The sequence below is a fragment of the Triturus cristatus genome, chromosome 11, assembly GCF_964204655.1.
Source record: "Triturus cristatus chromosome 11, aTriCri1.1, whole genome shotgun sequence".
Lineage (NCBI taxonomy): Eukaryota > Metazoa > Chordata > Amphibia > Caudata > Salamandridae > Triturus > Triturus cristatus.
In genome coordinates this window covers 688,075,365-688,219,543 of record NC_140594.1, presented here as the reverse complement: position 1 = coordinate 688,219,543, position 144,179 = coordinate 688,075,365, and positions in this window count along the sequence as shown.

The following is a 144,179-nucleotide window of genomic DNA, read 5'->3' as shown; positions in this document are numbered from 1 at the left end:
TGTCCCTATCACTCCAGGCAAACTTAATCAATATAAGTAACATTCCCTTGGATGAGGCTGCCGTGTGTTCCGCCCATTCTTCCAAGAGTTTGGGGTTGGGATTTTCATACGCGGGAATGGTATAAATTCTGAGACCTCGTGGGACTCTGTCTACATCAATATAATGCTGTAACGAGGTGGCCTCCCACCATTTCCGGATTTCTCGTTCATACAGTCTTTCAAGTCGCGCAAACTGTTCCTTCAGTAAATTAGCCCCTCGGGCCGCACCCTGTCCACCTTCACTGCCGCTGCCCCCAGAGCGAGTATCTGTTCTATATATACATATACATATATATATATATTCACTTCAAATAACATAGGTTTCACACATGTTATAGTTAGGTTGACATTTCACTCGTAAAAAACCAATGAAATTCCACCGTTATAGTTAGTTCAGATAACTATAACTCGCGCGCCCGCAATCCAGTGCTCATGACGTCACATATTACATCACTCATGACATGGTCAGTGGCATCACTCATGACATCACTGATGACATCATCCTTGTGATAGAGTGGCGGTCGCGCGAGTTATAGTTATCTGAACTAACTATAACGGTGGAATTTCATTGGTTTTTTACGAGTGAAATGTCCACCTAACTATAACATGTGTGAAACCTATGGTTTTTTAAGTGAATTTGCAAGGTTTATTTCAAATGCTAATTCCTAACTATAACGTGCCTGAAACCTATGGTTTTTTAAGTGAATTTGTACGGTTTTTTAAATGCAAATTTTTTTTTATTTCTTTTTTTTTTTAATGGTTTTTCACCGTGCACGCACCATGCGCGCACCCCGCGATTTAAAAAAAAAAAAAAATGTCACCCTTCGGGGTCCTTTAGGGACCCCCTGACAAAGGCTAGGGGGTCAGGAACTCTCTACCCTACCCCCTTTTCACGTTCACCACCTCTCTTTTTCACTCTCGCACCCACAACAAACAAAATGGCGGCCGACACTTCCTGATTTCGACCGATTCGAACGTTGACTGACATGTAACCACCAATCAGAATTACGCTCGCGAACGTTAGGGTGCGCGCACGGTGCACGCACAGTGCGCGGCTATAGATATGTATGTGCTTTTAAATGCAATTTTCTCAGGAACTACTGAACAGATTGACTCCATATATGCAAAAGGCACTTCCCTGACCTGAGGACTACCTCTCTGCCAAATTTCAAGTAATTCTGTTCAGCCGTTCGGGCTGTACCTTCGACTAAATGTCCTATGGGAAAATGCATGGGGATAACGTGTTTTGGGCCCCCCCTTTTTTCTCGGCCCCCGCTTGACGAATCACCCCGAGACTTTCAGGGTAGGAGCTGAGCAGAGCGTCTCATTAGTTTTGAAAATTTCGCGAGGATTCGTCAACCGGCGCCAAAGTTATTCAAAACAGGATTTTCAGATTTCCTATGGAAACACGGTCCTAACTATAACTATCTACTGGCGACCGCCAGTAGATATTATATATATACATATATATATATATATCCCAGCATATTATTAAAGACATAATTCATTTCCACAGATGACACATTTCTATGTTCCATTATCTTCAGGCAATAATTTAGATCTTATCGACTACATCCATCTTAAGAACTTTGGCATTGGCACCACATAGCTAAGGGATGAATATGTCGAAGAATTCTCATGGCTACCGTGGCCAAGCTGGTGCCTGCTCCTGCACATCTAGGCCAGCCATACTTTTCGGAGAGCGACATACGCGGGTCATACAAACAACACGTCGGAGTATGTTTCCTCCAGATCGGTGCAGATCGGACATTTACTATCTCCAGCAGCAGACCATCTGACAGTGAGGGTCTTTCAAGGTAAACAACCCGATTTAAGGGCTTTGAGATTGCATCTCAATTATACTCAAGACTCAGGCGTAATTTTATTTGCCAAAACTTCCCTGTCAGTGTAGTACCGTCACTACTTCCGTTCTCATTTTGATCAATTATTGATGGATACGGGGAAGTATTGGGAGTTTCCCAGAGCAACGTCAAGCCCATTCTAGTTAAAAGACTTCTAATGTCGCACAGCCAGCTGATTTTATGAAAGCAGTCAGCCACAACAATGTCCGCAAGACCTTCAGCAAAGGTAGCCACTTCTGGCATACACCCAATTCTGTGCCAGTAAAGAATGGGGCATAATCTTGTGGGATCTACCAGTGCTTTTCTACCTAGGTCGTGCCGCAAGGAGAGCGTAGGTGTACTTTGGGGAAGACTTGTAATCCCTCACAAAAACCTGCTCTCTGGTGCAGCTATTTGAGTGAGCTTTTCAAAGCCCCATGACTCAGCACCATACAAAACTGAACTCACTACCTTAGCCCTGTAGATCGGCAAAACCGGAGTAAGAGGTTTGGTCAATGATGTTTTAAATTCCTTTTCAAGACACCAGCCAATTGCCGGTGTTTTAACACCATAGTGTCGATATGTGGCCTCCAGCTCAGGCCTTTCTGCAGAATGGTGCCTAAGTAGGTGAATGTATCTACCTGCTCCAGGGGTGACTCATCCATGACCATGCTACCCTTGAATGACTTGTGCTGGTTGAAGCTCATGAACTTTGTTTTTGCAGCATTGATGTTTAACCTCTGTAATGGACAAAAAGCTTCAAAACATTGCAGTGCACGCTGTAGACCACTCAATGTCTTAGAGATTTTAATTATGTTATCTGCAAACATTAGGATCAGGACTTTTTTACCGGCTAAAACTGGCACATACATGAGTGTCAAGGATAAAACATTTGCAATACTGTTAATAAATCGTGAAAATAATGTATGTGCTAAAACGCAGCCTTGGCGTACTCCCTTCCTGAGCCCCCACCGAATTTGAGCAAAATTTCCTTCATGAAGACGGACAATTATGGAGAGTAAGTCAGAAGGCATCCCAAGCTCCTGGAGTACCTTCCACAGTTTCTCACCGGTTACCAAGTCAAAAGCTGACTTCAGGTCAACAAAGGCTGAATACATGCTGCCCTTTCCATGAACTACTGTCTGCCAATAAATCAATAAAAATCGAAAGACTTGGTCTTTAGTACTTAGATGGGCCAGCAAGCCTGCCTGGAGTGGGCTCAGAATGGCATTATCATCAATCCAGTATTGGGCTTTTAATAAAACTAGTCGGGCCAATACTTTCTGGAATAAATCAATAAGGCTCATCGGCCTGTAGTTCCCAGGTAGGGATTTATCCTTTTTTTTATGTATCAGAATGATCTCCGCCTCCCACCAGGTGTCCGGAATGGACGCGCCATGGGCAATAGGATTCACTAACAACAACATGTACCGACTCCATTTGGCCTTGTCCTGCAGAAAAATATCTGCCGGAACACTGTCGATACCAGGCGCTCTTCCAGCAGTAATTTACTAAGTGCGGCACTTACGTCCGCTGTTTCAAAAACTTTATCAGTTAGATAAAAGTGAGTCTGGCTTGCATACCTCGGTGTCGTTTTCAGCATACTGCTCTGCAAAATGATTAACCCACATGTTGGGATCCACGTGGTTTTGGGGAGATTGAGCAAATCCCCCTGTGCTCCATTTTACCAGACTCCAAAAGCACTGCATATTACTCCCATAGCTTGCTTCTTTTAAATCATGCCATCTTTTCTCACCCCAGGACTTTTTTGCACTCAACATCACTTTCTTATACAACTTCCTGGTAGCTTGTACTCTGGTCAAGTCTCCTAATCTTATTGCCTCCCCTGGGGCTCCTCAGGCTTGTTTGCACTCTTTGTTTAACCAATGGTCCCGTGACTGGGTGCCATTCCCCTTAGGCTTATAAGGTCATAGGAAATATGACTGCATTTATAAAAATAGGGTGTTGTGCAAAGATGTTATTTTTTGGGGGGACTGGTGATTATGAAGGGATGTCTATCTCATGTAGAGTGTGCTTAACATCACTATTGATGGCTTCTAGTATTTCAGGCCGCTTAATGATCATCAGCTTCTTTAAAAGCTGTATATCATTAGTTGATAATAATTCACCTGTAATAAGTGAATTATAGGTTTGTACCTGTCCATGAAGTTCCCTAAACATGAACGTGGAACATAGCGGATTGTGATTACTCTCCATTCTATCTGTCACAACCATATCTACTAGAGTGTGCCAGAGATTAAGACTGAGTAACATATAATCTACACGGCTAGAGTAGTGACCGTTTTTATACTTATGGATCCCTTGCTTATCGGAAATCATTCTTCCATTGGCTGCCCTTATGACATGTTCTAGGATTAAAGCCTTCATCTTTAAAGCTGCTTCTGGCAATCTTTTGATTGGGGGTATGTCCAGACATGGGATGCCCCACTGCTCATCTTCCTCTTCCGTTATATCAGAATCCCCACAGTCTAAGGGTTCAAAAGTTGTATTTAGGTCCCCCCTATAACCACGGAAGCAGCCCAAGAAAGGTTGTCTATGAGGTCACCCAATACAGAAATAGTTTCCGACCTTCGCCCCCACTGAGTCCTCTCGCATAAACATTGTAAATGTCAATGTTGCCATAAGGACCGCACATCAACCGGATAGCAAGGATGTCATTGCTCTCTGTTGGTAGGGTCTGTATCTTAAAGCCAATGTCCTGTCTAATCCAGATTGTGAGGCCCCCCGAAGGACGACTTTTGCTACCTTGGAAGGCTGGTATGTAGTAGTTTAGATATCCCATACGATAAAATGGTTAGACCAGCCATGTTTCTTGAAAAACACATATGTCAAAATCTACAACAAAGGAATTCCAATCGGGAGAAACTCCCTTGGATCTCAGCCCTGCCACATTCCATGATAGTATTGTTAATCTACGTGATGTCCTTCGTACCTCTAACAATAGCCCATTTCCTGGAGATACACTCTCTAGGATACTCTCTATCTCATTCATTATGCTGGTGGAACGGCTCGTCTCTACGGGAGAATTTAGTCGTTGTTGGGGTACAATGGGTTCTCTGACAAGTACTGGACTTATGGCTTCAATACTAGCAGCAGGAGGCAAAGGGGAACTTTAATTTATCTCTAGCAATGGAGGCACACTGTTTTGGGATGCTGGAGAGCAGGGTTTGTCACTAGAATCCTCTCTGGGCAGCTATATTTAAAACAAATGTTAGTTTTAGTGAGATGTTGAGTACGAATATCAAAGTCCACCAGATTTTCCACAAGGGCTTGATGCGAGAAAGTGAGAACTATGGCGTCTACAGTATCTGGGGAGCACCCCAGGTAAGAAAACCTCTTCACCCCAGTAATGTCTTCTCTTATTAGCAACCAACAACCTCTCATTCGCCAGATCCAGTGGATACATTTGTTAATTAAGGAACCCTCATCCTCTCTGTGTGATCTATGGGGAAGCCTCGGTATATTGACCATGTATACTGATCCTCTTCTGTCTGGGATCTTAACAGCACTGTATGAGGATTGTGGCTGGTGTACCTGCTGGTAGGGGGGTTGATAGAGAGTAATGTCCCTAGTTATGATCATAAACCTGCCATAAACCTGCCCTACGTTGTCCCACCACTCTAGGGTGACTGGGGACTATGGGATCAGCTTTAGAACTCTGGACTGAATTTTCTTTACTTAAGCATCCAGAGGTTTGTTGGGAAGGGTCACATGGTTGGTTGCTCTCACAGTTGATGCCCCCTTGGACACTTGTTGGACAAATTGCTTGAGGTTTGAGTTGTTTCTTAACACATTGAGCATCAGTATGCACCTTACTTTAAGAATCTGAGAGGCAACCAACAATTTCTATTAGTGCTCTGATTTCCTGCACTATGCCCATTATTTGTGATACTAGGGATCTGTATGTAGGTGCCTCGTGTATAGTGTTGGATGTGCAACTTGATAAACTGCCTGCACAACTGACGTCAAGAAGGTTTAAATTTGAAACTGGCTTTATTGCTGCTATGTCATCCACATTTGGCTGTTTATTTTTCTGCACACTATCAATTTGTACTACACTACCCGGGCTAGTCAGCAGGTCCTCTGGCTCAACATAATCTAATGGGGGGGAAAGCTATTACTACAGGAGAAAGTAGATAGGTCTACTACAGTATCCAATACATTACCACCCCCACTGTCAGGCCCTCTGGTATGCAAAGCAACTTGGTCCTGTACCGGGCTCCTGCCCGCATCCTTTTTAAACACAGCTGGTATTGATACCTTGATGCATGGAGTTAGTAGAGGACTGTGTATTGATGGATTTGGGTGTGACGCTAAAGGGATTTCGATAAAGGAGACCCTCACATTCGGAAAACAGGTTGTCAATTCGATCGAGCACCCCTCCTTCCACAGCTGAGCAAAGTGCCTGCGACTTCTTCTTTAACTTTTCGACTTTTTTGAACAGGCTTCCTTTGAGCCCCCCTCCATACTTTTGCATTTTCCCAACACTATTCCCAATCACTGTACCTAAGGGAAAAAAATAAACAGTTCAGCGCAATCTGCAGATAGCCTGGTGTAGGAAAGCAGAGGCCTGCGGCCCTTGCTTAAAATAAATGAAAAAAAAATACCCAGTACCTTGCGTTGATATAAAATGTCAAGTCGGGGGGAAATGAAGAGCATTGTCAGGGGATGGCCCAGCACAGCCTCTTCCGGGCATTGACGGGCACAGACGGGCCTGCCCTTAACCCGGGCAAGCCCGAGCACGTACCGCACTGTGGGAGCCCCGAGCTGCCTTTAACGCCGCCTGGTGCTGGTGAGCTGCATTGGCGACGCCTGCCGTGAAGGCTGTTGGGAGATGAAGTCCCCAGGAGACTGCTGGTGCCACTTGATTGGTCCTCGGTAAGCTATGACAGGCTCCTGTGCTGCGGTAGCTCCTAGCTGCCTTTAACACCTCCTGGCGCAGGTTAGCTGGGCTGGCGGCACCTGCTGCAAAAGCTGTTGGAGGGTGAAGTCCCTGGGAGACTGCTAGTGCCACTTGACTGGTCCTCGGTTAGCTATGACGGGCTCCAGGGTATGTTTCTATTGTAGAGATAATAACAGCAAATATTAAAATTAAAGTCTAGAAACATACAACACACACAATACCTTAAATCCTATTACATAATTAGTAAATTAAATATAGTATTACTATGAGGATGAAATGAAAAAGACTGAATATTTATAATTTATTTGTAAAGCAATGCAGGCTGCCTAAAATCTCATTTCACCCTGGCAGAATTGCCTAATGTTTCTAGAATATAACATTGTAAGATTCTTGTTCCACAACAAAAGTAAAGAGTAATGAGTAATAAGTAGTACCAGGGTCAACTTATTAGACAATTAATTTTCCTTTTCTGTCAGACTTTTTTATATTAATAAGGGCGGCTGCTGTATTTAACTTTTGTTCAGATTTTTTTCTCAGTATTACAGCTTGTGTGGTAACACAGTGGCAGCTTTCATTATATTTGATGCCTACTGGTTCTTGAGTGATTCATGGTGAACATCAGCAGTGGCAGGTGCAGGTAAGCATGGTGCGGTGGTGGGGGGGATGTCGACAGACAACGGAATAGGATTTATTTAATTTTACCTATTCCGTTGTCTGCCGACTCCACCCCCCCTCCCGTCCCGCCTGGTCCTACCGCCCACCACACTTACATGCACCGGCCGCTGCTGGTAAATAGATTGGTCCTGACTCATAAAGGTATGTTTGGCTGTAGACATATTTTAAAGCCAGCAATACCTCCATTTATGCATTCAAGAAATTCACAAAATGATTCTTGGAAGGTGTTACTTATATTATACACAAATGGTCAAAAGTGGAGTGGCAAGGTGTGGTTTACCTTTTAATTTTTTATTTATGTTTTTTACTCTTTTTATTGGTACGTTTACGATGATTTGTACATACAGGGACCAGTATATTACAACATCATTCCATTTTTATACATTTTTAAGTTCTGTTATACATTTTATGACTTACAGAAATCTTGACTAGTAATGACCATGTTACTCCCTAGTATCTGCCCTAGAACCCTCAGTATGTCTGCCAGGCCCCCCAAATTTTCTTCCATTTTTGGGGCACCCTCTACTCTTATATATTGTGTGTTCCGTTTGCCAGCACCAGTCTAAATCAATGTCCCATTCTTTTACTGTCGGAATGGAGGTTGCCCCCCATTTCCTTGCTATGTTCCATTTTGCAACTACAGCTGCCAGTGCTAGCCACTGTCTTACATGTCTCAGCCAGTCTTCTTCTCCTGCAGTCATCAGCAGAAACCATTTGGGCTCCACTGGTACCTCCAAGGCCACCACTGCAGTCATTGTCTCGGCTATGTTCTGCCAATACGTCTGTAGGAGCAGGCATTTCCAAATCAGGTGGTAGAAGGACCCTTCTGACTCACATCCCCTGTGGCACACATGTCCCATTCGGTTCAGCACTGACCTGGGGTAGTATACTCTGTATAACACTTTCAGTAGTATCAATCGGAACCTTGCAGCGTATCTCCTTCCCTGATATATTTCCACAGGGCATGTCCTAATTGGGCGTATCTGAGCCACTCCTCCTTCCCCAATTCGTATTCCGTCTGTGGGGCCATAAACATGATTTACGCCTGTCCTCTCCATATTTCTCCCAGGGTCCCCAAACCCAATAGGCGTAGCCCCCCAGTTTGCATACTCTTTTCAGGTGGTTGCCCGCCCACAGGGGTGTCATCCATGTAAGTTTGGCTTCACACTCCAAATATTTTGTCACTGCAGACCATGCTTTCATCACTGTTCTAGTATGAGCTGGTAGGTTCCTCCCTGCTCGCCTGGTGTATTTTTTTGCCCTGTGGACCTTTCATTCCAATGACCAGTCTATCAACCCTAAATGCTGGCTCAGGCCTTTCTCCGAACATACACATGTTTAAAGTTACCAGCTGGGCTGCTCAGTAGTAACCACGAATGTCAGGTACTGCTAAACCTCCGTCATAGATCCCTCTCTGAAGCTTGCCTAATGCTATTCCTGGTGCTAATCCGCACTCCGACTTCCGAGTCCACCCATTGGAAGAAGGAGAGGGTCACCTCATGTGGCGTGTTTTGCATTGCATATAGTAGTCGGGGAAGAGCCATCATTTTGAACATCACCACTAGGCCCATCATAGTTAAGGGCAAAGAGCACCAGTGCTTAGAGTCTGTTATCAGTCTGTCTTTTTGTTGGCCCAGATTCTTCCAATAGAACTCTTGAGCATCCTTTATTATGTGGATCCTCAGATATTTAAAGCCATGTTTTTTTATTGGCACTACACACCTGGACGTCAGGGTGGATATTCTCCCTGACAAGGGGAACAGCAGCGATTTGTCCCAGCCAATTCGATTTTCCGAGTACTCCCCATATATGCCGAATATCTGTAAAATGCGGTCTACCAATTGTCTAAGTTTCCTCACATATAATAGGATATCATCCACATATAGCGATATACGGTCTTCCCACTCCTCCCCTATCATTATCCACCAAATCAGTGAGTCCTGATGTACCCATGCTGCGAGTGGCTCAAGAGCCAAAGTGAACAAAAATGGAGCCAGAGCAGCCATGTATTGTTCCCCTCTGCAAGGCGAACACTCAAGACACTGTGGCATTAACCCATACTCTGGCCAAAGATTGCTGGTAAAGAAGTTTAACCCACCTCATGAATTTAGGGCCCACATCCAACCGATTCAGGACAGCGAAGAGGCAGTTCCATTCCACGCTATCAAATGCCATTCTGGCGTCTAGGAACAGAAGGACAGATTGTTCTTCTGGGTATTCATTGGCTATATGAAGTATTCCGAACAACCTTCAGAGATTTAGACTTGTTCCCCTATGGGGCATGAACACAGAATGGTCTGGGTGTATAAGGTTGGTAATCACACCAGCCAGACCCATGCATAGGAGCTTAGCCAGTACTTTCACCTCATAGTTGAGCAGTGAGATTGGTCTATATGACCCGCACGACGTTGGTGGTTTACCTATTATTGGTATTATCATTATAACTGCAGTTCAAAATGTTCAACAGATGTTCTGCTGTTTTGTTCAGCATGGACTTATACATTTGCACTGGTAGGCCGTTCGGCCCCACTGCTTTCCCTGACTGTAACGCTCGGGATGCTGATTTTATTTAATCAATTGTCAGGTCGCACTCTAACATCTCTCTGTCCTCCTTGGTGAGTCTTGGCAGAGTAATGTCTCGCAAGAAGTCTCTACAGTCCTCTTCTGTGTGTGCTGAGATAGATGTGTAGATCCCTTCTTAATAGTTGACCAATTTCTCAGTCACCTCTGCCCTTGTTTCATATTTGCCCCCTGCTCATCCAACAGTCCTGGGACCCATCCTCCATATGTCTTCCTCTTGTCTAACCAGGCCAGTAGCTTGTTCGCCTTATCTCCCACATCACAGTGCTTTTGTTGCGTAGCCAAAGCTTGTGCTCTAGTCCTGTCCTCTTTTTGGCACAGTCTTAAGCGCAGTCGATCTTGAATTGCTTGGGAGCCACCTCCTGTTGCCCGAGCTTCCAGGTTTATTGTGTCCTTTTCAAGGGCAAGGCATTTAAGGTGTCTCTCCTTCTTGATGGCCCCTATTTTCACCTGAGCTCTACCTCTATGGACTGTTTTAAAGGCTTCATAGAGGGTCACCTTGGAGTCAACTGATCCCACATTATCCTCAAAGAATTGCTCCGCCCCTTTCTGCGTGTCCTCCCTGAATTCCTCATCTTTAAAGAACCATGGGTCTATTCGCTGGGACACTATGTGGTTTATAACAGGGCCTGATAACTTTGCTTCCACCAGGGAGTGGTCTGACACCCCTTGAGCCATGTGTGTGGCATCCATGAATTTTCCCAACCCAGGGCCCTGTGTGATGAGATAATTGGGTCTGGATAGGCTTCCAGTCGCTGCCGACAAATGGGTGTATTGCTTCATTGTAGGGTGTTGGCGTCTCCAAATGTCTTCTAGGCCCATTGCTTTGAGGAGTCTCCCAAGCTGACCTACTTTTGTCTCGTGGCATTTGTCCCAGAGGAACCCCTCCCAGCTACATCTAATTCTGCTGACATGATGTCATTCAAATTGCCTCCCAACACCAATTGGCCTTTTGGGAGTTGCAGCAACAGTGGACCCAATCTCTCAAGTGTAGAAGCCTGAAGTCCCGGGGGGAATAAACTAAACACAAATTTAGTCTTTTCCCCTCCCATGTTCCGCTTACCACTACATAATGTCCCAGAGCATCTGTCCACACTGTGCCTTGAATAAAGGGGTATGCCCTTCTAGTCAGTACTCTCACCCCTCTAGATCCGGAGGTATACCCTGCTTGTGCCACCAAGGTGTAGCCATATCCATCTAGTGCTTTGCAGTAGTTGCCTTTTAAATGTGTTTCCTGCAGGAGGACCACATCTGGTGTGTGCCTTTTAATGTATTGCAAGACTGTTGACCTCTTAAATTTACCATTGAGTCCATTTACATTCCAGGACCACACCTTCACCAAGGTCGGTGTCTGTTTATGGTCCACCATCCACGAACAAACTTGAGTCCGATGCCCCTTCCTTCATCTTGGTCATTATCTCAGTAACAGACTTTTGTTTGCTCCTTTCATATACAACTTTGGTACTGCACCTAACTAAGAACTTGTCCCCCTGTCTTCCTCCCTGCCCCCACCCTGCTACTCTGCTTTTAAGGTTATGGAAACACCAACTCTCCAACTAGCAGAGCGCCTGTCACCCCAGAACTTGCATTACAATTTTAACTATTAAGTTGGGGGGTGCTCGACCCAACAGGACGATAATCAAAAAGCAAATTTCAACTCCCTCCAGTCCGAGTCCATTACTGGCTGGTAGCCTCTGTAGGTCAGCCGGATGTCCTAGTCGGGCGGTCCCAAAGTCCCAGTGTTCCTGCTTGCTGCTGTGAACTGCCTCAGGGAGTGAAGTCAGGTCCCTCCAATCTTACCTCTGCCTTGGTCTCACCACTTATCATTCTTGTGTCCCTTCATCTCCGGGCGGACTACTGGGTCTTGAAAATGTTTCACCCGTCTCCAGTCTCATTGCCATCTTTGTTCAATCCACCTCTCCTGTTAGGATCTTTGCCTTTGTCTCAGGCAACTGTGCACCAGCCTCCCTGCCACTCCCAGGCTTCCCCCGGACAGGTGAAATGCCAGGTCTTCCCATTGGCTATCACTCACAACCGAGCCGCAAAGAGCATCATGTACTTTAAGTCTCTGGCTCTTAGTTCTTTTTTCATAGGGTTCAAAACTTCTCCTTTGTTGCTGCATTTACAGAGTAAAATCTGGAAAAAACCTGATTAGGGTGTTTTCATAATGTATGTCTCCTTTCGTTCTTGCTGCCTGTAATATCGTATCCCTGTCACGGTGATTGAATATTCTGGCAATGATCATGCGCGGCGGGTCCCCAGGTTTAGGAGGAGGTACCGGCACCCTGTGCGCCCTCTCAAGGGGGGTGAACTTAGATAATCTTGGAGGCTGTAGCTTAGTGACGATGAGATCTTCTAGGAATAGGTCGAAGCTGGGCCACTCTGCCGCTTCGGGGACCCCCACCACCAGTATATTGATTCTACTTGCTCTCCCTGCCTGATCTTACAGCTGTGCAGTCATATGCGTTGCCTGCTGTGTGAGTGCATGCACTTGGTCTTCCAGGCATTTTGTCTTTGATCGGAGCTGGGTGATGTAAGTCTCAGCTGTCGAAACCTTCTCACTCAGTTTAGAGAGATCTGCCCTGACAGGGTGACCTCAGTTGACACAGAGTCTATTTTTTGTTCTAAGGAGCCCTTTACGTACTGGATCGCCACCATTATAGCAGCCAATGAAGGTTCTTCTGCTCCCCCTCCTCCGCGGCCGTCGCGGGCTTCGTGATGGCATAGTTTTCTATCTTATTGGATGAGATGGGGCCCGCACCTCTGGGCTTCCCCATCTTCTCTTTGTCTGCTGCAATGGATGCTGTGGGTGGTGACCCACAAGCCAACCCAACTCCCTGGCAACTATGTTTGTTAGGGGTCCTCCTCATTTGCTGTTACCCTTAAGTGAGTCTTTGTGGGCCTGCTGGTTCCCTCCCAATGTCCTCCCCGGCTCAGAAGCAGTCAGTCTCGCCCCGCGGGACCAAGCCCGGTCTGTAAGTCCCTGGCTCTAGTCTGGTTCAAGCTGGGGGGAAAAAAACCCTGAGTCTGAAGATCATATAGTCTCCACCCCGCTACTACGTAATATGCTGCTGAGTGATTGTGATCGATCGAGGGCATTGTTTCTTATAAATAGAGCCCTTCCCTTAGACTATGTGCTTGTGCGGCCTATGTCTCACAGGTTCCCACTGTGTAGGCTGTGCACTGCCATTAGCTAGTAGGATACCATGTAGCAGCTCACTGTGCAGGCCCCTTTCCGCCTCTTGTGATTGGATGTATGATGATACTACGAGGGCCATTTCAACGCAGTCTGTTAGATCGTGGTTTTCACTATGCAAGTCGCGCTGGAGGGGCGCTGGATTTAGGAATAGTGTAAATTACTATTCGAACTCCAGTCTACATACAGTAGGGAAGGTTTTGGAAACAGTAATGTACACTATTCCTTAGTCTACAGCGCCCTCCAGCGCAAGTCGATGTATGGACTTGCGCGGTGAAAACCATGATGTAATTGTACCACGTTGAAATGGATGCGTGGTAAACAATGTCTCCCCTTCTGATTGGGCCACGCCGTTCACCCAGCAGTCCCTCTCAGTGGCGGCTGGTGACATTTGAAAGTGGTGCGGCAAAAAATTATTCCTGCACTGCACTATGACGAGCGAGCGTAGAATGACTGAGAAATTTCTGACTTTAACTTCTCATTCAAAAAGGAATGCTTACATTTGGAAATTGCTTCTGTTTGCATCTTTTTAAATCACATGCACTAAAATCTTCTGAGTGTCCAATAGTACTTTGCATTAAAACTTTAATCCCAGTATCAAGACGCAAGCCGAAGATAAAGAAACTCAGGAATGTGGAGTATGTGAAATGCTTTAGCTTTAATGATTCTGAGCCAACACTTGGACTCACTGATATTATGCACTTGGGCTTTGGGGGTTCATATGAGTGGTTTGTAGACGACCAAAGCTAAACATCCTCCTCCTTTGACATATGCATTAGAGGTAGAAGGCATGTGACCCTAGCCATAGAACATGCAGGAAATGGAATTCAAGGTATCATGGAAAAATCACTTTATTTCCTGTTTCGAACATATCTTATTCATGTCTGGTCTATAGAGAGGCATCTCCACATTCATAACACTCATGCTGCCCGTAAAGTAATATGGATATTGCCTAAGTACATTTCTGACTTCTGTTTACACATACTGTCCAAATATTTGTAATCACACAAAGGTAATCCTTGTGCTGTATGCATGAGGCCCGATCAGCCCCCCGTTCCATGTAGGTAAGGGGCCCATTAAGGGGACACGGACACTCCTAATGAGGGGAGCTCCCCCTTAAGTGCCCAGATAGAGTCTCGGCTGTCCAATTGAAATGCAGCAGTACTAAGGACCTGGGACATGAACGACAGTGCCAAGCGCGACACTGGGGGAGCGCGCACTTAGGGCCCGGCCCCCCTACCCCAGGACACACCCCCTTAGCGCAGCCAGCAGCCTAATAGGCTGCTGGCCGGTAGGATTACTTCCGGGGCACCATGTCGTGGGCCCAACGTGGACTTCTGGTGGGGGGGGGGGAAGTGGAGGTGGGGCCAGGGGGCTATTTAGGCCCTGCACTCACCTGCACTCTTCCTCTGCTGCTGTTTTTCCTGACCTGCCTGGATGCTGAGGATTCCTGAGGGTGAAGGACCTGTGGGCCCTGGTCACCCTACTGGCGGAAAAGGGGTCACAGAGCTGTGAATTTTAGGGGAATGGGAGGCCTGCTGGCATACTCCCGAGTCCAGTACTGAGGGGAGAGACGGTAAGCTCTCCGCATGGAGAATTGGGACACCGGCTGCTGGAGAGGCAAGGGCGACAGGTCACACGAGCCTCCTTTGGCAGCTTGGTGGCGAGGGGTGGGCCCCCCGGAAATAGACAGACAAGGACCAAGGGCTGGGGGGCTCACCACTCAAGGACGCAGGTGGGTTGCGCCTTGCGTGGTTCTCAATCGGTGAGGATGCAAGCCAGGAGGCCCCTTAGTGCTGGAGGGTATTAGGGACAAGAATATTGGGTTATGAATTCAGAATGCTGATAAACATTAAACGTGGTTAAAAATGAATTTGTAACCTGAAAAGTTATCAATGTTATTGATTGTCATGTTTATGAATATCTTGTTGTATTAAACATGGCCTAATTTTTTCCCACACCAGGGAGTATTGAATGGTTTCTGGGTACTCAATGGGTGGAACGGGGTTGCTCTGGGGGGTCCTGGTCCTATGCCAAGCGCAAGCCTGGGGGAGCCCGCACTTAGGGCCCGGCCCCCCTGCCCCGGGACACACCCCCTTAGCGCGGCCAGCAGCTTAATAGGCTGCTGGCCGGTAGGATTACTTCCGGGGCACCACGACTTGGGCCCAACGTGGACTTCCGGTGGGGGGGAGTGGAGGTGGGGCCAGGGGGCTATTTAGGCCATGCACTCACCTGCACTCTTCCTCTGCTGCTGTTTTTCCTGACCTGCACGGACGCTGAGGATTCCTGCGATCTCCCACCCACCCGTCCCTTGAGTTAGAGCTCCAAGTTAGGATAGGAGAGAAGGGAGTTGCGGAAAAGGGGTCACAGAGCTGTGAATTTCAGGGGAACGGGAGGCCCGCTGGCATACTCACGAGGCCAGCACTGAGGGGAGAGACGGTAAGCTCTCCGCAGGGAGAATGGGGACACCGGCTGCTAGACGGACAAGGACCAAGGGCTGGGGGGCTCACCACTCAAGGACGCAGGTGGGTTGCGCCTTGCGTGGTTCTCAATCGTTGGGGATGCGAGCCAGGAGGCCCCTTAGTGCTGGAGGGTATTAGGGACAAGAATATTGGGTGATGAATTCAGAACTCTTATAAACATTAAACGTGGTTAAAAATGAATTTGTAACCTGAAATTTATCAATGTTATTGATTGTCATGTTTATGAATATCTTGCTGTATTAAACTTGGCCTAATTTTTTCCCACACCTTGGAGTATTGAATGGTTTGTGGGTACTCAATGGGTGGAACGGGGTTGCTCTGGGGGGTCCGGGTCCTATAGCTGCAGACACCGAATGCTGCCCAATAATAAGCACTGCCACAGGACCTCAAAAAAGGCCTCACAATAACAGACAAGCTGCCGACAGAAAGCAAGCCTAGAGAAAGACAGTCCTTGAGGCGCTATCAATGCACACAGGGCGGTCAATGAACAAGCCACGCTCCCTTGCCTTGTAATTTTGTGAACACCACAAACGCGTATGTTTGTGGGCATTCACAAGCTGAAATCCAAACCTTTTGCACCCAGTAAATGGTTATAAAGTTACTCCAGCCAAGGGCTCAAATTACAGGATTGGAAGAGGAATAGATCACTGTACGATTTAGTCTGTGTGGAGTTAAGTCTGGTTGGTGAATGGTGTATTGCACAGTGGAGTGTGTGTGAGTGTGTGTGTGCGTGTGCTTGTGTGTGTTTGCATGTGTGTGCGTGTGTGTTATCTTCACTCGTAACTGCACTACTATCTACAGAGTGTCTAATACAGGAGGCAGGCACCGATGCGCGAGGCACCTTAGTAATGAGATTTCCATCCATTGAGCGATACGCAGCTCTAATGATTGAGACGTGAGAGGCTTGGAGCCGTGATTAGTTAATAGCCTCCAGAGCTGGAAATGCTGCGAAGTTTTTAACATCAGTTAAGACCCTTGTGTAAAGGATTAGGCGCAAGGCTATTTTCCAGCTGACTTATTCTTAATAGCCTTCTCAAATGCTCTCCTGCGCTGCCCGCCCGCAGTTATTTTCCAGAAGCTAACAGTGTGGGAGACACAGGAATGAACTTTGAAAGGTGAGGAAAGAGAGACACATAGGTGCGGGCTCCAGCCTATCAGTCAGGGTACGAGTATGTGAAGAAAATTCTGAGATATATGAGTGCTGCATGTCTTTTGTGTTGTGTTCTCTTATTCGGCTGTGTAGCATTCCTGCTGGACTGTGTTTAATATCAGTTGTGTGTGGTTTGTTACATCAGTCAATGCATACACAAACTTCTGGTAAATGAAATATGATGACTGAGTTATTCTTACTTTAACCCTTCATCTCACAATCACTGGCACCTGTGACGCCTTCAGAAAGGCCTTGCTTTTTAGCCAACTGTACCCTGCATTCTTGGGTTACGGTTTTTTAATATATCAGAGGTGAGAAATCACAGCCTGCAGAGTAGAAATGAGTAAAAACAAAACGGAACTTTCTGGTTCTGAGTCATTCGGCCACTTGGCACCACAACAAAGTGGTAGAAAGTGTTCCACAGTGGATTTCATTTTTGTGAGTATAGCTGTGTTTTCATTGCATTGCATAGAAATTGGATTTGTTGACTGCAGGTAGCCACCATTTCTTTGCACTGACTTTGCCCTCATTATGGCTTGCTGTGAAACAACAAAAGTAAAACGACATTTGTAATTAAGGTGTTGGCTGCTGGGTGTGTTGGGGTACTCAAAAGTTTTTTTCAAATCAAATCAAATCAATTAGCTTTATTCGGCAATTAAGTCATAAAAGCACATTTACAAACATTACAAATAGATACATATAAATTACCTAAAAAAATAAAATTGCAATTAAATTTATGGATGGCCGACGAGCTTGGATTATAAAATATAAAAGTTTAAAAAGCTAAACATGTCAATTTGTAGTATACAGAAGGTAGCTAGACATTGCATTCACAACCCAGCTCTCCAGCTCTCGACATCAAAATATTTCTCCATGGAAAATTTGCGAGATTGAATGCTAATTCAGAAGAAAGGAGCTAGCAGCTTGCCTCAGGGCTTTTGTTCTTATACTCCAGGCCCACCCTAGGAATTTGGCCACTGCTATACATGTTGGGGGAGTGGGATCGGTGCACAGAATGCGAAGAGCTATGGCATATCTTCTAATACCCAGAAGCTTGCAGATGGGTTGTATCCATCTTTTACGAGGTGCCACGTACATAGGGCAAAAAAATAGTACATGTCCGATATTCTCACATAATTCAACACATCTGTAACACTTATCGTTATTGCTGCCTTGCCTCCCCCATCTAGAGGTAAATTCTGCTATGGGTAGTGTACCCACCCGCAGGTGGAAATATAACTTTCGATCAGAAGTTTTTTCAATAATATCCCAGTAATCCTCTAAGTGGGGAAGAACTTTTAGGTCAAAAAAGCGGGCTGTTAAATGGGTAGAAAGGCCTTGGGTGATTTCCACCTTGTAAACCCATTCCCAATACATGTTTTTCAGGATTTCTTTAGATGGGAAAACGGTGTTTACAGGGTTTTTCCAAAGATCTATCAGGCCTATACTTCCCAGAAGCGATTTTATTCCTGACAGCCATGATATTTTTTGGGACCTATCAGATTCTATGATGTCCATAAAGCCACTCCTATAATGAATTAATTCGTCAGTACACCAGAGACGACGCCAGTATAATATTGGACGTAGCCTCACCAGATGTTCCAGGGGTTTTTTACCCAAGTCCAATAATAGCGGTCGCAGTGGTGTACTGGAAGGAAGGTTTGTGACTTTACGCAAAAAAGCATTTTCTAGAGCTTTCAAGCTATTCAAGTTGTTAAGGCCCCAGAGCTCAGCCCCATAGAGGCATGAGCCCAGGACGTTGGTTCCATAGATTTCTAAAGCTGGGGAGATTGGCTTAGTAAGTGAGGTTTTAAATCTCGCCAGCAAGGCCCCTGCTTTTTGTTTATGTTGTAGGCCAGCATCTAATTGACAACCCCAACGCATGTCTTTTTGCAATGTTATCCCTAGATATATAAATGATGACACTTCCTCCAAGGGCAACTTGTTCATGTATATTTTCCCTCTAAAGGTTTTTGATCCATTAAAAGACATGAACTTCGTCTTCCCCGTATTTACCTCCAGGCCCCTCTCAGGGCAAAATTCTTCGAAACACCCAACAGCCTTCTGCAAACCGCTAGGGGTTTTAGAGATTATCAGCGTGTCATCCGCGAACATGAGGATAGGGATACGCACTCCTGCCAGAATCGGCGCGTCGGTGGGGGTCCGCGAGAGCCAACTGGCCACCCCATTGACGAAGAGCGAGAACAGGGTCGGCGCCAAAACGCACCCCTGCCTCACTCCCCTGTCAACCGGGAAGTCTTCGGTCACCTCCCCCGGGCCACCCCAGCGCACCCTGGCAACGTTTCCCTCATGCAAACGGATGATCACTGTGAGAAGTTCGGGTGCAATTCCCAGTTCCATCAGGACCTGCCAGAGCTTGCTTCTTGGGACCAAATCAAATGCAGCTTTTAGGTCCACGAAGACCGCATAGAGGGCGCCTTTCCCCAAGACCACCGTCTTCCAGTATAGATTGACAAAACGGAAGACTTGGTCGATTGTACTTATCGGGGAACGGAACCCTGCCTGCATTGGACTTAAGATGTCGTGGTCATCCATCCAAGTTTGGATTATGTAAAGAAACATACGGCCTATGATCTTTTGGACCGAATCAATCAAACTGATTGGTCTGTAATTACTTGGGATTGATTTGTCTCCTTTTTTGAATACGGAGACAATTTCAGCGCCCTTCCATGAGGGCGGAATTTCCGCTCCCTGAGCAATTGCGTTGGCAAGTCGCATAATATAGCTGGACCAGAGGCTTCTGTCATCAGTGAACACATCGGCAGGGATGCCATCCATTCCCGGGGCCTTTCCCCGAACAACTCCGTCTAGTGCTCTATTCACATCCTTAAGTGTAAATATGGCCTTTTTGTAAAATACATGGGGAAAGGTCTCAGTAGGGGTGTTTTGGGAGGGCGCGGCATATTGGGGTTTGAAGTGGTCTATCCAGGCGTTCTGTGGCACACTGTTTTGTAGACGCTCTGCTATACCACCCCTATCCCATTTATATGTGTCCCAGAAGACTTTACTGTTCTTACTTTTTGAGGCCTCGAGGAGATCCTTCCAAATTTCATTTTCCCAGGTTACCTTTGCCTCTTTGAGAGATTTCCCGTAATTGGATCTGGCAAATCTTACGAGTGTTGGGTCTTTCTGTTTTAGCGCACTACCTAGTTCATCCCGGGCTTTCCTGCACTTGTTATTGTACCAGCCCGCTTTTCTTTGGGGCATGGAACTCCTTGTAGGGGCGGGTTTGAGGAAATATTTCCGCAGGCCCGCAAAAAGCCTTACGTGAATTTCCACTATACGTTGGTGGGAGTCCTGACCCTCAACCGATAAACCCGGTTCTTCCAGTGCAAGAGTGACTTCTTCTTTTATCGCTAATAGAACCCCTGGGTCGTCGGCGACCCGATCCCATTTTAAGTGGCGCATATCGTTAGACAGGTGGTGCTCTGGCTCGTGTATAGTTTGTAGCTTTTCAATAACGCCAAGTAAAGATAAATTAAATGATGAGACTAGCGGGTGATGGTCACTCTCGGTTCTGTTAACTACCTCCATATCTATAAAATAAGGCCAGAGTTTAGCATGAATCAATAAATAATCAATTCTGCTAGCCCTACGACCATTATCAAAGGTGTTTGAACCACATTTGTCAGACGGGCTCCTGCCATTGACTGCTCTCAGATGACTCCCTAGACATAATCCGCTTAGCTGGATTGCTGCCCCAGACCACCTTTTTACTGGGGCAATCTCAAGGGGTGGGATTCCCCAGCTTGCGTCTTCTTCAGCAGTAAGCTGGGATATGTCGTGGTCCAGGGGCTCAAACGAGGCATTAAAGTCGCCTGCTATGATGGGTAAATAGCTTGAGGGCGAGGAGTCGATTAATTCTTCCAGCAGTTGTACTACTGGGGACTTTTTCCCCCCCGGCAGACCTCGTGCATAAACGTTAAAAATTTCGAGGTTTACCCCGTCCTTTGAAACAATCTTTACAGATAAGATGTCTTCGCTAATGATAGAACTTTGAGTGACTCGGCATCCTAGGTCTTGTTTAATCCATATAGTTAGTCCGCCTGATGGGCGACCTCTTCCTCTTTTTAAGGCAGGGATATGATAGTTGAGAAATCCACTGCATAACAGGGGATCTGTCAGCCAAGTCTCTTGAAAGAGACACATATCAAATTTTGATATAAAACCCAGCCATTCAGGATCTAATATTTTTTGACCTAGGCCTGCTATATTCCATGACATTATTAACAGTTGTCCACTTGCTAACAGTCCATCCTTGTAAGGTCTTGGAATCCCATGTGATTGACTAGAGCTTTCCCTTGCTAGAGAAGTCAAATTGTTAATACTACTAGTACTCATATTAGTTAGAATATCAAGCTCGACATTACCAGTTGTACCAGCTGCCACTGTGGCAGAACTCAATGGGGCTATAAGTCCGATCCCGGTTGGTGACCGGTATGTTTCCCCCAACTGGCACAAGGCCGGTAATGTTTGATTAATAATGTTTGTGCCAGCATTATCGTCCTCAGTTGGGGTAAAGCAAGCTACCCGGTTTTCTACAAGGGTTACATCTGCGTTGCATGGGTGTTTCCTTGACCTACAAGAGTTTGGTCGTCAATCGCAGTCTTCCAGGCCAGAGGACCTAATACCATCGTACTGCACATTAGGGCATCTGTTATTTCTAGGCCATGTATCAATATCTCTGTAGCCGAAATCCACTCTATTGGGCTGTTGGCAATTGCCATAAAAGAAGGACAAAGGCAGAGAGAGAATAGGAGTACGATGGTTAGAGTTCGGCCAGTGACGAATATGCTCAACTGCCCTTAGATCTCTAAAATTGATTATTACACAATCTCCTTCTATATTTTTCTTTTTGGGGCCCACCCAGTTGACTCGGCGCACAAAGAGGATTTCTGTTGATACATTCTGGGGTAAGGGGCGATTGGAATTTAGCCAATACACACACTTATTCTTCAGATCCCTGTGGTCCTCCCTAGAGTCTAGACCCAAGGGCTTAACTCCTGCCAATATTATCACATAGGGGCTTGACTCAGGGGGGAGGTGTATGTTTGGATGTTTCCTTGTTGCTAGGAGGCTATAAGCTTCCCTTTCTACTTCTTTAGTCGCCTGGCTACTAATAATAATCGCTTGTGAATTCCCCCCGCTCTCTGGGTTACCTACATAGGGGGTGTGCATTGTATTCCCAGTTGCCTTGTCAGGCGGGTTAGTTTTAGCAATAGTTGGGTTAAGAGTGGGAGCAGTATCAGTAGTTGGAGGTTTCTCGGTAGATTTTTCGCACCCCCGGCAGTTGGTGGCATATTTCTGCCGGGACTGCGATGAAGAACACATCAGCTCCAAACAAGTCAGTCTATTTTCTATACTATCCAACCTATTATAGATTGGTTGGCAAGTTTTATAAAAGATTGTCTCCAGTTTCCCCCAAAAATCTTCACCCAAATTTTGCAAGTGCTTTGGCGAAATCAAAGAAGGCAACGTTGGAACACTGTCCTTCCCACTGGCTGAAGTTACTCCTTTGGGATCAGAGATGTTCTCAGGTGTGACCCCAAGGCTGATTCTTCTGGACTTCGCTGTGTGTCCGGCCTTTAGCGGTTCATTCCGCTTTCTCTTGGGTTTCAAGGTTTTCAGGCCTTCATTATTATTCGAAAAGGGTGCTTTAGCCTTTAAGTTCGTGGCAGACCTAGTCTTTACACTTTCAATGGTTTGTGGTGGATTTGAGGAGCCCTTTTTTGATCTGGTGTTGAGGTTAGCTCCCTCAGATTCTGGGATGCAGTACATTGGTAAATCATCACAAGGGGGGATAATAATTCCAGGGGCGTCCAGCACAAGGCTTGCATTGCCGATATCAGTTCCCGGTTCCGTATTGCGAGCAGGGGAACGTATTTGTGACAAATAACCCAGCGAGGAGCGTTTATTGTTAAGAGAACCCAGCGACAATCGCTTCTCAGTAACATCAATCTCCCTGTCCAAAATAGAAGAAGCTCTTACCAAAAATTGATCAAGTGTACCGACAAGGGACTTCCGACCTATTACTGGAGCGGTGGTCATCATTCAGGGAAGTTTATTTAATTCCTTGCATACAGTCTCAATTGGCCACCAAGTACTCTGAGCACCAATTCAGTTTATATAAATATAGTGCATTGGGGGGCTAAGCCCACTATATCCGGGGACAATATGAACAGACAACTTATAAATATCTAGCGGTAACAGACCTTTTAATGAGGATCAACGGGGGAGGGCCCGGCCCGGCCTTACACGGTCTCCAACGGGCTCAAACGGGCCCGCCCTTGGCCCGGGCTTCGCCCAGGCGCCGCCCGCGCGTGTCCCGCGCTGCGGAGGCTCCTGTCATCTTTTGTGGGGCCCCGGCTCGCTCCGATGACGTCGAGTGATGCGCCGGGCCCTGGTGGTGCTGGGAGATGTAGTTTTCAGCAGCCGTTCCCCTCACGGCGTCGAAAAAAGTAACAGGGAGCAGGAGCAGGAAGCAGGTGAGCAAGGGCACACACTCGCCCTCCAGTCGGTCAGTGAAGTTTTTTTGCACACTGGAATGAACATTTACCACTGGAATCAGTTCTTCTCCACCAATTGCTGAGTATTTCCCCCCATTTTGTGACCATGACTGCTAGAACATTTAACCATGTTTTCCCTGGCAGATTTGCACGAGCATAAAAGACATTGGCAGTGCTATTTTCAGGCAACACTTCTAATCCCTATTCGGGCGAGCACCCCGGCTTCCTCCCAAATCAGATATTCCTCAAAACTCATTTTGAGGGCCACGTTTGTCTCATAACTGGCATCTGTCAAGGCTTGCACCCAGAGTACAGTTGTGTAACTATTGTGATGAGGCCCTCCTGCAGAACGCGATGAGGAGACACAGATATTGACTGATGCTGGATTGGCCTACTTTACACCCCACCAGAGTATATGAAAGCACGGACTATAAGGCAGCGCGCACTTAGGACGCAGGCCCCCATGATCCTGGCCACGCCCCCGTGGCTCCAGGCGGAAGCATTGGTCGCCGAGGATGACGGGAAGTACTTCCGGGGCAAAGTGACATCATTTCCAAGCTGGGGCCAGTGGTGAGGGGGTGGAGAGGGCGGGGTGCCTACTTAGAGCACATTGCCCAGGGCCTCGTCCTCTCTTCCCTGCAGTGCCGGTCCCAGGTTCAGGGGACTTCGTGAATCTTGATTCTAAGATAATCAGGTCACTGGGAAAACCGAATGGCTAAGGTGAACCAGCAAAGTGTGAGGGAACTAAATTAGTGCATTCAGCTCTTTTCTAAAATATGTTTTTCAAAGAATTGCTGGAACACTGACGCGAATGAGGATCTCAGATCTCTCAAGTGATTGCTATAAGTAAGGACAGTTTGGTCGGACACCCAGCGAATGCGCGCTGCCTGATATATTAAGTGGTGTTATGGTTGCAAGACCTTTGATGTGCAAAATCAAAGGCTTTGCTACTGCAAAACCACAAGTCTCAATATATGGAAGGAACATTGCGCATCAGAAATGTCTTTCCGACTTGCAGTTTACACTCAGTGTAGTTTGAAAGCAGGAGGGATTCCTCCTGAACTACAATGAAATGACTTTGTGATTGCAATTGCAGTAGCTAATATTAAGTGGATATTTAGAGTGTGTAATATCCCATGACAAGGTAAAAGGTGTGCATAAGTGACAGATTCCTGAGGATAGAAGCAGGGATTCAAGGGGTGGCTAAATGCTCCCCCTCCTGGCATTTGCAGAATGTCTGTTTTATTTTTGATTGCTCCCACAGTCACTGGAAGGGGAACCAGCGGCAATAAAAAAAATGTTGACATTTTGCTTAAGCACATGCTGGGATAGCTGTCTTCTGTTCCTCACAGTCCTCCATTCATGCCTTATCACCCCATTAGATAGGCTGTTCTAACAAAATGCTACCCATTGGTGAATTTAGATCTCTACAAAATAGCCCTTGCAGTAAGTAAGTGTGAGTGAGTGTGTGTGTGTGTGTGTTTTTCAGTGTGAGCATGTAAACATCCAGGATAGAATCCGGCAGACACCTCACCATACCCAACTGAAAGCACCTGTGTTCAACTATTTACTACAGAATACATTTTTAGGGTGTGTAACACCCCAAAAATCCCCTCACCCAAAGCTATACTCTTGTCCAGGGCATCAAAAATGGCAGTATGCAACCAAAATTGGGAAAGCATCTACATAACTTTTTGCGTTGGGAACTGGCCCTTTCCACTTGAATGCAACGTTCAGCACCAGTGACATCTGTTGGCGAGGCTGCAGGGGGCGAGGCACAATGGGTCGTATGTGGTGGTCATGTAATGGTATACAGGGGTTTTGAAAAAATATAATATATACACAGGGCCAGCTTGAGGGTGGTGTGACCGATGCAGCTGCACTAGGCACTGACCTGTCGGGAGGGAGCACTGACCTGGGATGGGGGCTGTGTTTAGCTATAACTTACGTTTTGAAAGCACCTGCTGTAAGGTTCCTTGTGCCTTCAGCTTTCATGGTCTTTTCAAACAACAAGGGGACCCAAGTAAAGACAGCCAGGGACCTCGGGAATCAACTATTTTGTGCAACAATGGTCCCTAGGGAGGTAGGGATAGGAAGTAACAAATGAATACAGACCCAATCAGTGCTATATTGGTTAACTTATCCTGCCGGACAGAGGTTCAATATTTAATTTATCAGCAAGTTTTTTGGATATAAACAAACACAAATACTGAAAAGTGGGACACAAGCCTGCATCCTACTACACAAACATACAAACATAAAATAGGGAGAACATTTAACCCCTTCGCTGCTAGGCCTTTTCCCCTCCTGTGCCAAGCCTTTTTTGGGCTATTTGGGGTAGTGCGCGCTTAGGCCCCTGTAACTTTTTGACCACAGTAGGTATCCACGCCAAATTTGCGTCCTTTTCTTCCAACCTCATGGGGATTCTAAAGGTACCCAGGGTTTGTGGATTCTCCTAGAGGTTCCTAGAAATTAGTCAAAATACAGCAAAATGTTGTTTTTTTGTGAAAAATGGGGAAAAGTGGCTGCAAATGAAAGCGTCTGGGATTTTCTCTGCAAATGATATCAAAAAAGGGTTTGTGGGGCTGAAATCACAATTTCTCCATCTTTTAGGGAATGACAGATTTTTGTCAGAAATCCAACATTTTTTACACAGTTTTGACATTTGTCTGGGACATACCCTATTTTTGCTCTTTTTTGTGCTTTCAACCTCCTTCCAGATAATGGTAGAAATGGGTAGAAAAGCAATAATAGATCCTGGAAAGCTATACATTTTTGAAAAGTAGACACATTTCTGAATTCAGCAAGGGGTCATTTGTGTAGATCCATCAAGGTTTCTTTATAGAAACTAACAGTTAAATATAGGAAAAATTAAAAATTTGATGAAAAAAGCAGCCTTTTGAGTCAACGTTTTCACCTGTAACTTCTTCTAATTGTGACATCTCTTTGAAAACAATGTACCGTTACATCCGGTGGACCTTCCTGGTTGTGGGGATATATAGGACTTGTAGGTTCACCAAGAGCCCAACGAACCCAGAGTAAAAAACTGAGCAGCATTTTGTAATGGTTTTATTTTTTGTTCCGGGTATATAGCAATTATTGTGGGAAAATGTATACATGGAAAAATCGGTATGAAAGACACCTATGTATTTCTGAAATAGGAACAAATTACAGAGTTTAGAAAAATTGCATATTTGCACATTTTTGAAATTGGGAATACTCATACTTGCATGACATTTTTCAAAATGACTTTTTTTTTACACAATGTCTTTCATTTGGAAGGGAAAAATGCATAAAAAATCAATAGGTAATAACAGTTGCTTTACAAATCTGAACTACCCTAAGTCTCCCGATAAAAATGGTACCTCACTTGTGTGGGTAGGCATAGTGTCCACGACAGGAAGTGGCTCAAAACCTAAGGTGAACACACCACATTTTCACACTGAAAATTTATACATTTTTTGCGAAGAGTCTAGCTGTAGTTTTTGAACCCTAGCCCTGCCGGCACCTAGGGAAACCTAGCAAACCTATACATTTTTGAAAACTAGACACCCAGGGGAATCCAGGATGGGGTGACTTGACTGCCTCCCACCATGGTCTGTTACCCAGAATCCCTTGCAAACGTAAAAAATTGACAAAAAAAACACATTTTCCCCACATTTCTGTGATGGAAAGTTCTGGAATCTGCGTGGATCCACAAATTTCCACCCACTCTGCGTTCCCCAAAGTCCTACGAGAAAAATGGTACCTCACTTGTGTGGGTCGGCCTAGTGCCCGCGACAGGAAACGGCGCAAAACGCAACGTGGTCGCACCTCAATTTTGCAGTGAAAAATGACCCTTTTTTGGCAAAGTGACTAGCTGTAGTTTTTGAACCCTAGCCCTGCCGGCACCTAGGGAAAACTAGCAAACCTATACATTTTTGAAAACTAGACACCCAGGGGAATCCAGGATGGGGTGACTTGACTGCCTCCCACCATGGTATGTTACCCAGAATCCCTTGCAAACGTAAAACATTGACAAAAAAAACACATTTTCCCCACATTTCTGTGATGGAAAGTTTTGGAATCTGCATGGATCCACAAATTTCCACCCACCCCGCGTTCCCCAAAGTCCTACGAGAAAAATGGTACCTCACTTGTGCGGGTCGGCCTAGTGCCCGCGACAGGAAACGGCGCAAAATGCAACGTGGTCACACCTCAATTTTGCAGTGAAAAATGACCCTTTTTTGGCAAAGTGACTAGCTGTAGTTTTTTAACCCTAGCCCTGCCGGCACCTAGGGAAACCCAGCAAACCTGTACATTTTTTCAAACTAGACACCCAGGGGAATCCAGGATGGGGGGACTTGACTGCCTCCCACCATGGTCTGTTACCCAGAACCCCTTGCAAACGTAAAAAATTGACAAAAAAAACACATATTCCCCATATTTCTGTGATGGAAAGTTCTGGAATCTGCGTGGATCCACAAATTTCCACACACCCCGCGTTCCCCAAAGTCCTACAAGAAAAATGGTACCTCACTTGTGCAGGTCGGCCTAGTGCCCGCGACAGGAAACGGCGCAAAACGCAACGTGGTCACACCTCAATTTTGCAGTGAAAAATGACCCTTTTTTGACAAAGTGACTAGCTGTAGTTTTTTAACCCTAGCCCTGCCGGCACCTAGGGAAACCTAGCAAACCTATACATTTTTGAAAACTAGACACCCAGGGGAATCCAGGATGGGGTTACTTGACTGCCTCCCACCATGGTCTGTTACCCAGAATCACTTGCAAACGTAAAAAATTGACAAAAAAGAACACATTTTCCCCATATTTCTGTGATGGAAAGTTCTGGAATCGGCGTGGATCTACAAATTTCCACCCACCCCGCGTTCCCCAAAGTCCTACGCGAAAAATGGTACCTCACTTGTGCGGGTCGGCCTAGTGCCCGTGACAGGAAACGGCGCAAAACGCAACGTGGTCACACCTCAATTTTGCAGTGAAAAATGACCCTTTTTTGGCAAAGTGACTAGCTGTAGTTTTTGAACCCTAGCCCTGCCGGCACCTAGGGAAACCTAGCAAACCTATACATTTTTAAAAACTAGACACTCAGGGGAATCCAGGATGGGGTGACTTGACTGCCTCCCACCATGGTCTCTTACCCAGATTCCCTTGCAAACGTAAAAAATTGACAAAAAAAACACATTTTCCCCACATTTCTGTGATGGAAAGTTCTGGAATCTGCGTGGATCCACAAATTTCCACCCACCCCGCATTCCCCAAAGTCCTACGAGAAAAATGGTACCTCACTTGTGCAGGTCGGCCTAGTGCCCGCAACAGGAAACGGCGCAAAACGCAACGTGGTCACACCTCCATTTTGCAGTGAAAAATGACCCTTTTTTGGCAAAGTGACTAGCTGTAGTGTTTGAACCCTAGCCCTGCCGGCAACTAGGGAAACCTAGCAAACCTATACATTTTTGAAAACTAGACACCCAGGGGAATTCAGGATGGGGTGACTTGACTGCCTCCCACCATGGTCTGTTACCCAGAATCCCTTGCAAACGTAAAAAATTGACAAAAAAAACACATTTTCCCCACATTTCTGTGATGGAAAGTTCTGGAATCTGCGTGGATCCACAAATTTCCACCCACCCCGCGTTCCCCAAAGTCCTATGAGAAAAATGGTACCTCACTTGTGCAGGTCGGCCTAGTGCCCGCGACAGGAAACGGCGCAAAACGCAATGTGGTCACTCCTCAATTTTGCAGTGAAAAATGACCCTTTTTTGGCAAAGTGACTAGCTGTAGTTTTTTAACCCTAGCCCTGCCGAGCACCTAGGGAAACCTACCAAACCCATGCATTTCTGAAAACTAGACACCCGGCGGCTTCCAGGGAGGTATGGCTTGTGTGGATCTCCAACGTTTCCTTACATAGAATCCCCTGCAAACCTCAATTTTAGCTGAAAAAATCACTTTTTTCACACATTTTGGTGTGGGAAAGTTGTGGCATCACCGGGCTCACACAAATTTACCACCACCCAGCGTTCCCCCAGGTCTCCCAGTAAAAATGGTGCCTCACTTGTGTGGGAGGCCCAAGTACCCGCGGCAGGCCGGGGCCCAAAACGTAGTGAGGCGACATCAAAATGGCCTATCGCAAAACCACCTGATTTGGCAAGGGGGGTCACTTGGGTTTTTGGCCCAGTGCTCGGCGGCCATCTAGGGAAACCTACCAAACCCATGCATTTCTGAAAACTAGACACCCGGCGGCTTCCAGGGAGGTATGGCTCGCGTGGATCCCCCAACGTTTCCTTACCCAGAATCCCCTGCAAACCTCAATTTTAGCTGAAAAAATCACTTTTTTCACACATTTTGGTGTGGGAAAGTTGTGGCATCACCGGGCTCACACAAATTTACCACCACCCAGCGTTCCCCCAGGTCTCCTGGTAAAAATGGTGCCTCACTTGTGTGGGAGGCCCAAGTTCCCGTGGAAGGCAAGGGCCCAAAACATAGTGAGGCGACATCAAAATGGCCTATCGCAAAACTTTCCCACCCCAAAATGTGTGAAAAAAGTGATTTTTTCAGCTAAAATTGAGGTTTGCAGGGGATTCTGGGTAAGGAAACGTTGGGGGATCCACGCAAGCCATACCTCCCTGGAAGCCGCCGGGTGTCTAGTTTTCAGAAATGCGTGGGTTTGGTAGGTTTCCCTAGATGGTTGCCGAGCACTGGGCCAAAAACCCAAGTGACCCCCCTTGCAAAACCAGGTGGTTTTGCGATAGGCCATTTTGATGTCGCCTCACTACGTTTTGGGCCCTTGCCTGCCGCGGGTACTTGGGCCTCCCACACAAGTGAGGCACCATTTTTACCGGGAGACCTGGGGGAACGCTGGGTGGTGGTAAATTTGTGTGAGCCCGGTGATGCCACAACTTTCCCACACCAAAATGTATGAAAAAAGTGATTTTTTCAGCTAAAATTGAGGTTTGCAGGGGATTCTGGGTAAGGAAACGTTGGGGGATCCATGCAAGCCATACCTCCCTGGAAGGCGCCGGGTATCTAGTTTTCAGAAATGTGTGGGTTTGGTAGGTTTCCCTAGATGGCCGCCAAGCACCGGCCAAAAACCCAAGTGACCCCCCCTTGCAAAACCAGGTGGTTTTGCGATAGGCCATTTTGATGTCGCCTCACTACGTTTTGGGCCCTTGCCTGCCGCGGGTACTTGGGCCTGCCACACAAGTGAGGCACCATTTTTACTGGGAGACCTGGGGGAACACTGGCTGGTGGTAAATTTGTGTGAGCCTGGTGATGCCACAACTTTCCCACACCAAAATGTGTGAAAAAAGTGATCTTTACAGCTAAAAATGAGGTTTGCAGGGGATTCTGGGTAAGGAAACATTGGGGGATCCATGCAAGCCATACCTCCCTGGAAGCCGCCGGGTGTCTAGTTTTCAGAAATGCATGGGTTTGGTAGGTTTCCCTAGATGGCCGCCGAGCACCGGGCCAAAAACCCAAAGTGACCCCCCTTGTAAAACCAGATTGTTTAAACATAACTATTGCTTTGTTCCTACAGCGTGAGAATTTTGGAACAATATTGCAATGAAAATGTGGCAGACATTTTGAGGTTTTCAGGACATTGGGGATAAAAAAACTTTTTGAATTCACATGAGAGACATCACCATGAACTCCCATGGGTTTTCGACAATATCTACAGTTGGTGGGTTATGCTTACATGGAAAGAACACCTTGGCAGAGAAACTAAAGACAAAGATTCCTGCACAACCATCTATTCCTGAAACACACACACATACTGGTTGGATTTGGCACGAGGGCAAGTCATGGTTCGGTGTATTAAATTTTATTAGCAAGAGATTTCACAAAAATGAAATGCACTGTCAATAATTAAATTCACAAAAAAACAAACCAATGACTCGCAGCTCGTGAGCTGTAAAGCCACGTCAAGGCACCAACAACTTTACAGGCCATTCACACACCTTTTATACGTGATACAAACAAGACCATTCGCACCACCAGGCACAAAAGCAACACATTAGAAAATTCACAAAAAGGGACAAGGTACACCCTGCTTCAGAAAGACAAATATTACTGCACAGCCATCTAATCCTCAAGCACACACACATACTGGTTGGATTTGGCACAAGGGTGAGTGATGGTTCAGTAGATACAATTGTATTAGCAAGTGATTTCACAAAAATGAAATGCACTGTTAATAATTGAAAGGGCGAGAAACTGAACCATTGACTCACAGCTCGTGAGCTGTAAAGCCACGACAAGGCACCAACCTCTTTACAGGCCATTCATACACCTTTCATACGTGTGAGACATACAAAACCATTCACACCGCCAGCCGCGGGCCCATCACATAACAAAACTCACACCAGCACACAGCGCCATTCAAGGGCCCATCACTTTCACATGCCCACAATCCCTACACAGCAACTACACAGGCTGATGGATTGCGTGGAGTGGCACTCAGCTAGCAGTGTGTGTAGTGACCAGCAGAAAGTCACTACTCACACACAGCCAGCCGAGCGCCAGTCCACACACACCGCTAGCAGAGCGCCAGTCCGCGCACACCGCTAGCCAAACACCAGTCCACGCACACCGCTAGCCAAGCGCCAGTCCAGGCACACCGCCAGCCAATCGCCAGTCCAGGCACACCAGCAGCCAATCGCCAATCCACACAAACCGCCAGCCAAGCTCCAGTCCACAGATACCACCAGCCAAGCACCAGTCCCCACACACCACCAGTCCACGCACACCGCCAGCCAAGCACCATTCCACGCACATCGCCAGCCAAGCTCCAGTCCACACACACACCACCAGCCAAGCACCAGTCCACGCACACCGCCAGTCCATGCACACCGCCAGTCCACGCACACCACCAGCCAAGCACCATTCTACGCACACCACCAACCAAGTGCCAGTCCACACACACCAACAGCCAAGCACCAGCCTACACACACCGCCATCACATTTAGGATTTTTGTTGAAAAAATAAAAACACAAACAAATCGCAAATAGATACAAATCTTCAAACACAAAATCTGCAACTAAATACATTGCACTAACACCAACCTTGAAACAGAATCAAATTATCCAAAGAATACAGACCAGGCAGTTCACTTTACCACTCATGAATGCTCCCAAAAATTATTTTGCGTGTGGTACGCTCTAAAACAAGCAGGGACACACAGTGCAGGTTGAGAAGGACAGTCGGGGCAGTACATACGGCTCTCCTTCCACGTACCTCTTCACCAACAGACTCTACATCTCCTACTGGAAAAATCTTTTGAGGGTGTGGGAGGAATGTGATCAGGAAAGTGGCGATCTTTCAATCTAGCAACATCCTCCACCACTCCGACTCTAGGAACACTTGCCTGCTCCACTACAACAAGACTGCCTATTAACGAATCCTGAAACATAGCAAAAGTCATCTTTGACTCAGGGCAAGAATCCTGGAACACAACAAAAGCATTAAACATTGCCAAGTGGAAAAGATGGATAGCCAACTTCTTGTACCAAATGTAAGCCTTACGAAGAGCAGTGTAAGGTTCCAACCTCTGATCTACTCTGTCAACACCACCCATGTGCCTATTATAGTCTAAAATGCACACAGGTTTGCGCGCTTCAGCGACCTGACCCCAAACAGTCACAGGTGCAGTGCTTTCATCATGGATGGTAGTCAGCATGTAGACATCTCTCCTGTCTGAAAACTTCACAGCAAGAAGCTCCTCGCAACGCAATGCACTGCACTGTCCCCGCACAAGCTTTTGACAAACAAGTTCTTTCGGGAAACCTTTACGGTTAGAACGGATTGTGCCACAAGCAAGAGTGTCCACTTTGGCCACTTCCCTGAACAACCGCACATCAGTGTAGAAGTTATCTACATATAAATGGTGGCCTTTGTTAAAAAATCCTCTACCAAGTTCCCAAACAATTTTCTCAGTCACTCCAAAAGTGGACGGACAACCAGGGAGGTTAATCCTGGATTCCTTACCGGTGTACACCCTGAAATTAGAGACATATCCAGTCCTACTGTCACACAGCATATACAGCTTTATTCCATAGCGTGCCCTCTTACTAGGAATGTATTGCCTAAAAACCAAGCGGCCCTTGAACAACACCAAAGACTCATCCACTGCAATTTCTTTCCCAGGAGCATAAATCTCAGAAAATCGATCAACAAAGTGATCAAGGACAGGCCTAATCTTAAAAAGACGGTCACACTCAGGGTGATCTCGTGGCAACGCTAAACCATTATCAACAAAATGCATCATCCGAAGCAGAAGCAAATACCTGTCACGACTCATGACTGCCGGAAAAATAGACGTTGCCATCAAGGGACTGCTAGACCAATATGAAGACATTGATGGCTTCCTTAGCAAGCCCATCAAAAAAGTTAAACCCAAGAACTTCTTCATCTCTTCAAGATTTGTGGGAGTCCACCGGGTAGCTCTAGAGTGTGGCTTAAGACTGGCACTGTTGTCCCTCAAAAACTGTTCAGCATACAAATTAGTCTGCTCAACAATCTCTGCCAAAAACACATCGTCCATAAACAACTGAAAAAAATTTATCGGCAAAAAGTTTTCAGTATTCACTCTACACCCTGGAACACCAGTACACTCTGGCAATGCTGGCTGCACCATGCCAGGGGCAACTCAGAGGTCATCACTTTCAAAGGGAAGCCTTGCAGCCCCAGCCTGCAGCCCAGATGCCTCTTGCCGCACTACACCAACGGGAAGCCTTGCAGCCGCAGGCTGCAGCCCAGACGCCTCTTGCCGCACTACACCAACGGGAAGCCTTGCAGCCCCAGGCTGCAGCCCAGATGCCTCTTGCCGCACTATCGGCACATCAGTCTCCTCCTCTAACACAGACACTTCATCCACACTAAGAGTATCTTCATCATCCGATGACTCCATATGGAGAGAAAGCTCACTGCCAGAATCGTCCCCTGCCTCCTCTCCCTCAGATGCAGACTCAGTCTCTGAACCATGGTCAGAGGAAGACTCAAACAGCAAACCAACAACCTGCTGAGCAGTAATCCTGCGGCTAGCCATTATACTTACTAAGATAGAAGACTGCACAAACAAGTCAACAACAACCAACAATGTGCAAACCAAGTAAGTAAAGAAATGTGTACCTTTTTCACAAAGATCAATGTACTCAAAAACTATACAATTCAATTACAAGAGACAGCTGCACTCACCAGAACCTACTCTGCAGTGGCACAGGAAAAACCAACACTATCCAACTAGAATGAAGAAAAAAAACCAAATTACTCAAAAGAAAACAAAATACACATCGAGCACCAATGCAAAAAGTTTTTGACACTCAAAAACCAAACATACTGGTATTATTACACCATTTGCAAAAAAAAATTCATGCAGAGAAATCAAACACATTTACATTGTAAAAAAAAAAGGCTAATCTGTCGTGGGTGGGGGGTCCAAATACATCATTAAAAAAATTGCCCGCTGGAAGCAACCCTTGCCCAAGGGGTCACTTCCATTTTTAATTAAACTAATTCCCTGGTGTCTAGAGGGCTTTTCTGCCCCCCCCTGGGACCAGAAACGGCTACACACAAGACCGATCTGCCCCCAGAGTCTTGGTAAATAATTGGGCGCCCAGGAAGCGACCCCTGCCTAAGGGATCGCTTCCTTTACTCAAAAAATAACATCCCTTGTGTCTAGTGGGCTTTTCTGCCCCCCCCCCGGGAGCAGAAACGGCTACATAATCAACCGATCTGCCCCCAGGGGGGGCAGAAAGGTCTTAATACAATTTTTGGCCCCCAGGAAGCGACCCTTGCCCAAGGGGTCGCTTCCTAACACTAAAAAATACATCCCTGGTGTCTAGTGGGCTTTTCTGCCCCCCCCCCCCCCGGGAGCAGAAACGGCTAAATAAAAAAACGATCTGCCCCCAGGGGGCGCAGAAAAGTCTAAAAAACAAAAATCACCCCCAGGAAGCGACCCTTGCCTAAGGGGTCGCTTCCTAATACTAAAAAAGACTTCCCTGGTGTCTAATGGGCTTTTCTGCCCCCCCCTGGGAGCAGAAACGGCTAATTATAAGACCGATCTGCCCCCAGGGGGGGCAGAAAAGTCTTAAAAACTAAAATCATCCCCAGGAAGCGATCCTTGCCTAAGGGGTCGCTTCCTAATACTAAAAAAGACATCCCTGGTGTCTAGTGGGCTTTTCTGCCCCCCCCTGGGAGCAGAAAGGGCAAATTATAAGACCGATCTGCCCCCAGGGTGGGCAAAAAAGTCTTATAAAAAGAAATCACCCCCAGAAGCGACCCTTGCCTAAGGGGTCGCTTCCTAATACTAAAAAAGACATCCCTGGTGTCTAGTGGGCTTTTCTGCCCCCCCCTGGGAGCAGAAACGGCAAATTATAAGACCGATCTGCCCCCGGGGGGGCAGAAAAGTCTTATAAAAAAAATTCACCCCCAGGAAGCGACCCTTGCCTAAGGGGTCGCTTCCTAATACTAAAAAAGACATCCCTGGTGTCTAGGTGGCTTTTCTGCCCCCCCCCGGGAGCAGAAATGGCAAATTATAAGACCGATCTGCCCCCAGGGGGGCAGAAAAGTCTTATAAAAAAAAAACACCCCCAGGAAGCGACCCTTGCCTAAGGGGTCGCTTCCGAAAACACAAAAACACATCCATGGTGTCTAGTGGGGCATCCCTGCTCCACGATCGCGACGCTGTGCGCGATCGTGGAGCAGGAATGCCCAGCATTGAGACATCAGGGGAGAGGAAATACTCTTTCCTCTCCCCCGATGCCTCAAGGCATCCCAATTCCCCCCCCCCCACCACACCGGAGCGAAAAACATACCTGCTCCATTGGACGCGCTGGAAGAAATGAATTCCAGCACGTCCAACGCTTCCTGATGACGTCGGCGCGCGCTGTGCGTGCTGACGTCATGGGGAAGCGTGGGGGGGCTCGGGGTGGCAGCGGAAACTCTTCCGCTGCCATCCCCGTCTGTGGGGGCAGGATCGATGCCCCAGGGGGGGAGCGCCAGCGCTTCCCCCAGGGGTTCTGCCCATGACGGAGCGGTTCCGTCATAAGCACAGCCCAACCGATGCTCATGACGGAACCATTCCGTCATGAGCATCGAAGGGGTTAAGCGAGGCTCAGGCAACGCTTACAGTTTGTTTTGACAGTATGCTGACCCCCTGAGCAGCACGGCGCGTTCATCGACTATTGGTCAATACGCCATCTGAGCACACACCTGTGGCTCCACTCCCTTGAATCCCTCCATTTACTTTACTTGAGGCTATCGCGCTGCCATTGCGAAGTCGTATTACACGCAGCCCCTCCTGAAGTGTTCTCTGAAGTGCCCCTTGATCCTCGACCTACCAGTACCGCATATCTGCGACGGCCGTTATCTTAGGCACTTATATACAGGCATGCTAATATAATGTCCTGAAGATGATCCACGCATTGCTCACTTGGATTGAAATGCCGTCAACACCTTAAAACGCCTCATGCACTAAATGTGATGTCATTATTAACTGTGTAGAGACGTTACTTGCGATTTGTTTCTTAAAATTCATACTACTTGTCAAAACAAACCGTAAGCGTTGCCTGAGCCTCGCTTAAATGTTCTCCCTATTTTATGTTCGTATGTTTGTGTAGTAGGATGCAGGCTTGGGTCCCACTTTTCAGTATTTGTGTTTGTTTATATCCAAAAAACTTGCTGATAAATTAAATATTGAACCTCTGTCCGGCTGGATAAGTTAACCAATACAGCACTGATTGGGTCTGTATTCATTTGTTACTTCCTATCCCAACTTCAGCTTTCATGGAGCAATAAAAATGTCAAGATTGCTCTTGTGAATAATGTTCCTTAAAGTTTTTTCTAGTGGAGGTTTTGACTCCCCATAAATTAGCGTAGAGGGTTGTAATGCCTGCTGCAAAGAACATCTGTATTTGTGGATAGCTGAGTGGATTAGTAAAGTCAGCCTTTACCAGCGCTTAAAAATAAATGAAATGCATGTGAGAGAGGGGCAATCGAGAAATGAGGGGCACTTCTGTCAGGTGGTAGTGAGGGAATCCCAGGAGGAATAGCAAAACACACAAGATGATGGACGGAATGTTGCACATTGGCAAAACATTCACCCCCAGTCACAGATCTGTGTTTAATCCATCGTTATTTTGCTCACTACGCCACCCCAGTGCGGACATGGCCATATGCAAATCAGTCTTGACCCTTTGCCTCATGGGAACAGTCTAGCCCGAACTGCCAAGCCATGTCTTCCCTGGACCGGAATCAAGCATCCTAGGACCGGTTTCGGGGTTTCACCCCTCTTCAGCCAGGGTAGCTTGACTCCAGTGGCGTAGTGAGCACGGGACCCATGTCTGGGCGTACCCTTCCCACATAGGGCGAACAGCAAAACACACAAGATGATGGACGGAATGTTGCACATTGGCAAAACATTCACCCCCGTGCTCACTACGCCACTGGAGTCAAGCTATCCTGGCTGATGACGGCTGATAGCCAGAAACCGGTCCTAGGATGCTTGATTCCAGTCCAGGGAAGACATGGCTTGGCAGTTCGGGCTGGACTGTTCCCATGAGGCACAGGGTCAAGACTGATTTGCATATGGCCATGTCTGAACTGGGGTGGCGTGGTGAGCAAAATAACGATGGATTAAACCCAGATCTGTGACTGGGGGTGAATGTTTTGCCAATGTGCAACATTCTGTCCATCATCTTGTGTGTTTTGCTGTTCGCCCTATGTGGGAAGGGTATGCCCAGACGTGGGTCCCGTGCTCACTACGCCACTGGAGTCAAGCTATCCTGGCTGATGACGGCTGATAGCCAGAAACCGGTCCTAGGATGCTTGATTCCAGTCCAGGGAAGACATGGCTTGGCAGTTCGGGCTGGACTGTTCCCATGAGGCACAGGGTCAAGACTGATTTGCATATGGCCATGTCTGAACAGGGGTGGCGTGGTGAGCAAAATAACGATGGATTAAACCCAGATCTGTGACTGGGGGTGAATGTTTTGCCAATGTGCAACATTCCGTCCATCATCTTGTGTGTTTTGCAATCCCAGGAGGAAGTCATGGGGAGGGGAGCGCAATAAAGGATTGTCACACCAGGCTCCACCGGTGCTAAAGCCGGCCATGTATACACACATCGAAAACATCAAACCCCTTGAGATAAAATTCGAAACACTGTTGCTGATGTTTGGGGATTTGGGAGAGGATCATGAATTCCCCACTCAGCAACGTGTCTGGGAAACTTCTCACACACATGCACCGAGCTGCCAGACTGCTGCACATTTTTGGAAACTCACACCACCTCTTTGAATATTCAGTGGTCGAAACTATGGGGAATGGACGCAACTGAAATTTAACAGCCTTAGCAAGAGACAGAAGGAGCAAATGTGAGAAAAGTTAAGTATGGGCCTCACTCTTTATAGATGTCAAAAGTACATGGTGTATAAACAGGCGCAGGACATTTGGCAATAGAAGTTCAAAGAGCTGGTGTTTGCAGACTGAGCGCACTAGATCATGCAGTTCTCAAAGGAAATTATCAACACAGTGGGTGTAAGGACAAAAACAATGGGATTTATATAATTGGCAGAATACATTTCATTAAATGTGCAGGTATTCATACTCGTAAATCACAAATGATTCTTGTTTGCACCACAACATACTTTCGTCTGTACTGTAAAACCATATATAAAGTTTAAAAAACACAACCTTGATGATGATCACATTTTTGCCGGAGGCTCTTCTCATTGAGTTTTTGCCTGATTAAAACCTGTGACTTGCAATTGACATGCAGGGCTCTGTCCTCAGTGCTTAATTCAAGCTGACAGTTGCAGGTAGGGCCCACTGAAACTCAATCAATTACATCAATCAATAAAATCTTTATTCGATTGGATGTGTACCATAAAAGTTCATAATAAAAGCAATTAGAGATATCCGAATACAATAAAAGATTTTTTTTAAAGACGGATATTAAATAAGAACAAATCTTAAAACATTACATCAGGAAATAGGAGTTCGTAAAGTGCACCTTTTTCTTAAAATCAGAGCCTGACTAATAACATTTAAGACAGCTGTAGAAAAATAGGATCTGCATCTTATGGTTACCCCTACTTTTTTCTTCATGTGATACTATTTTTGATTAGTCTGACTGGGATCCTGCTAATCGGGACCCCAGTCTATCTGCTTTCTACTTAAACTGTTATGTCATGTACTTAGGTACATTCCAGATTGGATAATGGGGTACCCTTGTCAGTCCCTAGTATATAGTACCCATGTACCCCGGGCATAGGTACCCCAGAGGCCTCCGATGGGCTGAAGCATGTGTTATGCCACCCATGGCAGCCTGGGTAAGATGGTGTATGCACTACTTATTTTAGATATAGAGATATAGGTTTACTATATCTAAGGGTCACTACACTTAAAACCTATGAGTCACCACTATAGCAGGCCTTGACAATCCTGAAGGGAGGGACCTTGGTTCTAGGTGCATGAGCAGGACACCCCTACAACCTCCGGAGTCTATTCTCCCGGGCTGTTAGTACTGCAGCCATTTACGACATATAGAGTAGCATTATGCGACCACGTGATGACCAACTTTAACAATGGCAGAAAGTAACCCTCTCATGTTTGGTGTCAAACATTGTGGAATCATACCCACACACCTGTAACCTCTGGTGGAGGTATGATTCCACCTCTCAGAAACAAGCTTTGTGAGGTTCCTGGTGTTCCCGGTACCAGACTTCTAGTCCCGGGCAGCCCAAAAGGGTTGCTGCGGACCAACGATACATTTCGTCCCTCCTGCTGCTGAGCCAAGCTCGAGCAGGGGAAGGGAGAACAATAGGCATCCAGTCTAACCCTGGGCGGACAACTATGCTACGCTCGTGAAGTGTGCGTAGTTTGTGCTACTTCGCGTTACGCGAATTGCACGTAGCACAGTGCAAAATCGCGTAGCGTAGCATAGTTGGCATTTTCTGCTCGCTCGCGGTCCTCAACTTCAACTTGGCGACCGCAAGCGAGCAAAATGACATCCCGGCGAGACTTTTTCCTCGTTCACGATCAGCAACATCAAGTTGCCGATCGCGAGCGTGGAAAATAAACCTCTCGGCGAGATTCTCAACGCGGGGAGGTCAGGTTTCTCAGTGCGAGTGGTCGTGTATGCTCAACAGTCCGCGTTGAGAAAGCTGCCGCTCGAGAAAAAATCTACTTGAGTGGCAGAAAACAACAGCTCGCACTGTGCAAGATGCCGTTTTCAATGGTTGCACAGAGCGGACAAGCATCCGGTACTGTGCAATCATCGCAAACAGCACACTACGCAGTTCGTGTAGTGCTGCATGTATCTCGCGTAGTGCGAAGTGCTCTTTGCATAGCTACGCGTAGCGCTACTACGCGAGCTATGCCCAGGGTTACTTTCTGTCACAGGGAGGTGTGGCCAGCTCCAGACAGGATTTAGTGTATTAGGCCTGGGTGGGTGCGCTTGCCAATTACCGAAAGTGTGCATGAGGGGCACATTTGGTGTTCCTGTGCATAGTTCAGTTCAAACCAGTCCTGGGACCCGTTGGCTCCTGCTCTGGCATGAAACTGGACAAAGGACATGGGAGTAACCTCCCCACTGTCCAGACCCTCCCCTGGGAGGGTCCCCTGAATTTGTCCAACCCTCTTTAGTGGGTACAAAAGGGCTTACCTGGCTGTAGGACCCTAGATTCGATGTGGACAAGATTCTGATCAAGAAACCACTTACCTTTGACCTTCTGGACACTCTGGACTTTGCTGGACTTGATTTGGGCCCGACTTCGTCTCCCTCTCTATCTAAAGCATTGTCTGTGCCCCATACAGGCTCCATGTAGGACCTGTGGAGCATCAAGGACAACTGAAGATATCTCCCTTCGAGTGAAGAAGTCACTCCCTGCAACCGAAGCCCCACATCATGACTGGCTGGTCTGCTTCTCCTGAGCTCCTACAGACTCCGAAGGGTCCAACAATACAGGAGATGGGTTTCCAAGTCCCTCGAGGTCCAAGGTGCCTTCTTACCAAGTTTGAGGTCAGAATCCCTTGTGGGGGCTGCAATACCCGTACCCCTGTGCACCATGCACTTTTTCAAGTGCATATGCTTGTTGGTGTTTCTAAAACAAGTGCACTAGGCTCTGAGTAGCCCCAACCTCTGGCACCATTTCCTACAAATAACTCCGGCTTCCTTGCACCTAGTGGTCCGTGGGCTGCTGCTTTGTGAAACTGCTTGAGGTCCCCTTGCGACTCCTGTGCCTCCGCCCTGTGGGTCTTCTTGAGGGTCAACACTGTTTTTCCTAGGTTCTCCTGGTTGCCACAGGCCTGCCCTGACTCCCCAGTGTTTGGTGCATTTCCTGGACCTTGCTGGTCTGAACCGTAACCTTCCTTGACCTTCTGCGTGGGTTGCTGCTGCCAAGGCTTGCTGGTGCTCCCACTGGACACCGACCCTTCAGCACTCGACATCCTTTATGGAAAAGCTCACATCCGGCTCCTGGTTGACCCCGACTACTCCTGGTCCCTGTGGCTGCAGAGTCAAGAACCCCCTCAACACACCTGCAGCACCTGACATCGGTGGGCATTCGTCTACCCAGCCCCTGGTCACTCCTGAGTGATCCAAACTCTGTCCCCTCTGCTTTCAGGTACTCTTCACCAAGAAACCACCTTTGGATTCTGACCGACACTTTTCTTCTTCCCAGCAGTGGCTCGTCTTCGAAGTCCTCCATAGAGATCTACAGCGGTTTCTGAAGCCACTTCAGACATATGCACCCAGCTTCCCTGGGATTGGTAGCTCTGGTATTATGGTATCCACGGGTGGGATGGCTCTCCAACCTCCTAAGTGCCACAGGGTTTCTCCGATGTCCACTTAGAAAGGTCCTTATACTTTAAAAATTTAACCGCGACTTTCCCATACAATTGTACGGCACATGCGATCATGTTTCCACACTGCACCTGTCCTCCGTGCGGTCCCTACTTACTCACCGTGGTTGGTCCTTGGGGTCCCAGTGATTCTACATCCTCTAGACATTGTCTTGACTCAAGTCGTGGTTCTGATACCACTATTCTAGTATATGGTTTTGTCTCCCCCTGGAGCCCACTGTGTATTAGTGCTATTTACTATTGTTTCTGTGCTACAGTATTGTGTGCTTTGTGAATATCTTCATGTAGAAGATACTGTGTCATACTTAGAGTGTGTTATATCAATAAATACATATTTTTATAACCACTGTGTGGTTCTCCTTTCATTTAACCAATACTATAAGGTTGCACTCAGGTAAAGCAAACTGCTTAACATTCCTTCAAGACTAAGCATGAAGGCTGCTTTCTACAGCTACTACTTGGATAGCTTTCTGAGGTTATCTTTGGTCTCTTAAATCACCATAAGGGTTGTTTGGACTGGTACAGGGTGCTCACTTTAATTAGTGAACAGCATATACCAGGCCACCTTCTCACAACAGCAGAACAGATTGTTGGGAACTCAAGGCACTGTAGGAAAATCAAACCCTCTTGATGCGATTCAAAGACTCTCAATCTAAGGATAGGACATAAAAATCGAGATCTGTAGACTGCATTCAATGGGCAGAATAACATAAAGTGCTTAGTGGTTTGGAAAGAAACCCCATCACAGGGGCAGGTCAGCAAAGAAGCAAACTAAGATCCTGTTACAGAAAAAGCCCCTAAAAATTAATCATGTTGAGTCCAAGCTGCAAAAGATAAAATCTGTGCTCAGGGGCTTTAACCGACAAGAGGTAAGGATCCATGCTATTGCACACCGAAAGCAGTATATAAAGTTTGACTGATACCATGTTAATTACTTCTTATAGAGAGGTAACTTTTTTATGTTCCAAAACCATTAGCTTGATCTGCAACTTGGAAAGGCCACATATATTATCTGTATTTGCTCATAATTTGATCAACCCAAGGTCTTGGAGTGACAATTCAACATAGCTTAACCACGGGCTAGCCTGCATGTAATTTTGTTTCAGGCAGTATTCAACAATATCGCGGGTAAACTCTAAATTCGTAGAGGACCATATTTTGCCCCATAACGTGATAGGAGCCAAGCCTACCAAATCTTCTAGGAATCCTATCCACATTTAATCGTGAGTAATGAAGCTCGTTGTAGATCTCAGGAATGCTAGAAGTCCGGACAATAATTTGTTCTTCTGTAGGGTCTTCACTGGGGCATCCCCCATACTCTGTATGTAGCTACTGACAGACAATTTTATGAAGCATCACCATTTCTTAGGGGGCTTGTGGACCAACATTTTGAAAAATCTAAAAACTGTTTTGCATGCCGCTTCCATTATTTGTGCCTTCTGGCTTATTATTCTACCCCAGTTCTAATTCTCAGAAAATAAAATACAAAACTAGCTAAAATTCAAAATGTTCATTATTGGTATGTCTCCCACAAAAGAATTTCTGAAACTGGTGTTTTAGGGCCACCAATTAAAATGTATGACTTCTTCTAATTAACCTTGAGCTTCAAATCCACCATAAAAGAGTGAAACCCATCCAACAAAATGTGCAGGCTGTTTGCAGTGCGAGATAAAAGCATTGCATCATCCGCGTAGAGGTGTAGGGAGACTGGCCACTCACCAATTTTGGGAACATCGAGCGTTAAGGACCTTAAGAAAGAAATAAAAAGGTGGCCAATATGCAACCTTTTCTGACCCCCCCCCCGGTAACTTGAATGGGGAGCGTCAGATCGCCATCCTGTGTGGAGAGAACTCTCATAGTGGTGTCTTGGAGCATTGATAGAGGGGGTTCAACCACTGCTCACTGCATAGTGTCCCAGAGTTTCTCTCTGTCCACTAAGTCAAAGGCAGAGGAGAGCTGCATGAATGGCTCCTCTCATGGCCTTGACATATCCACCTAAAATAAGGGACAAGTTAAGTGGTCGTTCTGAGATACCCAAACCAGGTGGGAACCTGTATTCATGAAGAAGACTCACTCTGTCACCCAGGCTTTGAGTTTCCCTAAAGTCACCCTCCCCAAAAGCTAAGTGGAAAATCAATAAGGCAAATGAGCTGCAAATTTGATGGATCATTTTTATCACCTTTCTTAAAAATAGGAATTTTCACTGAATACTTCCAAGGGCCGGTCAGGCCTTTGATAACTAAAGCTCTGAAAACATTTGTGATCAGTAGGGCCCAGAGATCTGAATTACACTCATAAGACTCTGCTGGGACCCAGACTGGGTCTGGTCTGGTCCTAAAAACGTTCCTGTGGCTGCACGGTGCACTATCAATGCCTTTTCTCACTTTCCCAACTGTAATTAAATTACTAAATTATTTAAAGTCTTTGCAACTAAGAGCAGGGTCGGGCGGGGTGAATGGGATTGCTTCCCTTGATTCTGAGGTAAATATTTTTGCAAAGTGAGAAACCCATTCTTGTTCTAAACTAAGACTATCTGTTCCTGAAGGGGTTTTTCCAGTAACAAATGGGCTGATTTACTATCTACCAGAAAGCTTATTATCTTTGAGGTAGGAGGCACATTCTAAATCCTCCCAAGCCTTTGTTCTTATCTTGTTTTTCATTTTTTCAATTACATTAATATAATTCATTCTCACTACTTTAGCCGCCGTTACATCACATTGAACTTTTTTGGTTGCTTGTTTCAGGAGTTTATATGCCTCGGTGCAATCATTGTTGAACCATGAGTGTGCTGGGCGGGCCCCCCATGGATTATCAACAAATAGCAAACCAGAAATAGAGGTACAAACTTTCCTGAAATTATCCTGGACCAGCCCAGGGTCTACATTTTCCGCTCGGCAGGACATAATCTTGTCGTGGATAATTGAGACCAATTCTGCATGTGCTTTTGATGGGATCTACATTTTGCTATTTTCTGCGCACCCCTTGATTTGCGAAGACAGTTAAAGGTAATGTCTGAATGGAAGACGGGGAAGGTATATGTAAAAGCGAGAATGTGACAATGATTGGTCGATGGTCACTAAAGGGAGAGGGAAGTATGTCAAATTTGCTGAAAGATGGAATCAAAGCACCAGAGCATAAAATTTTATAATTGGCACTACCTTTCCCCCTTCCCATAAAAGTTGATGCATCCGCAGCAGCATCGCCACATATTTCTGATGTGAATTGAAGGTTGTTCATTAGCATTATTCTAGCCGGTGCTGTTCCATAGGTAGAGTGCAATAAATGTGCCCTTTGTTGCCCTGCCCTTAGACTGTACCACAGGCCTGACTTCCACTAAAAGTGCATTTCGGAACATTAAAATCACCTCCCCATATTAGGGAGATGCCAGTACTCTCTTAGTGCATTAGACAAGAGATTACTGACCCCAAATCCTCAATAATGTCCACTAGTTGTGAGGTATGAACATGATAATAAAAACGTACTAAGAGTATATCATACCTTTTTGTGGAACAAAGCTCCAAGATGTTTTAGTGGGGATTTGCGATTATGTCTGGAACAGATGCATTCCTAATTTTAGTTGATACCAGAAAACTAGGCCTACCATAACCCTGCCCACACTTGAAGGGACAACTGGAGAACTAGGCGATCTGAAACTATCTTCTATGACATTATCAAAACCCCAGTTTCCTGTCAACAAATAACATCAAATAAATCTATAAAAGACAGCCATTTGGTGTTACATAGCTTGGAGCGTAACCCACCACATTCCAGGAAATAAAAGCGAAATTGTGACTACGTTTTGTGACAGCATAGTTCTCTCTTATCAAAGACTCCCTATGAGTCATGCTAGATTACTCAGCTCTAGAGGTAGATTTATGGAGCATTTCTAATTCCAAGGGAGACGCGAGGTACACCGTAACTGTCCTCGTCCTCTCAATACCAGGATTCCGAGCAAAGATGTTGGAGGTATCACAAATGTACCCACGACCATCCATTGTAACATCTTTGCACAACAGCATATGCGCGGCAATTGTAGGGACAATATATGACAGATGTGACCCAGGTTCCTGTAACCAGTTACTCTCGACCACTGCCAAATGGTGGCCAGGGGGAGCTTGAATGGGAGGAGAGGCAGTGATGGTAAGCCGTTCATCTGGACTGGGCCCTTCGATGGCCGTGGGTAAAACTCAAACAGTTGCCGTGGGGAGAGTTCTCGTCCCCCTAAGGGGAGAAAAGGGCAGCGTGCTAACAAATGACCCTGCCAGACCGTTTCTTCTAGACTACATCGCCCCAAAATAATCATTATTGTAGGCAAGCCAATCATTCTCGCCCAGATCAGTGAGTGGTTGGAATCTATTAAAGGTTGGGACTATACAATCACTCCTTCCTGCGGCTCGAGGGGGGAAAGTGGGACCATTCCTTGTCCCCTGGTTTTTGGCAGCTCTATGCTGGTAAAAATATCCCAGAGGAGCAATTGAAAGAGAAGCAGGAGAACCATTTAGACCTTGCCTGGTGCCAGAGTTTGTCAATTGGCATGCCAGTTCTGAGTTTTCTACATGTGATAACTATGCAGTCCTTTTCTATTGTTTTTCTAGAAGGGTCCATCCAACCTACCCTCCCCAACATGAGAATGTCTGCATATTCCATTGTGGGGAAAATCACAAATTCTTGTAAGCCAGTAGCAAACTTTGTTTTTCAACTCACTGAAGTTCTCTATTCTATCATCTAGCACTGGTGGTACTCTACTATTACTGTCACGTATGGGCAGCATGCTAGAACAAGATTTAAAATCTTTTGTGGTTATAGTTATGGTGTGCCAGGGTAGGGAGGGGATGTCTATTTACAGCCGAGACAATTGATGGTCTTTCAGAGTTTAGAAGGGTCAGTCTCTGTTTCTTCTGGGTTTCAGGCTGAGATCTCTCCAATGAAGCTGGACTGTTTTGTTTCATCAGTGAAGAAGAACTGTCAAGTACCCTCTGAGAGCTATGGTTTAAAATGCCCAGGGTTTTAGTGTAATTCTGGGCCATACCATGCAATGTTAATTCAGAAGAAGAAGAGGGTGGTAAAGGCTTCACCACTGGCTGTGACTTTAGTGTAACTCCTATATCCATAGTGTTTTTTTCTAAAGCACCAATTCTGTCCAAGATAGGACCCATGGCAGAAGTAAACATGATTTTTATTTGATCCAAGAGTCCACTAATTGGGGGATTTAATTCATTAAATGCTTACGGGGCGTGGACAGTTGGTTCTCAGCCCCTGACGATATTGGGATAGATTTGGGGCATAGTTTTTTATGGTTTGTTAGATTGGGGCCTGACTTACCCTTCTTTTTCTTTTTGCCACAGGCTCACATGGGAGGATGCTCATTGAAAGGTCAGAGACCACAATGGTTGGGTCTGAACTTTACTCCCCCTCTTCTCTGCCGAGTTAAAGATTTGGTCTCCTGTGGAATCATGTCACTAGACACCAAAACCGGGGGTACACTTGTAGTGTCGTACTGTATGGTGTTTAACAGTGAGGTGACAAAAGTCAGATTTTCCCTCAGATCCAGTGACAAGCACCACTCTACCAACTCTATGTCCTTCTAGACCACACTGACATCTCGATTTAGGAAGGCATAAGCATAGTGCCAGTTTGAGAGAGGCCGGAGCCAGACTCCTCCTCCTCTCCTACCAGTAGTTTAAGTTTGACCATTGTCCCAAAACATATGTAACTAGGGTATAAAATATGACTCATCACCAATTTGAGATATCTCTCAGGCAAACCAAAAAGAGTCGCCCAGCCTCTCCTGGCCAATGATGGGCAAAGGCGGGCCAGGTCTTGCCCTGGCAGCCTGCCTGGGCAAGTCCTATGTGAATCCTTCACCTGTTACTGCTGGGGACAATGCTGAGGGGTATAGTCCAACCCCAGTTCATGGACCAAAGGCGCAGCACCACCAACACTGCTGTGGAAGTGTCCCGCACCACTGGGAGCTAGGTGCACTATTAGCATGTTGTCCGAGTCCCTCACCCTGTTACTGCTGCAAGCTTTGCTGGGGGGCATGGTCCCACCCCTGATCACGGATCAAAGTCTCAGCAAGACCACCAACACTGTTGCTAAAATCAATTTTGGGTGCTGGCTCTTATTTTTCCCTCACCAGACTTAGATTAGAGCAAGAGAGAGAAAAATTCAAAAGGTGGAAAGAAAGAGAAAGATGGAAAGCAGTGATAAAGGTAGGCAGGGTTTAAAAAGAACATGTAAGAGTGAGATAAAAAGGCAGGGGGTGTCTGGTGATTGACTAGAGTCATCAGGTTGAATCAATATAATAGAGCTTTGTAATTTAGCACTCCTGACCTTTGATAGCGTTGGACGTGGGCTTAGAAGGAAATCTTAGACCCCGACACTTGTTGTTTTACAAATTACACACTGTCTGTGGTGAAACACTGTCACTATTATTTGTTTTATGTTAACAACTATATTGATACACATTAAATACTTATTTCTAAAGTGTGATTTCCATGTTAAGTTTGACTATAGTTGGCATTATAGTTGATCATAGTTAAAGTGTGTTCACGTTAAGTTAGCCGTGGTTATTGTGGGCCTCAGCTAAATATTTCCTGCTAACATCAAAAATATGTATTTGATTGCAGTAAGTTATTTCACTCTTTCCTCGTGTTACAGAAACCAAACTAGACTGCAGTAGTTTGAATTAAATGCTCAGTCTCATTTGTTAGTGTTCTTGACAAATGTTAATATTGTTGGTTTCCGTGTACCTTAGTAATTGTTTTTTGCACCTGTGTCTGGGATGGCCTGACCGTGATGTACCCGGAGCAAGAGGCCTTCGAAGAAGGCAACAACAGCCTATCTATGAAATGCTGAATTTTGATTGGATCATACATCTTGGGAACCATAGGCAGTGAAACCATTAGTTGAATCTCGTTTTTATCATGCATTCCTGATCTAGTTAGTGTTAGATGCCCCTCTCTTCTCTTCTAAGATCAGATGCCGCTTGCCTCTTTTCCTCTCTCTCTCTCTCACTGACTCTCCCCCATGCTTAATGTTAACCCTGCTCAAATAGGTAAACTCTAGAGCAAATCTATTTTTCTTTTCATGAGTCAACCTTCGTTTGGATCTGCCCTCAGACGCTTTTTTTGGTGACATCCGCAGCTTAATTTCCCCAACTCCATTTACATTCTCAGCTTAGCATTAGGGAATTTCCCTTCAGGGGAAATGGACAAACTTACTTGATTTGCATATGATTATCTTTAAATATTTTGCCTTTGTATTTGCTGTTTGGACTTGCTTTGGATTATGCAGAAAATTGTTTTTATTAGGTGACTATTGATTTATGAGTAACTTGAAAAATGTGGGTCTGTAACTTTGCAAATCTTCTAATAAACCTTAATGGTTTGCAAAACTACTACTCTCTGTCAACATAGTGGGGCAAAATGTGATTCACTCCCATTGATGCTAAGCCTCAATTTGTGGCAAAGGTCCATCCACTCGAGTATGGCGTGTACTTGAATTTGCAAGCCATCCTACACTGCTTTATCTGTCTTAGGCACTGTGAAGTGCAGATCACACATAGTGTGAGCGTGTTAGTCCATTGATAAAACTTATCAGCATACACACTTGGGCCCAAATTTACTATGGCCTAGCACCAACTCTAAAGTATGGTACATTACATAAAGTAGTGTAAATGGCACCAGCAATCACCCGTCTTGCACAAAAGCTGTTTTGTGCTGAAAGTTGATGTTGCCACAGTGCCAAAAATTGTTTTTGTTGTACAGGACCAGGCCTCCTGCTAATATATGTAAAGGGGGCATAATGGAGAAAGTCAGACCATGGAGCCCTAGGATTTGATGCAAAGTCAGTCAACTAAAGTAGTGGGCTATTGAAGGAAATCCTAAAACCAAATGAAACCAGGAAATAAAATGGGTGAGCTTAAATTCGCGTGATATTCCCTATGTAGAACATGTGTAATGTAAGCAAAATTATACATTTTATTTTTCTTACCCTTTGTTGATTGTCATTGTGTAGAAATGTGTGTTGGAGGGTACCTCAACTCCATGTCCCACACCTGGTCTTTGTGCAGTAGTGAAACATTTAGTGAGCTAAACCAGCATTTTTGCCCAAGTGCCAGCCATTAGTGTTTAATTTTTCCACAGTCGCTCAACACAGCACTGACATTTTTCATGTAGCACTCTCTTGCGTAGAAGCCAGTAAATATGGGCCTGAAACACAGTAAATACAGCTTGTAGGATAGCTCATGGGGTTAAAAGCTTATATAAGTCGCGTCTCAAATCTCATTATGGTCAAATCAGCGTTTTTCAATCAATGGTAGTAAAAAGAGCTCAACTGTGTTGTGTAAGAATTACACATACACAAAAATGTGAGAACAAACATAACGTTAAAAATAGAAGTTCAAAAGAGTGCGTGGGCGTGGCTCAACTATGGCTTTTCCTTCTTAAGGAGCTGGCTTCAAGAAGAGCAAACGTCTCCTGCCCTCGCTTCCACTGATAACAATGTGAGATCACAGCCCAATGTCTCGTGCCTGCAGTTGTCGATGTGCCCTTCACGTGACTGGCCCATAAATATTGCATAGAATGCGGATTTCCTCGTGCCCTCAAGCTTCAGCCGAGTTCATCTTACAGCACTCTCTTCACTGACATGCCGTCGGCTAATTGCAGCAATGCAAAACACGATGGGAGGCCTTAAAAGTTTACAGGCGCAGCTTTGAATTTTACTATTATTGAGAATTGCCTCATTAGGAGAAGCATATTCAGTGGGTGAGGCGTGGGGGAGGTGCGTGGGGGGAGGAGTGGGCAATGAGCAGCGTGCAGAACACTAATTCTCTTCTCCATTAGTACAATGGTTTTATGGCTCTCGCCGTGCTGGCGAGAAGCACGCCATTTCCTCCGGGGTGTTTGCTTAGAGATTGTGAGATAATTACTTCTCCGACGCCAGGCTAATTACTGTCAACAGTTGGAAAATTGAAGGGAGAGAACCTCCTGCTCTCTAGCTTTCCACCAGAGTCTGCGGTAGTCCAGGAGCGGTATTCTACAGAAACCTTTTGAGAAAGTTCCTGGGATATATTGCAAGCTATATATAGCGCTGGTGAGTGCAGCACTGCTATTAACTGTATTAATTATAATGCACAACATATGTTGCCATTTTGACCTTTTTTGCAGCTTAGGCACTGCTTCAAATAGGTCGCAATCTCTCAATTGTAGCATTGGTAGCTCATTTTCAGCACCTACCTGCTCGTGGGCTGTGTGTGTGGGTTGTTGTTAATTTATACAGAAGGGAACACGTCCACGAACCTGTGCGCAAAATGTATGCAGGGAGATTGGTTAACTTGATCCAGGAAATGCCATTAACACTAATCCCCTTCATTTCCAAGGACAAAAAATGCTGAGCAGGCTGGGCGTCCTACTCTGAAGTTCTTTTGCCCATCTCGCCCCTGGGTAAGCCAGTCCATGTTGTCTATCCAGAAAAGCCACTTCAACACATAATCTCCCTCACTCTGAGAATACATAAATCAACAGTACCTCTTATACTGGACCTTGAACACTTACATGAAGCATCTTTATAATATTCAATTTTAGCAAAACCTGAGTTCGCTCTTCCCTCAATGAGTACATCACCAGAAATGCCCTGTACATTCTCAGTGGAGGTTGACAGCAATAAGGCAACGTGAAATTGTTATGTTATGTAATGTTAACAGAGATTTGCATAGTGTTGTATTGCAATGGGGTGTGTCTATGCTGGAGCGGGTAGTACAAAATGTTGTATACCCCCCCTTATTCTGCATGTTTATATTAATTCGAATAATCTATTAATTGTAATATTATTAATCCGTTTGAAGTGATAACTCACCAATCATATTAACAAAAGAATTACACGTGGGAGTTGCACCTTGCATGGCTATATTAATTGTGAACTAACTTGAGTACGCATATTAATAGTAGAAAATGAGAAGATTGCATGTTATATGTTGCTTTGGTGATGTATTTGTGATTTGTGCTTTATTTCGTAAGTATAAACCGCTCTGAGTGTTGCTTCTGCTAGATAAATACACACACATATGGGTATTAGCAAGGGGATAACATTTTATTAGTAATTTCTATGTTGTAATTATGTTTTTGTGTTTCTTTTGCCTAAGTTGACCATTTCGGCCTAAACAAGATGGCTGAAGGAGACGTTAAACGTGACTGCCCTGACAACACGAGGTTCTGGGTGAAGTGCACAGGCGTCACCGCCAGCAGCAGTGGCCTGGACCTGACCCCGGGAGAACATGTACACTTCAAGGACGCTCCGGGAACCTAGCCAATACCAAAGACAATGCTTGATTTAAAAAACGGAACCAGCAAGTACGATGAGTTCATCGTTTGACACCCTGAGAACTGCACCTCACGACCCCAAGTCGACCAATCAGGACTTTCTGATTCCCGATCTTGACACTTTTTGACATTATTTTCATTATAAAAGTAGGTAGGGAATTGGACAAATTGCTATCGCATCACTTGCTCTTCTTTGACAAACTCGATTTACTGACGTTATGCTGACGGAGAGGACGGTGACACTGCTGGACAGCTGTTATCCTGAATCCTTGAGAGACTGAATTGCGGCCTAACTTTGCTGAATAAAATTCTTCTTGACTGACTGACTTAGAGGACGACTTTAGCCAGAATAGGTAAATATGATGCTCTGAAAATGATGATGATGATTTCTAACGTTTCTTGCAATATTTCTTAGATAAAGAATATTTGATTAATTGACAAATGTGTTGTGTCGATTATTTTAAGAAGAGAATTTAGTGGGATTTAAAGACTAGATAAATGATTGTGAAACTAAACCTACAAACAACTAAATGATCCATCTCTTTATGAGAGGGATATCTTAGGTTTGAAGTCAATGTGTTTAGGGTGAGGTAAAGGTATTCCTTTCATGTCAGTGTTTGGAAGCTTATTTCCCTAGGAAAACAGATCAACTGAGTGTAAGTATTGGTGTTATGGGCCCCACCAATGAATGTATATGAGTGAATTTGATGTTGAAGTAGTTGGTCTGTGATGAAGGGGGAATTTGATGTTCCACGCTGCAGCAGTTTTGCTGGTAGCAAGATGATGGTTTTTATTATTTGGTTTGGTGATTATTGCTTGTAGATAGCTTATTGATTATTGGTTACTGATATTGGTTTATGTACTAACACTCTATGGTGTGTTGTTTTGAGTTTTATGTTGTTTGCACGGCTTCTGGGATGTAGGAAGTCGGAAATTTGTAACCGTTCCGCAGTAGAGCAGAGGTAAGCGCTGTTCTCGGGAAAGACAGAATTGTTGTTATCCTGTAGGTACACAGGAGAAAACGTGTGACGATTGAAGTTGCACGACGCATTGTCTGGGTTCGATTCGGTAAAATCGTCGTGTGTTGCCATTAGAGACATTTTCTTTGTGAGAGAAGCGTGTATGATAGCGAAGGTTACCTGTGAAATTCTGGTCTTAGGTACCAGGGATCCAACTGGCATTCCGATAACGCTTATCACTGGAAAGGTAATAGGTACTCTCTGAGCTTGTTAGAAGGACAAAGGAGAGGTAAGCGCTGCTTTGTTAACGTATGTCATAATTCTGTAGTAGGACAGACTGTTCGCTGTTCTCGGGAAAGACAGGATTCTGTGTGAATGTACTACTTTTTCATGTGTGAAAGTGCGTGAATGTATAGGCATTCGGGTTAATTGTGAAACTCTAGTTTTATTTCTCAGGAGCATTGGGTCTCCATCTATGTGTCTTAATTCTGGAGAAACGGTTAGCTAATGCTTGTTAGAAGGGTGAAGTAGAGGGATGTGCTACTTTATCAAGGGAAGTAACGATTCCGTAGTAGGGCAGAGGTAAGCGCTGCTCTTGGGAAAGACGGAATTCTTGTGAGAAAGGTCTATTGCTATTCCTTGGTTAGCGAAGCGGACAATGGTGGCGTTTTTATGTTGTTACTAACAGAATTGTAGAAATTGAAACAAAAACTTACTTAGCAGATTTGTAAAGGAGGGGTAGACAGGAGCAGGAGCTGCCGCAGCGGCTGCTGATGTCAGAACGACCGTGCTGGGATTGGACAGACGGTCAGAAATGTAAAACGCTCCGGATTGGTGCGTTAGTGTGCGCCGCGCTAGGAGTGGAGAAATACAGGGTGATGTAAACGCTCCCAATTGGTGCGTTAGTGTGAGTCGCGCTGGGATTTGAGAATTGTGACAGTGACGTAGACGCTCCGGATTTGTGCGTTAGTGTGAGTCGCGCTGCGATTGGTTCGAAAAGTGGTACAGTCGTAAGGAGGAACTAGTGAGACATGAAAGAAAAGAAAATGTATTACAATCCACCAGAAAAATAGAAAAAGTCTTGGTTTGGTAAAATTAAGAAGTGGTTTAAGAAGGACAAACCGATCATAACTAGGGAAGGACAGTTACTTCCTCCACCGAAAACTCCTGCATCCTTCATGGTTACGAAATATGGATATCACACCTGTATTTGGTTAGATAACTGAGTAAAATATATCGAGAAAGACGGAGTATTGGCTTTTCCAGAGCATGGTTCATTTAATTTGGCTGTTTTGAGACATTTGAGAGAGAGAATGATGAATTTAGAACCAAGACCTAGACCGACTCAATTCGAGGCTTTGACGGAGTGGGAAGACGAGATGCATGACCGAGAAAGACAGAGAAATGGTAGAGGATATAGGTACCTGTTTGGCAGATCATACGGACATGAGACGCATGATGATCGAATGAGAAGGTGGCGGAATGCGAGTATGACTGAGGGTTTGTTTCCAGTAAGAACTGCAGGAGAGAATGAAGGACGAAAGTGTGTAGAAAAGAGGCATAATGTAGAATCGAGAGGGTATGCAATAAATGAATCAGAGGATGATATGTTCTATAAGAATCCACCACCATACCGACCAGAACCAGAAATATTAACCCCAAGCGCCCCAATGAAAGAAACAGTACGAATCATAAAATCGGAACCAGAGTTCCAAGATTTGGGAAGAAACAATTCCATTAGAGAGTTAGAAAAGAAGTCTGGAGGAAAATTGGATGGAGAAAATTAAGCAGAATTAGCAAAAACAACCCTAGAATTAACCGAGAAAATAAGAGAATTGACTAAGAATTTGGAAGCGGTAACTGTACCAGTAACGATAGGTCCAGTAATGCCTATTTTTGACAAGCAGAAAGACAGTGAACATTGTTTGACAGTTCCTTATAAAAGTAATAAACCAGTTGAACAACCAAGATTGAGTCAGAGTGAGAATCCATGGAGACAGACTATGAGTATGATTGAACCAAATTTTTCAAATAACCCGTTTGTAGGTCAAAACTGTGCAGAAAAACATATGACAATGATAGAGAAAATGTCAGAAACTCAAAAAGATTTTGGGCAAGGAAATGTAGAGAAGCCAGTAGGACCATCTACAGAGGAGTTGAGTGAATGGTTGAGAAGCTTGCAAGAGAAAGACAAGGAATCCCAGTCAATAGATGTAGCTAAATTACGAATGGTACTGGAAGAATTAATAGTAGGAACTATCCCGACAGAGAAGTAAAAAACTTACCAAGATGAGGAGTTGTTATTTCTGTGCAAAAGCGTAACATGGAGAGCGAAAAGTCTTCATGAAAGATTAGAAGAAGTGGCAAATGAGATGGGTATTGATATTGAAAAGGTAAAAGCCCTACAGAAACCCTATTGAGTAGATTTCACAGAAAAAGACATTGAAAACATGAATACCACAGGACGAATAGGTCAGATTAAGGAAATAATTATTTTGTTGAGAAAGTGGGGAGATGTGGATAAATGGAAGAGCAGATGGTATCGTAAGCGAGACGAAGTTTCAGACAAAACGTTTTCAGCCTATCCTATGAGAGAAAAGGAGAAGGTTGTGACAGAATGCCCTATGAGAGAGATTCCGGGAGGAGGATATGTACATGTCCCATGGACCAGACAGGATATTTTGTCATTTACGAATGACTTCCCTCAACTGCGTGAAAATCCCGTCGAGTGGTATAGACAGGTGGACAGATTTGTGAAACTATCCAAAGTATTATGGATTGATCTGAATAGCTTGTTTGACATAATAGTACCAGCAGATCTATGGACAGAATGCAAAATAGTAATAGATTGGCCGACACAGGAATACCCAAGGGATCCAAAGACAGGAGCTCCAGACCCCGAGGTAATGAAGAAATATGAACAGGTTATGGCACTTTTGAAGAACAAGGTACCCCCTAAAGAGACAGATTGGGTGAAAATTGACAGAACACATCAGGAAAGCAAAGAATCAGTACACACCTATTATGAGAGGTTAATTTTAGCATTTAAACAATTCAGTGGAGATGAAAATTTGAGTGACAAGGATTTGAGTCAATTCGTATACAGGTTTGTATATTGTCTTCGTCCAGAAATTAGTGAAATGATAAAACAGCATACGGTAGATTGGCAAAATAAGAAAATAGACAAAGTATTAAGGCATGCTAAATATTTCTGTGATGAAATTGAAGCAAAACAGCGAAAACTAAAAGAGAAGGCTATATGGGCACAGGTAAAAGTAGCAGAGAGACAGGAAGCACAATTAGCGGAACAAGCTGGGTCGAAACAAAAATGTAATCCTGGGAAAAATAAAGGGAATCTTGAGGAAGCCAAGAAGAAATTTCCGTGTCATAATTGCGGTAGGATAGGGCATTGGAAATCCGAGTGTAAATTTCCTCCAAGTACTAACAATGAAAATCCATCATTGAATCCACAGGTGCAGAATGAGGTGAGTGGTCAACAGCAACGACAACAGCTGGGTGTAACACAACAGAATCAGGTGCCAAAACCACCTTTTGCACAGAACAAAAATTGCCAGAAGTATAGTAAGGAGAATGGATTCTACAACGAAGAACAGGTAAATAATCCGCAACGCGCTAGCACTGCTGCGCCGTATTGGCTGCAACGCGATGAAAGCGATTCAGAAGAGGGTTATTGATGGTGCCGAAGGGAGGAAGAAGAGTGCGTACTTGGCGCAACTCTAGAGGTAGACCAGACAGGCCCATTTGTAGATGGAAAGGTTAATAATGAAAATATTACTTTCCTAGTTGATACTGGTGCTACCCGATCAACTGTTAGATCAGCTGATGTCAAGAATCTTCCTCTCTCGGATGAAACGATCCAAGTAGTTGGTGTGTCCAACAGACAGATTAAAACTTACCTTACAGAACCGGTGAAAGTTAGTATAGGGACATTTTCTGAAATGCACAGATTTGTAGCGTGCGACACCAGTCCTGTGAATTTGTTAGGTAGAGATTTATTGTGCAAGATGAATACACTATATTTTGTACTCCAGATGGAATAGCCTTTGAAACACCAGATGATGATGTGTTGTATAAAATGACAATGGCAAACAGAGAGAAAGAGGTTACAGGAACCTATGCTGTATTTAACCCTGACGAATTACCGAAAGAATTAAAACAATCAGTAAAAGCAGAAGTTTGGGACTTTACAGGAGAAGACGTAGGATTGATGAGGAATGTAGATCCAGTAAAAATATGTTACCCAAATGTCCCACAATATAAATTGACCTCTGAAATAATCGAAGGAGTTACTCCTGTGATTGAGAAAATGATAAAACAAGGAATTTTGAGAGAAATAATGAGTAGCCCATGTAATTCACCAATAATGGGACTGAAAAAGCCTAGTGGGAAGTTCAGGATAGGGCAAGATCTGAGAAAGATAAACAAAATTGTTGTACCATGTTGTCCCATTGTACCAAATCCATCTGGGATTTTATATCAGATCCCTCATGAAGCCGAATGGTACACAGTGATTGATTTGTGCCATGCTTTCTTTTCTATCCCATTGCACCATGACAGTCAGCAAATTTTTGCATTTCGTTTCGGCGAGCGTATTTTGGCGTGGTACCGAATTCCACAGGGGTATACAGAAAGCCCCTCAATATTTAATCAGCTATTGAAAAAGTCTTTGGAGAGTCTAGAAATGCCTGAAAATTCAGTAATAGTCCAGTATATCGATGACCTACTTGTGGCATCGAAAATTCGTGAAGCTTGTGAGGTAGACACGGTAGCTTTGCTGAATCACTTGGCAGATGGAGGATTAAAAGCGTCACCATCGAAATTCCAATTTTGTAAGAAAGAAGTCCAATATTTGGGACACAGCATTGAGAAAGGACACAGGAAAAAACCCATAGACAGAATCAGGATCATAAAAAGAATGAGTCCACCAATGACCCAAAGAGAAGTGAGAATGTTTCTGGGAATGGTTGGATATTGTCGTCAGTGGATAGGAAACTTTCCATTGATTGCAAAACCTTTGGTACGATTGACACAAAGTGATGTGAGAGATCCAATTGATTTGAACAAAGAGGAGTTGGCAGCATTCAAAAAGTCGAGAGAAGGATTGTGTGAAGCGCCTGCATTAGGTATGCCTGATTATGATAAAGAATTCGAATTGTATTGCAGTGAGAGAAATGGATGTGCACTCTCTGTACTAGTGCAGAAGCATGGAAAACTGAGGAAACCAATTGCATATTTTTCATCCATGTTGGACCCAGTAGCTGTAGCCCTTCCTGGGTGTCTGAAAGCAGTAGCTGCTATATGTCGAAGTTTGGAACAGAGTGAAGGAATTGTGATGGGATACCTTGTGAAAGTGTTTGTACCTCATGATGTGGCGATTCTTTTAACAAGGAGTCGTACTCAGTATATGACACACAGCCAACTGACTGAGTATGAAAAGGTAATTTTGGGTGCAACAAATGTGAGTCTTGTGAGATGCGTGAATGTGAGTGCAGCATATGCGGTATGTACAGTTGCAGCAGTGATGGAAGCATCCTATTTGAAAGGAGTAAGGTCGGCCCACGTAGTTGAACTTATTGCCCTGACCAGAGCATGCAAGATTGGGAAAAGTGTGAGAGTGACTGTGATAACTGATAGCCAGTATGGCTACTGGGTGGTCCATGATGTTGGCCAAATTTGGCTGCAAAGGGGTTTCCTAACCTCAAGTGGAACTCCCATTAAGAATGCTGAAGTGGTTGGAAAGTTGCTTGAGGCAATACAGCTGCCTAGACAATTGGCTGTGGTAAAATGTGCTGGCCATAGTCGCAGTGGTGATTACATTGCCACTGGAAACAAATTCGCCAATGATATGGCGCAATATTGTGCACAAAATCAGAATTCAATCAATCGGGCAAAGGAAAAAGAGTTGATTTCTTGTTTCCCAATGTTTACTAACACTGTGGGAACAAGGGATAAGGTAAGACAATTGCAAGAAGAAGCAGGAGAGGAAGAAGTAAAACAGTGGGTAAAAGCAGGATGTGCAGCAAGAGAAAAAGATCATGTGTGGGTCTATCGAGATGGAAGACCAGTTATGCCTGATAGCATGATGTCTGCCATGGCACGGATGTATCATGGACAGGGACATATAGGGAGAGACGCCATGATTAGGTATTTTAAACAAACTTGGTATAATGCCAAGTTCAGGCTTGTGGCAGAAAGTATTTGTCAAAGATGTCTAATTTGTCAGCAGTACAATCCAGGAAGAAAGACAGTGGTGAGTCTAGGAACAATAGGTCGAGAGGGAGGGCCTTTCACCAGAATGCAAGTAGATTTCATTGAAATGCCTCCTTGTAACAGGTTGAGGTATGTCCTGGTGATGGTATGCCTATTCTCCAGGTGGGTAGAGGCATTCCCAACAAGAAGAAATGATGGAATGACAGTGGCAAAATTATTGTTGAGGGAATTTATACCTAGGTTTGGGTTCCCAGTAACAATTGAATCAGACCGAGGAGGACATTTTCATAATGAGATTATAAAACTGATTTGTGAAGCATTGAATGTACGACAAAAACTGCATTGTACCTACCGACCAGAGGCTTCTGGTGTAGTAGAACAAATGAATGGTACTATCAAAAACAGAATAGGGAAAATGTGTTTAGCCACAGGTATGAAATGGCCCGATGTCTTGCCTCTAGTACTCATGACTATTAGATCAATACCACACAGAACTACTGGTTTGAGTCCTCATGAGATCCTCATGGGACGCGCCATGAGACATGTATTTATACCAGTCAACAAGCTGATGACAATAACTGATGACATGGTATTGGAATACTGTAAAAGCCTGGCTGACGCAGTTCATTCTGTGTTTCATCAGGTTGGAGTGGATGCCACCACTTTTGAAGAAGCCAGCTCATGATCTAAGCCCAGGGGACTGGGCAAGGATAAAAGTACACAGAAGAAGAAACTGTTTGGTTCCCAGGTGGGAAAAACTAAGGCAAGTCATCTTGACTACAACAACAGCTGTGAAGTATGCTGGATTGAAGAATTGGATCCATGCAAGTCATAATTTGAGAATTCCAAATCCAGTTGACTGTAAAGAAAAGGAGTATTTTAATGAATCAGAATCCAGTACTGAGTCAGATGACGGAGAGCCAAAAGACAAAGAAAGAGAAAACCCTGAAAGGGGGGAAACAGAGCCGAGTTTAACTTTGGTCCCCAGAAGTAATTCCCTGAGGAGAAAGATACATATTTCTGATACCAGTTCAGAGACAGAGCAAAGAGCACACTTTTCCAAGAAAGAACAAAGGAAGAACAAAGAAAAGGATAATGGAGAGACAATAAAAGAAATCCGTGAGAAGGATGTGACAGATGAAAGATTGAGAGAAATTCCACCTGAAACAACACTTTTAGATGGACAGGTGCCAGATACAGCGAGAGAGGGAAAGATTATTGCGGAAGACCCCTGAGGAGGTGTAGGGAACTCCAACATCCAGTTAGAAGCAGGGACAAGTAGTCAGCAGGAAGATTGCGTGACGGAGATTCGAGGAGGGACAGAAGTAGGGAAAACAAAAGAAGAGGTGGAAAAAGAACTCGTTGAAGGTAAAAAGCAAGTGGAAACAGAGTCTGAGGAAAGCGAAGATGAAATACCAGAAGGCCGAGTTCTGAGAAAGAGAACTTGGAGAACTGAAAAGAATGATAAAGGGAGTAAATTGAAAAGAGCGGCGAAAGACGAGGTGTGGCCAAACAAAATAAAGAGACTGAGATATCGACTGACACGTGTAAATTCGCCAAGAGCTGAACAAGTGAATGAAGTAACGAGTCAGGAGAAATCGAAAGAAGAAGAACAGACAGTAGTCAAAGAAAGCAAAAGAACAAGAAAACCTAACCAGAAGTATAAATCACCGGAATGGACATATGTGGCCCTGCCTGAAGTGAAGGAAGAGGCGGATAGCCAAGGAAATCCAGAGGTGGTTGTACCGGAAGTGGTTGAGGAAGACGAAGAATCGGAAATCCTGAGAGTTATCTTGTCCGATATTGGAGAAGAAGTGGATGTTCAGGACAACCTGTATGCTGAAAACGAGAGGAAAGTGAAAGATGATGAGATGCCAAACTGAATGAGACAAGGAAGTTACTGATGGAAAAACAATAAAATACTGAAAAAGACAAAAACTGGTAGAACCACGTAGGTGCTTAGAAGCCTTGGGTTAGAAACTAGTTGTGAAGTAGAAGAGGCTAAGTCAAAAGACATGGCTCATTTAGAAAAGATGGCAAACATAGAAAGTAGCAAAAGTAGATGTACCTTCCTTAGAAGATGGTGCAAAATGTGTTGTTGTTGTACAGGATTACTAATGCTTCTTTGGAGTATTCTTGCTCTATTAATTTCATTTAAAATTACTGTAGATACATTAGAAGGACATAGTGATAACATAACTAATATAGGGAAAGTTCGAAAGGTAGTTCCAACTAGAATAGATAAAAATTATTTACATAAAGACAGGTCAATAACAGATTTTTCTAACAATGTGTTTTCAAAGTTGTTGTATGAATATGTAAAAACAATGGACGTAAGGGATTGCTACGTATGTATGCAATTACCTGCATTTGTATCTGAAGGAGTGACTTATCATCACCTTCCTGTAACATATGGAATAACATGAAGTGTAATAGCTAGTTTATTTTATCAAACAGGTAAATTAGAGTATTATTTTTTCAGATGTAGATACTATATTTTCACAAGTACGAGCAATTAACAAACAAAACAAGGTAAAACCTGCAAAGGTATTAGGTGAATTTTTCTTAGAGACTAAAGAACTAACCTTAGAATATATATTTAGAAATAACTTGACTTGCCGTTGAAAGAAAGAAGAGAAGACATCTTTGGATATGGTTGAAGAAAGGAGATTGAAAATGCAAAGAAAGGCTTCAGAAGGGAAAGTGGAGAAAACAGTTTGGGATGTAGAAACGGAGAAGCACTTGAGAGGGGAAACGAGTCCAACTATGGCTTTAGATTGGCCTCAGAAAGGGAAATTGTGTATAAGAAGGAATCAGACGGCCTATGACAATTATTTTCTAGGGAATAGTGAGTGCCATGATACATACCGAATCATGGGAGGATGGGGATTTAAAGGTGGAAGAGATCCAGTCTTTCCAGGACTGTATTTCATTTGTGGGAACAGGGCATATTATCGTTTGCCAGACCATTGGTATGGCACATGTTATGTTGGCCTGGTTTTTCCAAAGATTTTTCACATGGACAGAGGAGAAGATGGTGCACATAGTCTAGGTAAGTATTTAGCACATAGCAAGAGAGAATCTTGGACTGAAATTATGGGTGACATTTTTGGAGCACTGATACCCGCAGTGGGAATATCTCTGAATGCAAATAAAATTTGAAAACTTTCAACAGTAGTGGATCGCTTGTCAACAAGCACCGCTGGAGGATTCTTATTGGTGAATACTGAAATGGTTGCCATGCGTGCTATGGTAATGCAAAATCGACTTGCCCTTGATATTTTATTGGCAAAAGTGGGTGAAGTCTGTGGAAAGCTGAAAGCTCAACATTGTTGTACTTACATTCCTGACGAAAGTAGAGATTTGAAAATTTATATTAAGAATATTACAGAATTGCATGAGAAATTGTACCACTGGAGGTTGAAGGTGTCTGGGAGAAGATTGTTAAAAAAATATCAGCTATTAAAAATTTTGTAGTAAAATTAGGAAGTACATTTATAGGTAAGATATTATTTCCATTAACATGTGTAATTACCTAAGTACTAATAATTAGACTAGGTTGTATTTGTTGTAGAAAGAATACAAATCAGAAAAGAATAAAAAGTGAAAACTTAAGGAGAAGGGATAAGAAACAAGAAAGAGAATTTTAAGAAATAGAACTAGAAGAGTTAAAGGATAGCATGTATAAAACAGCAAAAAGAGAAGAAACAGGGGAAACTGAAATATGAACGAAACAAGAAATCAATTTAAATTTCCGTTAAAGGGATACAAAATTTTTGATTAGTGTGGTGATATAATCACCAAAGGGGGGATTGCTGCAGCGGGTAGTAAAAAATGTTGTATACCCCCCCTTATTCTGCATGTTTATATTAATTTGAATAATCTATTAATTGTAATATTGTTAATCCGTTTGAAGTGATAACTCATCAATCATATTAACAAAAGAATTACACGTGGGAATTGCACCTTGCATGGCTATATTAATTGTAAACTAACTTGAGTACGCATATTAATAGTAGAAAATTAGAAGATTGCATGTTATATGCTGCTTTGGTGATGTATTTGTGATTTGTGCTTTATTTTGTAAGTATAAACCGCTCTGAGTGTTGCTTCTGCTAGATAAATACACACACATATGGGTATTAGCAAGGGGATAACATTTTATTAGTAATTTCTATGTTTTAATTATGTTTTTGTGTTTCTTTTGCTTAAGTTAACCATTTCGGCCTAAACAAGAGGGCTGAACGAGACGTTAAACGTGACTGCCCTGACAACACAAGGTTCTGGGTGAAGTGCGCAGGCGTCACCGCCAGCAGCAGTGGCCTGGACCTGACCCCGAGAGAACATGTACCCTTCAAGGACGCTCCGGGAACCTAGCCAATACCAAAGACAATGCTTGATTTAAAAACCGGAACCAGCAAGTATTAGGAGTTCATCGTTTGACACCCTGAGAACTGCACCTCACGACCCCAAGTCAACCAATCAGGACTTTCTAAATCCCGATCTTGATACTTTTTGACATTATTTTCATTATAAAAGTAGGTAGGGAATTGAACAAATTGCTATCGCATCGCTTGCTCTTCTTTGACGAACTCGATTTCCTGACGTTATGCTGACGGAGAGGACGGTGACACTGCTGGACAGCTGTTATCCTGAATCCTTGAGAGACTGAATTGCGGCCTAACTTTGCTGAATAAAATTCTTCTTGACTGACTGACTTAGAGGACGACTTTAGCCAGAATAGGTAAATATGATGCTCTGAAAATGATGATGATGATTTCTAACGTTTCTTGCAATATTTCTTACATAAAGAATATTTGATTAATTGACAAACGTGTTGTGTCGATTATTTTAAGAAGAGAATGTAATGGGATTTAAAGACTAGATAAATGATTGTGAAAATAAACCTACGAACAACTAAATGATCCATCTCCTTATGAGAGGGATATCTTAGGTTTGAAGTCAATGTGTTTAGGGTAAGGTAAAGGTATTCCTTTCATGTCAGCTTTTGGAAGATTATTTCCCTAGGAAAACAGATCAACTGAGTGTAAGTATTTGTGTTATGGGCCCCACCAATGAATGTATATGAGTGAATTTGATGTTGAAGTAGTTGGTCTGTGACGAAGGGGGAATTTGATGTTCCACGCTGCAGCATCTAGACGCTGAGTGAAGATGTCAGGGTCTTGCTGAGGCTCTGTGGGACGGCGCTCATTAATACGGCACCCTCAGTTTTTCTCTTTCTCCAACATGTTATCTCCTCTGCAGAAGTAAGCAGGATGTCGCGCTTCACATTTGTTTCCATCAGGAGCGCATAAACCCTGACTTTTGGCAGCGCAAATTCCTCTCCTCACACACAACCGCCATTTTGTCTGTGATGTGAGGTGATGCACGTTTAAAAATGACAATATTTTTAAAAGCATTTCAGGGGCTAATAATATTTAATTGCATTAAGTAAGTGAGCACTCAAAACTGTTTCCTGATTTAAGTTCACAATGTTCTTCAAGCTGCAATTTCTATTCATCTGAGACACTTCTTCCCTCAAGCAAGCTTTCTCACAATATACTTGCTCTATTAACACCAGCAGCTTTGTCTCTTATTCATCCTTGGCTAACCGCTTCTTCACAGCTCAGCTTACAATGACACGGTTAGACCTGGCACCTTGGCGTGAGTCTCCCTTCCACTTTTTGTCTCTGTGCCTCATGTTTTTTGCTGGTGTTAGCTGCTCAGAGCACTGTGCCACTGCCAACCAGTGCCACAGTGCAAGTGCTCCCTATTTAAAATGTAGATGTTGGTTGGATTCCATGATTGGCTTATTTAGTTTACTGTCAGACCCCAGTAAAGTGCACCAGGAGTGCCCAGGGCTTGTAAATACAAAAGCTGCTGGTGGCCTTGCAGCACTAGTTGTGCCACCCACAGAAGCGGCCTAGTAAAATGTGTCTAAGGTCTGCCATTGCAGAACCTGCTTGCAGTCTGGTACTGTCATGCTGACTGGGCAAGTGCACCCACTTACCAGTCCCTAAACCTTCCCTTAACTTAATATTAGTCACCCCTATGGTAGGCCCAAGGGCAGGGTGCATTGTAAGCATAAGGTAGGATAAGCCCTGATGTGTGTGGCATGTCCTAATAGTGAATTACAGCCATTTTCGTTTTTCACTACTGCAAGGCTACCTGTTCCCATAGACCAGAATGGGCTGTTAGAATTGTTACATCCTATGATCCTAACAGACCCAGGGAACATGGTAGAAAATCGAGTTTAGTATGCCTGCACTCAGAATAATAAATTACATCTTTTAGTAAAGTTTATTTTAATATTCAGTGTTTGCAAATACCACTTTTAGAAAATTGGTATTTGCTTGCCTAACCATTTCAGCCCGCCTCTTCTATGATGTGTATCTGCCTGTCTGGTTTGTGTGAGTGACAGGGCTGGGAAAACCCAGAGGGGCAGGGCTAGGTAGCCTGGTGGTGAATATAGAGATTGACATCCAGATGGGTGGGAGGAGTGCACCTGGACTCTGAATAGGGCTGTGCTCTGCCACTACAATGCTGGCTCCACCTCCTGTGGAGCGGCTGATATCTCTGCCCTGCACCCTGAATGGAAAGTCAGAGTCATGTCAACAAAGTGCTCAGGAACTGGTTTGGACTGGGCAAAGGCCCCTCTACCCCAGAGGAACAAAGGAATTAGGGGTATAAGTATTGGGACTCTGCTCCCAAGAAATTAGATCCTGCTTCACAAGAAGAACCTCTGCCTGAGGAGAAGGAACTGGGAAAGCTGTAAGGAGGAGTACTGTCCCTGACCTGGGGGATTGGCCTGCAGTGGTTGCCTTGCTGCTGAATTAGAGGTGAAAGACTACAAAAGACTTTATTTCAACTTGTGCTTAAAAAGATCTCCAAGGGCTTGGAATAGAGCTTGCCTCCTGCTGAAGTCTCAGGAACAACGGACTTCACCCCCCAGCTCCGCAGAGTTCTTTGGAAGTGCCTGCTGCTGTTGTTGGGCCTTCTGAGGGACTGCGTATCACAAGGAGCTGGAAGCGTGACACAAGGAGGAGAAGCGTGCCGCCGTCGGAGCTGCTGTCGTCGCATCTCGAAAAGTGTGTCGCCGCTGCAGCATCGCATCGAGCGGAAGCGTCTCGAATCATCCAAGAAGTGTCTCGCAATGCCGAAGAAGCATGTTAACATCGCAGCCATCGTAGCTGACGCATCGCACCACATTGAGAGAAGAGTCTCGCATCGAGGAAGAAGCGCGTCGCCATCGCAGCCATCGTAGCTGTCGCATTGCACCTCATCAAGAAAAGCGCCTCGCATCCACGGAGAAGCGTGCCGCCTTCGGAGCTGCTGTCGTTGCATCGCATAAAGGGGTGTCGCCGCTGCAACATCGCATCGAGCGGAAGTGTCTCGCAAACGTCGGAGAAGAGTGCCGCTGCCAAGGCCGCTGTCGTCGCATCGTGTAAAGGGTGACGCCGCTGTGGCTGACGCATTGAGTCGAGCCTTCTCGCAACATCGGAGAAGCGTAACGCATCTGGAAGATCTTCACGTCTTTATTTCTTTGCACCAAAAACTTCATCGCACCAACATCGTTGCCACACTTTCATTGCCCTGCGTGTCGCATCTAAAAGGTACATTGACTTAAAGTGTCGCATTTAAGAACTTAAGAGAACTAAGCAAGATTCTACCATCTAAAGTAACAGTATTGTGTATTTTTGTCGTTTAATGGTCTTGTGATAACTCTATATAAACAATCCTTATTTTTAATATAAAACCTGTGTGGTGTCCGTTTGTAGTGTTGTCATTGGGTTACTGTATGTGTTCACAAATGCTTAACCTATAACGCTCTGAGATAAGCCTTGTCTGCTCGCGCCAAGCTACCTAGAGGGTGAGCAGGGGTTGTTTTAGGAGTGTACCCCCTTACCCTGACTAGAGGAAAGGTTCCCTGCTTGACACAAGTACCTACCTGTGCCAACCAGAGTACCCAGATTCTAACAGACACTTTACTATTTTATAAGCACATTTTATGTCAGACATTGTTTTTTAAGGAAAAAGCTTTTTTTTTTTCTTTTATCAATTGATATACCTGACGCTTCTCAGCCGTTGCTTCTTGCGCATGGCCAGATTAAAAAGTCACAAGCTCCCAATTAAAATCTCTTCAGGCAAGTCTTCTAAATTTCCTTCCGGAACCTACAATTACCTCAAAATGAATGACTCTGGGCCATAAAACTACACCAATGCTTCTTTGTCCTCGTCTTTATCAGCTAATGGTGTACAACCTAGCTCTGATAAAGTGTCCATTAAAGGACTTAAGAAGGATCCACCGTCCCCCTCCTAATGCTTCTCTAGACTTGTTATTGGAAGAAATAGGAATGTTGCTCCCCTTTATGGGGGAAACTATTATTAATATAGATTACAATCCTTTCAGATAGATGGTCCCTTATAGAAGAGTGAATCTCTAATGTGGAGCAGAAGGTCGCAGTTTTTTAGGACACTCCTTCTAATGTGAATATCCTTCCGGAACAAGTAATCACCTTGCGTAAACAAGTCGAAGACTTAAAACATTGAAAGAGAAGGAATAACCTACACATTTATGTTCTTCCTGAGGGTATGGAAGGTACAAATCCTATCTTTTTTCAAACCTTTCCTACCACAGATCTTAAACCTGCCTGATGGCCCGCCACTCAAAATGCAGCAAGCTCATACACTTTGTCATTCTTCCAAAGCTCTGACCACCTCTAAGAAACCTAGAGGAATCCTCTTATATTTTCTAGAATATACAGAACTTATGCAGTTCATCTCTGCCACCAGGTAATTCAAACATACATCTTGGTCTGGGCATGACTTATTCTTTTCTGAAGATTTTGCCAAGAGTAATGCATATCGGCAAAAAGAGTTCCTAATTATGAGACTGATGTTTTGCTCTCTCTGAGCCCATTTTGGACTTTTTAAATAATTTTCTCAAAGTCACGTATAAGAACAAAATAATGACGTTCAAAGGTCCATCTCATCTGATAGACTTTCTTGTAAATAACAAGCCGCTGCATATGGATTTCACTATAGTGGCTCATGTGTCAAAATCGCATTATGTTCTTGACTTTTTCTTCTCTGCTTCTACACTTATTCCCTTCTTACTTAAGTAATTTTTTTGGGCTCACATAATGTTAATGTGTCCCTTTTGCTTAACTATCTGATACATTCTTGGAATGTGTTTTTTAGAGTTTGTTTATTACTTCTCAAGTTCTAACTAATCATAATTTTTCTTGCAAGGTAGTTCATGTGTTATTTCATGTTCCTGTTTCCCATCATGTGGTATATTTCCCTCTGTGTGCCTCTCTTTCCCCTTGGGTTTAGATGTCCTAACTTCTCATGTGGTCTCCCCCATCCTCATCAACGACATTCATAGATATGTTTATCTTTGTTGCTATTCTATTTCTTTCACATTTTCTCTTTCTGTTTTATCTTCCCCCTTTTCTCTTTCTTTTATGTTTCTCCTTCCATTTTTTTCCTATTCACATTTATTTTCTTCATTGCACAATTTTCAATGGTACAGTATTTTGCTCTTTCGTTGCTAAATGTTTTATCACTTGTTGAATTTTGTAGGATGATTTATTTTTTGCTTAAAACTTGGTCTGATTACATCAAATATATTCTATATTTTTAATGTCTTTAACATTAGTTTTCTGGAACTTCAGGGGTTTAAATGTACCTTTCAAAAGTCAAAGAGTTTTAACGAACTTGTCAAAACTTAAGGCACACATTGCTTGTTTGCAAGAATTTAATCTAAAAGAACATGAATGCACAAATTGATATAAGAGTTGCGTTGACAATGTATTTTTTCTCACCTGGAAATGACAAAAAGAACGGTATTCTATGCCATAAATCTTTAAAAGTTCAATTGCTTTAGCAGGAAATAGATCTAGAAGGAAGATGGATATTACTTAAATTATTGATTAACAAAGTTCCATTTGTTGTGTTTAACATACATGGTCCCAATGATCCTGATTTTCAGTTTTGGTCCAACATTGCTCAGAAACTCCTACAATATTCTGCCGATAATTGTATACTAGCAGGTGACTGTAATCATTTTGTTGATCTTTTTCTTGATATATATTCTTCTTTTCACTTAATTCCAAACAAGTCACAAAAAGCATTTGTACATGCTATTCAACAGCATCACTGGACTGATGCTTTACGATTACGTAAACCTTCTCTCAGAGAATAAACATATTTTCCCTCCGTTCATTTCACACAATCTAGAATAGATTATATTTTTATTTAGTATCACCTCACTTAGTCTTTACATGCAGGAGACATTGGATCCGTATTAATCTCTGATCATGCCCAAGTTTTGATCCAATTGGACTTATTACCCAAACATGTCTCCCCTAAGAGATGGTGATACAGTAAATCTTTGCTATTAGATACTAATTTCCCTTCTTCCTTTACCTCTTTCTTTCATGACTTGTCTCAAAATCACCTTTATGATAACACTCCCTTTCATATCATATGGGATACTTTTAAAGCCTCCGCTCGTGATTTTATCATTAATTTTGTTTCCAAGAAAAGGAAAACATCTCAGGCCCAATCTACAAAATTATTAAATGTCTTGAACATACATACTACACCTCACACACAGCATTCATTATAACAATTTATTAAAGCTAAACTGCAATTTAGTAAAGTGTCTACAAACTCTGCCTCATCTTATCTCCTTAAAACTAGTGCGAAATATTTCAGTGGTCTAAACAAATCTGGTAAACTATTGGCAAATTAACTGAAGAATAGACAAAACAGTTTACTTATTTAATCGCTTAGAGACGATAATATACACCTGAGCATATTCCATCAGAGCCGGATATCTTGAAATATCTTTCCTCTGTTCAAAACCGGACCTTTCTCACACAGACTTCCACCCTTAGAGGCTAATATATCTTATACAAAATTGCACCTAGCTATGCTATCCCTTAAAAAAGATACAGCTACAGGTCCTGATTGCTTTACAGCAGAATTTGATATTCATTTTTCTAAACGTCTTTGGCTAAACTCCTTATTATAATCCATTCATTTTTAGATCCGTTCTACTTCTTATGGATTCTTTCGTGAAGCACTCATTTGCCTTATTCGAAAAGATAGCAAAGTTCCACACTATTGTAAAAACTATAGACCTATCTCATTGATCAACTTACATTATAAAAATGTTGCTAAAGCTCTAGCTTCTAGACTAGAATCCTTCGTTCTTAGTCTTTTTGGAAGGGAACAATCAGGTTTTGTGACAGGCAGATATCTTTCAGATAATACTCTTTGTTTTTGTAAATTTTTTCAAAGTCTGCTGATGTTACCTGAACCATTAGTAGCCCTTGCTTTAGATGCCGAAAAGGCTTTAGACTGTGTAAATTGGTCTTTTCTCTTTCATGCCCTCCATTGGTTTGGCTTTGGCCCTAAAATTATTAACTTAATATCCCTCCTATACTCATCTCCCCAAGCTGCTTTTGTGCTATTGGTATAATCTTGGGTAGAGGCGTATGACAAGGCTGTCCTCTCTCTCCATTTCTTTTTAATCTAGTTCTAGAACCATTTTTATCTCAAAGTAGACAAAACACACTTGATTACAGTTTCTCTTACAATACTCAACAAATTAAACTAGCTGCATATGCTGAAGATGCCTTATTATTCATAATGAAACCTCATTCCTCACTCCCAGCTTTTCGCCCAAGGTTGTATCGTATGCTTTTGTTTCTAGATATAAATTAAATAATGACAAATGTTACATTTTAGTCTTAAACAAATTTACTTTTATACATGATTTTTCTTTTTAAAATGTTAAATGGCTACCTAATCATATGAAGTATTTTGGTCTTCAATTCACTCAGGGCCAGATGTATGACCATTTTTTGCGGTTGCAAATGGGAAATTGGCTAGTGTGCGACAACAAAAATAGGGTTGCCCCATGTATAAACCCTATTTTGCGAGTTGGTAACCTATTACCGACTCACAAAATAGGGTTTGTGACTCGCTATTTGGAAATGGCATGCCAAGGGTGTCCCTTCCTAATAGCAAGTCGCACTTCAATGTATGATTGTTTTGCAACCGCAATTTGTGGCCACAAAACACTCGCAGTTTCCCACCTATTTCAAGTAGGTGGTAAGCCACTCACAAACGGGAAGGAGTCCCCAGGCCTTTGTGAATGAATGCAAAAATGTTTTTTAAGAGCAGGCAGTGGTCCCATGGACCACTACCTACTCTTAAAAAATGAAACAGAAACTTACATTTTTCTTTTTTAAATGCATCCCATTTTCCTTTACGGGAAACGGGCTGCCTTTTTTAAATAAAACTGCTTTATTTAAAAATCAGTCACAGACATGGTGGTCTGCTGACCCCAGCAGGCCACAATCCCTGGGAGTGCAATCCATTCCCAATGGGGACGCAAATTGCACCTGCCTCATGAATATTAATGAGGCAGGCAATTTGCGACCCCATTATGAATCGCAAACAGTGTCTGATACACTGTTGTAAATTACATTTTGCGAGTCAAAAAACAACGCAATTTGTGAATCGCAAATTGTAAGGGTCGTACATCTGGCCCCAAGTCACTTAATTCTTCCATTTCTCTAAATTTAGATGCTTGTATTCATAAGATTACATAGTTAAAAAAATTAGGTAGCATCCCTTATATTCATCTTGGTGGGGTCATTGGTTACTATTAAAATGATGTTAGTTCCTATTATTATCTTCACTATATCTAAAATACCCTAAAATATGTTGCTTAAATCGTATAAGAGAATTTACTCAATTTTATCTCACTTTCTCTGGAACAATAGAAAGCTCCATATGTCATTACTTAACTTGAGTCATACTAAGACAGAAGGAAGAGTGAATTTCCCAGATTTTGCTAACTATCACAAAGCCTTCATATTAAAACAATCTGTATATTGAATGACACCTTCTTTCTCTTTTACCCCACTCTGGGTTAATTTGGAACACTAGTTTATATCTCCCTTCTTGTTTCGTGAACTTATAACGTTTATGCATAAACCTAAAAAATTACTTACCCAAATCTTTCGACACACCTGTAATTATTGGCTTCTGTCACTCCATACTCTTCTATGGACCTGAATACTTTAATGGAATCCACCCTTTGGCATAATCAATTCATACAAATAAACCATAGATCCATTTACTGGCCAGTATGGAGATATAAAGGATTAATTTGGGTCAAACAATTATATAGCAATGACACTTTTATATCTTTCACACAAGCCCAAACACTATTTGGGCTACCATCCACTTTTTATAAAAAGTTCATGATCCTAAAAAATATCACTCATGTTAAATCCCTTTTTCGTCCTAATACACCTCCATCCAATAACCTTACTAACCTCGTACATACAAACCCAAAAGCTTCTTCTATCTATTCAGTACTTCAATGCACCTCCAATGATCGACCTAAATCAAATGTGTAACCTGTATCTCTTGTCTTAAAACAGCAATAACTTTGGTTACCTATTACACAGTTTCTAGATGACTCTGCCAAAAGATCATTTGCATCCCTACCTATTGCTTAGGATGTATGTAAGCCTCCTTGATGTCTAATTCTAATTGCATTACTTTTCCTCTTTATTACATATTTTTTATTAATCTGTATATATGCACATTGCACTTTCATGGTCTGTTGACCGAAATAAAGTTTTTTGATTGATTGATTTACATATTGTTTTCAACTAATACCCTACTGTTTGATTGTTATTTACAACCAGACCTATATATATATATATATATATATATTTTTTTTTTTTCAATTACGGCATACACCCCTTTTTCCTTTCCCCTTTCCTTATTTTATCGGCTCCTTTTTTCCTTCAATTGATGTATTTATGACTATTTTCATGACTGTACTATATTCATATGAATAAACCTTCTCTTTAAACTTAATGTATTGTATTGCAATTAGCATGGCCTTGCAGCTCTCTCAGGAATGGGTATCTTCATGTTCAGTTGTTGAGGATTCCTTCACAGACATTTAAGCAGAATCATTAGTAGTGCAGATGTAGTAAATCATTAGCATGTATTTTTGGATCTAGTGTGGTTTGATTTGTGTAACCAGAGATCTGTATTAAATTTGGGTACATTCTCTGTGAGGATTGGTACGGCCCATGTCTGCCTTGAGGTATGTGTATGAGATAACTAAGACTATAGAGTCTTTTTTGGGTCCACACTATCTCTTTAAATCAGTATAACTGTGTGGTATGTGAAGATTGTTGGGGTACTGTGTTATGTGTAATCTTAGAAGAGGTGTATTGCTTTATGAATAAACAAAGGCTATTCTCACGTTCAATAGTATGGTGCTTCTGAGCTGTGTGGTATGTATATGTGTTGAAATAACTAACCTGCTATGTTGGAAGTTGTGATTATTTATTGTTATGCTTTGTACTGTTGTGAGCTAGGTGATAACTAACTATATGGAATACATGAGCAGTACGGAGTGTCCGGTATACTGTGTTCTGTTGTATGTTGACCGTTAGTTAAAAGAGGTTTTGTGTACATAGCAGCATCATCTAAGTCCAAGTCACATCCACGCAGCTCTGTACACCATAGTGCTGACCTGGCAGCTTGCAGTTGTTTTTGGTAATTACTTTTCTGTGCTCTGTTATTGGTAACTTGATAGCCAATGATTGGAATATCTGAGTTGTATTGGTTTTATGGGCTGTATTTTTTCTAGGAGGATAATGCTGTTGTAAGGTGTTGTGATATCCACTAACAGGCCCCACTTAGAGGTCCAAGAGGCAGGCTTGGGTTAATGGTCATCAAATATGAGGGTTGAGGTCATTTGACATTGATGCCCTGGGTTCCATCCTCTTTTGGCTCTGCAAAGCGAACCAATACAATCCCTTCAACTTTTGACTCCCAGGGTAGCGAGGGTGAGTAGCCACAGGTTTTCAAAGAGGTAACAAGGCAGTGCTCAGCCTCAGCAATCAACCAACTGGCACAATTATCTTAGCTGAGCACTCATATTTACAAGAAAGAAAATACTTTAATCACACAGCTGCACTAAATGCTACACAATTCAATGAGCACAAATCAGCGTCCTTGAGTATGATCTCTCCTGTAGGTGCCACACCCACACACCCTATCCTTGGTATGGCAAATTGGCTCAGCCTGGGCCAAACACATACATCTCATGGGTCGGCAGTGGCATTTTTTGAGGTTGAGGTCCCAACAGAACATCCTGTATCTGGGACTTTGGCAAGCAAGCAGTGTAGCTCTCAACTGGACCAAATGCAATAACGCAATTGCAGCACCAAGGGCTGCAAAGAGCAACAGGTCCTGCCAGGATTTGAGATGAGAGACTAAGGTTGTAGTCCCACAGTCATCAGGATCTCCATTACTCTTGCTTACTCGTACATCATACCTATTACTACACACATGCTTAACATGGACTATAGATGTTGGTGCAATGGTGTGGGTACACACATAGAAGTGGAAAGTTACATAGGTGGGAGGATAGCCCTCAATGTAAGTCACACAGATTAAAAGGTATGGTTCCACTATTGATTTCTTTTAATCACAGTATGTTGCCACCACTACTGTATATACTGTACCCTCAACACAGACAGTTGATGGCTGACATGATTGAGGGCACACTTGTGCACCTCTCCAGATCACAGGACAGGCCCAAGACCTCAACATAGTCAAGGAGTGGCCTAGGCCTCTAAGTACACACTTATCATGACACCAAGGTCAAAATAAACGTCTGGATACTAGAAATACCAGCAATTGGGGACATATGGCACGGCAACTCTCCTACTAAGCAATGAAGGGTACAGTCCTATCCTATCACCCCTCATTATGGAGTATCTGATTTGAGTTGCATGCATGATCAGGGTTCTGTCTAATGTTTTTTGTTAGATGCAGGGTGTAGGTCTACAGACTTTATACCAAAGCTCCTCTATGTACCATGGCAGGAGTCACTGTGAGATATGCTACACTCATACTTCTTGGCTGTTGCTGCTGCTCAATTTTTTGTAGTGGGAGCAACCCTTTTTCCATCAACACAAGAGGGTAGGGTCAGAATCATGTGAACCTTTGCATCATCAATTGAGTTCATCCACCATCTGGAAGATTCCATAACCATCCTCACCATTCCAGTTTGAATGACATGGAGTATGCCTTGAGCCTGGGGTGGGATGAAACCTGTCTGGATGCTAAGCACACCAGAGGATGGTTCCTGCATGGTCTATCTGAAATAAAGCTCTTTTCAACTTCAGCACTCAAAGTCTTTCTCTTTGGGAGTGCCTGAATTAAAGGAGATATGGAGAATTTATATTATAAGAATATTCGGAGAAGTTGATGCAATTGGACTGTTATGACAGGATCTACAGCAAGGGTGATCAAACTTTTATGTAATAAAAGCTACATATGTTCACTGAAAATCATTGTGAGCTACTATTAGTAGTATTGGAATAGTGACCAAATCAATCAAGATTACATTAGTGTCCAGCATATGCAAGATTAACAGCAGATATGTAATCACCTCAGTGCATCAGTCAGGGCTGCCAGCAGAATTGTAAAAAAGGCTTTGACAGTTTGAAATGAGGCTATGGGCATGATTACAAGTGTAGGTGTTATTTATTGCACGTAAATAACAATACCATGGTATTTGTCATTTATTGGGTGCAATAAATACCACACATTGTCAGTTTCTGGTAAGAAACATGGATTTTGGTGTCTAAGGCACACAAATATGCATGAAAGAGTAAATATTTTATACTTCTCCTCTGGTAAAATTTGACCTGCCAAAATGTAATGAATGTTGAGTTATTAAACGCATCTGATAATTATCGGATGCATTAAATGAAATCAAACTTGTAATTCTGGCCCATGCATAAAGAGTGATTTACACTATGTAATACATGCCAGACACAGTTGCAGTGTCTCTTGCACAAAAGTAATAATATTACAAATAAATCTTCCCACATTATTTATCACTCAAAAATCAGCTTCAAGTATATTTTGGGAATTCAGCCTTTTTTTAAGCATCAGCTGATGAGTTCTGCAAATACGCAAGTTTGCCCTGACTACACAGTGTTGGCATACATATATTAATTCAACCAAGAAATATACTCCGATTCAGTAGCTGGGATGCACACAGGAGAGCTACTCACAGGTAGCTGGATTGTTAACAGCTGCTCATGTGCTACTTGTTGGAGAAACCTTATCTACAGTTAAGATTGCTCCGCAGTTAGCAGTCAACTCAATTGTAACTTAGAATCTTGTGTAGTCCAACCTCCATTCTCTAGTTAGAGTTAGAGGAGGCAATCAAGCATTGTCCCCGTGTGACAGAGCTTTCATGCTTGTGACTAGCCAGGAGTAAATGGACAGAATACATCTACATGTTTTGAAGTACAAAGATATTGAGGCTCATGCAGTTCTGTGGCCAAAAGCTGTTCTTCAAGATGAAGAGTAGCTCCAGCTTACCTCTCTAGGTCAGACAGTTGGACCATAACCCACGTCCTCTAAGTTCAAATATCCAACAAATAAGGCTCTAGCAGTTTCCCTCCTCAGAGATGTTTTTGGGAAGACCCCTATTACAGAATACATTGCAGTGGTCACTGCACATGTGCAGCAAACATGGTACCTTCTGAGGGACTGTCAGCAAATCTTGTTCACTCTCCCTTGCAGCCCTCAAAACAAAGAACTGCATAATAAAAATAAGATTGGCTGGGACTGTTCTCTGTCAGTGGCACCCATCCACCACATTGCACTATCGTGTAATTCTTAACAAAGCAAAAATTTACAAGTAACCATGAGGATTTCAGGATCAGAGCATGACCTCATTCCCATTTCTTGCAAAAAAGGACATTAGGCCAATGTTCAATTCCTTGCAAATTGTGAAGGAAGTGGAAACCAAAGACACAGGTTAGTGGAGACTAGGAATCCACAAATGGCTAAACCTCATAAAGGACTGCCCAAACACATTCACATATGGGTTTCACAAATGACTTCCAGGATATGTTTGGCAAAACAGCATTTCAGGAGCAACAAGGTTTGCAGAAGACATGTGGCAATGAGTTACAAGTTTTTTCAGATTACTGTTACGAAAATGTCATTCTTTGCTGCTGCTGAATTGACTTTTCAACTTAGGGATTTAGACTGGATTCTAAACATTTTAAATGTACCAAAACTAAATGAGGGGCCCTTTTTACCCCATGCTTTTAATCTAATATAACTAGACAAGATGGTAATAGCCCCTGGGTGTAGCTAGCGAACCACAATAAAATGTAATAAGCTTGCCCCAGCCAGGGTTCCTCCAGAAGGAATCATGGGGTCTATAATCATGAGACACCACGAGGGGCGCATCAAAGAGGTGTCCATGGGGAGCAACAAATTAATTGTGTTTTGTGGGGTTCTTCAGTAGGGTCTACACAAACGGTGTCTACAACAAACATTTAAGTGGCATCTTTTAAGGTTCAATGTATTTATATTGGAAGCTTTTTGATACAGTAAACAAATCACCCAACCCCTCCTGGTAATATCGTTAACTGGCTCTGATGTGAAAATTGTGCTACAAAACAAGGTATTTATTCATTTATTTGAAAAGTTTTATAGAGCGCGAACATGACGCGAACAAGGTATCAGAGCGTAGTATATGTAGGCAAACCATAAAAGATGTTAAGCAGACATAGGGTGATCGACATAGATATAAAAAACTAGATAGGAAACAAACTAAAACATGGTTAAGCAGTAGATCCATGCTATAAAGCATGAGCTAAATGTTAGTTTGGTGATTTCAAGTCTATATTTGCAGTGAAGTTGCAGGCATCTTTTTGAAAACAGCTCTTTGAGTTCTTTTTTGAATGAGGTAATAGAGGGGTTAGTTCTGATTTCCGGGGAAGGAGGGTTCCATATTCTTGAAGTGAGGCCGAAGAAGGCGCGGCTGTAAGTTTTCTTCTTGAATTTATGCGGTTTCAGTAATAGAGTGTTTGAGCTTCTTAGAGTCCGGTTCAGACCAGATAATTTGCGTTTTTTGCAGGTCAAATTGTAGTGTTAGAATGGACCTCTTTGTGCATCAGGCAGGCTATCATAAACTGGATCCTTGCTTCAATAGTGAGACAATTACGGGGTGCCGCTCGTCTACCGGAGATAGCGTTGGTGTACCTGGACTGCGAGGCCCAGCAGCCCCTGACCTTCCTGCTGCCCGCCTCTTCCTTGTGACCCGCCCTTGGAGCCTATATCAATTCTCGCGGCCCCCGCTTCGCGGGCGCCGCTCGTCTACCGGAGATAGCGTTGGTGTACCTGGACTGCGAGGCCCAGCAGCCCCTGACCTTCCTGCTGCCCGCCTCTTCCTTGTGACCCGCCCTTGGAGCCTATATCAATTCTCGCGGCCCCCGCTTCGCGGGAGCCGCTCGTCTACCGGAGATAGCGTTGGTGTACCTGGACTGCGAGACCCAGCAGCCCCTGACCTTCCTGCTGCCCGCCTCTTCCTTGTGACCCGCCCCCTGCACACCTTTATATATCCGCTACCATATTTCCGCAGCGCGGAACGCAGCGCGGGCGAAGCCCGGGCCAAGGGCGGGCCAGTCTGAGCCCGTCCGAGAACGGCTGAGAACGGAACGGGGCCCTTCTCTAACATCATCATACTAAAGGTATTCGCTGTTGATTAGAGGATAGGCTGCAGTTCGTTGATTACACATAAGGGGGAATCTTGTTGACTGTGACTGCCAGTACATATTTTTAGATATGGCCAAAAGGGACGGCCCCAATCATCAATCAACAGGGGGAGCATTAATGGGAACCCTAGACAATTTTTTGGTGCGTGTACAGTCAGCACTCGCTAAAGATATCGAATTAACCGAAAAAAGATTATCTCTAGATATCCTATGCGACAAGAGGTCCTCCCTAGGAAATATGGCCAACATAAGATCCCCACCTTGTTTTCAACCCGCTAGATTGGAGTCCTCGAGCCCTACACCCCTTTTGGTAGAGGAGCTAAGTGGTGAAATAATGATTTGCTCCCCTTCTTTGAATGGCACACCAGATGAAGTGGTAGATATTACAAATACTGATAATGTGGGCACCATGACGAAATCTGTATCAAGTATCAAGACCCGTTCAGCTACAAATTCAAAATTGGCTTCTGCTCAGCGACCAGTACCTCCTACTTCGAAAAAAAATTGTAGGACAAATCAGAAGCTAGTCGCTAGCAAGAATGCACGGCCGGGTCTTGCCCCCGTTACTGATGTAAGGAAGGATATTGCCCCCTGTTCAAAAATCTCAGAGACAAGGATTAATCAAACATCATCTGGGGGCCCACCACTTACGGAACTTATGGATGTATCATCATTTTGGAGTAAATTGGAAAGCACTGTTAAAAAACTTTGTGAACCGATCTATGAAAGACTGGGTGCAATTGAAAGTAGGCTCGTATGCATGGAACTATCACTTGCCTCGGCCCATTCACGTGGAGGAAGACAGGGCCATGGTTTACAAAAAGTGTGTGCAAGTATATCAGGCTCCTGTACTGAGACCAACATCACCACAAGTAAAATAACGCCTAGGGCAGCAGAAAATATCCTTTCTTCGTATCAGGAACCCCAAGTAGCATTATCTGATACAAGCCGGACAAAAGATAAGTCTCCTCCTACACAAGCTGGCATTATTAGCACAGAGACAAATATGGCCAGCAAACACAAGCAGCCGCCAGCTGCCGCACCTTTAGCGCATACAGTGTCTGGCCTAATTGACTTACATCTTCCCCCCGCAGCAGCCCCTTACATGGTGATCCTAACAGGGGTCCCACCGTTGGAAAAAGGAGTAAGGGAGTCTTATTGGGACCTAAAAAACAAATGTACTTTTTGGTTAAATGTTAAGCGACCATTGCCGCCTCACATGTGTGCTGAAATTCTATTTGCCAGAAGGGTTAATTGGGTGGGCAAGAGATTCAAATCAACTAAAGGGGATTGCGTTGTTATTAATTTTAGAGACAGACGCTGTGTGGAATATATTTGCTCTTGGTCACAGAATGATTGTTCATCTCTAATAAGCACACTGCCACTGTCTCACTTTTACGCACCCCTGTCTCTGCCCCCTGGCGGGATTACACTTGGAGGTCATTTATCAAAGGGTAGCACTCTTGGGGATATTAGATCCATCAATAGATTTGAGGTACTATCTGGGTTAGCGGATTGTGACTGACTGTTTGATGGTAGTGGACACTCCAACTGTGAAACGTCACATTCCGACCTATTGGCAGAGGATCAACAAGAAGAGCCTTATGCACTTCTAGAGATTGATGAGGGTCTAAGGAAACTAGAACAGCTTAAATCTGTGTGCAATGGTGTGATCTATGCGCCCTATGCACAAGCAATTGCTCCTGGGGTGAGGGTACAAGAACACCAAGCTGTGCATCAAAAAGAAATTCCAAGTAATAGGGGTCTACCATGTCCTTTGCCGGTTATGGCTCTTTCCCCAGTAGCAAACCTTGGGAGCACCGAGGAGGGAACTAATCTAGCAGGGCATGTTATGTTCTTATCCTGGAATGTGGCGGGTGTGGGATCTAAGCTATTGTCTTCTGTCTGGGCGGATTTCATCTCTAAGCACGATATTTGCCTTTTCCAGGAGACATGGTCGTACGAGCCTGTCTATATGCTGGGCTATTTGAATTTTTTTGTCCCAGCGGGGAGAAGACCAAAGGGCCGATCGGTGGGGGGTTTGGTCATCTGGATTAAACAAAGTTTGGAGTGCAAAATTCAACCTATTTCAACTCGGAACGAAGATATTTTGGGCATCAGGTTAACTTGGCAACCAAACTGTAAGATTGACCTATATAATGTATATGCTAGGGGCTTACCAGGTGGGAAAAACCCTGAGGTCGTGTCAGCATTGAGCACTCTCGTGGAATCTAGTTCCAATGACGCTCTCCCACTCATTGCCGGAGATTTTAATACGACCTTCGAGCCATTAGGCCCTCAGGAAATGCTTTTAACAGAGGAAGAGGACCTAAGATGGGGTGTCCCACAGCTTGAAACAAAGACAGCATGCAAATGGACTGAGGCAGCCCTGTATTTGAAAGGGTTCTGCCTGGGCAACCAATTGAGGGCGGCCAATGGAAGAACCGTTTCAGACAGGACATGCATCAAGACGTTCGATAATGGTATCAGGGCAAGCAATATAGACTATATCTTGGTCCATCTGAAGATGTGGCATACCCTTGTGGATATGGAAGTTAAAACAAGAATTGAAAGTGATCATAATCCACTAGTTGCCACTTTTAATTTTGGCCGAGGAGATAGGAGGGATCGAGCTACTGAGCTGACATGTCCAGATGTCATTTTAACAAATGACGAACGTCATCTTAAATGGAATAATGTGGTAAAGCACCCTGATCTCCTAAATAGTATCGAGTCTGATGTTGAAGAGGCATTGACACTAATAGCGACAGCGGGTTCTAATAGCCAGCCTTTAGCTGAATTTGAGAATATTCACGATAGTCTATTTACTAAACTCAAATCCTGCTTTTGTAGGCCTTCCTTTGGTAAACAAGTTATGAAAAGCAAACAGGAAGACTGGTATAATGCCTCCTGTAAACAAGCCCGCAGAAATTTGGGACTTGCTTTAAAAACAAAAAAATCAAGTAAGATCAAAATAGCTCGTAGTAACTATAGAAAGGCCCAATGGAAGGCAAAAAAGGAATGGGAAGAGTCTGAATGGCAAGAATTAAAAGCTGCATGCAATGATAAAAACCAAAAAAAGTTCTGGAACATTTTCAAATGGAAGAAGGGCGAAGTAATAGACAGCCCTCATAACCATGTTCCTCAGGACTCCTGGGTCAAATACTTTAAGCCACAATACTCTAAAGGTGTTGAGGACGTTAGCATTTGTCCCAAGGTGAGGTTGTTTTACAATGGTCCCGTGTTCAGTACTAAGGAGGTCGACATTGCGCTCGATTTGGTTACACAGGGGCGTGCTCCGGGCATGGACTGTATTCCGGCTGATGTATTCCTGCACAACAGGCAAAGATGGTGCTTATATATCACCCACTTAGCTAACGCCATAGCACAGGGAATGGTTATCCCATACTCCTGGATAGGTGCAGAGATTGTCCCGATATATAAGAAAGGGGACAAATCATTGGCCTGCAATTACAGACCAATTAGTCTGATCGATGCCATGCAAAAAATCTTGGGACGTCTGGTTTTGGGCAGGATCCAGACCTGGATGGAGGCTAGTAATGTTTTAAGCCCTTTACAGGCTGGGTTTCGCCCAAAAACCAGTACCATTGATCAGATTTTCAGGTTTATTGTACTCTACTGGAGGACGGTGGTCTTGGAAAGAGGGGTTTTGTATGCTGTGTTTGTAGATCTGCGTGCGGCCTTCGATCTGGTCCCATGCAGCAAGCTATGGAGGGTACTGGAGGGGTTGGGGATGGCACCGGAGTTATTGGCATTGGTCGTTCGCTTGCATGAGGACAATAATGCCCGGGTCTGATGGGGCAGGCAGGGGGAGGTAACGGAGAGCTTCCCCGTGGAGCGGGGAGTCAGACAGGGCTGTGTTTTGGCACCAACCCTGTTCTCGCTCTTCGTGAACGGGGTGGCTGAGTTCCTCGCCCGGGTCCCGTCGGACGCACCGGCTTTGACTGGCATCCGAATTCCAGTCCTCATGTTCGCGGACGACACTTTGCTGATTTCTAAAACCCTAGAGGCCTGCAGCTTACCCTCCGGCGCTTCGAAGAGTTTTGCTTGTTGCGTGGTCTGGAAATAAATGTTTCCAAGACCAAGTTTATGGTTCTCAACGGCCCAAACCCGAGTAGATCTTACAAACCCTTCAATGGCACTATCTGCCTGAATGGCACGCCCTTGGAACAGGTCGACGCGTTCACTTATCTAGGAGTTACGCTGCAGAAGAATATGTATTGGAACAGCCACCTGGATCTATCTATCCTGAAGTTCCAGCAACAGGCAGGCGTTCTTCTAAAGAGATTTAAATCCTCGAAAACACAACCTATAGGCCCACTTCTGCAAAAATATATTCGATGAAGATACGCAGCTCAACTCTCTATGGCTCAGAGCTATGGGGGTACGGTAACAATACAAAACGCTTGAACGCTATGGAGAGTGAGTTCATTCGAAAAGTGGTCGGTGTACCCCAAAGCACTCCTCTGTTACCTCTTTTTTGGGACTTAGGCTTGAAAACTCTAAAAGATACAGCCAACCTGCGACCCTTGTTGTATTGGCGTAGGGTTTGGTCAACAGAGGAGCTCAAACACTATGCCTTGGGTCTAAAAGAAATAATGGAGAGAGACACTTCATGTAAAATTGATTGGTTGAGGTCTACTAAATCATTGCTCTATAGATTAGGATTGAGCAATTTATGGCACGATCCCCAAAAAGCGGTCTTTCCCTCAAAAGAAATTCTGAAGAAAATGTATTGGGAAATGATCAGTATGGAATCAGCTTCCAAGGGAAGCACATCGCAATTGACAGCTAGATTCCTAGAATTCAAGGCCTATCCTAGACAGGAACCATTTTGGGGTCTGATAGAAATACCAGTCGATCGCAAACTCTATTTTCAATTCAGGATTGGCACCCTTCCCATCTATACATTCACTTCTAAATGGACTAAGGGAAATGTGGACAAATGCCCCAATTGTTGCGATCTGACTGAATCTTTGAGTCATTTTTTGTTCTTTTGCCCCCTTTACGTGCTCCCTCGCAAGAAATAGGTATTACCTGTTTGCCGGCTCCTAGGCACCAGAAAACACGAGGTGGCACTAAGAATCCTGTGTACAGACCCAAGCCCGATAATTGCAATTGCAATGGCTAAATTCATGAAGTGGGCATGGATCATACGGTCCAGGCAAATCTTCTTAGAAGCTTCCGATAGATAGATATCTAACTATAGTCATTCTCCTTATATTCATTTGCTAACCCATTCATTTAACTTTGGGTAAATAGAATTTGTCTAATTAGGTTATCCTGCTGTCATATGGGGCCTATATAGTTGAGTATTGAAAACTGAAATTTAAATATGAAATGTTCTTAACTGATTGTAGGTATAAGTTTTAATGTTTTTTAATGTAAATGAATAAGTAGTGTAACTCATGACTTGCTATATGATAAGTATTGGCACAGTTTTTAATGTTGATGTAAATAGGTGATGTTTGCTACTTTTTATGACTTAATTGTCGAAATAAAGTTTTTGAAATTGAAATTGAGCCAATTACGTTGGGTTAAATCTAGTGTGATGTGATCTCGTTTTCGTGATCGTGAGATGAGTCTGGCCACTGAATTCAGTGTAGGTCAAAGGGGAGCCAGTTGGGCTTTATGTAGCCCCACCAGGGTTGCAATTCCGTAGCCAAAGCGGGAGATGACTAGAGATTGGACTGCTAACTACATGTCATCCATCAGTAAGAAAGATTTGAGTTTCCTTAATGTGTTGAGTTGGTGATTGGCTCCTCTGGTGGTTGCACTGATGTGGTTTTGCATATTCAGGTGTTTTGCCTAATGATTTAGCGGAGTCCACAATGTGAGGAGTGCAGTTTAGTGCCATTAGTTGTTTGAGCCAGTCTTGGATGAGGGGCGAGTTATTTTGGGGAGAAATCAGGAGGAAATTGATCTTGATTTTATTTAGCATATAGTTATTTTGAGTTAGCCAATGTTGGGTTTTCAGCAGAGCATAGTTAAGAGTTTTGATGTCATCATGTGATGACATTTATAATTGCGTGTTGTCAGTTTGCGCAGTTCAGAATTTTGGTGAGGGGTTCCATGAGTAGGTTAAAAAGCGAGGGTGAGAGTGTGTTTCCTTGGGGCACTCCGATTGGTAACAACTTACTGTTGATAGAGAGTGATTAATTTTCATTCTTTGCGTTCTGTTGTGAAGGAATGAGGCAAACCAAGTTGAAACTGGGCCGGACAGCCTCATCCTTTTTTCGAGGAGATGAATTAAGTTATCATGCTTGACTGTATTAAATACTGATAAGGAAGAATTCATTCTGGTCAAGTAATCTCAAGGCGTCATTGATGATGTGTATTAGGGCAGTTTTGGTACCGTGTCCGGATCTGTACCCGATTGGAATCAGTCCAGGAGTTGAAATTGTTCTATGTAATTACAGAGGGGCCGATTCCCAGAACTAATCTGAGATAAAATCCCAAATTTACTAACTTTGGTATTTAAAGAAGGCATTTAGTAGTAGTAAAGTTAGGACTCCTAACTTTACTACTACTAAACTGAGACAAAATCCTAACTTTACGACTTTCAGTATTCACAAAAGACATTTAGTAGTAGTAAAGTTAGGAATCCTAACTTTACTACTACTAAATGCCTTTTGTGAATACCGAAAGTCGTAAAGTTAGGATTACGGTCCAATGCTTGAAAAAGGATGTTTCCATTGTTGTAAAGGGATATTGCAAGATTGGCCTTGAATTCTAGTGAGGGTGTTACAGTTATTCTGAAACCATGAGGAGGTTTTGTTATAGGTTTGGATTGGAGCAAGGAGCTCAAGACTCTTCTCCATTGGGCTGTTCTATCAGTAATAAGGATTTGGTCATTAACACCAATACCTTTAGAAGTGCAAAAGTATGCATCAGAGATAAGCGTTTCTGGGGTGTCGTTTTAGTAGATTATGTTTGAAGTTCTTAGCAAGGTTTTTTCAATGGATTAGGGGGGGTAGACAATTTTAAAAGCATAAAGGGCCACCTGTGACAGCAGGTTTTTGTTGGGGCAGGTGTTATTTGGAGCCAAGTTGGAAAGGGAGGCAAACAGTGAGAGAGGTTTGAAGTTTGAAGTTTGAGGATGAAATATGTATAGGACTGCTATAAAAAGGTCTACTGGTATTGTGTAGCAAGTGGTTCAGTCGGAGTAAAAGTCATTTCCATAATTAGAAGTATCCTTTGCTCAAGGTTCGTTGTTATGGGGTTTGTTTCCATGAAAAGTGGGATAAGTAGTGTGGGACTTAAAGGTGCATGTTGCATTGGTCAGACTGTGCATGTTAGGAAAGGAATCTGGGATGGGATGAGCAAGGGAGGAGACACAATTACAAGATAGCTGCCCCATAGATGCAGCCTAGAATAGTCCTACCTTTCTTTTGATGACTTGGTTAGAAGTCCATAGTCCTGCATTCCTTTCAGTGCCTGAGATGTAGAACCAGTCTTGTGTCAGTTCTAGATGGGCTGGATGGGTGCCATTTTGAAAGGTGAGGCCTTCGAATCAGGCCAAGAGAGCGAGACCCTCCAAAGTGGCCTCTGACCCTTAGTAGAAAAACAGTAGTGGACCTGCATGTTTTGCTTCCTTCCTTTATCTGTTAAAATGCCCCACCTCAGAACCGCTCATGTTGGAAAAAATGCGGGAGCAGCCAAGGGGAGGGGGGAACCCATCTGAAACAATCGATGGAGAAGGCTACTTTTAGGTAACAACAACTGGCGGAGTCTAGCCCTTGTTGGCTGTGATGGCGAATGAATTCCAAGTCGCGCTGACCCCATGTTAAGATCGTGAGTCCGATTGATGTTGGAGTGGTCACCAGGAGGTTTGACCGCATCAGTAAATGCCTCGGGCAAAGGTCCTCTAGTCTTGCTAATTGCCATAAAGAAATCCTTCTCTGCGACCTGACTCACCTAATATTTCTATGAATCTTCTTTACCTTCTTCATAGGTGCACTCAAGACACAATCCAAAGTCTGTATCTGAACACCTAAAAACTTCAAACCTTGGCCTAGGACCAAGCTTAATTTGTCCCTGTTTGCAACAAATCCCAAAAAATCTATAACTCAAATCGCTAGATCTGTATGCTTCTCTGACTGCTTCTTTGAATCTACCATGATCAGAATATTCTCTAGATATAAAATTAGACAAATTCCACCTGCTTTAAGCCAGCCTACTAAAGGTCTCATCACCTTTTAAAAAACATCAGTGAGCTACATTAATCCAAATGGGAGACTTGAAAAATCTCCACATTGTCTCTTCCATTGAATTCTTCGGTAATCTCTGTGTTCTCTGCATAATGGAGCATGAAATTATTCATCTTTTAAATCATTACTTGTTAACCAGTCATTATTTCTCAGAGTATCCCTTAACAGACGTAGTCTCTCCATCTTGAAATGGCTGTTAATGATCCAATCATACAATTCTCTAAGATTTAGTACCGGTCTCATCCCTTTGTCTTTCATCTCTACCAAGAAGATATTGCTAAAATAAACTTCTGATGTATCCCTTAGCTTCTCTACTATACTGGTCCGAAGCAAAGCTTCTAATTCTTGCCTTAAGTAATTTCTTCCTCTGAACTGAAATTACATATGTGTGTCTTTTATATTGGACTGATAGATCCACAAATTCAATTCTGAAATCTTGATCAATTTCCAAGACCTGAGCAGTCCTCATTACATCTTTATATTTTTCTACAAACTGGGTTATTCTGCTGCCCAGTGTTTAAGGTATAGAGCAAAAGCCTCTTACTAAACATACCTGAAATTCCTTTTGCTCATCTCTCTCCTCTTGTATATAGAGTCCTATTTTGTTGATGTTGTGAAAAATCCAACACACCCCTGCTGTCCGCTATGTTGTCTATATCCTCTTGAAAAGCTTGAACACGTAATGCCTTGCCCTCGTCTGGAGAATTGACCATGCATTCTTCCCGGTGAAGAATCGCTTCCCCCATTTCTTACGGCCAAACCAAAACCCTATCTCCACCAACTTTCTTTATGCCCTTTTGAACTGTTTACATAGAATTAAGCATTTATACATATCGAGACGTACCCCTCGCACACCTCCTTCCTTGCTGGCCAATCCTTCCAACATAGGATCAGTCTTCATTAAGAGACTCTGAGGTCTCTCCAGACACAATGCAGTATTTGCATTGCCCCAAAAGGCATATTGATCTTTGAACCCATTGGCTTAAATCTTCAATGTACAACTGTGAACCGTTCACATTTACCTTTTCAGTTAAATAAAATACATTAGACAAAGGACCCAAAACATCAAGAAGTCTTTCTCAACATCCTTTCAATCTCTTGTCCAGACCCTTTCTCTGATTCCTTCCAAATTTGTTCATATACACCAACATCTTTGGATCATATTCTGGGGTGTAGGCAACCTTCATGGACAACATAGGCCTTGGACACTTAGATCTCATATGTATCATTAAGTCCTTAAGCATTCCCTTTCTTATCCAAAACTCCACATATTAAGCCACATGTTGGGCTGGAGCCCATCGAGGGGAAAAAGGAGGCTGTCTTAATGATGGGTCAAACATATATATCTCCCACAGGTATTTTAAAGGTTTTTTTCTTCTTTCTCATTCCTAGTTGTATCCACCTATTTTCTCTTTCAGCTCAGTCTGAGTCAGAAGCAATGTTTGACAAACATTTTGAATCCACATCTCCACTACAGGTAGCCATCAGCTTATGTCACAATTTCTTGGCCTTTATATCCTTTCTTTCTAGTCTCAAATCATCTGCTTTAACAGTAGATCTTTTCTCCACAATATGTTTTCTTATCTGCATAACTTATGTTTTTCACTTCCTTGAACTTCCAATTCTACAACCGTCCAAAAATTCTCCCATTTATCAGTCTCTCTAGATCATTGCTAGCAGTCTTACTCAGTGGTAAAATTATGCCTGCACAATCATCTAATCATTTCCCTAATGTATCTGCCAAACTCACAAATGCTTTATTCACCATAATCTTCAACTTATCTTCAATAATCTTATCATCCCTTCAAGAACCTACTCTATCACTCTCCATTCTTATCAGCATTAATCAAACATTTCTAAAACCTACTATTAATAATGGCCTTTCTATCAAATTTAAACCGGAAAAACTCTAAACTTCAGATGACTTTAAATAAACTCACAATAATAAATTCACACCTCTCAGGTAGCCCACTAAAAAACTTTGCTGCTCCTACTGTTTATAAATCCTCTCACAGAAGATCCTGTCAAAGATCAGCTAAACACTATGCTGACTGCAACATTTCATCCCCAATATATGGCTGTAAAAATATCTGTGTGCTGTGCCAGAGTTATCCAAATCATTCAAGATGGCCACCGCACGTTCACATCATCATGCAATTACGCATATGGTGGTCGAAATGGGAATCAATCAAATTCACCAGATGCTTTCAGAGATTCTCCAGTGCATGCTAAAGCATTGAGTAAAGCTCTCAAGCTGACTCCACTGTACTGCAAAAAATATCCCATCCCTTGCCTCAGCATTCTAACTTTGAAATGCACAAGAGGAAATTCAAAAACTCATGGTAATGCAAAATATTGTCACCTGATAAAATTTGGTTTAAGACTAGGGACCTGATTCCGATCTCGTTTGGAAAGCATACCGACCGAATCGGTTCCGGAATGCTTTCTGTATGACTCGGATTGGGGTAGTCCGACAGTATGAGTACGGTGCATCCATATGCATCCGGACACGATTCGGTCAGACTACCATTGACTTCAATGGGAGCCTGAGTTCCGAATGTGAACCCAGTCTCCCATTGAAGTAAGGTGTGGTTTGGGAAAATCGTGCACCCTGTGGCGGGCATCCCATGCTGCCTGCCACATTGTGCATGGTTGGAAAGGGTTGTCCGTTGGATACCCTCACGGGCTCGATTCAGAGGGCCCTGGATAAAGTGGGGCCTGCTACATGCCCCCAAAGACTGATTCCAGCAGGCATTTTGTTCCGGGCAAACCAAACCGGAAAGGCTGTCTGAATCGATCATCGTACTCGCTCGATTGGAAACCAAGTCCATAGAGCTGTACCAATCAGCTCCCGAAAGGCACAACCTGTCCGAATGCCTTTTGGAACTGATTTGGTCAGCCCTAAATGTTCCCAGGCATCAAACTTGGTCATTCGGAACTGGGAATGAGTCAGTCGGAAACAAGGGCTCTGGATTGAATTCAGCAAATTCTAACCGGATTCGGAACCCTTGCAACCGACATCAGAATCAACGCCTAAGTGTTCAACCTTAACTAGGCTCCCAAAAAGAAGCTACTAAGGTCAGCCAACTAATTCCTCCATTAAATTTCTAATGAAAGACTCAAAAGATCTATGAAAACAAACTCCAAATTGTTAATGAATATTACAGAATGTCCAATCCCATACAGTAAACATCACTCTTTCCCATGGAAATCATCAACAGTTTTCTCAAAACCTTGTAACTATCAAAGCCGATAAGGAAATAAGATTCATGTACAGTACTTATCTGTGCTTGAGTAGCAATAAAAGAAGAAAAAAACCTGCTGGTTCTTTGGTTTTATTTGGATTCCTGATTTTCTGAATGTTCTAAAGTTCTAGCTTTGTTGCTGCTGTGAATAAGCAGTAAAGGAGGATTGCATAATGTTTGCCTCTCTGCCTTGACATAAAATAGAGATCTTTTTAAAACAATTATTGCAAACTTTCATGCATTATACAGTAATGTTTTGTATGATCCATATTGGTCTAATACAGTTTCGGCATAACTGCTCAGTTAGCTCATCACATTCCCAGTATCAACCATGATGCACTTCCTCAGCGTATTCCCTGTTAAAACAACATACATTTTTCAGGTAGTTGCTCTCTTATTAACCAATGCAATGCCACTTCCACATGCAGTAACTCTTAATTATATGATGATTAATGTTTCCAAAACCTTACTTTCATACAAAGCATTTTATCAAGTTTAATTATTAAAATTAGCAAGAACGCAGTAACCTATTTGGACCTACTCCCTTCTGTAAGCAAAATCATTCAGCTGTACTAACTTAAGAACAACATTTGCTTATTCCCATTAAGAATCTTATTACATTAACCGGTGTGTAATTTTCCAACCTGGCAAGCAAGAAACATTCAATTAATTCACTTGATCAATTACAAATAGGCTAAGTGCAAAATAATAAATTATTTCACCAATCGTTTTACCCTCCCTGTTCATGGAGCTGAGCTGTGCCTTTTTTTAAGTTGTTGTAAGAAGAAAACAGTATAATCTATTCAGTTTCAAGTAGCAAGAAAATGTTTTGAAAGTTTACTCTTTGGAAAACAGCATAGTAATTTTGAGCATCAAGCAGCACCTGCAGTGAAATTTTGACAGTTTACTGAGCTAGGCCATGCCTAGGTTGAAACTCTACAAAATATATGTTGCCTAGTAATTATGATCTATGTAACACTTGGGCTATATGATTAACATTTTGCACACCTCTACTTCTCATACAGATCAGCTGAAGCATTCAACATGGCACTGACCAGGTAACATTGTTTGCCTGTGAAGAAGCAGGATGGTAGGATGGAAGAAGACTTTCACTTTGAAAAATGATTTAGGATATTCAGTCCAGTTGTACATCACTCTATTCGGGTATAAAATATCATGGGGCAAAAATAAGGTGGACCAAATATAGAGTTCCAAAATACAATGTATGTAACTGCATATATGTAAGTATAGGTTTACTAACATCTAAAAACAGAGGTTACAGAGACATTATAGTTAGGCTCAGGTTTCACTCATACAAAACCAGTGAAATTCAGCAGTTATAGTTAGCTGAGATAACTATAACTTGCGCCCTGCAATGCAGTCCTTATGACCTCACATATTACATCACTTATGACATGGTCAGTGACATAACTGATGATATCACTGATGACTTCTCAGATGACATGCACATTTAATTACTTTTTTCAATATTAAGGAAGGGGGGCACGGACCCCCCTCCCAAGGCCGATTTTGGCCCCGGGGACCCCTTCCTCCAGGGCAAGCCTTCAATGTTTTTTTTTTAATGGGAAGGGGGGCCAGCGTGGCGATGCCTCCCTTGGCTGATATTTCCCCCAGGACCCCAGCCTCTGGCACATGGCCACCTTGTAGGGGACTGCGAGGGAAGCCTGAAGCCCCTGCGGTCCCTGCCGGTTCCCCACCTCCTGGGGAGCCGGCATTGCTTTTGGACAGAGGGAGCTGCTAACATGCAGCTCCCTAGCTCCAAAAACAATTCTGCTCCACTTCGAGGAAGCTAGAGCATTTATAATGCTCTTACTTCCACAAAATGGAGCAGAGTTTGCTATGGCATGGTGGGAGCATTGCCCCGCCATGCCATTGCAAACTGCAATGTACCGGGGGTTGGCAACCCAGGACATTGCTGGTGCAGGGCCAGGGTAGAGAAAGTCCCCATGGCCATGCAGGATGCCAGTACGGGCCCCCTCTCATCTTGTATTTAGACCCGGGGAGGTGGTGGTCCCCAGGGCTGCGTGGGGGGACTGGACCCCCCCACGCATTATCATAGCATATAGCTCTGGTGAGGCACTAGTACCCGGGGCTGCGGTGTAGGCCATAGGCCTCTCCCGCATTTGAAATGTTTTATTAAAGTTTATGCCCCAGGGAAATGTCAGTCCCTGGACCAGTTGGGGGTCCATGAAGCCCCCTGTATTGTTTCAATAGTTCCGGGGAGATGACAGACCCCTGTTAATAATGTAAAGTGCCTCGGGGAGGTGGGGGCCCTCGTGGCTTTGCTAAGCCCTAGGAGGAGGGCCCATGCGCCACCTCCTATATTAATCCTATGCCCCCAGGACCTGGTCCACCGGGGTTCATTTAAAGGAAGCACGTAGGCCTGCGCTTGCTTAAAAAAGAAATATTCAAGTATTTGCAAATATCGCACATTCCTGGCAATTTTTTTTTATCCCAGGGGGATACCAAGACCATGGCTTGGGGTCAGGGTATTCCTACCCTGTCCCCTTTTCTTTATTTTCACTTTTTTGGGGGGACTCGGTGAAGCTGACTTCCAGGATGTCTGCCAAAGCTTCCTGGTTGAAGTGTTGGCAGCCAATCAGAGCAGTGCATTTCCCTGCACGAGCTTGTGTTTATTTACAAAGATTTTGATACCAGAGATATCACTATAATTTTAAACAAACATGTCTCAAAAACTGCTGAAGGGATTTACACCATGTAAACAAAAGTCACTCCCGCGAACCTACATCTAACTCTCTGCCAAATTTGGTGTAAGTCTGTTCAGTGGTTCGGGCTGTAGGTGTGACAAGAGGTTCCTATGGGAATGAACCTTACAAACGCACCCTTATTTTGTGCCCCAAATTCTCGGTCCCCACTGCAAAGATCACCCCCAAACTTTCCTCTACAACCAGAACCTACCTTGACACTTTTTGGGGAAAATTTCATGAAGATTAGTCGAACAACACCTAAGTTGTAGGCAAGTAAAAAAATTATTTTCCTTTGCAAACTAGGTCCTAACTATAACTACCTACCGGCAAGATGCTCATGAGACTCACGGAGCCAACCGCCCAGAAATGCAAATATGTTTTTAAGCTATTATCTCAAAAACTACTAAATAGATTTACACTAAATCACAAAAAGCACGATATGCGCACCAAGATTTTGCTTCCTGCCAACTTTGGTGCAATTCCGTTCAGTATTTTTAGCTCTATCACTGTCTAAAGAAGTATATGGAAAACTCATGGAGATTCTGTGTTTTTGGACATCCCCCTTTTTTCTCATTCCCAACTTGACGGATCACCCCAAAACTTTCCATGCACAAACTAGTAAAAATAAGAGCACATTTTTAGAACAATTCATCAAGATTCGTCCAACGGTACCAAAGTTATTAGCAACACAAAAAACTAATTGCCCGAGGAACAGCTGACCTAACTACAATTATTAAGTGGCGACTGCCATGGTGTAATATATTTATATGTGTGATCAAGGTCGCGTTGATGACCGAAATGCATTATGGCGGAAGGTGAATAAAATTAAGAAACTGCCTTGGTGTCTGCTTCGATATATGTGGTGTGATTTACCATAGTATGATCAGCTAAGCGAGATATATATCAGTTCTTCAACCATGTGGCACAACCCTGCATAAAAACAGCTACATTCCATTTCCTGACGCGTTTTGGACTGCCAAAGTCATTGTTCACAGGCTTGCTTGGCAGAATCACCATCGCCTGATGCGTTTTGGACTGCTAAAGTCCTTAGTCACAGGCTTGCTTTGCAGAATCACTATTGCTGCAGACTACTGATTCTATTTACCAATTTGCTTTAAATTCCCTTCTGGTGAGTTGTCACAAGTGAAGTGTTGGATTCTGGTCTCAGTAGTACTGCAGTAATAAATACTACCCTTCTGTGGGACTCTGCAAAACAAAAATATACAAAGTTGTCATACCCTCTAGTGGGTTGCCATTAAGAAAAGCACAGTTTGTCATTTTTCTTAGAACCATTAGGCAATGGAATGTAGCTGTTTTTATGCTGGTTTGTGTCGCATGATTAAAGAACTGATGGGTAGTGCAGTTTCAACCAGGGACAAAATGGTAAACATATATATATACATATATATATATATATATATATATTCACTGAAAAAACCATAGGTTTCACACATGTTATAGTTAGCTGGACATTTCACTCGTGAAAAACCAATGAAATTCCCCCGTTATAGTTAGTTCAGCTAACTATAACTCGCGCACCCGCAATCCACTGCTGATGACGTCACATATTTCATCACTCATGACATGGTCAGTGACATCACTCATGACATCACTGATGACATCTCAAATGACATCACTGATGACATCATCCAGTGAATGTGTGTTTTTCTGAAAATTAAATATGTTTTATATATGTATATCTCAATGTCGATGGAAGAATAAATGGGTATATAAATGTCTAAATGGATGATTTGTTTATGAAAAATTGATTATGTGACTGATTAAGTGTATCATAGTGAATACATGGCTTTGTGAGTAATGTTTAAGTATGTAAATATCTGTATCAGTCTCTCACTTTGTGTATAGGTGGCTGCATGGGTTGGTGAGCAGCTACATGGGTGTCTATATAGGTTATTAGTTGGTTTTTTGAGTATCAGTCTGAGTGTCTGCATGGTTTGGTGGGGGGTATTACGTAGTGCATATGTGCATGAATTAGTGACTCACTGTTTGTATGTGTTGAACACAGCATGTGTGCAGGACTGTATGGGTGGATGAGTGTGTGTATGGGTGTGTTAGTGAGTGAATGACTGTCTCAATAGTGTCTCTATGAGTAACTTCATATGTTTTAAACTAGTATATATGGCTATTGGTGTATATAAGTGAGTATATGTGAGAGTGAGAGCTTGAAAGAGTTCCTGTATGAATAAGTATGTATTTCTATAAGTGATTGTTTAAAAGACTAAGTATGTGTAAGTTTCCGTAGAAGTAAGTGTGGTGATGTGTGTATAACTGTATATGCAAGTAAATGGATGTTTGATTCCTTATCAGCATGAGTGACTATGTGTGTGAGTAACTCTATGGTTGAGTGGCATTATGTAACAGGATGTATAGGTGTATGAGTACATATGATGAGTGAGTACATGTATGAGTGACTGTATAGGACTGTTGGTGAATGAGTGGATTTGTATGTGAATCTTAGAATTATTGAATAGGTTGTTGTAACTGGTATTGGTATGTCCATTGTTTTGAACATTGTAGTTTCTATTTTTGAATGTGTGTATCAAAGGTTATATTAGGGTGAGAGGAGGTCTGCTACTCAATCACAAGGATGATGTCATCAGTGATGTCATCAGTGATGTCATTTGAGATGTCATCAGTGATGTCATGAGTGATGTCACTGACCATGTCATGAGTGATGTAATATGTGACGTCATCAGCAGTGGATTGCGGGTGCACGAGTTATAGTTAGCTGAACTAACTATAACGGGGGAATGTCATTGGTTTTTCACGAGTGAAATGTCCAGCTAACTATAACATGTGTGAAACCTATGGTTTTTTCAGTGAATTTGCAAGGTTTTTTAAATGCTAATTCCTAACTATAACGTGTGTGAAACCTTTGGTTTTTTCAGTGAATTTGTACGGTTTTTTAAATTCTAATTTTTGTATTATTTAATAAAAAAAAATTTTTTTTTTAATTAAAAATAAAATTCCTATATATTCATTTATATATTATCTGTATCTTTTTTATTTTATTTTTTTTAATAAAAATTTCAATTAGGATAAAGTTGATTATTTTTTTTAATTTTTGTAATTAGTTTTTCTCCACTTTTTTTTTTTTATATAAATTCCTGGGGTGCGCACTCTGAGCGCGCTCCTAGTACAATTTCGTAAGTTTTTTATGAATACCGTCGTACGTTATTTACGTACACAAATATACGTCATAGTGCGCGCTGGGAGCGCGCACCCAGTACGTATGCATGCGTACGTACGTACGCATGCGTGCGTGCGTCCTACGTGCTCTACGCGGTTTACTTCCGCATACGCTAAAATTACGCGCAATAACGGTCGCGTATACGCGTGTTCAACGTATGCGCGCTAGGTACGCGCATATGACGTATGCACATGCGCTCCTACGCGTTCGCGCATACGTAATCACGAGGTGCGCGCTCGGAGCTTGCGCAGTGCGCGCACCTCGGGTTTATGCATAATAAAACAGTACTTCTTATTGGTTATCATTACTTTCAGTTTCTAATTGTTTCAATACCACACCCAATCCCCTCATGGCAAGTCATGTGATCAAGAATCATCACTTTTGATTGGTTTGAAGTACTTTCAGTTCCAGATTCTTCCCAAACCACACCTACTCCCCTCATTATTAGTTCTGATTCCTTTGGAGAAGGAGCTATTCTGTTGTTGAGAGACAATGGCTGAACAGCAACCATCTTCAGACAGTGATCTGGACACTCTTGAGAGGCAGAGGAGCAGGAAGCAGAAAGACAGCTTTATATGGCAGTTTTTCACTTTTCCAGAGGGACTTAAAAAGGTAAATGCACCTAAAGTTACATGTGTACTTTGTGATAAAGTCTTATCTCGTGGGAATCCTAACAAATATTCTTTTAGCATTCACACTATGTTGAGACATGTTAACAAAATGCATCCAGTAACTTTTCATCGAGCTTCTGGAGCAAACCCTCCACCTGCTCAGCCGACGACATCTGCAGCAGCTCAGCCGAGCACATCTTCGGCAGCTCAGGCAATCACTTCAGCTGCGATGGTGCATTCATCTGTTTCTACACCTCTTGTTGGTCCACCTTGTTTGGCGAGGTTGTCTACACGGTGCACTGATTGCGGTTTTCTTATTTCTGTGGGGGAGACCAGTCTTGATCTCCTTCAGAGAAAATTTGATGCGCATCCGTGCACTAGGCCATAGATGTTTTTTCTTTTTTTTTGGTTTTCTCTTCCTGTTTCCCTCCATTAACTCAAGGGCCCTTTTAAGAGCCACTTTTAAACTAAACCCCCAACATTTTTTTTTGAGGGTCTTTTTTAAAAAAAATTTTTGAGGTCCTCACTAAAATATACGTTGTTAGAAATATTACATATGTAATACAAGTACTTTTCTAGATGAATAAAAATTTTCTAGACAAACCGTCTTTAAACCTTGTCGCAAAAGCACACATGCCAAAATAATTTCTGTCAAAGGAGTCCAAAATTGTTTTTATTACTTTTCCTTTAGGCCAAATAGTAATTTCAAAATCCTTTTTAAGTGATATCTTCAATTATAATCCTTTAAAATTACAAAAAATGCTCCCTTCAGATGCAGTTTTTAGTTTTCAAAATTTAGGTTTCAGAAAAATTAAGTAAGAATTGGGTAAATCATAAGGCAAACGTTGCTTGAAAATCAATTGGGAATCATTACACAGTGTCCAGCCTTTTTCACATTTAAGATAAACTGTGTAATGTCGAGAAGTTACAGTAGGTTCTTCATGAAAAATTATTGCAACTGTAACAAAAGTTTTTCCAGAAATTGATAATTGCTGTCCTGTAAACTTCTTTATTAAAGTGTCCAATTTTGAACCATCACTTCTACAACGTTGCATCATTAAAATTACATACTGACCATATTTCTGTAAAAATAATGTAGAAAACATGTCAGATTTACATTCAGAACATTCCATGTTGTGATTGGCATCTTTAACTAATTTACTAAAAGTCACTGATTTACTTTGTGGTAATGGTAAAAATATGAACCTTTCGGAATCAACATTACTACTACATGTGTTCATACAGTTTTCACAGCAATGTTCCCACTTGTAAGAGACACCAAATAAGTTTTCTACTTCTACTCCTTCATCTTCTAGTACACTCAAAATATATATTAAGAATTCCTGTGCATCTTGCTGGACATTTTCTTTAAACTGTGTAGAACCAGAACATACATCTAAAAGATTTCTAACATCAGTAGCACTTTCTATTTCAGTTTTATCAGTACTCAGCTTCTCATAAAGGAGACTCAGCAGAGAACACAATCTTTTTCCATGATTTACTATTATCTGTTCTAGCAACTTTTCAAGATAAAATACAACATTTAGTACTACATTTGCATAGCAGTTGACACCAGAGCTATTTTCAAAATGGCAACCAACAACCTCTTCAACACTGTCCTTTTTCTTTTTCCTTGCTATCACATCACTGTCCTTTTTTTTTTTGTTCTGTTCATCCACATTACAGATATTCTCAAATCTCCTTTTCCGAGAAACAACACGTTTTTCAATCACAGGATACTGACCTAAATGAGGAGCATAGGTTCTTCTTAATCTATTATACTCCTTTACACAGTTTGTATCAGCACTAACTTTTGAGTCATCAAAGTCTATCAATATTAAACCAGATAATGTTTTCACTCGTGACAGAGCAACATATGCCATACCTTCTTTGAACACAGTAGAACCAATGTTTACAAAAGCACTATCTACAGTCAATCCTTGAGACTTGTGAATAGTTACAGCGTATGCTAGAGAAAATGGAAACTGCTTTCTACGCACATATAAGTCTTTCACAAGCATGAAACGAACTGAACAACGACAAATGTCTTTAACTTCTTCTATCTGATCAAATTTTATTTTTAAACATTCAATTCCTTCTTTTTTCTGATAATTAATAAAACCCACAACTCTTCCCATAGCTCCATTCACTAAACCTTTTTCTACATCCAAATTTCTCCTTAAAATCACTCGACAATTCATGCAAACATATAGATTTTTTTCTTATCCAGCTGTTTTGGAAATATTCTTCTCTAGTGAATCCAATTTATTTTTCAGTTTGCCTGTTAATGTAAAAGTAATTCTTTCATGCTGAATTTTGTCCTCTGCTTCCATTTTCTTAATCTCTTCGTTTTCCAATTTCAAAAGTTCCTCATTGAATATTGAGCACTCACGTAGTGTTGGCATTAAGCAGATTACAGTATTTTTTTCTGCAATGTTCTGGTATATTTTCTCTGCAACTATTTCTTCATTTGGAAATAAATTTTGTAGCATCCTACTCTGTAATGCTTTTTTACCAACTTCTGTGAGTAGTCCAATTCTGATATCTTTCAGAATACTTGCATAATCTTCGTCGTTTGCTTGTCTCATATTGGTAGTGAGTTCTTTGTACTCAAAGAATGACCAAATATTCGCATTACCAATGCTTCCTAATGACTTCTTCGTGTCTTCATGTGTCACAGTATTAAACACTGGTTGTCCTTTAACTGGAGTGAGCTGCAGAAGATCCCCAAAAACTATGACGTGTTTACCTCCAAATAACACATCATAGTCTCTCTTTAGAATTTGCTGCATTCTTAAATGCACAAAGGCAAGCATTAAATTTGAAACCATGCTCACCTCATCAATAATGAGAACTTGCATCTTCTTCAACACTCTTGAAACTTCGAGGCATGCTTCTCCAGTTAGTTTGTGGTATTCTATTTTGTTCTCATGCTCCACTGGTAACATTAGCAAGCGATGTAAGGTAATTCCTTTTATGTTATAGGCTGCTAACCCAGTTGGAGCAGTTACCACACAAGACAAATTTGAAGCTGTTTTTTGCTGTAGGTAGCTTCTGATGACTTTTATTAAGAAACTTTTACCAGTTCCAGCTTGTCCACTCACATACATCCTGATTGGTTCAAATGATGTGCATGAGCACTCTTTCTTTTCATGTAGTAATCCATGATCAATTTTTTTGATGACTTCTTCATAAATTTCTTTTTGTTCTTCATTCAGTTGTTCTTCCAGATTTAGTAAGTCAATTGAATATTCCTGTGCTTGATTCATAGCCGTTTCTACTTCAGTCATGGCTACTGCAGCTTCATTTTCTATGATCGGTTGTCCTAGGGGATCTTGACTAAGTGTTCCTGAACTTTGGCTGTCTTGAGAACTGTCTCTAGCTACTTCAGCTGCAATTTTTGCTTCCTGTTCATTTTCTTCATTTAACATTTGGACATAAGTTGTGAAAGTACTGCATTCTATGCTGTCTTTGCTAGCATTAAAAGAATCTTCATAGCTTTGAAATTCTCCCAGTAGTTCGTCCTCTGAACTCCATGGTTTAAAGAGCTGTAAAAGAGCCAAGTAGTAAAATTCCTTTTTGTCAGTAGTGTCGCAACTCAGCTTCCTGTGATTTATCAAACTTCCTTTTGTTTGCTTCACCAAACATCCTTCCTCACCAATGACTTTATATTTTCCATTGTTGATGTCTTCTGTGGCTTTCCGTGAATAAATGTAGTTCTGCAGCACTTCATAGAGACACATGTTCTCAAGATGATGACTTCTCTTTGGGTAATATGTGTCCAACATGTTTGTTTTCAAAATATCTGTACTTTCTGGGTCATTCTCGGCCAAATATTCAATTTCTCCAACAGATTTCAGTACCCGATTTCTCATTCCTGCAAGGCCTAAGCTTACCCAAATTATTCTTCTGGATTTCGAGTAAAGACTTGCAGATGATAACCTATCTGAACATTCGTATTATCCAATTTCTCGATGCGATAACATCTTTAAACTGAAACTGTACAGCTTCTTACTGACAGTCTTCTCGTGAGAAATCTCTTCCCACATTTCCTTCAATTCTGTTTTCTCAGATTTAGTGATGTAAGATGTCACATACCGAGCAACAGCAATAGAATTGTCTGCCACATACTGAATATCCATGTTAGCATTCCACATTGTTAAAATCACTGGGTTGAAGTCATTTATAAATTTTGACTCTTCATTTCTTTTTAGTTTGTAGGTATTTTTGGGAGATGTTCTGGTTATAGTATGTCGCACAGCTGACATAAAACTGTTGACTCTTCCTTTTGAAAGAACAGGTCTAGGAAATCCAAATCGACACTTTGTTTAGAATTTATCTTTGGTCTTGTACTTCCGTCGACAGTATTTTCCACACCGATGACTTTGGAAATGTAAAACTTGTTCTTTTAACTTTTTCTCTTCTGTGCTTTTAGGTATAGCACATGTTGCATATTCTTCAATGAAAGATAACACTGCTTCATCAGTATCTGTTCCAAACTTTGGGGCATCCTTGATCCACTACAGCATATGAATATGAGGAGCACCTCTTGCCTGGTACTCTTTTCTCCAAAAGAAATCCACTACTTCTCCAAGAGGTGGATTTTTTTTATTGCAGATGAAGGACATCATAGCCTCAAATCTATGATTGAAATATCTGCAAACATTAACTGGATCCAAAGAGCACAGTTCTCCAGCTGTCTTGTATTCAATGTTTTTAATGTTTGAATTTGCCTCTCTTAGAAAATCCAGTAAATCATCCCAAGCATACTCGGCACAGCTTAGGGTAAGGAACCATGTTGGAGTTCCTAAATTCCGTAACATGCATTTTAATTCACCATGGCGTCGGTACCAATATTCATTTGTCCCATGCTGACAAGCCATCAGATTGATCAGTTGTGTTTCCAAATGATCATCTCGGTGCTGCACTTTCTCCATAAAATCCTTAGCAGACACATTTTGTAAATGTACTCCACTTTTTAAAATGTGATTTACTGCATATGATAATGCAGACAAGTCGCTTTCAAATAAAAGATGGAACAAATAAGGAATACTTTGACGAAATCTAGGATCTTCTGCATATAGTCTTGTAGTCCGATACTCAGAAGCTGGAATCTGTTCTGGACGTTCATCGTATCGTCCTCCTTTTCCTGTAGGAAACAGCTGGGGAAAACATCGAGCTTCCAAGCTCTCCTCCCATACACTCACGGGAGTTCCTTTTGCTTTCTTCATCTGAAACAGATCAATAGTGTCTCCCATAACTTCTTTCGAATGAAGAGGATGTATGCTAAAATGTTCATAAATTTCTTCTTCCTTTGACTTGTCCACTTTTTCAATTTGACCAGTTGGTGTTTCTGTGTCTTCTTGTAAATCTTCTTCTTCTTCTTCTATATAAATTGATTCATACCATTTTTTTTTCAAATACAAATTTGCTCTTTGTACTTTTCGTACATCCACCAGCTCTTGCCAAATCTTCTTATTCTTTGTAGGTACACCATGAACCAGAATTACTAATGGTTCAGTTTCCAAATTATCTGCATCAATAGTTTCCATATTTTTTTTCTCAGTAAATCAGAAGGAGGTAATTTTCCAGTTTTGGGCTCCATACGTACTATGGTCTGGAACGGATGAACACATTGAATAAGTATAGACTCATATGTATTTAATTCAGAAAGTTCGGCAGGAATAGCATCCAATTCTAAATTATTATGTACAGCTCTGGTCGGCATTCTATTTTCTTCTAATATATTATAACAGTATTTACAAATACGCTGATCTTCACCCAATTCAAAACAATTTTCAAGAAATATATATGTTGCAAAATCCTTCCACTTATAGTTATCTTCATTTTCACTTTTTTTATACAGATCAACATTCCTTGTTTGAATTTTATAATGACTTCTGCGGCAACAAATACAAGTAATATTTGGTCTTTCATTAGAGGTGATAGTAAATTTTGTCATTTCATCCTCAAAATTTTTAGTAATAATGAGTTCTACATTCTGTTCCTCATTTTCCTCATTTACTGTGTCCTTTTCTGCACTTTCTTGTTCTGGACCAAAGTAACAAAACTGAATCTCATCAGTAACCTTCACTACATCTGATACAGATCCACGGAACAGAGCATTATTCAACTCATTCAACTTTACTGCTGGACTTTTAGCAAAATACAATGTTCTCACAAACTTTCTCATTTCAGTATGATGAACAGCCAGCCTCCTAAAATGATGAAAAACACTTTTACACACTTTTCTAGATAGACAAGCCAGAGAATGTCCCTGCAAACCAGTATTTTCTCTCACTCTGCATGGATCTAGTGTTTGAAGCACCTTCATCTTCTGTTTTACACTCTTTTTACTATATTCTCTTAGAAAGTCACGTAATTTATCAATAGATTCCTGACGCACAGTACAAATACTACTACAGTTCCAAGTGTACACTGGGGCTTTTGGACGTCTCCCCATAGCCTCAGCAGCCATTACTTCTTCCTCATTTCTAGGGACCATTTTCTCTTTTTGCATCACACAACCATCCTTAACTTCATATGCTCTACCATTAGTGTCAACTGCATGCAACAAACTATTACTTTGAAGATAACTCTCTTCATTAAAAAATGGTTCAGTACTTGAACTGTGTTTCCATTCTCCCAAGAACACTTTACAAAAGTTACTTTTTTTCACTTCTCTTTTCCTTTTGCTTTGTGACTTCATTGCATTCACTAATTTTTCTAATCTACGCATCCTATTCAAAATTGGAATAAAAAGTTTTCTTTTTATTTCCAAAGCCTTACTTACAATATTTTCTATAAAAAAAAATTTCTTAATAAATTTAGATTTTTTCTTATATTTTTTCACATCCTTTAGCAAATTTAACATCACTCTTCTCTGAAAGATTTTTCGACGAATGTTTTTAAAATCTAATTTTCGTGTTAAATCTGTTTGACATACTTCTGATTGTACATTAGCTTTTTTTTTTGCTGTTCACTGTGTTGTGGCTTTGTACATAAAACTCTCTTTGTTTTACAGTTATTTTTGCCATTTTTTTGTTTTTTGAAAATCTTTTTTATGAAATCTCTGCTCTGCTTACCAGTAGATTTTTTCTTTTTGCTATCACCAGCTTCTCCTGCTATTTTTTTTTCCCAGTTTTGTCCAGATATACTTGTTGTTGCTTTTCTTTCCTTTTTCTTGTCCTTAAAGGCATTTTTTTTTCACTGTTGCTCAGCAATACCTGCAAGGAACTAAAAAAAAATCCTTTTTGTAATTATAATTCATTTAAATTTTTTTTTTTACTTTTCATTTATTTCAAATGTTTTTCCATTTGTCTCTCATTTGTGATTTACTAATTTGTGCACAGTACTAACCACCACAGTTGAAAAAAAACAAGCTGCCCCTTTCCTGCAACTGCATTTTTTAACAGAACAACTGCAACACAAATTATATCTGTGGCCACAATTTCTGTGCACACACAGCCTCATGGTGTGCTTCTAAGCAGAAAACAGAATTTGATTTGCAAATTCAAAGCACATTTACTACTCTGTTAGATCAAGTGATAATTGCTGTCACAGCCTTACACATTTTACCTGGAAAATCACAGAGGCAGAAAAGAGCACATTTCCTAACAGCTACTTCATACCATAAGTATCTGCAACCTGGCTGAGTGTTTAGATTAGAGCAAAGAAAAAGAGGCCTTGGTGACGTTGAATGTGTTTGCATTACACACAGACCTGAGTAGTACGCATGGGAGTGTTGGAGAAGCTGCTGCGTTTGTCCCAAGAGTGTGTTTCTGCAGACTATGTATTGTCAGCTGCAAGAGACATAAGCAAGGAGATTTCCAGAACTGCATGAAGACTGCAGGGATTTATGTAACAGTGCATGTGTGCTAAGGGATAATTTGTGTAAACACAACAGGCTGCCCCTTTCCTGGGACTGCATTTCTTACTGAACAACATCTTCACAAATTACATCTCTGCCCACAATTCCTGTGTGCACACAGACTCATGCCATCTTTTTACGCACATAACACAGGCTGCCCCTTTCCTGGGACTGCATTTCTTACTGAACAACATCTTCACAAATTAAATCTCTGCCCACAATTCCTGTGCGCACACAGACTCATGCTATGTTTTTTGGAACAAAACAGTGTCCCTGAATAGTACCAAATTACTGTTACAGCCTGATACATTTCCCTTATCATTTACAGAAGCACAAAACAGCACATGTCCTAACAGCTCCTTAAGACCATGTCCATATGTTACAGGGTGAGTGATTAGACTAGATCAATTTAAATGAGGCCTTGGTGACGTTGAATGTGTTTGCATTACACAGTGCTATCTGAAACAGCACACAGAGCTGAGTACTACACATGAGAGTGTTGGAGAAGCTGCTGCGTGTGTGCCAAGAGTGTGTTTCTGAACACTGTGTATTGTCTGGTGCAAGACAGATGAGCAAAGAGACTTCCAGAACTGCATGAAGACTGCAGGGATGTATGTAACAGTGCATGTGTGCTAAGGGACAATTTGTGTAAACACAACAGACTGCCCCTTTCCAGGGACTGCATTTCTTACTGAACAACATCTTCACAAATTAAATCTCTGCCCACAATTCCTGTGTGCACACAAACTCATGCCATCTTTTTACGCACATAACACAGGCTGCCCCTTTCCTGGGACTGCATTTCTTACTGAACAACATCTTCACAAATTAAATCTCTGCCCACAATTCCTGTGCGCACACAAACTCATGCTATGTTTTTTGGAACAAAACAGTGTCCCTGAATAGTACCAAATTACTGTTACAGCCTGATACATTTCCCTTATCATTTACAGAAGCAGAAAACAGCACATGTCCTAACAGCTCCTTAAGACCATGTCCATATGTTACAGGGTGAGTGATTAGACTAGATCAATTTAAATGAGGCCTTGGTGACGTTGAATGTGTTTGCATTACACAGTGCTATCTGAAACAGCACACAGAGCTGAGTACTACACATGAGAGTGTTGGAGAAGCTGCTGCGTGTGTGCCAAGATTGTGTTTCTGAACACTGTGTATTGTCTGGTGCAAGACAGATGAGCAAAGAGACTTCCAGAACTGCATGAAGACTGCAGGGATGTATGTAACAGTGCATGTGTGCTAAGGGATAATTTGTGTAAACACAACAGGCTGCCCCTTTCCAGGGACTGCATTTCTTACTGAACAACATCTTCACTTATTACATCTCTGCCCACAATTCCTGTGTGCACACAGAGTCATGCCATCATTTTAGGCACATAACACAGGCTGCCCCTTTCATGGGACTGCATTTCTTACTGAACAACATCTTCACAAATTAAATCTCTGCCCACAATTCCTGTGTGCACACAGACTCATGTCATCATTTTAAGCACATAATACAGGCTGGCCCTTTCCTAGGACTACATTTCTTACTGAACAACAACTTCACAAATTAAATCTCAGACAACAATTCCTATATACACACAGACTCATGGTGTGTTGGTAGGCACAAAACACAGGCTGCCCCTTTCCTGGGTTATCAATTCTAACAGAACTAATGCTTTTTTCAAATGTGCTGCCATTTTCCTCTCTTTTCTTTCAAAGTGATTTCTGCTAAATGCTAACCATCACAATTAAAAGGAAGCTGTCCTTTTCTTTCAACTGCAAGTCTTTCTTTTCAACAGCAACACAAATTAAATCTCTGCCCACAATTCTTCTCTGCACACAGACTCATGGTTTGATGGTAGGCACAAAACAGTATTCCTTATTGTTACCAGTACACATTAACTTATGGTGAAAACATACTCCATAATATTTTACATATTCAAAACAGTTAAATATCTCGCAAAACAGAAAATGTAAATCACAACTTTAAACAAATAATCATAATTTTTTTATTTATATCAAAATTAACCACAAACACCCCCTCTCAAACTCATAACTCACCTTTAAAATTAGTTAGTTGTGAAAGAAATGTGGCAGTCACACAGCAGTTTATCAGACCAGAATCTCTGAGCTCAACACCTCTCTCCTCCCAGCAGAACCAGTTAATGGCACAGTTTCCCTCTCTTTTTTCACACATATACATGTTAATTTACAATCTCAGTGCTTCCCACATTTTTTCAAATGAAATCACACATTTCTATTGGTTGAAAACTTCAACCCCTTTCCAAATGTACCCTTCCCCCAACTTGACTTCTGCCTGCTACCATAGCAACAGGTCATGGAACACAGGTGTGAGCAGAGAGGTCAGAAGTTCAACAGACAATGTTTCATTTCCAAAGAGCAAGAGTGCTTGACTTTTCAAACCTAACAGCAAATCCAAACTAATGTTCTTTGTTCACACATTTTTCTGAACCAATACAATACATGCTTTTTAAAATTTAAACATACAGCCTAGTTTTTAGTGTAGAATGGTTTGAAACAGCCAATGAGTTCTTTTTATAAAAAAAAGTATGTGTGCCCCCTTTTTTCAACTGTCTTTCATTTCTTTTTGCCTTTCTACTGAAAGACACCTCCTGAGTGCATCCAGATCTCCTTTGAAGATGTTCACAGTGTGGATTGTAGGTCACAGCTATGTCTTCTGGAGTGAAAAATTTGCAGAAAAAAGAGGTATGGTGAGAGACCTTGCTTTGCCAAATGTAGACATCAAATGGATTGGTCAGAGAGGGTTAAAGTGGCACCAATTAATGCCTTTGGTGAAAACCTTTCTACATCTCCCACAGCCTAACCTTATTATTGTGCACTGTGGTGGAAATGACCTAGGCACTTTAACTGGGGTAGGTCTGGAAATGCTTATTAAGGACACCTTTGTGCAATTGATGTCACTTTTTCCACAAACTGCCTTCGTATATTCTAACATATGCCAAAGGCAAAAGTGGAACTGGTCCAACCAATTTTGTCCGCAGATTGACAAAGCACGGAAGCACGTCAACAAATCTATTTCTGCTTTCCTCAGAGACTATGGTATGGGTTCTATATACCACAACAACTTGCGTTACAACATGCAAGACATTTATAGAGGAGACGGTGTACACTTCACTGATGAAGGCAACAGAGTCTTCCTCTTGAACTTTAGACTCTGCATCGGTACTTACTTGTAGGTACCAAAAAACAAACAATAAACACAATGGCTCTTTTTAGAGCCACCTTATATCTTAACACTTAAATGCGATTTTTTATTATTTTTTAAAAAGTTTTTTTTCGGGTGCGCGCTGGGTGCGCGCACTCGGCGATATTTTTTTTCAAAATATAAATCTTTTTTTTTGCCCTACAAGGTCCTACTGTGACCCCCTTACAATGTCTAGTGGGTCAATATCTCCCCACTCTGCCCCCTTTTCAAGTTCTCCCCCTTTGTTTATCACCCCCTCTTTATGCGATAGACAAAATGGCGGCCGCCGCTTCCTGATTTCCACCGATTCTAATGTTTACTGACATCTAACAACCAATCAGAAGTGCGCTCGCGCACAGCAAGGTGCGCGCACAGTACTTGCTCAGTGCGCGCACGCTGCGCGCTTACAGATATATATATTGATTTAAATGCTAATTTCTCAGGAAATACTGAACAGATTTACGCCAAACCTGCAAAAGGCACTTCATGGACCTTATGGCTACCTCTCTGCCAAATTTCACATAATTCTGTTCAGCCGTTCGGGCTGTAGCTGCGACTAAAGTCCCTATGAAAAAATTCATGGGGAAAACGCGTTTTGGGACCCCCTTTTTTTCTCGGCCCCTGCTTGACGAATCACCCCGAGACTTTCAGGGTAGGACCTGAGCGGAGCGCCCCATTAGTTTTGAAAATTTCGCGACGATTCGTCAACCGGCGCCAAAGTTATTCAAAATAGAATTTTGAGATTTCCTATGGAAACACGGTCCTAACTATAACTACCTACTGGCGACCGCCAGTAGGTAATATATATATATATATATATATATATATATATATATATATATATATATATATATATATATATATATATATATATATATATATATTCACTGAAAAAACCATAGGTTTCAGGCACGTTATAGTTAGGAATTAGCATTTAAAAAACCTTAGAAATTCACTGAAAAACCATAGGTTTTAGGTGCGTTATAGATAGCTGGACATTTCCCTCGTACAAAACCCTAGAAATTCCCCTGTTATAGTTAGTTCAGCTAACTATAACTCGCTCCCCCGCAATGCACTGCTGATGACGTCACATATTACTTCACTCATGACATGGTCAGTGACATCACTGATGACATCACATTTCAGTGAATTTCAAAGGTTTTTTAAATGCTAATTCCTATCTATAACTTATCTCTAATGATATAATGAAAAGCATTCTTTTTTAATAGTAGGGTGAACATTAGTTTTGTGGAAAAGCATCTTTGTGATTGGTTAAGAAAAAGCAACGTGGAGTACATATCATAGGATAAAATTTGCTCAGCTCAACCACACCTGCTACTTGCATTTGGAAGGCACTGTTCGAACTGAAAACAATCGTCAACTTTTAACCTGTTCGAACTGACAACTATCGTCAACTTTTAACCTGAACGTGTCGTTAAATATTCAAGAAAATATTACAAAAAAATATCGTAAAGTTTTAAAAAATTGATGAACTTTTAACCTGCACGTATTGTAGAATGTTCTAGAAAGTGTATTGATAGAATACGTTGCACTTCTGACTTCTATGTGTTGTTGAATATTTAAAAAAACGGTTCATATGGAAAATTAAAAAGAAACCAATAGAGAAGTTTTGAAACCTAAAAGAATCAAGGAACTATTTTAATTTATTGTTTACATGTATTTATGTGTGCAGCAACAAAATTATAGGCACAACAGCACTAGGAAGAGGAAGAAGCAGGGAGTGGGGGGAGGGGGGCGGAGATGGGCAGAATGGCAGACTTGCACAATTAGGTACAACACACATATAGACTAACAATGTCCAAAATGAAGCACACCAACAAGGAGCACAAGTCACACAACCACCCAACATCACACCACTGAACGAGCATAGAAGTGAAAACCACGCTGCATTCATACAGGATGTGTACAAAGGCCAGTCGTTGGTGTTGTAGGATGTCTGCGACCGTGGTCATCATGGATAAGATACCCAGCATGTGGCACATGGTCGAGTTCACTGTGTGTTATGTTGCCAAACGGCTGCTCCTGCCTCCCACGAGCCCCCAAACTTTTGTACGGTGAGCTGTTGCGCATCTCCTGCTACATTCCGTGCCGTTTGGAGAAGGTGCATGCCACTTTACAACATCGACTGCTGCAGCTCTTGCAACAGGCCACACCAGAACACAGAGACACACTTACCGCACTTCCTGTACACAGACATGTCCGAGACACCCCGTTCCCCTTGCCGGATAGGCACACCCCTGCACTGACCTGTGAACCCCAGACCAGCACACGCTAGTTGTGCATGCAGGAGGATGCGTGAGTAGCTACACGTCCAGGCTCATTGCCAACGCTGAGGTGACAGCACACTGTGATGTTGCAGGGCTTGTGCCTATCACGCTAAGACAATGACCACAGGGACACACTTACTAAGATATGGGTTTGGGGGTCATTGGTGGTCCTGGAGGTGTTGAGATGAGTCTTCTGGCTCTAATGGGTATCCCTGTATCATGCTCATTGACTTCATGGCACCTGTGGGTGTTCTGGTGTGGCTCTTGGCTGTGTTCCCTTTCATGGTGCAGGTAGTTGTCCTGCTTAACACCAGCAGAAAACAGGTGTAAAATCCCTGGTGCTAACGTGTCTTATCGCCGGAATTTGTTTTGCATTGCAATTGGTGTGAAAGTTGTGATGTGATTTTTTTCGTATGCAGAACAATATACGAGCTGCGCAGTGTTTCTCGTCAAGATCCAGCACCTGATGCACTATTCCCAATCAATATAAATTCAATGAGATTTCTTAACAGATTTCGTGTGTACACTGTAAGTGCAGCCAATACTTCAGTGCAATACAATACAGGATTTTAGTATTTAGAATAAATTGCAAAGGTGCACCTCATGTCTTTTTGCACGGGAACGGCTATTTTCTATTTCATTATCAGCACCTTAACGGAAGTGAAGTTCAGAAAAATCTAACACACTATTCAGAAGTTGGTACAAACTGCAGATATCACTAGTATTCCAGCGATAAGTGCCCCAAAATTTAACATCATGGTGGACTCTATCAAATAACAGTAATAAGAACAAGAAAGAGTCACATAGCAGTTAAGAGAACAACCAAAAACATTATTAATTTTTTTTTCAAACTTTATTTTATATAATAATAAATATATAAACGTTAAACTATTTTCAAACTTTATATTTTTATTAACATAAATATAAACAATAAACTAATAAACAAAATGTAACAACAATAATACAAAGCAACAAAGCGGAACACTCCTGTGGTAACAAACAAAATACCACAAGAAACAAATCACAGATATATAAAATGTATACAGCTAGCAAAATTTTATAAGTTTAACTTACAAAAACTGTAATTGTTGCCGCTTTAAAATATTTACTGAATCTGAGGATTTTTTTGTGCAGAAGGCACCATGCCCATTATGTTGTCCTAGCCCTGGCTCACTGCATGACTACTTGGGTACTGACTGAATGATTAGACTACAACAAAGAGAGTGCCTAGGTGAATTTATTAGTGCTAGGCTTTTCACACAGGGAATGGATTATTACTTGGTACTGAATGAGTCACTAGAGGAGTGCAAAGGCAATCACAAGTGCTGGACTGTATGGATATTGACTAGGAAATTGAAAGTGTGAAAGACAAGTATCTATGTGGTTAGAAGACTGCATGCATAGTGCATAGGGGTTTGAAGCAGTCCATGTGCTAAGGCCTGGCTCAGTGTATGAATACTTTGGCACTGACTGAATGATTAGAGTACTGCAAAGATAGTATCTTGGTGAATTTATAAGTGTTTGGGTTTTAGCACAGTGAATCCCGTCCTCGATCTCAGAGGAAACCTGTAACTGCATTGCTGCCTTCTTTTCTGATAAAGTGGCCACCATCTATTCCACTTTTTCGGGGGGGAAGGAAAAGGGAACAGAGTTCAGTGAGAGCATATTGATCGATATGGGTGCTAATAGCCTTGACAACTTTCTCACCCCATCCCCTGACGAGCTCCAGCAGATATGCTGCTCCATTAAGTCAGGATCCCCCCGTGACCCTACATCACCGAAACTTCTTGGAGAAAGTATTGAGACCCTTGAACCCTATATTAGAGATGTTCTGGATCTTTCCTTCAAATCCGGTACCGTACCCAAAAGTTGGAAGCAGGCTGTAGTACTCCCGCTTCAAAAAAACCCTAATCTCAGCTGGGACAGGCTGGATAATCTCCGTCCTATTTCACTCCTCCCCTACCTGGCCAAAGTGGCCGAAAAGGTGGCAAATCTGCAACTTATGGCTTTTGTGGAGAAAGCCAACCTGCTTCATACAACTCAGTTTGGCTTTTGTGCATGCCATTCTACGGAGTCTGCACTGCTCATGGCCACTGAGACCATCAGGCAAGGGGTCGATGAGGGGCATACTATGGCCCTCATTTTACTTGACCTAAGTGCAGCCTTTGACACTGTAGCACATTTCACCTTGCTACAGTGTCTCAACAAAGGGGGAGTCACTGGGTCAGCACTGAGGTGGATCCAATCTTTCCTAACTGATAGGGGCTTTCAGGTCAGACAGGGAGAATACTACTCTTGTGTGTTCAATCTTGATCAAGGGGTCCCTCAGGGCTCCGCCCTCAGCCCCACCCTGTTTAACCTTTATGTCTCCCCTGTTGCCATCATTGTGGAAAGTCATGGCATCCAATTAGTGTCGTATGCAGATGACACACAGATGGTCATCTCGCTATCACGGGCACCTGATGTTTCGGCATCCAGCTTCACTGCTTGCATGCAGGAGCTTGCATCCTGGATGTCCGACAACTGCCTGAAGCTGAATGGGTCCAAAACTGAAGTGCTCGTGGTAGGAGGTAGACCAAACGTGTGGTCCTCGGCATGGTGGCCAGCATGCCTGGGCTCCACTCCAGTGCCTTGTCAACAGGCCAAAAGTCTTGGAGTGATGTTTGACTCCGACCTATCATTTTCTCCCCAGATTAATAGGGTTGTCGGAATGTGCTTCGGTATGCTCAAGAGTCTAAGGAAGATCCTGGACCTACTTCCAGCTGGTGCCAGGCAGACTCTTGTGCACGCCCTGGTCACATCTAGACTCGATTACTCTAACCTCCTCTATCTGGGAATAACAGCTAGATGCCTCAATCGTCTCCAGGTACTTCAAAATGCCTCAGCCCGGCTGGTGCTGAGGCTTCCTAGAAGAACGGCCTCGAAAGCTGCTTTGAAGTCCCTACACTGGCTTCCGGTCAGAGAAAGGATTATCTTCAAAGCACTCTGCACGTGTCACCGCATTATCAGGGGCAGGGCGCCCGCTCCCCTACACAACCTCATCATCCCCTACAGACCGGAGCGGATGCTCAGATCCTCTGGCACCGGACTGGTAGTTGTCCCCAAAATCCATAAAGCTCGAATGGGGGGGGAGATCTTTCAGGTTTCTTGCAGCCAAGAGCTGGAATATGCTTCCGATGGAGCTGCGCCTCGAACCTTCGGAGGCTAAGTTCCTCAGAGCACTAAAAACTCACCTCTTTCGCTCAGCACTGATGTAACCTCTTGCTCCAGCCGCCTCACACTTATCACTCAGCGCGGGGACACGACCGGGGTGCGTAACCATGCGCTTTACAAAATTCCATAATAATAATAATGGATTAGTACATGATGCTGAATGGGTCAGTAGATGACTGCAAAGGGAGTGACAGGGTATTTCCTGAAAGTGTATGGATACTGACTAGAGAATTAAAGGTGAGAAAGACAATTGTGTAGGTGGTTAGAGGACTGCATGTATAGTGGATAACGGTTTGAAGCAGTCCATATACTAAGGCCTGGGTCACTGGATGAGTACTTGGGTACTGACTGAATGATTAGAGTACTGCAAGGAGAGTACCTGGGTGAATTTATTAGAGTTTGGTGCAGTGAATGGATTAGTACATTATGCTGAATGGGTCACTAGAGGAGTGCAAATGGAGTGACAGGGTGTTTCCTGGAAGTGAACGGATACTGACTGGGGAATTGAAGGAGTGAAAGACAAGTGTGTAGGTGCTTAAAGGACTGCATGCATAGTGGATAGGGGTTTGAAGAAGTCCATATGCAAAGACCTGGCTCTGTGCATGAATACTTAGGCAGTGACTGAATCATTAGAGTCCTGGAAAGAAAGTATCTTGGTGAATTTATAAGTGTTTGGGTTTTGGCACAGTGAATGGATTAGTACATGGTGTTGAATGGGTCACTAGAGGACTGCAAAGGGAGTGACAGGATGTTTGCAGGACTGTATGGATACTGACTAGGAAATTGAAAGTGTGAAAGACAAGTGTCTAGGTGGTTAGAAGACTGCATGCATAGTGGATAGGGGTTTGAAGCAGTCCATATGCTAAGCCCTGGCTCAGTGCATGAATACTTAGGCAGTGACTGAATGATTAGAGTACTGGAAAGAGAGTGTCTTGGTGAATTTATAAGTGTTTGGGTTTTGGCACAATGAATGGATTGGTACATGCTGTTGAATGGGTCTCTAGAGGACTGCAAAGGAAGTGACAGGATGTTTCCTGGAAGTGTATGGATACTGACTAGGGACTTGAAGGTGTAAAAGACAAGTGTATAGTATGTTAGAACACTACATGCATACTGCATAGACATTTGAAGCAGTCTATTTGGTACTTAGAGTCTGACTAAATAATCACACTACTTCTAGGACAGTGCTTAGGTAAAACTTTTAAATTTTCAGTTCTGCCACAGTGAACAGAATAGTATATGGTACTACACGTTAGTTTCAAACCCTGACTCATTTTATCAATGCATAAGCAAAGACTAGCTTCTAATGCTACTAAAACTTGACAACATGAGAGGTTTTAAATTAGTTATCTGTCAGCAAATACACAATGTTACCAAATGCCTCTCTCACAGTGGTTCTCAAATGCACACAGACTCACAGTGTGATTCTACACATCAACCACTATACCTAGAAGTTTACCAAAAATCATTCACTACTGTGGAAGTGGTAAGCGAACTGCACACAATCTTCATATTTCAGGACTGCACTTTTATGTTAAAGCCTGACTCATATAATAAAAGCATAAGCAAATACTGGCTTCTAATTCTACTAAAACTTCACAACATGACCAGTTTTAAAACAGGTATATGTCAGCAAATACAGAATGTTACCAAATGCTTCTCTCACAATCCTTACCCAAATGCACACAGACTCACAGTGTGACTTTAGAGAAACAACACTATCCTAGGAGGTTACCAAAACTCATTCACTACTCTGGAAGAGTTAATGGTACTGCACACAATCTACATATTTAAGTACACCACATCAGTGTCAAAGCATGACTCATGTAATCAACGCATAAGCAAAGACTGGTACCTAATCCTACTAAAACTTCACAAAATGACAGGTTTTAAAACAGTTATCTGTCAGCAAATACATGATGTTATCAAATGCTTCTCTCACAGTGATCCCAAATACACACTAACTCACAGTGTGATTCCAGACAAGCACCACTATCCCTATGAGTTTACCAAAACTCATTCACTACAGTGCAAGTGGTAAGGGAACGGCACACAATCTACATATTTCACAATTGCAATTTACTGTCAATGCCTGACTCATATAATGAAAGCATAAGCCATAACTGTCTTCTAATGCTACTAAAACTTGACAACATAACATGTTTTACAACACTTATCTGTCAGCAAATAAACAATGTTACCAAACACTTCTCTCACAGTGGTTCCCAAATGCACACAGACTCACAGTGTGATTCTAGACAAACAACACTATCCCTAGGAGTTTACCAAAACTCATTACTACAGTGGAAGTGGTAAAGAAACTGCATACAATCTACATATTTCACAACTACACTTTAATGTCAATGCCTGACTAATTTAATCAACGCATAAGGACAGACTGGCTTCTAATGCTACTAAAACTTCACAACAATACAGGTTTTAAAACAATTATCTGTCAGCAAATACACGATGTTACCAAATGCTTCTCTCACAATCCTTACCCAAATGCACACAGACTCACAGTGTGGTTTTAGACAAGCAACACTATCCTAGCACTTTCACACAACTCATTCACTACTGTGGAAAGGGTAAGGGGACTGCACACAATCTACATATTTAAGTACAGCACATCAGTGTCAAGGGATGACTCATTTAATCAACATATAAGGAAAGACTGGATTCTAATCCTACTAAAACTTCACAACATGACAGATTTTAAAACAGTTATCTGTCAGCAAATACATGATGTTACCAAATGATTCCCTCACAGTGGTTCCCAAATGCACATAGACTCACAGTGTGATTCTAGACAAGCACCACTATCCCTATGATTTTACCAAAACTCATTCACTACAATGCAAGTGGTAAGCGAACTGCACACAATCTACATATTTCACAACTGCAATTTACTGTCAATGCCTGACTCATATAATGAAAGCATAAGTGATAACTGTCTTCTAATGCTACTAAAACGTGACAACATGACATGTTTTAAAACAGTTATCTGTCAGCAAATACACGATCTTACCAAACACTTCTCTCACAGTGGTTCCCAAATACACACAGACTCACAGTGTGATTCTAGACAAACAACACTATCCTTAGGAGTTTACCAAAACTCATTCACTACAGTAGAAGTGGTAAAGGAACTGCATACAATCTACATATTTCACGACTACACTTTAATGTCAATGCCTGACTAATTTAATCAACGCATAAGCAAAGACTGGCTTCTAATGCTACTAAAACTTGACAACATGACAGGTTTTAAAACAGTTATCTGTCAGTAAATACACAATGTTACCAAATGCTTCTCTCACAGTGGTTCCCAAATGCACACAGACTCACTGTGTGATTCTAGACAAACAACACTATCCCTTGCACTATATCAAAACACATTTCTTCATCTAGAAGTAGTACTACATTTTAGTATAGAAACATGACATAACTCATTTCACAAATTCATAAACAATGACTGCTTTCTAATTCTACCAAAATATAAAAACTGCACAGTTATCTGTCTACAAACACATGAAAAACACAAATGCCTATCACAGAATGGTTTCTACATGCACACACAGTGTAGAGAAAAAAAGTAGTCCCTACACTTTAGCAGGAAAAATACATTAGTCTGATTAAAATCAAAATAGTCTACATACATCCCCTCACAATTAAATAACTCATCTTTCAAGTTCTTTTTTAGATTAAGGAGTATTTCAATCACTCACCATATTTTCTTTTACAGAATCTCTGCACTGTGCACCTCTCAGCAAAAGCAAAGAATAAAAAGGTTTCCCTTTCATTTTCCACACATATACATGTAAACATCAAATCACAATCCTTCGCACATAAACTCAAAAGCAAACACACATTTCTGTTGGTTAAACATTTCAACCCTTTCCAACTGAAATACATTTCAACCCTTCCCCCAATCTGCCTTCTGCCTGTTACAATAGAAACAGGTCATGGAACACTGCACTGAGCTCACAGGTCACAAGTTCAGCACACAATGTTCCTACACATGACAGGAAGTGTGCTTGACTTTTCAACATATCAGCTTATCATATATAATATTCCTTACAATCTGTTTTTGTTAACCAATAACAATCAGACCTTTAAAAAACAAAAATATACACCCTACCTTTCAGTGTAGAAAGTTGTTATACAACCAATGATTTCTTGTCATTTTTCAAAAAACGTTGCCGTGGATCCGCGCACCCACCGCGAGAGAATCCGTGCATCCAACGCGATAGGATGTGCGCACCATGTGCGCATTTTGCCGCTTTTTTAAAAGGGAGGCCACAGGGGGTCCTTCAGGGACCCCCTAAGCAGATCTAGAGGGTCAGAGTATTTCCACTCTGCCCCCTTTATATGTTTTACGCACTTATTCCCCTTGCTTCTTCAGCCTTGCTTCTACCGAGGCAGAAAATGGCCGCCAACAGTTCCTGGTTTCGAATGTAGAGAGACGTTCAACAGCCAATTAGCATTCAGCGCGCGATCGGGAGGGTGCGCGCTCGGTTCGAGGAGGGTTCGCTTACGGTGCGGGTAGGGTCCACGCATCCTCCCCGGCCATAGATATCACTAAAATTTTTACCCTTATTTTCTCAGGAACTACTGAACAGATTCACACCAAATATGCAAAAGGCACGAGTCCGAACTGAGGACTACCTCTTTGCCAAATTTGGTGTCATTCCGTTCAGCGGTTCGGGCAGTAGCTGCGACAACAGATCCTATGGGAAATTGCATGGGGCAAACGCGTTTTGGGACCCCCCATTTTTCTCGGACCCCGCTTGACGAATCACCACGAAACTTTCAAGGTAGGAGCGGAGCGGAGCTGGCCAAAAGTTGGAGAATTTCGCGAAGATTCGTCAACCGGCGTCAAAGATATTCCCAATAGAATGTTGCGGATTTCCTATGGAAAATAGGTCCTAATTATAACTATCTACTGGCGACCGCCAGTAGATGATATATATATATATATATATATATATATATATATATATATATATATATATACATATAAATATATATACATATATATATATATATTATGTATATATATATTATCTACTGGTGGTCGCCAGTAGATAGTTATAGTTAGGACAGAGTTTCCATAGGAAATCTCAAAATTCTATTTTGAATAACTTTGGCGCCGATTTACAAATCCTCGCGAAATTTTCAAAACTAATGGGGCGCTCCGCTCCGCTCCGCTCCTACCCTGAAAGTCTCGGGGTGATTCGTCAAGTGGGGGCCGAGAAAAAGGGGGGGTCCCAAAACGCGTTTTCCCCATGGATTTTTCCATAGGGACTTTAGTCGCAGCTACAGCCCGAACAGCTGAACAGAATTACGTGAAATTTGGCAGAGAGGTAGCCATAAGGTCCATGAAGTGCCTTTTGCAGGTTTGGTGTAAATCTGTTCAGTATTTCCAGAGAAAATAGCATTTAAATCAATATATATATCTGTACGCGTGCAGCGTGCGCGCTGGGTGCGCGCACCTTGCCGTGCGCGAGCGCAATTCTGATTGGTTGTTAGATCTTAGTAAACATTCGAATTGGTCGAAACCAGGAAGTGTCGGCCACCATTTTGTCTCTCGCACTCTGAGGGGGTGAAAACAAATGTGGAGAACGTGAAAAGGGGGCAGGGTGGACAGTTCCTGACCCCCTAGCCGTGGTCAGGGGGTCCCAGAAGGACCCCCAAGGGAAAAAAAAATTCGAAAAATCGCCGAGTGCGCACACCCTGCGCGCACCACCCAAACGGAAAAAATTCTGCGAAGTTCGCGCAGCGTGCACGCTCAGCGATTTAAAAAAAAAAAAATGTATTTGGCCCTTGGGGGCGAAGCGCTCCGTGCGCGCATGGCACGAACTGCGTAAAGTGGGCGCGCGCACGGTGCGCGAAACGCACAGTGCGCGCACGGCACGAAAAAGTTTTGTTTAAAAAAATATATTAATAAATACATAACTTAGCATTTAAAAAACCGTACAAATTCACTGAAAAAACCATAGGTTTCACACACGTTATAGTTAGGAATTAGCATTTAAAAAACCTTGCAAATTCACTTAAAAAACCATAGGTTTCACACATGTTATTGTTAGCTGGGCCTTTCCCTCGTAAAAAACCAATGAAATTCCCCCGTTATAGTTAGTGCAGGCAACTATAACTCACGCGACCGCAATCCGCTGCTGATGACGTCAGATATTACATCACTGATGACATATGTGTCTTTCTGAAAAAAAAAAAATGTAATATATGTATAGCTAAGGATTAATGGAAGAAGACATGGGTAAATAAGTGTCTAAATACAGTGATGTAATATCTGACGCCATCAGCAGCGGATTGCGGTCGCGTGAGTTATAGTTGCCTGCACTAACTATAACGGGGGAATTTCATTGGTTTTTTACGAGGGAAATGCCCAGCTAACTATAACATGTGTGAAACCTATGGTTTTTTAAGTGAAATATATATATATATATATATATATATATCGGCAAAGCACTCTCCTCTCTCGTATCCGACCAGCTGAGCAGAAGGGAGCACGGACCACAAGATTCTTTTCAAATATCTGTTCGTTTATTCAAGACTTAAACAAACAAGGCAGCCATTACGCGTTTCATCCCTCCTGGGGGACTTGATCACATGACGCAGTTTATCCAATGGCATACGGTATTTAAAGGAAAAACATTTTTTTACATTCTATACATCATGTCATCTGATTGGGCAGTACTTCAACACAGGTTTCCTTTATAAATTTCATTTCCGCTTGATGGTTAATCAGCATAGGTGTATGGTAAGTCATTATTATTTGAACCTTCACGTGAAATTTCAGGATAAATCCTGTTATGCTCACCTTTAAATATTTAGTAATATCGAGCTATTGTTGTTTAAACCTTCACATGAAATCTCTGGCTAAATCCTGTAATGCTCACCTTTAAATACTAGTGATATCGGTTCAGAAAATTTGGGCCCAATTTTTAATGGTAATCCCAAATAAAAATATGATAAAATTGAATAAAATGCAGTAAAATAACACTCATGTTGATCCTGATGGAATGAGGTTGAATAATTGTCACTGGTGCCACTTATGGCTTCTCAAAAGGTCAAGAGAAAAAAATCATGAAATATATAAATATATAAAAATATATAAAAAATGACGATGAATGAACATATACATATATTTGAACACAATCAGTGTGTGTATATCTGTTCAAAAATTTCTCTTATTGTGTTAAAGCCCAACATATTCTAAAATTCAGTCATATGAATAAATATCCTGAATAAATATATTTAAATAACAAAAATTCACAATTAAGATGGTTAAAAGGTTAAAAAGTCAATTGTGCATAAATATATATATAACAAAACACACATAAATATACACAATAAATAATGAACCTTAAATATTAAATATTAAATACCACAATATCTAAAACCATCAATTGTTCATGTTTCCAAGTTATCCAAGTTGGTTCACACATTGCCTCACCAATTTGTGGACAAAAAATGTCTCTTAAGCCTAAGTGATCTACATTAAGTTGAGTAGAGTCAACTGGATCAACAAATTGTGATGAGCATATATCCCAATTTATAAGTGTAGTGAACCTCTGTTAGTGCCTGCCTGTTAGATGACAAATAATAGTGAAAGACTTAATGCCCAAAAATGGTGAAACAAGATTTTTTTCTTTTTTTCTTAAAAACATGTACTTGAAATACAATATAAGTACATATAAAACATTCATATTTGATTGTGTACTAAAAAATACCTAAAAACACCGTGATAAAAACTAATGTGGTTGAAAGAAAGGGAGAGGTAGATGTTTCAGGTGGAGACAAATGGGGACCCTTAGTTTTATAACTGTTAAAAATACCAATGAATGTGTCATTGCCAAAATATTCTCATAATTGTGGCTTGTTAAGGAATGTTTATGTATTGAGTAGTTCAATGGTCCAGGCAGATGTTATTCGATAGCGTGGCAGGAAGGCTAAAGCGACTCAAATATTGGAAAGATTGTAAATGGACAACCTGGTTATAGACTTGCATGTAACTCCTCAGAGCTATTGAGTCCATTTGGGTGTTTGCTGTCCAAATTTAAAATGTAATGCATTTCCAATAATCTAAGGGATTTTTCCCTGTCACCCCCTCTTTTATTTTTAGTTACAGAATCTATAAAAAAGTATTTGAGGTCTTTGGGGTTGCCCTCATGCTTTTCATGAAAGTGTCGTGCTACCGGGTATGCCTGGTCCTTGTTCTTAATAGCTCGTAGGTGTTGGAGTACCCTTTTGTGGCCTGGCAGTGTAGTACTCCCTATGTACCTTAAATTGCAGGGGCACTCCAACACATACACCACATGATCTGTCTTACAGTTAAGGGCTTTGGTAATGACTTTGTCAGGGCCGCCAAAAGGAGTTGGATAGCTGGACAAGGAAATGCCATGCTGACAGGCCTTGCAGGTCTTACATTTAAAAAAGCCTAATCTTTGGGCCAGCCAAGATCCCTTGGCTGCAATTCCGCAAGGGTCATTGTCAACAAGAGAATCCTTCATGGAAATCCCTTTCCGATAGGTCAATGAGGGTTTCTTCGGTACCATTGTGCCAATGATTGGATCTTGTTTAACAAGATATCAATGTCTGTTGAGGATTTTTCTCACTGACATTTGATGATGATTGTAATCTAGGATGAATCTAAAGTCATCAACAGTATTGTCAGGGACCATAGGCTGTATCCTCTTGTCTGGTATTTTATCTGTGTTTTGGAGGTTAACTTTTGTGAGAGCTTTGTCTAGGCATTTCTTGTTGTATCCTCTAGCCCTGAATCTGTTAATGCAATCCTGTTGTGCTGCTTTCAAGGCTTCTTGGTGGCTACAAATGCGCTTGATGCGTAAGAGCTCACCATAAGGGATGCTCTGTATAAGATGGCTTGGGTGCGCGCTGCTTGCATGTAGGATAGCATTTCCCGCCGTGGGTTTCCTGTGTAGCCTAGTTTCTATTTTGCCCTGTTCCACATAAACTTCTACATCCAGAAATACTATATTTGTTTTACTTGTATTGGATGTAAAATGGAGATTGAGATCATTGTTGTTAAGCGATTCAATAAATTCCGAAGCTCCCTCCTCTGTACCTTGCCAAACAAAAAATAAATCATCATATATATTACTTACTGGTGGTCGCCAGTAGGTAGTTATAGTTAGGACCTAGTTAGCATAGGAAAATGGCAGCAATCTATTCCCAATAACTTTGGCGCCGATTGACGAATCTTCGTGAAATATTCAAAACTAATTATTTGTTGAGATCAACTCCTATGTTGAAGGTATGGGGGTGATTCGTGAAGGGGGGCCGAGAAAAAGGGGGGTCTCAAAACATGTTTTTTCAATGTTTATTTCCATAGGAAACTTTAGACAAGGCTACAGGTCGAAAAGGTGAACGGAATTACCCCAAATTTGACAGGGAGAAGGTTCTTGGTCTAGAAAGCATGCATTTGTTTATTTGGTGTAAATCCGTTCAATAGTTTTTGAGAAATATTGAAATTTACAGATATCGATATTTGGGAATTCTGCCATCTGATTGGCTGAGGCGTTACGAGCACGAGCTTGTTGCTGATTGGCTGCGAGCGGTGCGAACGGTTGCAACTAGGAAGTGTTGGTCACCATTTTGTGATTCTGTTGAAGCGAGCTAGGTGAAAAAAGGGGGAAAAAGTGGGAAATAGGAGGGTAGGTGCACTGTAACCTCTGTGGGTGTTTAGGGTATGCTATAGAGGAGGTGCAAAGCAAAGTATTTGCCCCTACCGGTGTGTAAGTGTTAGGCTACGGAAATTAAGTGAGGTATTGGGTAGAGTCTGATGCGGGTGAGGTGAGCAGGTGCAGGACTTGGGGATTAAAGCGTTAGCCCAAATTGTGTGTCTGGTGCTGTGAAGTCATGTGCCATAGCCACTGCACTACAGTTGTGGAAGTAGTGTCCGGATGTGTTTAAAACTACTAGGACGAACTACTGACCCGTACTGGTATGAAAGTCCTGGGGTATGGAATATATGTGAGGTATTGTCTAGAGTTTCATGTTGCTAAGTTGAGCTACTGCCGGAGTCGGCGATTAAAGTTTGAACCCAAACTGTGTGTCATATGCTGTGAAGTCATGTGCTCTGGCCGCTGTGCCACATCTGTGCAAGTAGTGTCAGCATGTAGTTATAGGTACTTGGATGAACTTTTGTTTAGAACATTGTAGCTTGTGTATGGTGCTTAGGTGGTGTTGTATAGGGAGTGCAAAGGTAAATCAATATGGTACTTGTAGAGCGCAAACTACTCACCCCTATGGGTGAGTAGAGCTGGGGATCAAAGCGAGAGGTCTGTGCTGCAAAGTGAGATGGTCTGGCCACTGCGCCACAGCTGTGTGGAGAATACATTTTGGTGAGGGTGCGGGAGTTGGCGTTATATGGCCCTAAAATAGGGGGCCTAAGTTGAAAGTTATAGGGTGGCTCTAAAAAGAGCGCTTGTGTTCATTAGTTGGAGCTACATATAAGTGCGGATGCACAGCTTCCAGTTATTCAGGAGAACTCGGTTTCCCTGATCTGTGAAGTGTACTCCATCACTTCTGTATATATCCGCCATATCAAAACGTATGTTGTTGTTGTATATGGACCCATTTTGTGGTCTCTGAGGTATGCAGAGACAGCTTTGTTGACTTTTTTCAGAGATTTTTCAATCTGAGGACAACATTTTTTGGTCTATTTCCACTTCTGTTTTTGGCATATATTGGAATAGACAAAGACAGTTTAAGGCAAAAGTAGCATCAGTTGTCCAAAGGTGTCCTTCATAAGCATTTCCAAATCTACCCTAGTCAATGTGCCTAGGTTGTTTCCACCACAGTGCACAATCATGAGATCAGGGTGTTGGAGATGCAAACAGGTTTTAACCAAAGGCAACAATTGGTGCCACTTCAATCCTCTCTGTCCAAACCATTTAATGTCCACATTTTGTAAACCTAGGTCTAAGTCAACACATCTGTGTTCTGCATACCTCTTGCACCAGAAAACATAGCTATGTCCTACGATCCACACTAACATTTTGACGGTATGGCTGGAAGGTATGGAAAGATGTCTGTAGCTCATGCAGATCCTTCGTCGAATAAGAGATATGTTTAAAGATGGGGAACTAGTTTCTTTTCGCATACAAAACAGTACCTGATTGGGAGATGAAAAGCATTGTTTTTTAAAAGTATGGTGCACATTCGTTTTGTGGAAAAGTATGAATGTTATTGGTAAGAAAAAGCAGTTTGCACGTACATATTATAGTACATATTATAGGATAACATTTGCTCAATTCAACCACACCAGCTACTTGCATTTGGAAGGCACTGTTCGAACTTAAAACAATCGTTAACTTTTAACCTGCACGTGCCGTTAAATGTTCGAGAAAATGTTGCAAAAAAATATCGTTAAGTTTAAAAAAAATTATGAACTTTTAACCTCCACGTGTTGTAGAATGTTCTAGAAAGTGTGTTGATAGAATACGTTGCATTTCTGACTTCGATGTGTACTTGAATATTAAAAAAACTATTTATATGGAAAAGTGGAAAGACAGTAATAGAGAGAATTTTTGAAAGATAAAATAATCAAGGAACTATTGTAATTTGTTCTTGATTACCTACTGGCGGTCCCCAGTAGGTAGTTATCACTGTTAATGGTCTGAAAGTGCGGTGTTGCTCAGAGTGGCATGGTGGTGATATTATATGGTGCTACACATGGGTATGAAACCGAGAGTCTAAACTGTGAGGTCATTTCTGTAAAGTGATGTGGTCTGGCGTTTGTAGCATACGTGTGCGTAGGCATTTATACCATACAGGGAGTAGGAACTACTGACCGCTACTGTGTGTTGATAGTATACCGGAAGCAGGAAGCCCTACATTCTAACATTACATACCGAGGGCCATATTATCAAGGAATGGCGTTAAAATTATCACCGCTTTAGTTGCAGGAAACTGCCGCTAAAACGGCGATAATGGGCTTGATAATATGCCGTAGAGAATTCCAATAGAACACGAGACCATGGGCCTCTATTGGAATTCTCTATGGCATATTATCAAGCCCATTATCGCCGTTTTAGCAACAGTTTCCTGCAGCTAAACCGGTGATAATTTTAACGCCATTCCTTGATAATATGGCCCTCGGTATGTAATGTTAGAATGTAGGGCTGTCATGAGGGGAACCTTGCGGAGTTTGTACACGGTGCTGGATTAGACGGTTGCTTTGCTGTCTGCTCCTGTTGGTGGTTGTTTCAGGTGTCTTGTTTTCTTGTAATAAATCTACTTATTGGATTCACTGCTGTCTGCATCTTCACTACATAAATTTGGTGACGAGTGGGAGAAGGGAAAAAGAAGGCACCACTCAGCAATATTTCAAAATGGCTTGCGTTGTGCTGAAGACCCGTTTTGTTTGTGTAGATGTTTCTACTCATGCCAGGGTCGTCGACTCATTGAACTGTCATCCGACTTTAGGTAGGATTTATATTTTTAGATTTTGCGCTTCCTCTGCTTCTTCACTACATTCTGGTCGCTGTACTACACATGTGTAAGTAGTGTTAGAATGCGTTTATACTAACAAATGCATCATGGTAGTAGGGAGAGCGACCTCTCAGGTGCAGCTCATACAATGTCCCGGGGTGTGCATTCGCTGGACATTTGTGTTTGCTATTAGAGGGTGGTGCATGGCCAACACCCTGTGATAGCAAATACTTGTTCGACTATTTAAAGCGAGAGGAGGAAAACCTTGTATCGCTGTAATAGAGGAGATGCGGATGGTAAAACTGGAGAGAAAAGAACAAAAACAAAAAAAGCGGGGTCTCACCCGTTCTTTTAACTGAGGCCCCTGGTGGGTGGGTGATGTTCCATGGCCAATTCAATTATTATATTGCGTGTTCTCTGTAGGACTGGGGATCTTAATGTCACATGTAAATTACTAATTGTTCGGGGGGTTCGAGGCCAACTGAAGTCCGGGGATCGCCACACTCCGGGTCTTTATTTAAATATGCAGAATGGGCCTCGGCATCCCTGAAGCTTCGGTGGTCCTAGGCAGTGCCTTATTTGTTCTGTAATCACACGGGCAGTACTTATGGTGTTATAAAGTGATACACTCATAGCACTCTTGCAGTTGTACAATTACCCAGGCTTCATTTGTCTAATAGTCAGTTAGATTATGTTTGGTAGGTGCACTCTAATATTAAATAATGTTGTCCTTAAAATCTCCTATAAACAGATGATTTTCACAATAAACAATAGACAAGTGTCGTCAGAAAAAGAAGACCTATACACTCAGTTATTTATTTGAAAAAATAAGTAACCTTTATTAAAACAGAAATAAATAGAAATGTAACTTTAATAGAACAGTATACTGTGCTCAAATGTAGGTCTTGCACACCGAGGCTTCACTGTTCACCTGCCACCACTGGTGTGTCCCACAAGGTGTTGGTGCAAGCTCCTAGTCCGGGGTATGTTTGTACGATAGACCAGGTCTCAGGTCGGGGACGGTGTCTTGATACCACGATGGAAGGTGTCAGAATGCCAGGGCATCATTGCGGGGTCAGTTCCCGCTCCGCCCTTCTTGTGGCAATCAAGGGAATGTCTGAAAAGGGAGAAATAATTTAATGGTGGAAACGTCTGGAGGTAAATGAAGGTGTATTTCAAGCTTGATAGAAAATAGGAGTTGAGTGCATCCTTCGTTTTTGAAGTGTGATCTACCAACTGTTAGGGGTAAACGTGGTTCAAAGAGGAGTTGGAGTGCACGAGAATACACAAGGTTAAATAATATGTTATGCCAACGTTCACATACAAAGGAACAGAGCGCATGATAGAAGCATAATGTGCGCGTGTAATGCAGTGGTGGGAGCCTGTGTGCATGTACTCTTAGTAAGGAGTTCACTACATTGTCCTAAAAACCAACGCCACGTGTCTGTAGGGCAGTGCTGCCCGCTGGCTCAGGCCTACAGTACGGCCCAGCAGGTCCTTAAAATTAGACCGATGTGACTGAATGAGGTCAGAGATCACATCATTACGCACGGCAACATCGCTTTTTCGCACGGGCGCACTCAGGGTGATCCACCCCACCCCACCCCTCCCGCAGAACCACCCTCAATAGGTGTCTGTAGGGCAGCGCTGCCCGTAGGTTCAGGCCTACTTTATGGTATAGCAGGTCTTTAAAATGAGACAGAGATGTGACTGAATGAGGTCAAATATCACATCATAACACATGGCAATATCACTTATTCGCATGTGTGCAGTCTGGCTGATGCATCCCATCCCTCCCACAGCACCGCGCTGAAGAGGTGTCTGTAGGGCAGCGCTGCCTGCTGGCTCAGGCCTACAGTACAGTCCAGCAGGTCTTTAAAATGAGACAGAGATGTGACTGAATGAGGTCAAAGATCACATCATAACACATGGCAATATCGTTTGTTCAGACCTGCGCAGCTAGGCTGAAGCACCCCACCCCTCTCGCCGCAGCATGCTCAGTTGGAGGCCCTGTGCACCCAGGCCGCTCTGCTTACCTGCTGTCATTGTTGTGTGAGCAAACACTACGGGCAGCAGTGCTCACAATTCAGATGGAGTGTTGATTGCAGGAGAGTTTACACCTCATGGATCCCTTTTGTAGACGACGGGCAGTAGGGCTCACAATTTAGAGCCCGTGTTGATTGCTAGGATGGAGTACACCTCATGGATCCATTTCTTTTTTTTATTGCACACTGTGATATTATCGAGGTGGATGCAGCAAATCATTTGAGGTAGTGTGGAAGGAGAGGGACGTGTGGCGTTGTGGTTATCCTATTTATACGTACGCAAAGTGGGCTGGGCTTGCGCACGCCAGGCCAGAGTAGGGGTGTGAATAATTATTCCGGGGACTTGGGCGTTGTTCAGTTCCTGCCTGGCCAGGAAGTGTACTTATGTGTGTTTCTTTTGTAGTTTTGACCTCGCAGAGTGTGCAATTTAGATTAGTGTACCATGTGTCGGGAGGGCGGAAATTATCGTTAATGAGATGGCATGTGATCTAGGATGTGCAGTCTGCCCGTGGCTGATGATGCTCCTTAGAGCCAGCAATACCCAGGCCGAAAGGCAGCACAATAATGTGCAGACACACACAGCAGGGGCATCGTGTAACACATACTTGTTTTTTGATGGAATGTTTGAGATGCATGGCAATCACCCGTGGAAGGCTAATGTACAGACCATGAATATTGATCAAGATGATCACTGCATGTTGTGTGTAGTATGAGATATGTGTATACAGGAAAACACTTTTCAAAAAAGCTTTCTAAGCAGAAGAGGTGTCTCTCATCAAACGCTGTAGAGAGAATGAGTAAAATGGGTGGGTCGTACAACTGTTACAATGGGAAATGTTATGAACCAATCAAAGACTTGTTTTTTAAGGGCACATGGCAATCGCGCACTGAGCGTGCAAGGAGGCCGCAACCAACGTGATTTTGACAAAATGTATTTATCATAATATCAGTTTATTACAGTTAGAAATATATAAATGTTTAAAATAATTTAGATTTTCGTGTACTCTCATATACTGTTTAAAGTTATTTAGATATACTTTTGAGGCAAAAAAAAAACGGAATGGCGTACCCGGTGCGATACTATACGTCTGTGGTGTAACACAGGGCCTAGCAGTATGTACTCGTCGAATACGCAACGCGCAGCAGGCGCGACCCCGTCGGATACAAAAGTAGTACCTGGGGTGACTTCATGCGTATATGATGTTACGTGGTATGCGGTGCCACAAACTCGTCGGATACGAAATGCGCATAATTTACGAGTTTAGCAATATGGCGGATAGGATTCATGTGGTGATGGAGCTTGGTACGCTACCGGTATGGAAAAGCAGTTCCCCCCCCCCCCCAAAAAAAATAATTTAAATAAGGCTGGGCCCTGAGGGATGGGGTCCCCGGGGCCAGAAGTGTCCCAGGGGAGGGGGCCATGCTGCCCCCCTCCCGGGAAAATAAAAAATATTTTTAAAAATGAGGCCAGGCCCGGGGGGAAGTGGCCCCGGGGCCAATATTGGCCCAGGGAAGGGGGTCCACGCGGCCCCCTTCCCATTTTTTCAAATAAAAAATGTTCAGGCCCTGGGGGATGGGGTCCCCAGGGCCCAAAAAATACTAAAAGAAGGGGTCTACATGGCCCCCTTCTAAAAATATTTTAAAAAGTAAAAGCTGGCATCTCGCCAGAGGCCTCGCCCCCTTCCTGCACCACTGTGCAAACACACCTCCTGGCACATTCTGAATTGGGGCATGAAGTCCCCTTCAATCCCAAGAGTCCTTAGGAGACAACTAGACCACCAGGTACCTCCAGTAATCCCCACACAGTGGGATTGCTGAGATGTGGTCTGAGGCCACGCCCCTTTTTACACCACTCTGCAGACGTGCCTCTTGGCAAAAGGCTGGTGGGGCGATGAGATCCTCTTGTGTCCTGAGCTCCTCAGGACACATGTGGACTTCATCCCCCGAGCAGCAGTGCACCAGGAGGCGCGTTTGAAGAGTGGTGTAAAAAGCGGGCATGGCCTCGGACTACTCTCAGCAGTTTAGCTGTGTGTGGCTTACTGGAGGTACTTGGTGGGCTAGTTGGCCCCGAGAGACCCTCAGGAGGCAAGGGGACGTCATTCCCCAACCAAGAGCGTGCCAGGAGGCGAGTTGGCAGAGTGGTGGACAAAGGGGGCGTGGCCTGTGTCCACCTATCAGCAATCCCACTATCTGGGTCATAATGGAGGTATCAGGTAGGCTAGTTGGCCCTTAAGGACCCCCAGCAGCGAAGTGGGCTTTAGTCCGCATCCAAGAGCATGCCAGGGAACGCTTTTGCAGAGTGGTGGGGAAAGGGAGCATGGCCTGCTATGAGAACTTAGCAATGCTGCTGTGTGGGGCCAACTAGCCCTCCTGTTACCTCCACTAATTCCAACACAGTGGGATTGCTAAGAGGCCTTTGGATGCCACCCCCCCACTTTCTCCATCACTCACCAAACACGCGTCCTGGCACAGTGCTGGATGGGGGATGAAGTCCACTTTACTACTGAGGGACTTTGGTGGACAAGAAGCCCTCCTGGTACCTTCTGTAAGTTCTACGCAGCTGAATTCCTGAGCTCTGGTTGGAGGCCCAGCCCACTTTCTCCACCACTCTGCAAACGTGACTACCAGTTAAATAAGCATTTGTAATTTAATAGGTCTTGCATTTGCAAGAGTTAGAGCTGTTGGCATTGTAAATGTAAAGGTTTTTTACCAATGTTTTTTAGAGTGGAGTGAATGTACGTTGTGTGTAGTGGAATTATGTGGTATGTTGTGCAGTGAAATTATATGGATAGAAAGTATGTGATATTAAGTGTATAGGCATTATGTAGAGTGGGATTATGTGTTATGCAGAGCAATTATGTGGTGTGGTAGTCTGTGTTGTGGAGTGGTAACCTCAGGTTTAGTCTTCCTCATTTCCATAGAAGCTAAACTATGAACTCAATGAGACAAAAAAAGAAGGAATCACTGAGGAGCACTTCTGGACCTAATCAGAGGTATGAGCAGGGCCACTGGAATTATGCGACTGTTTGGCTGTACCAACTTTCGCGCAATTATACATTTTCCACATTAGCCACATAATCCACCATCTGCTGTCTGATCTGCAGATTTGAAAAAAAGCCTTGTTTCTAGCTTAAATGGCTCAAACGTTACCAGAAATGCAGCGGCAAGTGTTACAGCATGATGGAAGGTCCTTTGTAAACCTAGAATGGTCACCTGTTACTTATTGCTAAATGTGGGTGTTAAATTGGTACTAATGGTGTGCAAGCCAATCGTGCTTCTTTCTTTCTCTTGTGACTTTCTGCACCCCTCTTGCCTTTTTCTCCACCCCTCTTCCCTCTCTCTGCATGTCTGTTGCTTCATTCTGCACTTCTCTTGCCTCTTTTTCCACCCCTTTTCCCTCTTTGTGAATCTCTGTTGCTTCTTTCTGCACTTAACTTGCGTCTTTCTGTACCTCTCATGCTTCTTTCTGCACCCCTTGTGCCTCTTTCTGCACCCTTCTTCTCTTTCTTGACTCCTCGTGCCTCTTTCTGCACCTCTGTTCCTTCTTTCTGCACTTCTTGAGTTACTTTCTGCACCTCTCTGTAAACCTAGAATGGTCACCTGTTACTTAACGCTAAATGTGGGTGTGTAACGCCCTGAACGTCCCAGGATCGTTTAACAGACACGATAATGAGGACGCAACCACTTGTGAAGGGTTAGTTATTTTAATGAAGGCAAAAATAATACAAAGAATAAACAAAAGTTATAGTCACTGGAATCCTCCAGGCTAAGTACGTTACCAACCCACAGCACGGATGGTCCTAACCGTCCTCTGCATATACGCCGATCCCGGCGTATGCCAACAGAGGGCAGAAATGAAATGGCCGACAATGCCAATCGGTAGGCTGTGAGGGGCACGAAGAGTGTTGGGGAGAATCGAGGAGTCAGGGAAACACCCAGCCGGGGTCTCTACCTGAAGGGAGCAGCCGCTCACCCTCTTCCTCAGACTGCACCGGGACGCGGAGTCACCTCCTAGTGGTGCGTCACCGATACCCCAATCAAAAAGCAAGAAGACTGAACCGAGAGCAGCCGCTCGATCGATCCTGTGGACTTCCGAGTCTGTAACGCGGCAAACACCTCCTGGTGTGCGTTACAGCTGGCAGTCCCTGTATCTCTGGTCAGGCTGGGAGTTACGACTCCAACCAGCAAAAGCGCCACTGCGCTTTGACTCAGCCGAGTCAAAAAGCGAAGCTCAATGGTTAACCGGTAGAGCTTCCGGGTCCTTCACAGGGGACGATGGGGCAAGACACGGCCCAGGGAGTAACGACTCGACCTACCTCCGTTCTTGCCTTACTGGAGCACCACTCCGGAACACTGCTCTTCACGAAGCAGGTACGTCGGTGTAAACACAATATCAGACAGCGTTGTACCTCCCGGTTCCTCCCTTTATAGGGCGTGTTTTCCTTGAGTTATGTAACAGCTCTCCTGTTTACATAAGGGCGTGTTTTCCTTGAGTTATGTAACAGCTCTCCTGTTTACATAAGGGCGTGTTTTCCTTGAGTTATGTAACAGCTCTCCTGTTTACATAACCTCTCAACCGCTAAGCATCCTGGGAGATGTAGTCCGTTTTCGCTGGTTACCGTTTTCCTCCCCTCGCATGACAGGAATACTTGACAGGGTGTTAAATTGATGCTAATGGTGTGCAAGCCAGTCGTGCTTCTTTCAGTGCCTCTCTTGCCTCTTTCTTCATTTCTGTTGCTTCTTTCTGCACCTTTCTTTCTTTTTCTGCACTTCTCTTGCCTCTTTCTGCACAACTTTTTAACTTGCTGCACCTCTTTTGCCTCTTTCTGTACCTCTGTTCCGTCTTTCTGCACTTCTTTTGTTTCTTTCTGCACCTCTCTTGCATCTTTCTGCACCGCTCTTTCCTCTTTCTCCACCTCTCTTCCCTCTTTCGGCATGTCTGTTGCTTCATGCTGCACTTCTCTTGCCTCTTTTTCCACCCCTCTTCCCTCTTTCTGCATCTCTGTTGCTTCTTTCTGCACTTATCTTGCGTCTTTCTGTACCTCTCATTCTTCTTTCTGTAGCCCTTGTGCCTCTTTCTGCACCCCACTTCTCTTTCTGCACTCCTTGTGCATCTTTCTGGATCTCTGTTCCTTCTTTCTGCACTTCTTGTGTTCCTTTCTGCACCTCTCTGTAAACCTAGAATGGTCACCTGTTATTTATTATTAAATGTGGGTGTTAAATTGGTACTAATGGTGTGCAAGCCACTCATGCTTCTTTCAGTGCCTCTCTTGCCTCTTTCTGCATTTCTGTTGCTTCTTACTGCACCTTTCATCCTTTTTATGAAATTCTCTAGCATCTTTCTGCACATCTCTTTTACTTGCCGTACCTCTTTCTGCACCTCTCTTGCTTCTTTCTGCACCCCTCTCGCTTCTTTGTGCCCTCTCGGGCCTGTTTCTGCACCGCTTGTCCCTCTTTTTGCACCCCGTTTGCCTTTTTCTGCACCCTTTGTGCCTCTTTCTGCAACCCCGTTCCTTCTTACTGCTCTTCTTTTGTTTCTTTATGCACCTCTCTTGCTTCTTTCTGCATCCCTCTCACCACTTTCTCCACCCCTGTTCCCCCTTTTTGCATTCTGTTGCTTCTTCCTGCACTTCTCTTGCCTCTTTTCCCACCCTTCATCCCTCTTTCTGCACCTCTGTTGCTTCTTTCTGCACTTCTCTTGCTTCTTTCTGTACCTCTGTCCCTTCTTTCTGAAACCCTTGTTCCTCTTTCTGCATCCCTTCTCCCTCTTTCTGCTCCCCTCTTGTCTCTTTCTGCACCTCTGTTCCTTCTTTCTGCACTTCTTTTGTTTCTTTCTGCAACTTTCTTGCTTCTTTGTGCACCCCTTTTGCCTCCTTATCCATCCCTCTTCCCTCTTTCTGCACCTCTGTTGCTTCTTTCTGCACTCTCTTGCCCATTGCTGCACCCCGCTTCCCTCTTTCTGTACCTCTGTTGCTTCTTTCTGCACTTCTCTTGCTTCTTTCTGCAACCCTTGTGCCTCTTTCTGTACCCCTTTCCCTCTTTCTGTACCTTTCTTGCCTCTCTCTCCATCTCTGTTTCTTCTTTCTCCACTTTTTTTGTTTCTTTCTACAGCTCTCTCGGTTCTTTCTATACCCCCTTGCCTCTTTCTCCACCCCTCTTCCCTATTTCTGCACCCCTCTTACCTCTTTCTTTACCCTATTGTCTCTTTCTGCACCTCTGTTCCTTTTTTCTGCACTTTTTGTTTCTTTCTGCACATCTCTTGCTTCTTTCTGCACCCCTCGTGCCTCTTTCTGCACCCCTCTTCCCTCTTTTTGCACCTCTTTTCCTTCTTTCTGCACTTCTTTTGTTACTTTCTGCACCCTTCTTCCCTTTTTTGCATCCCTCTTGCCTCTTTCTGCAGTTCTCTTGTAATTTTCTGCACCTCTCTTGCCTCTTTCTGCACCCCATTAGCCTCTTTCTGCACTTGTATTGGTTATTTCTATATCACTGTTGCTTCTTTAAGCAATTCTCTTGCCTCTTTCTGTACTTCTCTTGCTTGTTTCTGCATCTCCCTTGCATCTTTCTGCACCTCACATGCCTTTCTGTGCTTCTCTTGCTTTCTGTACCTCTGTTACTTCTTTCTGCACCCCTCTTGCCTCTTTCTGCAACCCTCTTCCCTCTTTCTGCACCACTCTTTCCTCAGTCTGCCCACCTGTTCCCTCTTTCTACAGTTCTCTTGCCTCCTTCCACACCTCACTTGCCTCTTTCTTTCTGCACCCCTCATGCCTCCTTTTGTACCCTTCTCCCCTTTTCCTGCATGTCTCTTGGTTCTTTCTGCACTGCTCTTGCCTCTTTCTGCACTCCTCTTGCCTCCTTCTGTACCTCTGTTGTTTCTTACTGCACTGCTCTTGCTTCTTTCTGTACCTCTCTTGCAAATTTCTGCACCCCTCTTGCCTCTTTCTGCACCCTTCTTGCCTACTTCTGCACCTCTGTTGGTTTTTTCTGCCCTACTCTTGCTTCTTTCTGCACCTATTTTGCCTTTTTCTGCAACTCTCTTGCCTCTTTCTGCACTTCTCTTGCCTCCTTCTGCACTTCTGTTGCTTCTTTCTGCACTTCTGTTGCTTCTTTCTGCACCCCTATTACCTCTTTCTGTACGATTCTCTTCCTCTTTCTGCAACCCTCATTCCTCTTTCTGCATATCTGTTGCTTCTTTCTGCACTTTTCTTGCTTCTTTCTGCACTTCTGTTGCTTTTTTCTGCACCCCTACTGCCTCTTTCTGTTCCATTCTTTCTTCTTTCTACACCTCTCTTCCCTCTTTCTGCACCTCTCTTGCCTCTTTCTGCACCCCTGCTCCCTCTTTCTGCACATCTATTGCCTGTTTCTGCAACTCTCTTGCCTGTTTCTACAGTTCTCTCGTCTTTTTCTGCACCTCTGTTGCTTCTTTCTGCACTTCGTGTGCCTCTTTCTGCACCTTTCTTGCCTCTTTCTGCATCTCTCCTGGTAGTTTCTATACTGATCTTGTTTCTTTCTGCACCTGTCTTGCTTCCTTCTGCATTCCTCGTTGCCTCTTTCTGCAGTAATGTGATCAGGGATGTCACTGACCATGTCATGGATGATGTAATATGTGACATCATCAGCAATGAATTACGGGTGCGTGAGCTATGGTTAGCTCAACTAACTATAACAGACGAATTTCTCAGGTTTTGTACGATTGAAATATCCAACTAACTATAACTATATGTAACTATATCTATAACTGTATATATATATCTTTATATATATAGTCAATAATTTTGTTTCTCAATATTTAGGCCTAAAAATGTGTCAGTGTGTCAGTGTGCTGCTTGTACCTCCTTCTTCCCTGTGCAGCAGGGAATGACTACCATGACTGTCCAGTACATCTGAGGAATATTATTTAATGCTAACATTAATGCTTATGTTACTTCTTTTTTTTAACAAGAAAGGAAAGGAAAAACAACCATTGCAGGTCTTCTGTTCTCTTTATATTTGCCTCACAAAATGCTTTGCCTTTTTTCATTAATGCTGCAGATTTCACCTCAATGATGTTATGGTGCCTGTCTATAATTTGAACTTGTGGCCCTTCTTCTCTTATATTTGTTACAGTAACACAGGTAATTTTCTACCAGTTCACCTACGCTTTCAAATGTTACAGGTTATTATCCTACATTTGTTGTTTCATATTCTACCTGAGTCATAATTTATTTGATGGGTAAGATACAACCTCTTCACAAGGTGCCTCATTACACTGCTCATTAAGTTAAAATGGCCAGTGACATCCTTGCTACCGCTAAAGCCACCTCCCCTAGCACAAAATCTAAAAGGGGGAAGAATGACCCTCCATCACCTATCCTGTCATCACATAACCCTATTTTGGACACCATCCTTGATGAGGTGAGGGGCTTGTAACCTTTTATGTGTACTTATAAGAAACTTTACCAAATTGAGGACTGTTGGATTATCATGTATGGTAAAATAGTGGAAATGGAGCAACACACTAGTTCTCTACAAGATGTGGTTACTAAAATTCCTTTACTTGAATAGGAAGACCTGAGGCTCAAACTCCACACATTGGATTGTGAGAACAGAATTTTTTGCAATAATCTTGGCATGTATGGTCTTCCATAGACTGTTGAAGGTGCTAATCTGCTTGTCTTTTTGAAGAAATTTATCCCAGAACTTTTTTGCCTCCTCGCTACTCCTCCTTTCAACCTCAATGTGCCCATTGTTTAGGCCAACTAAATCCTCACTCTTCTAAACCTAGAGCAATCATTATGTTCTTTCGTGAATATCTAGACTTTCTGTGTATCCTGAAGGCTGTCAAGGATAAATGTCGTCTCGAGTGGTCTGGCCAGCATATATTAATCTCTCTCCAATGCAACCAATGCCAGATGAAAGGAGTTCCTTGCTCTGACACCTCAAATGTGACAATTAAACATTCTTTATGGCATTCTTCATCCTTGTTTATGCACGATTACCCATGAAGGCACCTCAAGATCCCTTGATGATCCAAATAAATAAAAAACATTTCTTCAGAACATTATTTCCCAAGTTATTGAGACTACTCTTCATAAATCTTAGCAGGTTTGCATGCACTTCAATCTTCTCTATAATGGCTTTTTGTTAATCATTTATTTTACATGCTCTCTATTGTTGTTCTTGTTATGGAGTTGACATGCCTCACACTGCTTCCCAATAATTTTCCTCTCAGATCTGGATGTTTATCCTTGATCTGTGTCTTTTCTACTTTCTTGTGTTTGCAATTGTTTTTATTTTAAACATGAAACTTTCTCTACTTTCTTATGTATCATAATTACTTTCCTTTCCTTTCATTTCTTTCCTTTCCTCTATGAGTGCTTATATGACGCTCAATTTTTTTTAGGACTCATTCTTATCCCATGTTGTTTTTACTAAATGGTATCATTTTGTTTCCTTTCCCTTTTTTGCAGCTTGTCAAACATATGCCTGTATCCCTCTCCTCTTGTATCCATTATTTTTAATATGGTCACATGGAACTTCCCAGGTCTTAGGCACCTGGTTAAAATACAAAAGGTACTTTCTCATTTATCTAAGCCTAATTCTCAAATTAATTTTTTACAAGAAACTCATTGTGATGATGTTGATTCAGTTAAATTGAAAAGACTATGGGTTGGTCAGTTTTTTTCTCAGGCTAAAGAACATAAAGGTGGTGTTGCTCTCTTTTGACATAAAACGTTGACATTACAGGTTAGATCTATGGAATGTGATACCGATGGTCAATCGGTGCTAGTTAACACTCTTATTCAGGGGATGTGGCTTAACAGCTAGAGCGGTCAACCTCGAAGCTAAGGAACCAGGTTCGAGTCTTGGCAGGGATGCTCAACATTCTGTGATTCTGGGCAAATCACTTAATCTCCCCATGCCTTACTAAAACAAAATGAATGTGCCAGACTGTAACACAACTGGTGCTCATGCAAGGTGCTATGATATCTGCAGGTTGAGTTCATGCTATATAAAACTCCCCAAAAAACCAACATATCTCTCTTTTTATTGTTTATGGCCCAGTTAAATCTGGCCCTGATTTTTGGCACACTTAAGGTAAAACTTGTAAATATTTCTAATTCCAATATTATTATGGCTGGTGACTTTAACAAATGGTTGGATCCCTTCAAGGATAGAAAATGTAATTGTAAATTTAACCCAGTTAAGTCCCATAAGGCATTCCAAATGGCCATGGCATCTCATCCATTGTTCGATGTTTGGAGAACTTGTAACCCTGATCATTTGAATTTTCTTTTTTTCTAGTGTTCATCATACAATGTCCAGAATTGATTATATTTTAGTTACTAAATCCTTTCTCTCTACTGTACAATCATAAAATGATTTTTATTTTTTTACCTGATCATGCACTGGTAATCTTCTTTTTTGATTTTTCTAATACTGACTCCAAAACTAGCAGGTGGAGGTTTATTAACTCCCTCTATTTGACAAACAATTTATAACAAGACCTACTACCTTTATATAAGAATTATTTCAATGTAACAACCCTACTGACACATCCATTGTCAATAATTTGGGATGCTTTTAATGCTTCCTTTTACGCTTTCACCATAGCTTACTCTGCCAGAAAGAAAAAAAGTTTACATGCTCAATACCTTCCTCTAGTCCAATCCATTAAGACACTTGTACATGAATAGTTTCTTCCAAGTCCTCATCAAGGTTGCATGATTTGATTAAAGCCAAAACTGATCTTAATCAATTTGCTACTGTTGATGCCTGCAAGATTTTACTTAAAGTTGTCTAAATTCCTTGGTGGTCAAAATAAAGCTGGTAAAATGCATGCTAACTATTTAAAAATTAAATCAGAGCATTTGACAATTTGCCCCATAATGAATGAATCAGATAATTCCACATCGATCTCCAACTCTGATATATCCACAGCCTTTCAGTCCTTTTATAAAGCACTATGCAAGGATGATACCACCCCTTCTCCATGCAATATACTAAACATTTTTAAAGGTCTTCGCAAGCCTCCTTCCCGTGCACATTTATTTGATGAAGTAAAAGTAGACATTTCACTTCAGGAGATTTCAGAAGCTATCACATTCTTGAAGAAAGCTAAGGCACCTGGCCCTGATGGATTATCTATTGAACTGATCTCGTCCCTTTCCTCATTGTTGCCACTAAATTATGGCAATTTTTTAATTCCTTCATCTCAGATGTTCAGATTAGCAGCTCCTTTCTGAAAGCTCTAATACATATGATCCTGAAACATGATAAAGATCTAACGCTTTGTAAAAATTATAGGACCATTTATCTGATCAACTATTACTGCAAAATCGTTGCCAAGATTTTAGCAGCCCACCTAGAAACTGTTATACCTTTTCGTGTTAAACCTGATGTGGCACTAGATAGAAACGACAGAGAAGAAATAAGTCTTATAGGGGGTTTATTCATTATAACAATAGGGAAATAGTCTGTTTTCCTTGTCTAGGGGTCTTCCTAGAGGCACTTCCTTCTAGTTGCCCCTGCGTGGCTGTCCCTCAAAAAAGAAGAGAAGAGCATTTGTGTTGCCCTATATTTCTCACTATTGTGGGGAGTAGGAATAAGGGGGAGTTTTTTAGCACCCAACTTTCCGTCACCAGAGTCACAGTGCTTGCTAATTCGGTCCGTCCGTCCTGACACAAGCCTGCCCTTAACCCCCCCTCAATATCAGACATCCTGGCATCCGATGCCTTTCTGCACAGAAAGCCACTGAGGCGGCCACGCTCCTCCTAGAATGAGGTGGTGCAACTCATGGTGGGGAGTCATATCTTTTTCCCCTTGCCTCGCTGGATCCACCCTCTGCAACGACTGGAAAACTCCTGAATGTTGATCCTCGCTGGTTCCTCCGCTGTCACTGTTGAATCTTCCTTGTTCCTCTGCTCTCAAGTGTTCATCCGTACTCAGGCCGCTGCCGCTGTTCCAACATGAAAACCCATATTTGAAAGGGTCAGCGTACTGAGCAGCGTCTGGGATCCATTTCATGTGTCCCCTTGGCGTCAGCAGGTCTGGATTCCAGGAAGTTGAGTTTCTTAAAGGTGCAATCCCCTGCAATATCCATGTTGATAACACGCATCTCAGAGGGAGACTGAAAATAGAGGAGAGTACAGACATAAGGTGGGAGTGAATCGTCGTCCTCTTCTCTCTCCTTTTGTATCGCATTCTGTCCAGTCACTTCATGACACACTCATTCCCCAGACATTTTTCGATCGCAGAAATGGGGAACACAGGAGAGGAAGTCCGCATTCCCGTTTTCGGAGCCCCTATGATGTCTAACGTCAAAAGAAAATGGCTGCAAGGACAAAAAACACTGCAAGATGCGGGGCTTGTTCCCCTTATTTTGGCTCAACCACTGCAAAGGTGCATGATCCATATATAAGGTAAAGGTGGCCTCTTCCAAGTAGTAACACAGCTTCTCCAAAGCTCACTTGATAGCAAAAAATCCCTTTTCAATCACTGGATACTTCTGCTCACGGGGACACAGTTTGCGGCTAATCAACAGAACGGGGAGGTTGGAAACGTCCCAGATTTTTTAAATAGAACTATCCCCAACCCATTTTCAGAAGTGTCAGTTTGAAAGATAAAAGGTTCAGAGAAATCGGGGGATACTAGGATGGGACTGGATGTGATAGCTTGTTTGAGCTCCTGGAAGGCCGGTTTTGCTGATAGCAAGGGGTGTAGGAAGCCCTTACCCTTTATGTTCTTTTTCAGTAGATCAGTTAACAGGGAAGCAATCTCGGAGTATCTGGATATGAATCTATGATAATATCCCAGGAGGCCTAGAAATGCACGGACCTCTTTTTTGTGGTTGGAAAGAGTGTATGTAGGATCACTTTGATTTTCTCTTGTTCAGGTCCAATGACACCATTCCCCAGGAGGTATCCCAAGTACCTGACTTATTAGAAACCCATCTTGGACATTTTTGCATTGATGTGAAGCCTGGCTATCTTAAGGGCCTGGAATACTTACCGACAATACAAAAGATGTTGTTCCCAGCTGGAGCTGAATATCACTATGCCATCCAGATAGGTCGATGAATAGGATTGGTGATTATGGAGTACCCTATTCATAAGCCTTTGGAAAGTGGCTGGGGCTCAATGTAAGCAGAACGGCAACAGTAAATTCATATAATCCAGTAGGAGTGGTAAAGGTGTTTTTTTCTTGGTCCTGTAGCTTCAGGGGGTACCTGCCAGTAACCTTTTGTGAGATATGTGTGGAAATGTATTGGGCTTCTCCCAGTTTTTTGATCAGTTTATCTATTCTAGGGAGGCGATAGGAATCGAATTTCGAAATGACATTGACGCCTCTAAAGTCAATGCAAAAACTAATCGAGCCATCCGGCTTTAGTACAAGCCCAACAGGAGATGACCAATTACCTTTAAAGGTTTTTATTTCCCCATATGTAACATGTTTTCCATTTCGGCGCATATGACCCCTCGTCAAGCAGCTGGGATGTGATAGAGTCTTTGCTTTACTACCTTCTCAGGAGGAGTGATTATGGAAAGCTCTATCAGAGTCGTTTTGCCTAGGACATCAGAAAAGATGGAGAAAAAAGGTTTTAATATTCTCTGCAGGGTGGACTTTTGGGTTTCAGATAACGTCTCATTTATAACCAAATGTTTAAGAGTTGACATACCAGGATGTTTTTCTGGGACAAGTAGATGGATGTCTTTACGAAGGGGTCCTAACCACTTATTAAGGAGGTTGATGTGGTAGACCTGGGTTTTCTTAGGAGAAATTTGTAGTTGGTGTATGGTTAGACCGATCTTTTCTATGATTTCTTAGGGACTCTCCCACTCTGATATGGTTTTAGCTACAGGAGAGGGCAGGATTACCAATACCCATTCATGGATTTTTAAATGTCATCATTTTTTTCCTCTGTCATGGAAGGTCTGTTTTTGTATCTGTGCTTTCTACAAGTTTGCATGGGCAAAATCTCGTAGCCTACGGATACGGGTCCTTAAACCCTGAGTGTAGTCCAGGAGAGTCTGGGTTTCATCTGATTTATTCTTTTCCCAGGCTTCCTTCGTCATCTCTAACAAAGTGCACGATTGTCTCCCATAGAGGAGTTAAAAGGAGGAGTAACCAAGACTACTCTGTATCTTATTCCTAACGAAAAAGAGGGCATGGGAATGGAACAAATCCCGCTGTTTTCCCTCAACCATCAGCATTTTTTTCAACGTTAATTTGAGTGTGGCATTATGACTGTCACATAGGCCACCCATTTGAGGATGATACCTGGAGGTTTTTATGTGAGATATATTCAGAGTTTTGCATATCTGACCCATCAATCTGGAAACAAAGGGAGTACCCTGATCCAGTTAGAATTTCCTGAGGGAACCCCACACTGGAAAAGAATTCCATTAACTGCTGCCATGCTCATGACGAGCCCAGCTCGTCATGAGGCACAGTGGAGCTGTGCTCATGATGAGCTGGGCTCGTCATAACGGTCGCACCACTCCCACGTGCAATTGATTCCCCGCCTGTGCGGGAGAATCAATCAATGGGCGGAGTCGTGACGAGCCCAGCTCGTCATGAGCACAGCTCCACTGTGCCTCATGACGAGCTGGGCTGTCACGAGCACAGCGCGGCTGCTGCCCCCCACGCTGTGGGGGAACTACCCCCGCAGCGAAGGGGCTAACTTTTCACTTATGTTAGTGGAGTTAGGAGCTCTTAAGGAATTGCCTCCGAGTATCTAGTTGAATAGTCAACTATGACTAATACGTAATGGTTCCCTTTCTTGCGCTTGGAAAGGAGACCTATAAGGTCCATACCTACTCTTTTCAAACGGTTTTCCAAATACCGGAAGACGTTGTAACGGAACAGATGGGGGATTGTATAGATTCATTTTTTGACAAACCTCACATTCCTGGCAATATTTGAATATGTAAGCAAAAATTCCAGGCCAATAAAAATGTTGCAAGATGTTAGGGGTGGTTTTCAGGGCTCCACTATGCCGTGCAAGCAGATGTGAATGAGCAAAAAAAAGTACTTGCTCAAGGAAACCTTGGGGTACTACTAGCTGAGAGGTATCATCTTGTTTTCCCATTCTTTATAAGAGACTGTTCTCTATACAGAAGTGTGGGTAAGTGTGTAGGGGGGAAGAAGAGAGATCTCTGGCTTGTTGCCATGCTAGCTGCAGAGTAGGTCTGGGTGAAAATTTTGTTCCGTTCGCGGAAATTGCGATAATTTGACATTTTCGCGTTCCGCGGAGAGCGCGAAAATGTAAAAATTTCCGCATTCCGCAGCTTGGCGATAATTTGTTTCTTGCTCGCGCTGTAAAATAATACATTCTCGCGCGCGCGCGATCGCCTTACCTGAATCCCTGCGTTCGCCGACAAGTTTTCATGATCCGGTCGCGTTCTCCATGAGATGTTGTATTGTTTTTAGCCATTTGCACTGTCTCGCGACAGTTCGCGCCCGCAGTGACGTCATGCGTCGCGCGATCACGTCTTTCTTCTCGCGATCATGCACCGCGAGACAACTGAAAACAAGATGGCCGCGCCCGCGAGCAAGCACATGGGTAAGTTGGCGAGCCGCAACCATGCAGAAAATCTCACGAACATGCGGG